Here is a 144,179-nt window from a genome sequence, read left to right as displayed (position 1 = left end):
TAATACCAAAAACCATCTTTTATATGGACATTTTGGAATTTCCTTCAATTACATCATCAGCATTAATGTCTGAAAAAAGTAAGTTCATGACACTGGATGTAAAAAAAAAAAAACATTCCATGAATTTCATATTCAGTTAGAAGTTTAGAAAGAACATATTTAAAAGTAACGATACAATGGAATGTACCTGTAACATAAACATTTAATAAATAACATTGTTAAGAGAAAATATTATTAAAAAAAGATAAAATATAAATACTGAGGAACTTAAATTAATTACATTAATGACAACAGTGAGGAGCTGATGTTATTAGTTAGTGTACAGTGAGGAGCTGATGTTATTAGTTAGTGGTGGGTGATCACTCAAAATGGAGAGGTTTTTTTTAAATAAATGGTTCATAATTTGTGATGTTATTCTCAATGTGCCATTGAATACAAAACTTAGGTGGACTGCTTACCTTACATCTGTTTCTTGCAATAATTCCAATTTATTTTTAAACTTATTTAATTCATTAAAAACAAGACATAATTGACAGCTCACATTGTACCATATTATCTCTCCCTGTTCTTCCAAACGTTCCACTATTGGGATGTAGAAGGAAATAATTTCTCCCTAAATTTCCAGTACAGTATGGTCCCTGTATTATTCCCAATGAACACCCAAAGTTTCTTATCCAGAAGGTCTGGAATCAGTTTTAATTGCAGGGAAACATTTAAATATGGACAACAAATAACAATCACAAACTGTAACTGTATTCATACCGTGATGCAACTCCCATGGGAATTCCTTCATTGGTTAGCCTTTCTAAGATTTTTGGAACATCTGGGTAGTACTTAATCTTACGACCAGAGCTATCAATCACTTTTCCATCACTAGAATCAAAAGATTATTGTAAGTACAATACACACAGAATGTTACTACTTTAAAGCTACATGTTGCACATATAAAGTACATAATATACCAATGCTCTTCTCTTTCAAATTATAATGAACTTCTATAGTAATAAATATATGGGAAAGCATACTCTATAGATGACACATGTATGCTAATTCTAGTAATTTGTGCTATACATATAAAATATCAAGATGTTACATTGCCTATAGTTAAAATTTCTATACTGAATTATTTAAACATATTAATTAAAAGTTTTTTTTACCCTGATTTTCTGAATGGTGGATCGACATGTGTATCAACCCAAAAAGGCCAAAGAGTGTAATCTGTAAAAGAAAGTTTTTGTATTCTTGTTTCATTACTTGAACAATATAAACTGAAAATAAAGATACTATACAAAGTTTATTTAAAAAATGAAATCAATATGATTTGGGAAAAATATTAAATTGAATTTAAGGAAAAAAAGACAAAGAAAGTTACACCAACAGATGAAACAGTAAAAAAGAAAGTCCAATATTTTAGGAATGGTATAAAATCAAGCAGTTAATGTGTGATACCACTGTTGAAATATACAGATGTAAAATGTAAGCTAATGATTAGAAACCATGTTGGAAACAAACTATAAGAAACAATAAACAGAACAGTTGAGTTTAAATAAAAGTAATGGGAAATTAATGATCAGAAAACTCTATTTATAACAGCTTAATTATTAATTCATTTGGTTTATGAGGTTTCAATAATTCACTTAGGCTTAGCTTAGCTCTTACTGATACGATTTGCCAAAATACTTTTTTACTTCTTAATTTCTTTGTGCAATTTCAATTGTTTTTTTTACCCTTGTTTTTATTATTTGGATTCTTTTGAACTTCAACATGCTATACAGTTAAGACAAATATGGTGTCAAGATAAAAATGGACAACAAAGTCTATAGGTTAAAGGTGTAAAGCAGGAACTAGGATAGCCAAGAAAGATGAAAATCTACTATTAAAACAAAGTAAGCATAAGACAAAAACTATGAAAAAAATTTGCAAGGTAAAGAAATAATACATAGATCACAAGAGACCATTTGTTTGTTAAACACTGTTCCTTTCACACCAGCCTTCTGGAAAATGGGAATTTAAATCCAAACTATTTTTTGGAAAAATTGTTAATTTTTATTTTAAATTCTTGGGACATATAAAAAGGAACGTTAAGAAACAAAACTTTATGCTAGAAGGAAAGAGAGCAAAAGCAATAAATAGGGGGGGGGATAATATCAAACAGGAGAGAACCTAAACATAGTCTCACGTATTTTTATATGCAAAAACGGCTCGTTTGGGTTGAGAAAATATTTTACATAGAAGGTCGAAACGTTGTTCGCTCTTCTATGTAAAATATTTTCTCAACCCAAACGAGCCGTTTTTGCATATAAATTTCTCAACATCACTGAGTCTCACGTATTGATCTCGGAGTGCACAAGGCAGTGTTGATGGTACATTGCAGTCAACCCATACAACAGCAACACAGCCGGTACAAGATGAAGGAATGGATCTACTCACGCTAGCAAATGGTGACCTGTAAATTCTTACAGTATAGACTTAAAAGTAATATCACCCAACCTTATATTGTGATTGGTACAGAAGTACCTTACCTTAATAGTCTGTATTACATATATTTTAAACCGTACGTTGTCATAGACAATACTACTGTCTCAAATTAACGAACTTCCGCTTATTTAAGCCCAAATATGAAATAACACTGCCGGATGAGAATCTTAATACCAGTCCATAAATCCCATGTCAATAAATACTAAAGAAAATTAAAAACACAGAAAAAAAACCAATGAAATATTTTACCCAAATCAAACACAATCAGTTTCGGTCGTTTCGTCATTGCCCTCTAACGAAAAAACTTATGTCTAAATATTAATCAAAAATAAACACAAAATTAATAACTAATAATTTTCAGTAATTATTATTTTGAATATCAGTGAGTACTAGTTTAATCATGTTTAAAGTTCATTAGTAATAACTTTCAGTAATTATTATTTTGAATATCAGTGAGTACCGATTTAATCATGTTTACGAAATATGAAGATCATGTTGTCAGATAGTGATCTTTTGGAATAACCGTTAAGAGTTCTATAACAAACAAGGGACGAATTCAGTAAATGAGGTCCTATAATGACAGAACTCAGAAGCAGATTAAAAAGCCTAGTATCGGGGGTCCTTCAATGTGTGAGGTCTCAGGAATTGCCAAGTTTGCCCAATACATCTCACAGGCCTGATATAATGTTACTACTTTTAGTTAACGACGGGATAACGCACAAAGAAGAGGTATAATTTTGTTAACCTGATGATGACTTAAGAAGGTCAAAACGTTGTTCTCTGATTTATTTTGGTAAAAGTGTTAATACCCAAACCAGCCGTTTTGAGATACATTTTACTTAAAAGTGGGTTTATTATCATCACGAATTTTGAGTGGTCGCTCGATCATCGTTGTGACCTATGTTCCGAACTTCAGTAGGGACACAAAGAGAACAGTGTTGTCACAAGATTACAGAGGAAGTGTTCTAGTGCAGCGTGTGCTTAAAGTACTTTACCATAATGTAGAATATATTACGTAAATTTTTCTAAGCTTTTATATATAGAAGCATTGAATATATAATCGTTATTTTAGTTACGTACAAATCAAAGGTTATCCAAGAAATAAATCGTGGAGCGTGATTTATTTCATCTTGTCAACAAACTTGTCTTCGGAAAAAAAAAAAGTAAAAAGTTTGTTTTGAATTTCACGCAAAGCTACACAAGGGCTATTTGCGCTAGCCGTCCCTAATTTAGCAATGTAAGACTAGAGGGAAGGCAAACTAGTCATCGCCACCCACCGCTAACTCTTGGGCTACTCTGTTATCAAAGAATAGTGGGATTAACCGTTACTTATAACGCCCCTACGACTGAAAGGGCGTTCATATTTGGTGTGACGGAGATTCGAACCCGCGACCCTTAGATTACGAGTAGAGTGCTTTAACCACCTTGCCATGCCAGACCATCGTTATATAAAAAAATAATTTTGTCTGAGCAAAAAAAAATATGACGATACAATCCATGTCAAGAAAAACCAGAGTAATCACCCACAACTGAAATATCGTTCAAAAAAACTTATTGAATATTTGTAAAAAAAAATTAGAGAAATTTTGGTGGTTAACTTCATTTGAAGTAATATTAATATAATAATGATTACTTTTTATAATGTAAAACTTAAGAAATAAATAGAACAACGAAAATATCTAATGTATTTCTGTGATTCTTTGCTCCAATGAGACATTGTCCTGGATCTGCAAACAACGAATGAAAGAGAATATTCCAAAAGAAACTTCATGACAATCACGTTATGCTGACGTCGTCTTTATTTAGTGGTCTTTTTTTAATTATCTGGTGAAAATAATTCAATGTCAATTCCACATACAATGATAAGTTAGTTTAATGCCTCTTTTAATGTTTGTAAAAGCTTGAACACCTATACACTGCCGTCGATAGTTCTAAATAACTTTCAGATTTCCCTAACAATAATTGGATTAACGTTAAGTTGACTTGTACAAAGCATTTCTATAAGCGTGATAGCAAACCCAACTCCAAATATTTCTCGAATTCAAATTTATACCTTAAAAACTGAAGCCATGAAACCAGAAAAGGCTGGTGATGAAGAATCGATCACAAAAACTGTAAAATGAAATGTAGAAGTAAATGAAAATGAAACCACCTTGTATAAACACAAATTTTGACACAAACACTAAACAACAGAATGAAAAAATATTCAACACACTATTACAGGAAATAAAGAAGAAAAAAATCACGAAATACAAACACTGCACAAATATTTTGTATTACGTATTACAATTTCGAATAACCGGAAATTTGAATTTGAATTTAGAAATTAATTGAATGTCAATATTTATGAAACGTATGATATTCGCCAACAAAACTGTACATCACAATTTTCTTTCTTAACACAAATATATTTTAATATGCAATAGCTGTATAATTTATGATAACGGTTGCCCTTAGTGGCATAGCAGTATGTCTGCGGACTCACACGGCAAAAAAATCGCGTTTCGATACTCGTAGAGGGAAGAGCCCACCATATAACTTTGTGATTAATTCCAAACAAACAATAATAACGGTTATTACAAATAATGGTTTGCGAGTGAATTTCCAACTTATCTTTGTTATTCCACTTTGATTGGCTAGTGGATACACTAGAGTATTCCCCTAATGTTTCCTCACACAACTAATATTCCAATACTACACTTTTCAGCTCATTGATTTCTTAACCTCTAATTCTAAAACTTTGGCAATTTCGAGCAATTTACTTTTGCTATATTTTTATGGTTGTTCAAAATACAGTGAATCAAGAAAACTTTGATAATCATACATGATCAAATCGTGTTGCCACTGATAAATACAAATTCAATTATGATTTGAATTTAGGTCGAGTTTTGTGTTTGATTCAGATCTCGGGCACGAGCCACCAGGTTATTACGTTACATATTATAATTTATTTCTGTTGGGTCGGCGGTAAGTTTATGAACTTAAAACGCTAAACTCCGAAGTTCGACTTCTCGTGCCGGGTACAGCAGACAGCCTTATGTGACTTTGTTCTAAAGACAAACTTGTTCAAATTCTTAAGACTTAAACAGAACTTTCTTCAAACTCTGAAACTTGCATCGCCGTTAAGAGTTACACTGAGGTAATGATTTTGTTGACAGTTTACTCACTGAATATATTTACCCTCCTCAGCCAAAACTGTTTCCGTAATAATAATAATAATAAATATGTGTTTGTAAATAGTTAAATAAATTAATAAAATTAAGGTACTTCGCACATTAAATTATGAAAATAATTTAAAACTGGTTAAAATGTCACTAGATGTCACGACGTTAACTGGTGACGTTTTGTTTTAGCTGAAACTGTCATAGTTTCAACTAAAAGAAATGCCTGCTTTCTCGATGTTGAGAAAGCTTTTGACACTATATAGCATAATGTTTAAGATTCAAATTAAAAGATCCAACTCTCTTGGCGACAGAAAATGTAGAGTAAATGTTGAGGGCACCCACGCAGAGTACCATATTAATTTTTTACTATTTGTAGCTCAACTTCATAGTTTGCTGATAATGCGGCCATGTGGAAGAGCTGAAACACACCCTCAATAGTATCAAATAATTTATAACTAGTTTTAAATCAAATACAGGAATACAGAATAAAAATAAAAATATTGGGAACAAAATTAATATTGTTGGCAAAATCACTTATATCTAAATATTAATCAAAACTAAACACAAAATTAATAACTAATAATTTTCAGTAATTATTATTTTGAATATCAGTGAATATTACATAGAAACCCTCCTAAATTATAACAAAACTTTTAGGCCTAACGTATAATTCAATATTAGCTTGGAGAAAACATGTAGCCAAATTAAGAAAAAAATGTGGCAACAAGCAATCTGTCTCAAAAGATTAATAAGTAAAAACACAGAGTATCCATAGAAAACATTACTAAAATGTATAAACAAAGCATTAGACCAATAATAGAATATCCATGGTCACTTGTAGCAAAAAATAAATATATGGTAGTAAAAGCAACCTACTGCTGTTCGTGTAAGATACTTGAACACGCTCTAGAAGAATGTTTCTTTGCTACCTATTGCAGATAGTTTCAGATGTCAACAAGGGTCTATGAAGAACAGAATCTCCTCATCCACAAGATAAAACCTGAGATCAAGACACAGTAGTATGTCGTTCGGCCAAAACAACCTGCAGGACAAACAAGAGTGACAGCGTAGTAATCCATTAAAAATACAAGATATAACATTCTCAAGTTTGATTTGATTTCTCCCGATGTTTGTTTCTTCGCACAGAATGTACGGAAACTTCATTTGGTACAAAAACCTATTTAACTTTCACAGATTTCTCTTAGATTTGGAACACTAAGAGATCCTGACAACTTAGAATTAGATGTCAAATGTAGTTTAAATATAAGAAACGTGTGCAAGGTTAACAAAAGCCACTGAATTTTTACTTAAATATTTCTCCTCTGTGAGCTATTGGTCTGAAAATTTTCTATGGCCTCATCTAAGAATAAAAGTTGACCGTTTTTACTTTTTGTCATTCGTTTTAAAGACGGGTGAATTAGAGCAACAAAATATAGAGTGAAAGTCTTACACATATGGCGTTAAATAATGATGCTTATTACAGGATGATTCAGAGCAACAAAATATAGAGTGAAAGTCTTACACATACAGCGTTAAATAATGATACTTATTACAGCTGTATCGAGTACTTGTGGGTGATGACATGAAACTACTGATTTAGTTTCCATGGCGTCTTATATGCTGGAGAATGGTATTATATAACCCAGCAAAAGTGAACGGTCTTCACTTTATGTAATGGTTCCTAAATCTCGTGATTCAGTTAGCTTTTGTACAGATTTTCGAAAAGTGATTGTTTTGACAAAGACAGATTCCTATCCTATTCCAAGAATGGAGGATTGTTATAAAATTGGAAAAGCTAGATATATCACAAACTGTGACGTGCTGAAGGTATACTGGGCTGTTCTTCTAACAGCCAGAGCAAAATAAATCTCTGCTTTTGTTACCCCTGATGGATTATATCAGTAGAATGTAATGCCGTTTGTGATGAAAAATTCTCAGATAACTTTCCAGTGAGTGATTGAATCAAGGTCTCAGCAATCTGTTAGATGTTGGAATTTATGTTGGTTTACAGCAACACCTGGGAAGAACAAGTACGTGTATTACTTGATGTTAGATGTTGGAATTTATGTTGGTTTACAGTAACACCTGGGAAGAACAAGTACGTGTATTACTTGATGTTAGATGTTGGAATTTATGTTGGTTTACAGTAACACCTGGGAAGAACAAGTACATGTATTACTTGATGTTAGATGTTAGAATTTATGTTGGTTTACAGTAACACCTGGGAAGAACAAGTACATGTATTACTTGATGTTAGATGTTGGAATTTATGTTGGTTTACAGTAACACCTGGGAAGAACAAGTACATGTATTACTTGATGTTAGATGTTGGAATTTATGTTGGTTTACAGTAACACCTGGGAAGAACAAGTACATGTATTACTTGATGTTAGATGTTGGAATTTATGTTGGTTTACAGTAACACCTGGGAAGAACAAGTACGTGTATTACTTGATGTTTATGAGAGGCTTAATAAAGCCAATCTCACTGTAAATTTGGCAAAAAAATGATTTTTGTCTACTTAGGTCACGTGGCACGTCATGGCCAAGTTGCTCCAATTCAAGCCAAAGTTGTTTACTTAGGTCACGTTGCACGTCATGGCCAAGTTGCTCCAATTCAAGCCAAAGTTGTTTATTTAGGTCACGTGGCACGTCATGGCCAAGTTGCTCCAATTCAAGCCAAAGTTGTTTACTTAGGTCTTGTGGTATGTCATGATAAAGTTTCTCCAACTTTACCAATCTTAATTGTATTGTGAATTACTCAACTCCTACAAACAAGAAAACTTTGATGAGATTTTTGGGAATGGCTGGTTATTACAGGAAGTTTTGTAAAAAAACATTTGCTGACATCACTATATCATTAAGAAACCTATTGAAGAAGAGTTCAAAGTTCAAAAGATCTGAGACATGCCAATCTGTATTCCCAAAGGTCAAATCGTTATTGTACTCGTACTATATATTGATGGCATCTGACTTTGATAAGCCTTTTGCATTAGCTTTTGGTTCCAGTGATTGTGGTGCTGGTACCATTCTATTACAATTAGACGACGGAGGTATTGAATGCCCTGTTTGTTTTTTTCTAAAAAAATTAACTGTCACCAAAAGAATGATTCAACTATGAAAAAAGAAACATTGGCTTTAGTGTTACCTCAACAACCTATTGTAATTACACTGATCACGACACGTTGGCGTTTTTAACCAAATGAAAGGCAAAAAGAGAAGGCTGTTAAATTGGAGTTTAGCACTACAAGAGCATGAGTTAAAGATAACTCATGTCAAAGTGGTAGATAACAACTGTGTTACGTACGTTTATGATCATTAGGTTATTTGTTTTGATTGTGTTATGTACTGTAATGATTTTTTTGAAATTGTATAATTCTTTGACAATGTATTGTTATCAAACACCAATTTTTAATTCTCTTAGGAGGGAGATGTAAGAGGTTTACTGTTAAACATTTATTTTAATACCTAGCTTTGTTTCATTTTAATATATATAACTCATATTGTTAAATGTGTATTCAGCAAGTCTCACCTGTTCTCTAAATTTGTAGAAGATTCTCGAGCATAGGAATCAACGATATATATTTCACGAAAGCATCTTCGAATATTGTTGCCAAGTGAACTTTCGAGAATTTTGCAGAGATATTATAAATTGACGAGCCGAAAGAAAGTGGTATAATACTATTGGTCAGCTACAGTCAGTGTGCTCTAAAATGGTAGAATACTATTGGTCAGCTACAGTCAGTGTGCTCTAAAGTGGTAGAATACTATTGGTCAGCTACAGTCAGTGTGCTCTAGGCCTATGAAGCTGTAGTTTTGATTAACGTCTATTAATCAGAAAACTACAGAATATGACCAAAAAGGTTTGTAGATTTTGAACATTACAAACTGCTAATCTTCACTGAATTAACTTTGGACGTTAGTATTTCTATGATGGCATTAAATATCTCCGTCGGTAGAAATGAGCTGGTAAGCAGTAAGCCAAAGAATAGATTTAGCTAACATTTCTGTCAAGTGAAGTATATGTATGTATCAACATAAAAGTAACTTGAGCCTGGTGAACCTGATTGATTGATTGTTTAAAGTTAAGCAAAAACAACACAACAAGCTATTTGTGCTCTACCCACCACGGGTATCAAAACCCGAATTCTAGCGTTGTAACTCCGCAGAAACATCGCTGTGTCATTGGGGAGCTCGTGGAGCTGTACGGTTGATAAAATATTCAGTTCCAGCCAGATAGAAGACTAAATATTGTTTGTAAGTTTGTAAAACTTCTGTGTATAAATCATTATGTGTAATAACCGTTATTATAAGTTGTATTATTGTTTGTATATTAAAATATATTTGTGTTAAAAAGAATTCAAATCTTAATGTCCACGATTTGTGGTCTATTGACACAAAAATTTACTTCACATTTTAGAGTTGTGAAGATCTTTAGAGTCAAATCCCACTATTCGGTCAGACAAAAGTAGTCTGTAACGTGAGTGTGGGTGCTGCCCTCTTTGGCCAGGTGGTTAAGGCACTCGATTCGTAATCTGAGGGTCGCCGGTTCGAATCCTTGTTGCACCAAACATGCTCGCCCTTTCAGTCGTGGAGGCATTGTAATTTGACAGTCAATCCCACTATTCGTTGGTAAAAGAGTAGCCGAAGAATTAGCGATGGGTGGTGATGACTAGGTACCTTCCCTCTAGTCTTACACTGCAAAATTTGGGACGAGCGACCCTCACATTAAGAGTAAAGCACCCTAACCACTTGGCTGCTTGACACTGAATCTGAGGGTCGCTGGTTCGAATTCTCGTTACATCGAACGTGCTTGCCCTTTGAATCGTGGGGGTGTTATAGTATTACAGTCAATCCCACTATTCGTTAGTAAAAGAGTAGTTCAAGAGTTGGGAGTGGGTGGTGATGACTAGCTGCCTTCCCTCTAGTCTTACACTGCTAAATTAGGGATGGCTATCGTATAGTTTTACGGGAAATCCAAAAACCAACAAAATAAACTAGTGACATCGAAAAAGATAAGGTTATATGTTTAACACTAAATCCATTATGGGTTTCATTCAACTATAAGGAATTTTACTTCATATATGTGTGTTCGAATATTTGTAGAATGTTATGAGATAAATCTCGATTTATTCATACAGTTTTATGTAGAAATGTTTTATAGATGAGTGAAAACAAAATGTTTCTTGTTTTCGTAACGTTAATTTTCAACAACATACTTATCCAGTTTAATGTATTTGTATACATGACGGAATTTGACAATGATAGATTTGATAAGTCACGTTTAGCAATTAACTCGTTGATAAAGAGAAGTGTCGAAATTGATATATACTTCAAAGAAACCGAAGTAATATACTTCATAGTTTTGACACAAATGCTATTTGAACCTAATACAAAATTTCGAAAACCAATTACGACGGTAACAGTTTATGAAGTACAAAGTTGACGGTATAGGCATATGTAACTAATTTTGACAATCCGACTACGTATTAAATGTTATTCGATAATTAATATATGTTACAGTTATAACGCCTATATATATATATTGTGATGTTTAGTTTGTTCATTTTGAGGACACTTTGTAACTAAGGGCATTTCAGCACTGTTTTCATAATTGAAAACATGCTAACAGGAACACTAGATGCTGGTTTTGAAAACCAGCATAGTTGTATGGACCGTACTGTAGTTACCAACATCAAATAAGTCGGGTACTTTTAAATGGCTATTGTACAGTTATGTAATAATAAATTAATTTACATAATAAGGAGAAAGAAAGACACTTGTACTTTAAACTAAACGCAGGTTTAAAATCAGTCAGATTTTTCAAAATTTAAAAACAAATGTTTCCTTTTTGTCTGTATAAGAAACAACAGGTCTGATAGGGACATCCGTTGTGTAGTTTAGGAAGTCGTAACGGGCGAGAATTCATATAACACTTAGCGATTTAACTTGGAGTTTGTTTAGTAGTCACTTGTTGTTTAACAAAGATTTAACACCGTTGTTAGTTCTTGTGGTGTCTACATTTAGGAACTGTTGAAATCAAGGAAGCCGTTTGATTTTCTCGTGGTAATTTTGCTTTACAAGTATACCAGTCGTATTACCTTTGTAGATTGTATTTTTAACATAGTTTTCAGAAGAAATTTGAATGATTTGATTGTACGTATTCTTTGTTAGACTCACCATTAAGTGCTACCTCTGTATTTATTGTCAGGTTTTCAATATTTTACACTTAACCTGGATCAGGAGCAACATTTTAAATCTTTACTAAGTAAGTTTGTATCACATATATTAAATAAATTTGTTACAGACGGCCGTATAATGTTACCAGCAAATGAATGACGTGCTACCGGATAGCTGTTGTTCAGTCGTTTAACAGTAAGCACGTTTGTAAAGGTGCTCGTGTACTGGACTCTCGCGACCAGCATTAATTACATGATAAGGTCGTTACGGAGCTCGACTCGTAATTTGAGGGTCGCGGGTTCTAATCCTCCTCCCAAAAAACCTGCCCGCCCCGTCAGTCTTGGAGGTGCTATAACATGATGGTTCGTTGGTAAAAAGAGTAGCCCAAGAGTTAGCGATAGTTGGTGATAACTACCTGCCTTCCCTTTAGTCTTACACTACAAAATTAGGGACGGCTAGCTCAGATAGCCCCTCGTGTTGCTTTGCGTGAAACTCACAACAAACTAACTTAATGATTAGTTTACTATTCGGTGGCTTATGTACAGTTGTGTAACATTGAATATATATCCGTTTATTTTACTGTTGTTACCAGCATTAATTGAATGTACTACAAGTGACCATCTGTAGTATATTATCCTATTTTGTGGACTACTATCAAAATAATCAGTCAAACGTCGGTGATTAGATAGTAGTATATTATATAGCACTGATGAGCTGGTTACAAGCGGGTGTATATTGTGTAGTTTTATAGCATTAAATAATGTATAACATTAAGTGAATTGAATAAACTATTATATTACTTGATAACATTAGCGAATAGTTTATAAGTACTCTGTCTTACATTAATACAATCTGTTACTATTATGAGACTATTGCATAGTTTTACCACACCAAATAAACGAGTGTTTATAGTTCCATCTGTGGCATTAGTTAGTCAACCAACATGTACGTTCATAAAATAAAATAATTGGTTTAAGATTACTATATGAATCTGTAACATAAATTAATGGGTTAGAAATATTCGGCTTTCACAACATTTTGCGTTAACTGAATGTATTAAAAATTAATGTATTATCACACAGCTACTATTATTAATTAAAGGGATTTCACACGTGTGATTATTCTGTTTAATTATTATTACTACCTGCCACCTTGGTATATTAAAGTGTATATATACAAAAAGTAATACAGGAAAGGTTTGAATAGAGAAAACTAAGAAGTTTGGAACTATTTTCCAGATCGTTGAATCAGACCACGAGAGTCAACATGGAGAAGTCCAGATCGTTGAATTAGACCATGAGAGTCAACATGGAGAGGTCCAGATCGTTGAATCAGACCGTGAGAGTCAACATGGAGAGGTCCAGATCGTTGAATCAGACCGTGAGAGTCAACATGGAGAGGTCCAGATCGTTGAATCAGACCGTGAGAGTCAACATGGAGAAGTCCAGATCGTTGAATCAGACCATGAGAGTCAACATGGAGAAGTCCAGATCGTTGAATCAGACCATGAGAGTCAACATGGAGAAGTCCAGATCGTTTAATCAGACCATGAGAGTCAACATGGAGAGGTCCAGATCGTTGAATCAGACCAAAGACCGTGAGAGTCAACATGTAGAAGTCCAGATCGTTGAATCAGACCATGAGAGTCAACATGGAGAAATTAACTTGTAAAGGTGAAATAAAACGATGCAATACTGAAACATGCTTGAAATGTTTACCCTTAACATATGAAATGTACTTTATTAATTTGTATTTCCTTCTTGCAAATAAGGTTACATTTGGCCTTGACAGTGGAATCAGACCCTTAACATATGAAATGTACTTTATTAATTTGTATTTCCTTCTTGCAAATAAGGTTACATTTGGCCTTGACAGTGGAATCAGACCCTTAACATATGAAATGTACTTTATTAATTTGTATTTCCTTCTTGCAAATAAGGTTACATTCGGCCTTGACAGTGGAATTTCTGCTGACGAGGGTTAAAGAATATCCAAATTTAAAGAAAATGGAACGCACCAAGTGCATCAGAGCATGCGTTGGATAAGTGTGACGTAGTTGTTTATTCAACTGAGTTTTGGAACTTAACCTCCATATGAGTTTGTTTTGAATTTCGCGTAAAACTACACGAGGGCTATCTGCGCTAGCCGTCCCTAATTTAGAGGGAAGGCAGCTAGTCATCACCATCCACCGCGAAATCTTGAGCTACTCTTCTACTTACGAATAGTGGGATTGACCGTTACATTAAAATGCCCCCACGGCTGAAAAGGTGAGCATATTTGGTGTGACGGGGATTCGAATCCGCGACCCTAGGATTATGAGTCGATCACCATAATCACCTGGCCATGGCCAGGCCCTTCCATATAAAAGCTAACTTGTATCAGATATAACTGAAAGAAGTCTATTCAACACACAAACCAGTGTGTATCAGATGAGAATAATATTTGTTTAAATATACTTTAATTGTTGGATATTTTACAGTTGATATCGTATAGCAACGATCAAATGGATTATATTTAGGGACTTTTGTATACCCGTTTTAAACGAACGAGTCACTGTGTAGCATAAAATTACACATACACAGTTTGTTATAACACAAAGTTCTACAATGGCTATCTGTGCTATGCTCACTACGGGTATCGAAACCCGGATCTTTAGTGATGTGAGCCTCAAGACTTTCCGCTGAGAAACTTGGTGGGGTAGAAATAAGAACGTTATGAAAATTAAGTTTTTCTTCATTACCCATTCAAGTTAAACTTTTATAAACATTAAAAAGTACGCTTCACTTTGGAGACGACTCGACTATTCTAACACCACACTTTAACAAACTACCAGATTTTTAAGCACATTCTTTACATATTCTAAATTATAGGACTCAATTCTTCTGTTATAATTTAGTCATCACGTACCCCCCACTACCACTCACACACGTCAAATTTACTTTATTAACCCTAGAGTAACAAACTAATTTGTACCGGTCAGGTGTTGATATCTGTAAGGGTAACTTAGTTGAAACCGTGGAACGTTTACTTTCCAAGACTTAATGCACAAACCATTGTATTTATCCACTTGGCGTTAGATTACACATTTTTTGTTTTCGGCATATATTATCACGTATTTATTCCAAGTTAGCGTGTAAATAACCTAACAGAGTGTAAATTATCAAGCAAGTGTTGAGTTTAATATTTGTACTTCGTTGCTGGGGTGATCAACTTGGAAATAATACTTTTGTGTGTTATATACAGACCTGGATATGTGTGTTATATACAGACCTGGATATGTTTATCTGGAATTAAATGGAGACAAGTTCCTTCCAAATATCACGTCAACGTAGACTTCTCCACACACACAATATATATCCGAAAACAACAAACTCTGTTCCAGGTCTACTTGATGTACGGCTGGACTATGGAAAGAAATCTGTATATATCGTGTATCACGCGATAGGACTGGTTTGAAAAATTTACCAAGTACTTTTAATGAGAGCTCTCCTCCCATACCAAAGAAAGAAACATGTCAGTAATAGGGCTTCATAGTTTCATTAGCTTAACTTTATGGGAACAAATCATTCTCCTGAAAATAACAATCGTTTCATCATACTTGTACATATAAAAAATGGCAGAACAGCAATGCCTTGAGATGATTAATCCAAATAATTATTTTGTTTCCGATATTCAAGCAAGAGCTAGAGGGAAGACAGGCAGTTAACACTAATTTTCTTCCAAATGTAACTGAATAGTTGTATTTGATGATAACTACTGTAATATACTGACTAAACCAAATTTGTGATGACGAGAAACCCACTTGAAATGAAAATGGATTCTCAAGATGGCTGGTATGGGTATTAGCACTTTAATTAAAATAACGCGCAGAACAATGTTTTGATTTTCTTAGGCCATCTTCAGGTTAACATTTATTACTTTCTACGCCTTTGTAGTTGATAAAGATTCATATTACTAAGTTTTGAAGAACACAACTTAAGTAATCTCAATGATACCAACACAAGGTAAAACTACTCAACTTATTACATACCCTTAATAATTATTTTTCTAAAACTGGTTCTGAATTATTTGCTAGTTAATGGGCGTGTATACATCTACATATATGCGCATGTGCAGTTTATTGTAACTAACTGATGTAATTCTATATCAAAACTTTTAAACTAGACAATCACTTTTGGCTTTGGTTTCATTGTTGTAAAGCACAAAATTACAGTCTGCTCAACATAGGTATCAAAACCCAATTTGTACCATCATAAGACTGCAAGCATACACCTGTGCAGCACCTGCTTTGTACAACTTGCATCGGAATAATGGTATTGCTTCAGATGTGATTTTGAGGTTGTTTTCATATTATTAGTATGTTTAAATCTGACAGATCATATCAAGATACTATCTTAGCAGTAAAATATTCATAGATTGTTATCATTAGAACATAGGGAAAGTAATAAACTAAAACAGGAAATGTGATTTCTTATCAGCATAACACAGAAACATGTTAAATGTATTTACAATTACGATGTTAAAAAAACATGTAGGTTCATCATGGTTTGATAGAAATGAATAGAAACTCTATAACCCAATATTTACAATAAGATAGGAAAATGTGAAGTTTAATTACGAAAACAAAAGCTGAAGTGTACTTAGCCTAAAGATACGTAGAACAAAAACTGAAGTGTACTAAGTCTAAAGATACGTAGAACAAAAGCTGAAGTGTACTAAGTCTAAAGATACGTAGAACAAAAGCTGAAGTGTACTTAGCCTAAAGATACGTAGAACAAAAACTGAAGTGTACTTAGCCTAAAGATACGTAGAACAAAAACTGAAGTGTACTTAGTCTAAAGATACGTAGAACAAAAACTGAAGTGTACTTAGTCTAAAGATACGTAGAACAAAAGCTGAAGTGTACTTAGCCTAAAGATACGTAGAACAAAAGCTGAAGTGTACTTAGCCTAAAGATACGTAGAACAAAAACTGAAGTGTACTTAGTCTAAAGATACGTAGAACAAAAACTGAAGTGTACTTAGTCTAAAGATACGTAGAACAAAAACTGAAGTGTACTTAGCCTAAAGATACGTAGAACAAAAACTGAAGTGTACTTAGCCTAAAGATACGTAGAACAAAAACTGAAGTGTACTTAGCCTAAAGATACGTAGAACAAAAACTGAAGTGTACTTAGCCTAAAGATACGTAGAACAAAAACTGAAGTGTACTTAGTCTAAAGATACGTAGAACAAAAACTGAAGTGTACTTAGCCTAAAGATACGTAGAACAAAAACTGAAGTGTACTTAGTCTAAAGATACGTAGAACAAAAACTGAAGTGTACTTAGTCTAAAGATACGTAGAACAAAAACTGAAGTGTACTTAGTCTAAAAATACATGGAACAAAAACAAAAGTCAATAATGAAATTGCACGAATTTTCTTTATTTGGTTATGTAATACATTTTGTTTCATATGTAAATAAATTTTCTCTAGTACACATGTTATTTACGTTTTTTTTATATAACATATAAAGTTTATGAAATATTCAAACTAATTTGAAAACATTTTCCAAAATACTAGAGCACAAAATAGGATTTCATTCACCTACTATATCTAGGATGGAACTTAATTCTAAACTACAGTTTTAACAATTACTGTTATATTTTATAAAACTGTTAATGAAAAACATTTTTAAACACCTTCTGTTAACAAGGAAATGTTGTGTAACAAACAGTTAAAACTTTACTGTTGATTAATATATACACATACATCTTAACGTCTGAAAAAAATATTTTAACATAAATTTAAGTATTTCTAAGGTGCATTATCTCATAATTGAAACAGTTTCCAAAAATAAATATTAGTGTGGTAACAATCACCCAATTATTGAGTGTTTTATATTGTAGTAGCTTTATGAAATATTTCTGTGGCTGGTACAGAATTTATCAAAATATCAGTTGATTAATGAATTGTAACAATTATTAAAACTCTGAAGCAAACTAAAACTGTGACACCTACAACTTTACATCTGATCATCATACAAATTAAAACTGTGACACCTACAACTTTACATCTGATCATCATACAAACTAAAACTGTGACACCTACAACTTTACATCTGATCATCATACAAACTAAAACTGTGACACCTACAACTTTACATCTGATCATCATACAAACTAAAACTGTGATTCCTACAACTTTACATCTGATCATCATACAAATTAAAACTGTGACACCTACAACTTTACATCTGATCATCATACAAACTAAAACTGTGATTCCTACAACTTTACATCTGATCATCATACAAATTAAAACTGTGATACCTACAACTTTACATCTGATCATCATACAAACTAAAACTGTGACACCTACAACTTTACATCTGATCATCATACAAACTAAAACTGTGACACCTACAACTTTACATCTGATCATCATACAAACTAAAACTGTGACACCTACAACTTTACATCTGATCATCATACAAACTGAAACTGTGACTCCTACAACTTTACATCTGATCATCATACAAACTAAAACTGTGACACCTACAACTTTACATCTGATCATCATACAAATTAAAACTGTGATACCTACAACTTTACATCTGATCATCATACAAACTAAAACTGTGACACCTACAACTTTACATCTGATCATCATACAAACTAAAACTGTGACACCTACAACTTTACATCTGATCATCATACAAAGTAAAACTGTGACTCCTACAACTTTACATCTGATCATCATACAAACTGAAACTGTGACACCTACAACTTTACATCTGATCATCATACAAACTAAAACTGTGACACCTACAACTTTACATCTGATCATCATACAAACTAAAACTGTGACACCTACAACTTTACATCTGATCATCATACAAACTGAAACTGTGATACCTACAACTTTACATCTGATCATCATACAAACTGAAACTGTGACACCTACAACTTTACATCTGATCATCATACAAACTAAAACTGTGACACCTACAACTTTACATCTGATCATCATACAAACTAAAACTGTGACTCCTACAACTTTACATCTGATCATCATACAAACTGAAACTGTGACACCTACAACTTTACATCTGATCATCATACAAACTGAAACTGACTCCTACAACTTTACATCTGATCATCATACAAACTAAAACTGTGACACCTACAACTTTACATCTGATCATCATACAAATTAAAACTGTGATACCTACAACTTTACATCTGATCATCATACAAACTAAAACTGTGACACCTACAACTTTACATCTGATCATCATACAAACTAAAACTGTGACACCTACAACTTTACATCTGATCATCATACAATTGAAAAATATTTGGAAAAACTAGTCAATATGCTAGAAATTCCAAATGTAGGTATTGTCAAGTTTTTGTTACATAGAATTCCATGTTTTTATGGAAGAGGAAAAAACTTAAAAAACAGTTTGAACAGTGATTTTAAAACATTAAATAAAAATGTTTAAGATGATCATGAGGAGACATTAGGACTGAGAAAAAGACAACCTATGTGCACTCAGCTTTAATATTTCACCTTTTAACATGATTATTTGTATTTATTGTTAATGCAAACGTAGAACTTTAGTCAAATTATTTTCACATATAAGCGAACAACAGACATTTTAATATAGTGTTTTCTCCTGTACATGATGACCAAGCAGCTGGAAACTTCTACACAGTTATTTAAATTCCGTCACATTACACAGTGACGCAGAACCTTTCACTGTGCACAAACTTCTCATGAATATTAGCTTAATTATTTCAAATTTTTAAACATTTCTAAATAGTTTCTTAACCTCATGCAGGATATAAAAAGATTCAATTTCTTAGGCACTGACTGAAGACATCACACGTTTCTTTTGAACAGCTAATTAGGATAGTAGCTTTTACACATGTTGGAATCAACATAGTACAGATCAGGTAAAAACAGACTATATTTTAAATTATACATACTAATTACCGTGTTCTTAACGACCTTTCTACAGTTTTTGCAGAAACCTCAAGTAAGAAACAATGTGTTAGAGTACCTTGCAAGTTTTAAATAGAAATAAGTTTGAAGACTTAAAAAAACGTCTTTCTCTGTTACACACAGGGTCGGTCCAATGGAAAATAATATTGATTATAATTCCAAATTTACTACATATACCTACATGATGTATAGCAAGCTATCAGCAAACAAGTCTTCTGTACACAAAAAATCAAATGTATTACAAACGTATTTGTACTAACAATATGTCTGGGAATCAAAGCTAATCTGACTGAAAACTGCGAGTGTAACATTTGTATGAAGAATAAAAACACTTCTTCCATCATACTATTTATATATTGTATTTATGTAACCTCCAGAACCTTTTAAATGTTGTATATTGTACTTGCATGATCTCTAGAACCTTCTAAACATAATACACTGTATTTGTGTGATCTATAAAACCCTCTAAATGCTATATACTGTACTTGAGTGACCTCTAGAATCTTCTAAATGTTATATATTGACCTCTTGAACCTTTCATCCATTAGATTTTGTATTTGTAGGTAAAAAGCTTTTACTATATCCAGGTTTGCTGTATTTGGTATTTTTTTCACTATACTATAAACTGTTGTGAAATTAACAATTGATATGTAAATCCATAACACCATGTTGAGTGGTACTTTGTACAAGGTCATAGCATGAGCACTTTGACTCCCATAAAAGCTCTCAAGATTAATAGGTGAATGAAATTTGTGGATTCCTCTATAAAATAATTCATAGTCATCCTGATACTGTGGTTTGCATGTGACCAGAAGTTACCTTTCATAATGTTGAGTTACCCAAGCAAGAATGTAGAAAGTCGAAACTTACACTACTAACCAAATACTAGTATGTATAAATTTACACTACTAACCAAATACTAGTATGTATAAATTTACACTACTAACCAAATACTAGTGTGTATAAACTTACACTACTAACCAAATACTAGTGTGTATAATCTTACACTACTAACCAAATACTAATAAGTATAAACTTACACTACTAACCAAATACTAGTAAGTATAAACTTACACTACTAACCAAATACTAGTATGTATAATCTTACGCTACTAACCAAATACTAATGTGTATAATCTTACACTACTAACCAAATACTAGTAAGTATAAACTTACACTACTAACCAAATACTAGTAAGTATAAACTTACACTACTAACCAAATACTAGTGTGTATAAACTTACACTACTAACCAAATACTAATGTGTATAATCTTACACTACTAACCAAATACTAGTATGTATAAACTTACACTACTAACCAAATACTAATGTGTATAATCTTACACTACTAACCAAATACTAGTAAGTACAAACTTACACTACTAACCAAATACTAGTATGTATAAACTTACACTACTAACCAAATACTAGTATGTATAATCTTACACTACTAACCAAATACTAGTATGTATAAACTTACACTACTAACCAAATACTAGTGTGTATAAACTTGCACTACTAACCAAATACTAGTATGTATAAACTATCTGCTATGATTAGTTTCATTACATTCTTACTCTACTGTGGGATCATACACAAAATACTTCCATGCAAGCTGAACAACATATGAAAATAAAACCATATTAATAATGTGTTCACTCATTATGCCAAAGGAAACCACAGCTTTGTACAATATGTATAATGCATAACAGCTTTTACAGAACAGGTCAGTTTACTTTTATCAATAACTTTTAATTTCTTCTATTCTTATTGTACACTGTTGACACACAGCTTTCAATGCTTTTTACATATTAATAATAATATTATATATAACAATTAAAACGTTTCTTACAAAAACAAACTACTGACTGAATTCAGTACTGAAGTTTTTATATGCAAGAAAACTGTATAATGGTTCCAAGAAATTGGTGTACCATCTTTAATAACAAAAGTTTTATTACTAAAAACATTTAGACTCAGGTACAGTGTTACCAGAAGCTTGATCAGGTACAATTACTAAAACTACATTTATTGGAACTAGAAGCTTAATCAGGTACAACTATTAAAACTACATTTATTGAAACTAGAAGACTGATGAGGTACAACTATTAGGACTAGATACAGTGAAATTAGAAGATAAATCAGGTACAACTATTAGGACTAGATACAGTGAAACTAGAAGATAGATCAGGTACAACTATTAGGACTAGATACAGTGAAACTAGAAGATAGATCAGGTACAACTATTAGGACTAGATACAGTGAAACTAGAAGATAGATCAGGTACAACTATTAGGACTAGATACAGTGAAACTAGAAGATAGATCAGGTACAACTATTAGGACTAGATACAGTGAAACTAGAAGATAGATCAGGTACAACTATTACGACTAGATACAGTGACACTAGTAAATTGATCAGGTATAGCTGTTAAAACTAGATGTAGTGAAACTACTAATCATATACAACTATAAAAACTTAGTAATTGTCACAGTCTATTGTATATGTTAATTGGTTCCAGCACCTAACTTTCAGTCCTCCAAATGCACACACACGTTAGCATGGTCACTCAAACAGTAAATGTAGCATAATAGGTCATCAAAAACTAATCCATTATTTACAAATGCACGTTATTAATTACGTCCTCTTACTTTACATGTATAGATAGACTGAACCACGATAAAGTAGTAGCATAGCATTCTTACTTGGTCAACAATTGCCTACCATGGTTACAAAACCAAAACTATTTTACATGTGGTGAAACATAACAACTTCCATTTTGTACCTAGTGTTTCTGAGACAAAATTTTATTTGATTATTTAAGTAGGTTATGTAGCACTGTCTCCTTCACAATAATGAAGTATGTGAAACAAGGAACAAAACTACACAGCTTATAAAAATATAAAACATATCTAAACTTGGCAGATTATAAATTCTTAAACATTTTTAAAAATAAAAAACACATCATTAAAAATAACATTCAGTTCATGATGTATCAGTATCATTTTAGTTCATATTTTACACGAAATTTCTACATTATATTTTGTTCTTTTAAAATGGCACTTGAGGTTGATGATCTAATATTAATATTAAGAAGCAATCTGTACATCTTTACTATTAGCAAAACATGCCTTCACTGCACAAACAATATGTAAAACTATGACTTTTATGCAACCGTATACACAGTAAGTGTCAATGGATCATTTCAATGGTAGGTTACAACTGCACAGCAGTTCTTTATGTATCTATTCCCAGTGCATATATGTCAAAGAGTTAACAGTTTTTATATAACAGAATTTCTCGTAGTTTCTTATATCAGTCTTGGAATTTATTTGGGTTTTATTGTTTCCTACACTAAAAAAATTAACTTTTAAAACTTTAATACTTATTTTTTTAAATGTCCAAAGAAGACAAATAGAGTTGTCACTTATAAACATGTGCAAAGAAGTGTATGTGCAAGCAGAGTGCATAGTGGTCATGATCAGAATAATCCAACTAATGTTAAAACATCACACTGATAACACAGATGGAAACATCTCCTTAATAGTGAAAACACTGAAATTTAAAACAGCTACTACGCAGAGCACTTCAGATATGAACATTTTAAAAAGTTCTTATTAAGTAAAGGAGTCTGTCTAATACAGAAATAGTTACTCCTGTTGGTAAAAAAATTATTTATTTAAAACAATAGACAATATATATTGTCTGATAATTTCCTGTCAAACTAATACAAGAAAATGCAACACAGAAGAAACCAACTCGTCACAATAGCGTTTAAGGTTTATTGGTGACCTTAAGCAGTAGGTATTGTAGAGCAGATAAAACATAAAATGGCAGAAACCTAGTTTCTGAGATTCATGAGTGAGAAAATATATAAAACTCAAGCTTGATCTTTGGAAAAAGAAAGTCTCTAAAATTCTGTCTTTGGTCTAGGTGAAAAGAAAACTAAGTTATTATATGTTACCCATACAACAAATATCTAAGTTCTTATTAACCATTAACAAAAACCACAGAATTTAGAAGCTACCTTCACATCCATCGTATGATGAAGTTCACATCTGAGAGACAGGTTATTTTTGGATACTCTTTTAGAACGGGCAGGTCTTTTCCAGCCACTACACTTGACATGGACTGGCAAGTTTTTTATTTCCTGAAGAAGCATGAACCCAATGCTTGAACTGAGCTTGAGAGGTATTTCATGACAAGTTTTTTGTTCCTGTACTAGAATCTTGTTTGGCAATCCTTGAATTGGAAGTGATAGAATCTTTGAACCATTACTGGGCTCTGAATTTTTTTTACCAATAAATTTGTCACATGGAACAAGACAAGGATAGTGATCAGAACAATGGTTTAAGCTATCAGCTTCAGCTCTATAAATTAGTGTACTGTTAATACAGGGAGTTTGAGTTCGTGAATTAGTGTCTTCTACTGACTGATTATTATACTTATGGGATTTACTACTGTTGGTTTTATTACCTGAACTACCACCTACATCATCCCTTCCTCCCTCACTCTTGTTACCTTGTGGAACTCTCACTCCAGATCCCGTCCGTCCTGATCCACCACTCCCACCCTGTCCTCCTGTACGATCCTCGCTGCTGTCTCTTCTTCTACAGTTTAACTTTCCAATTTTCCACTTTATTCCTTCACCATCATCATCACTTGCCTCTGAACTGCTGCAACTGGTGGTCCTCGATTTCCCCACTTTCTGTTGTTGGCCTAAAAGACGTAACATTGCATGTGACAGAGCAGAACGAGGACTATGAAGATGCTTCCTTGGGTGCCTGGAGTTCAGAGTTTTTGTAGCTAGCTCATCTAATTCCACCTCTTCATCTATTTCATTCAAAAGCAAGAGAGGAGAACTTTTAACAGAATGGAGTCGTCGTCCAGGTGACGGAAGAGTTTTAAACTTTTGATTTGAAAAGGACAAAGCAGAAAACTGATTTTCTGGAGACGTTTTTGGTCTAAGTGTTGTAGCATTCATGCCTCCACTGAATGGAAGAGAGAACAGAAAGTGTTGTAAGACAGGCTTCTTTTGGGAGGTGGCAACAGACCCAGACTGGTAAGGTGCAGAATCAGATGACACATTGACAGAAGAGCTACTGTTGTCATCTTCTTCCTGCACCAAACTACACTTGCGTGCTAATGGCAAGTAGCAGTGACTGTTCTCTGCAGGAACTACAAGAGAGCTAAACTGTTTGGAATCCACTGACTTCACTGGCACGTGAGGAGAAATGACATTTATGTAATTTGTGTTTTCCTTAGGTTGTAAGAAGTCAGTTGTTTTTCTGTGGGAGAGAAAAGAAAACTGGAAGTTAATGGTTTAAATTTAGTGATGCATGAATTTTACAACAATTATTGTTACTGTTCCAACATAAGTAAATGTTTTCTTTTAATTCTACACTAGGTGGCTTATAAGTTAGTTGTCAAATGGCCTCAGTCATCATATTATTACAGCATCCACATTGGCTGTTTGACTAATACTGTTCTTTACATTACAACTTTGTAAATTAATACAATCACAATGTTGGCTCAGTTGTATAACAGTCTAACATCAACACATATGTTTTCATGCAAATTGTATTATCAGCCTACATTGTGTTAAGTATCCTGAGCTTCATTTATTCATAATAAGCTAAACACCCAGCTTTTGTCTGGGTAATGAATTTAATATGGAGTGGATGTTACGATAAGTAACACAAAAATCCCAACTTTCTCATAATTTATTTATAACATAATACATTATTATGATATTCATTATTACTTTAACAAACGTTTTGTATGAAGTTTAGGAACTCAAAATGTATATCCTTACAACATGGTGTACACTGGTCGATGGTTAGGGTGACTTTGTATTAAGAGGTAGTAGCACCCAAAGTACGGGTGGCAGGTGTGCTTTCTCTTAATGTCCTTTCACAATGTTTCACATGATTAATTACATTGGCTGTAGACATGTTTTACAATCCAAAGTTGAAAAGTTCTGGATTAAAGTAGGAAGTGGGTATAACTCATGAACAGCTATTCACATCAGCCTCATGGTGGCTGTTGGAGTAGGAACTTCAACTGAGTTTAAGTATTTATTGCAATAGGGGTGGCAGTTTTTTCATTGCATTTCTACACAGAGTTATAGTTCATTATTATAGAAAATGTAATACTTTTGTGTGTGTAAGGATGTGACACCATCTATGAATGTAATTAACATTAAGTCTGTTGAGGATAATAAGTGCTCAATAACAGCAATAACGAGTGATGGAGGGAGTTGTTACCCCCACTAACATGCCATTTTCAACTATCATCCCTCAAAGTTTGGTTGAAATTGGCCTAGTGATCTAGGAGCAGTTAGATAATGGACAGACAAACACATACGTAGATTTCTCTGTTTTAGACATAAAGTCAACTGACTAAAAATATACTACTGAACATAACATCCTCTGTAACTGCACAACTCTGTCACATCCTCTGTAACTGCACAACTCTGTCACAATTTTGAAACTCAGAATATTTTAAGTACACATTTTTAATAGATAAAGAGGTTTACTGGCATTCATTTTAATTTTAGCCCACAAAAATTACTTTGTTCACAATTATACATTATATATAAAGATGGTATGGATATTTGAAACAACTTGTAGTTTGAAGAGTTAAATATAAGCAGGTAGTATAATTGACTAGTTTTTGGAAGCAGCACTAGAGAGCACCACTTCTACTTCTGGCCAGCTTGTTCTATTAAATTCAACCCTATGAACACTGGTTATGATGACTACTGAAACTTATAGACTACGGCCATAACACAGCAGCTATTCTTCTACCACAAAATAATATTACAACAAAGTTTCAGATTCCTTGGGAAATATTAACGTGTTTTAATATCTCATACAAATATTGTTAAGATGTAATAATAAGAAAATGATGGTGAAACAGTGGCTTTCTTTTGTCCAAGCATTATATTATTTACCACATATTTAAATAATGACACAGACTTTACAGCCATCCTTTACGGAGGGTTAGAGATGTCATATAACATCAATTTTGGAGTCTCTCTACATTTTAACTATGCTTCTGCAACATACTTCCTACTGGAAAGAGCTCCATCACAAGGGTGATATGTCCAAAGTAAACTACTCTTCCCTGCATGCTTTTCACAATTCCTTTAATACATGGAACTGACAGTTTCTTAGAATATGTTGAAAAAGTCTAACTGTACAGAAACTCATAATAGACACTGCATTTTGAAATTTGATTAGTCTTTGTTATCAAATTCCATAAATATTCATTACATTCTTCAGTTGCTTAAGGTATTGCAATAGTTTAACAGAAGGTATGACTTGAAGCATTATCTTAGTTAGCCTGTACTCTGTTGGGCTTATTTCCAGATAGAGATTGTTCTCGAACATGTTGGCAACTGATCTCCAGGTTTGTATATCGTAACACATTTCAGAATGCTACAACTTTCTCACCATGACTTCTTGCAGGTCTCTTTCTGAATGGTCCTGGTGTTTTAAGATGATATGTATTTAGGTGCTTTCTAGTACTACTAAATACAAAATATAAACTTTTCTTGAAAAATATATGTTTTTGATAAAATTCATCTTATCTGAGTGTAGAAATATTTTTCATCAGAAATTATACAACTTTTCTAAAGAGATCAAATTTCAATGGCATCTTAATAAATGTAAAACATTTGTAAAAATGTAGTTCTGATACATTCCATTCACCAAGATTTTGAATCAATGTGATTATCACATGACATACTAATGTGTACATTAAAAGTACCTTTAAATGTAGTACTCTCAACCTCTGTGAAAGCCAAACAAAAAAATTTTATAGTAACTCGTAAAGTTGATATATACACATTCATATAAAAACAAAGTACTTACTCAGATGTGATAGCAACAGGAGGAGAATCTCCCCTGAAACTTTTACTTAAAATCTGAGCTTTTTTCTCTCGCTGAACTCTCAGTTTCCTTTCTGCTAACAAGAAATAGGTAGCAGTGATGTGGTTGTATTCATTCTTTTGTAGTGAACTAGACAGTATAACATTAAGCATAAGTAATTCATATATATCACCTGACTATTTGAAAACCTACCTAGTTAACACACTATTTTAATTATACCTTGTGATTATGTTAAAGCCTCAAATTAAAATTTTGTTGCTGGAAAATGTTTTGATTTCTAGTTCGATTATGTTTATAAGTTAGTAAAATCACGGTGTATTTAACCTAAACTTGTACAGCAATAATTTGATATTTTACATATTTTTGAAACTTTAAACAAGTATTCATAAACATTTGATGTTAAAAACATATACTTATGAAAGTATGACATGCTTTACAAGAATAATTCTACAGCTGATAACAGGTAACTTAGAAAAACCTTTCTGGAAACAATCCACATACTAAATTTCACAATTTACAAAAAAACTAATCCTGCCTTGTATATCAACATATATTAATCACAGAATGAACATCCTACAGTATACAGGAACAAGTTTTTAGTTAAGTAACAGCTATATATTATTACACTCACCATCTCACACTTTATAAAAACAGTGTTATAGTTACTGAAATATATCTCACATAAATATAATTACCATGCCTAACCCATAGTTTATAGGTAAGTATATTTACTCTGACCATTCAACATTTTATAGAAACAGTATTGTAGTTACTAAAATATATTACACAACTATAATTATGCTGACTATCAAACAGTTTATAGAAACATCTCTTACAGACTTCTTAAACTATCTAATCTCTTACTCTATGATGTCCTCTTTTGCTGCTATACTTCCATTTACCAACTTCTGGATAATATATCCATGGTCCTCCTCAGAGAGACATTCACGAGAAATTAATGGTAAATAATCTGCTAGCTGCATGGTGTCTCCTGCATTTAACCATTTGTTTCCAGCTACCTCTTCTAGTGTAGCCCGTTTCTCTGGGTCACGTATTAGCATACTTTCTATCAGGCTATATGTAGCATAGAAAAACTAACATTAGCTTTTCTTTGTAGAACAGTGCTTTTGGATATAATAAACATTATCTATGAGCCCATCCACACCTAAGTATCAAATTTGTGACATAAGTTTAAGTTTCTTTATTCTGATAAGTTAAAAAGAAAACAAAACAGAACTAAAATTAAGTACAAAACCAGAGAATTGAGAAGTTAAACAATATTCATATTTTACTATTAGATCTATCAGTGTATAATATGTCACTTATACAAATCAATTCCACATGAAATAATTCCTTCAACAGAGTAGAATTATGTTTAATGTAAAACCCAGTACACACTGGGTCCAGGAAATTAAAACTACTTGAAGTAAATATGCAAGAAGAATGAAATTTTTAGAGATACAGCAAAATCAAATCTTAACATTTATTATTTAAGCATTATTTAGAGATAAAACTTGTATGATAGAATCCACATTTTAAAAATGAATTTACCTTTGTTAATCTGCATATGATAACCAACTCTCAAACCATGCTTTATGAGCAGGAGAATACAAGTTAGAAATGATGCTTTCATTATTTTATTTCAAACTACTTAATCCTAAATATATTTTTATATAGCATTGCATTATTATTAAGTTAATATTACACCAGTCAAATATTATGCAATAACACAGTTTCAGTAAAAATATCTGGTAAAGTTTACTATGAGTGGATACTGCATCTCTATGGCTCCAATGTGAAACATTTCCCTCCATTATTAAATGTACTGTTTTAATGTGCAACAACACAAATGTACTATTAAACTTGATATCCAATCAAACTTCACTTGTAAACCTAAACTTACTTGCAACATTCTTTGGAAACATGGCTTGGAACAGTGTAATTACAATCCATTATCATTATAAGTGTTTCACTGTCATTGGCTTCTTGAAAGGGAGCATGTCCAGAAACTATCATGTAGAGAATCACTCCCAAACTCCAAACATCTGGAAAGAAAAAACATTGTTTACATTGTAATAACATTTCACAACAGTAAAAACTTTTTCAAATGTTTCAAACAGCACGAAATATAATTTTAAAAATTGTGCCTCGAAGCAATAATTATTACTGAGGACATTTTCTATTACACAGTATATTTTTAATGAATCAAAATGTTAATAAAACCTATTCTGATAAGTGCTTTATTTCAAGACCTTTTGATAACACTTGTGTTGAAATCGAGATCTCGAGTCCCAAACAGATAACTCTTACCTGGACCCTTGTATAACCCTATCTGCAAACAAACCTTATTCCCATGTCTAAAAACTTTATACATAACACAAATAACCATGTTTCAGTAAACTATAAAATGAAATACAAACTTTAGGCTAACTGATGAGTTCAGCAAGAGACAGCTGCCAGACTTGCCATTTACTCAGGTCAGATGGCTATTAGAGGTAGAATAGCAAGTAACAGGGAACCACCAATAATAACTCATTATACTTTAAGGTTTGCCCTGATTACAGCTCGAGATCATAATTTACATAGTGCTCCGATAGTGATAATTAACAACCAACCATGTGTATGGCTTGAACAGTTCATAAATTCAGGTTAAATTGAAGGATAATTTTATAGCTGTTTTTCTTCTCACAAACTGTGAAAACAATGCAAATAGAATAGTTTAATAAATGTGGTCCTACACAGGTACTAGGATAGTCCTCATCTTTGAAGGTTTAATCTACAACACCCTCTATCCCCTTATTTTGTTCTAACAAACATATGTAAGTAATTCACACCAAATATTATCTGTACTGAGAAACACTTAGAGAGGTTTCTCAAGGTAGTTGAAATTTTAGCCTGTAGCTGGCATTATATCTGCATACTCTGAAATGTTGCACAATATTCTTATGAAATAATCTAGCACATTCTGAAATACTTCATGGTATTCCACATTATTCTGAACATTCAAAAACATTCTATATATTAACAATATATGCTATCATTTTTTACTTCAGGAATATTCTGCATGACATGACAGTAGTTTCTCTGAGTGTATACAAGCTATAAGCAGACTCTTCTGTATCATGTTAACAGACACTATCAGTTTATCATTGCATGCGGTGCAACAAGAGGTAAGGCTATGCTTTAGCTGCTTGGCTTAGAAGAAAGTTAATTAACAGGAAGCACATGTACCTTCAAGTAGACAAGTGTTGTGTCTGTTTTTCTACCATAAAAAAACATTAAAGATGGTTTGTAAAAATACAAAGGTTGTGATAAAGTAGATTGCAGCTTTTTTGAAAGAAAGCTTGAATTCCAATTCATCCAAAACATCATGCTGTTACTAAACTGGAGAAGCATTTTAAAAAATGACCAAAGCTAAAGAAAAATTTGAAAAGGAAAACTGAAATGTGGTGATCTAATGAATATAACTGTCAATAACCTAGATGACTTCTCTTATGTCATCTGCCCTTACTGCAACAGCACACAGTCTTTGTCATGATGTGTAGGAGCAACGTTAAATGATGTCATGTATTTCCCTTACAAGCAAACCAAAAAAAAAAAAAAAACAGACTTCTTCATATTCTACATGAATTATTACCCTGGGTGTTCAGAGAGAGCTACAAGGAGTTCAAAACATAAATATAGTAAATAATAATGATGAAAGGGATATGATTCTTACTGATAATAGTAATGCCATCATAAAAAAACAATAACAAACAATGTTTCCTTCAAGTTGTACATGATCATAGAAGAAAGAATCTTTTCTAATAATGAAAAAAGGAAACAATAACACAGGCCTGCAAATTTAAACTCCATAAAAGTTGTTTTGGTTTCAAAAATGGAATTTCTATAATTCAGCTACACAATTTTTAAAATAATATACGTTTTTTTTTCCCTATCACTTGAGGATTTTTTTTTTTTACAAATTGGGAAGAAAAAAAACTTGTACTTAGATCAAGTTATCGTGCCAGTTACTACAATAAACATTTTCTTGCACTGAAAAATCTACTTTTAATACCTACTTACCCCTTTCAGCCATATCTTCATTTGCCTTCTGGGAATTGGTAAATGTTATGAACAGCACATCAGTCTTTTATATCTCTACACTATTTGCATTAGTGCAGTGACATGTACTGATCACGTGAACACCCTTCACTTGTCCTGTTGCAACCTCTATCCTAAGGCAGCATTGTATCCTCTACCATTGCAGCACAAATCTAACTTTCAAGAATTAGCATATACAAACCCAAACACATCAGAAAACCATGGAGAAGAAACCTGGGGAGTGGGTGAGATGGTAGGTAAGTACCTACTAAAAATACATTTTCAGTGTTAACTTCTCAAACAGTACTACCTCTGCTTTTCTACTGGAAAGGTGGAGGGAGCCAGTGAAGGCACAAAACAGAGGGTCAAAAGGGTGAGAACAGGAACCAAAATAATTCAGTTTGAGATATGAAAGGAACAGACATGATAAAGAAGATTTGGATCACACAACAGGGATATTAATGGGAAACAGAAGGGATGTAAAACAACAGAAGTATTGGGAAGTAAGGAATGATTGAGATAAAGGAGAACAGAAACACAGTAAAGCATGTGGGAAACATTAATATCAGAATGCTGACTACAGCCACTAGCAAGAATGGCAAGGAAATAAGTCTTAAGGAAAAGATGGTACAAAGAACACATAGCAACAGGTTCAAAAGGAAAATAGGCAAGGATACGAAGAATGACAACGAGATCCCAAAATGGAAGCCTAATGGATATAAATTATGAACAATATGCAATTAATGGAAAAGAATAGATATAACAGAGGAAGAAATAGATATATGAAAACAGGAGAAGTGAAATATTTGGGACAAAGTAGCACATTAACTAGAAACAATGTACACAGATAAACCTTGATCAAAACATCACATAATGTACCTGAACATGTGAGAAATTGAAGGATAGAAAGAACAAAATCTCTGACAAATAGACCACTGGTAAAAAAGATAAGACCAATAAAGCTCATACACAGACAATGAGAAAAGACGTAAGGATTGGGTAAGCAAAGAAACTACACAAGGCAATTGACCAGGCAAAAGTCATACAGTTTGGTGACATCTTGATGAGACATGGGTGCTGTAGTAGATACTTGGACGGAGATAAAGGAAAGGTTTGCTGCTCCAGTAAAAACCAAAGTATAGGAAATCATGACTGAGCAGACCAATATGGAATAACTAACAACACAAAACAAGGAGCTATCTGTATGAGAGAAAGAACCTTGAAGAGGAGTCTGATCAGATGGCAAGTAAAAAGATCAAGGTCCCTCCAATCCTGACTAAATGCACCTACCCACAGAGCTGATGATGCAGAACAGGAGACCCAAAGGAATGACGTTTGGCATTAATAGTGTTTCAAATGCACTGGCATGAGGCATATCCTCTGAAAAAATTTGTAGAAAGAACTTGGTTGGGGTGAAATAGATGTTCTGCAACCACTTTTATAACACCCAAAACATGACACGCCAAGAATGTGATGTTGTAGCTATAAGCCCAGTATAAGGTTGAGTGTGAAAAACAAAGGATCTTAGACTTGGTACCCCCTTGTTTGGAGATATAACAGAGTAGGAAAAAATGAGTGAGAACCTGATGAACTTCCAACACCTCCAAGTGTTTGATATGGTAAGTAGAATCCTTGATGGACCACTGTCCTGAAATCTCCCAAGAGTTGAGGGAATCCCTGAACCGACTAAAGAAGCATCTGTGAACAGATGCAAAACAGAATGAAGTACAAGAAGAGAATCTCCCACTGTGATAAAAGCCCCATTGAATCATCAAACAAGGTCAGCCTTATTACCTGGGGAAAGAATAATAGGATGATCCAAGGGATTGCAGAAGTTCCACAGGTCAAGAAATGTCAACTGAGTTGAATGCATGTGTGCTCAATTTCTTGAGTAAGAAGAGAAAGTGAATCCAGGAACCAAAGTGGAAAAGGATGGGCCTGATTGAAATGGAAATTGAAGAAGACACACAAATGAATGAGGTATAAAGTGGAAATAAGGAAGAACTTCACCACCTGGAGGAGAAACCTCACCCAAACAAACTCCCAAAGAAGGAAGTGAGAGTGATTGGTAGACTGGGCATGTTAAGATGCAAGCAAGGAGCCAGTTGTCCTTGTAATGATAAAGCTGAATACCCAATGAATGAAGACAATGTGCAAAGGCACAAAAATCCTGGCAGTACTCATCGCCTTCATGAGTGACCAAAGATAATGACGTGACTCCTGAGCAATGGTGATATTAAATGAAAGTAAGCATTTGTCACATTGAATTTGGTCATCCAGGTAAAAAAACCCACCAGAGAGAGAATAGGATGAATCCTTGGTGAATTTGGGTGTTTTCAGAAAGGAATTCAGTTGAGATAGATTGATTATAGGTCTCAAATCTCCATTTTTTTGGGGACAACAAACAGGCACCTAATGATCTGCATCTCCCTTATGAAGAAGGCTAAAAATTGACTTCATTAGATGAATGAACAAAACATGATCTCAAGGAGGAAGAAAAGAAACTTGGAAAGAGAACAGGGGATGAGGTGACTAGATTAGAATGTATAAACCTTATGACAGAACACATAATATCCATGGATCTGCTGTGAAGGTTTCCAGATGGCACAAAAGCGATATAACCTGACCCTCACCTGCTTGTGGAAAGATATCTACATCAACAATGATGAGGCCGAGAGGAATGGAAACAACAGGCCCAAGGAAAGAAATGTCAGGAGTAGAGAAAAGGGTGAGAGAACAGGTAACTTGAACAGGCAAACAATGGTCAATGCAATGCAAATTACAGTAAACTAGGACCTATTAAAAACAACCAAGGCATCAGGATTAGAATCCCACAAAGGAAGGAGAGGATCAAGATAGTGAGAATCCAAAGAGGTATTTTAGATGCATTAACAAGCATAACAGAATTGGTCCAAAATCTAATTGGGATAAGGCATACCCACTCTTAACAATACTTAAGCAGCAAAACATTGAGTGTGAACAAGATATCTTGGGGGAGAAAGGAAAATAACAATAATAATTGGGATGCACCAAAGCCATGTCTAAACACTTTAGTGCCATTTAAGAAAGTGAGAATTGTGCTGCAATGGTAGAGAGACCAACCTGTACTAGTAGTTTAGAGACCACAATGTGACTGGTGTAGGGTGGTCACATCATCAGCACATGTTCCTGCACTGATGCAAAAAATATAAGAATACAAGACTGGTGCACTGCTAACACGATTAACCAATACCTAAAGGGCAAATGAAGGTTTAGGTAACTGTGGAAGTGTGAAGGTAGTACTATTTCAGAAAGTTTTAATTATTATGTTTGTTAACAAATTTACAAACAAAGGCAAGAACACTGCAGTCAAATAAATATGCATCCTCATTCATTCTGATATGAAATTTACATCTTTTAGTTTAAAAACTATGTGTTGTAGTCTTTCTTTTATGTACCACATCTGGAGTATCTCATTTAAATGAACAGCCATCATGCTCATGTTTCATCTTCCCCAATAACTCTTCTCCATTTCTCTGATGCATTGAAGAAACCTTTCCCATTGTTTCTTGCTGATGGCACAAAGATTTTCATAGCAATAATCAATACACAAGTGTAGGAAATGAATTTAAGATGGTAATACAACACAACTCTTTGAATTCAGCAGGTTATTCACAACATTTTTGTATTTTGGATACTTTTTCCCAAACATATAATAATATATTTAAAGCTATTTACACTTCTTTTTAAACTTTCCTTATCATCTTTTGGAACTATTCATCCAAAATCAATTTTGTGATCTGAGTCCCAACAAAAATCCATCACGCTTTGCTTCTGAAATAGCTAGGAATTGCCCAGAAAGAATGTCACCATCTTTGTCTAAGGCCTTTACAAACTGCTTCATCAAGCCTAGTTCTATGCAAGATGGAGATAATAGGGTTTTCTTTGTGTCAACCAAACTTTCATTTTCAATGTTTTTTCTTTACCCTGGTATCAGACTGACTCTGTGGCCATTGCTTCTTTATCCATTGTTGATTTTGTATACTGCTGTTTATTGACACTCACAAAAAAATGGTAATTTTGTATAACTGGACTACTGACTCAACAAGATACAAAAGACTTTTAAGTCTCTACAAAATAACCAACCATGTTCTTTGTATTTGACTTTATTATGAAGTCCAAGATTTTCATCCTATTATGTTACATAGTACAATTTATCCTAAACAAGTCTACACTTTATTATGTACATTATGTATTGCAATTTCAAATAGCTTATAACTCAGTTAAACTGTAACTTAGGTTTGGACGTTAAATAAATACCAACATGTATCCGATTTATATTTGCCACCAAGATTTATACACACATTTTTTTTAATACAAATACATTTTAATGTCTAAACAATGATCTATGTACAAAAGTTGTACAGACCTAAACAAAATATTGAGTTTTCTTTCTCACCTGGAACTTCCTTGATGTCTTATCAAGGGTTCACAATGAGCGAGTTAATTTCAATTTGATGTAGGTATAATACACCTGGGAGTTAGCTAGCTCTGTGTTCTTTTGATTTCACCAGCTACACACTGAGGTGCTCCACAGTTGAAGCTATATAACATTTTTGTAAAAGTACCAATCTCTGACATATATCTACTATAGTTAAATGGTTTGTAATGTTCGAAATTTATAAATGTTCCTGGTCAAATATCTTAAGTTCCCAATTAAAAATGTTAATAATAATTATAGTTTCCAAAGTTTATAGTGTACCAACTGCAGCAAACCAATAACAGATAATGTCTTTTGGAGCATCACACTGGTTATATTTATAGACATGAAGTTCTGTTTATACAACAATACTAACAACATACCATTGCTTAGGCACACATGCATATGACTCTTACACTTGAGAACCTTCTACAACTTTAGTGAATAGATGGGAATTTCACAATAAAGATTTAACAGTATAAGTTATATAAATTTAACTCAAACAAATATCAATATTAAAATAGATAAATATGATAGTAAATCCATCACAATATGTTTAAGTGGACCAAATGAACAACAGGAACAAATGCATAAGTTACCACTGTGAAGAACACCTTTTAGACTTCTTTTGGAGGAACTGATGAACAATCATTACTCATTTGGTTTATACACTATACACTGCACTCCTAGCTTTGGCATTATTTTTGCAATAAGCCACTGAACCTTCTTGTAAGAAGTATATTCTTTCTCATGATTTTTGTACAAATAAAATGATGCCCCAGGAAAAGGTAAGTTCTTAGCCAAAAGCCTGGACCCCAAAATCTCTGAAGAAATCTTTGGAAGGTTCAAATCTCTCACCAAATCATCAAGTTCATCTTGTGAGAAAAGTTGTGGCTTACCAAATGTTTCAAGTTGAATAGAATCTCCAACATTTCTACTGACAGCAGATTTAGAACCAGATGAAACTGTATCAAGTCTCCAGTGGACTAGGAACAGATATATAAAGACATCAGGCAACAGGTTTTATTGAAGGTTTGAATAAGAAATTTCCTTTTCAATTTGAGTGTTGTAGCTTTGCATGTTACATAAGCAGCAATCTATATGGTTTCTAGGCCAGTCTCATGCCAGACCTTTGGAATTCCAAAGTGCAAAGACTTTTTCTTAACCTTTAGTTCATTGTCTCAGCTCTTAAACACAAATGGTGCAAAAATTATGCAAATCCCACAACTGTTTTTATTGGTTCTCAAGTTTTATTCCAGAATATGCATAATATACTTTCCTAATGAACTCTGTAATGTTTTCCCATTGCTCCTTTACAACAAATTTACCACAAATATAACAGAATAGGTTTGGGTGATTTACATGACTTATTGCCATAGTGATAAATAATGTTGAAATATATATAAAGCCAAATTGCATGTATAAACAAACACAATCCAGATATGATGTCATTTGGCCTTTTAACCATTTATATACTAGTATTGTTTTTCTCAGGGTTGTGTCATGTAAACATTTCAAGACAATAAAACTATTACAGGGTTGTGTCATGTAGACATTTCAAGACAATAAAACTATTACAGGGTTGTGTCATGTAGACATTTCAAGACAATAAAACTATTACAGGGTTGTGTAATAATGTGTGACAAACCACACCATATAATCATATAGTTATGGTATTATACTGCCATACATGCAGTAAAATAACAATATACTTTACACAAGTCATTTTTAACACACAAATATGTTCTTATAATACATATGGTACTAAGCCTATGTAGCCTAGAACTTTAACCTCATTGAGGAACACCTAAATATGGTCCTAAATGGATGAAGTTTAATATTTAGTTTGATTTCTGTACACTGGAACAAAATTAGTGTGAAATCTTTAAATTTTGTTAACATGAAAGTTTACCTTGAAGCAAGGACCATCCTAAGTATAGAGAGAATAATGACATGTAAGTTACAATTTGCACAACGTATGAAAGTTCAATGTCCTTGTAAAACAGTTTAATTTGTTTTTAAGTATATTAAGAATATGGTGTTAGTGCTAGCCACACATATATATACATTTTATTCATTGATTTTATCTTTCTATTCTAGTTATATGCATGCAACTAAACAGTGTCTATATTCAAGTATTTACAACACAACACTAGTCAGCTACAGGATAACTCTGTGAAACCTACTGTTGTAACATGAACATAAGTGTATGACACTTAACAGGAAGTTCACAAACTACTTGCTAAGTAGTTTACACTAAATATAGTGTAATTATGACACTGACAACTCCTTAAATACTTTAAACCATTTACTTGTATACCAAGAAAACACATTTATATTACTGTAGATAAAACATTACAGTTTATATATATAATGAAGAGATGCTATTTACATACAGGTTCTGTTTTGGATGCCAAATATTTTGGCTGCTTGACAACAGCCATCTTTAGTAGTGAAACATGACCTTAATTTCAACATAGAACACGGGAACTATTTTACACTATGTTCTTATTAACAATTTTATCATTATTATATAATTATTATTTCAAAAAACTCACAAGTACAACTGTTATAGTCAAATGAGACTTTGAAACAAAGAAAAAAATTAAAGTTTTCGGAAGAAACAAACAACATGAAACAGAGTAGGTGTTGAAATAAGAATGAAAATTTATTCACAACAACACAAATCAACAACATCATACAATATACAAACATAACAACACAAGCCAACAACATCATACAATATACAAACATAACAACACAAGCCAACAATATCGTACAATATACAAACATAACAACACAAGCCAACAATATCGTACAATACACAAACATAACAACACAAACCAACAACAACATACAATACACAAACATAACAACACAAACCATGAAAAACATACAATACACAAACATCTAAAATGGTTGTGGCATGTTTTCCTCTAAAAGCTTTAGAAATTTTAGTTTACACTTTACTAATGTAAATCTCTTAAAGGAACATGAAAATGCATGAAACACATCAAAAACTGTATTTTATGAACATCGAACAGTAAACATCACAAAGAAAATACTTATTAAAAATAAATGTCATGAGAAACTATATATAAAATCAAACCTGATTAAATTAACAACAAAATATAATAACGAAACTTTTTCAAGACAGACGTGGAAACGACTTGAGAATGGTACACAAAAACCAACAGTTCCTAACACATTGTAACTCACATCAAAAGACTTACAAAATAAACAAGTTAACAATGCTTTATCAGATGACCTCACATTGACTTATTTATTATCTCATAACATCAAATCATTTTACACTTATGCCTAAGTAACAAAACTGTAATGTTTTCTTAATGTAAGAACACATAACTGATCTTGAAGTACACATATTCTTCCATGATACAAAACTACACATTTTGTGTTTATTAGTGAAATAAACAGACAACTCCATTATTTCAAATTAGGTAATACCACAAAATTTGATTAAGATAAAACCAATTTTGTTTCTACTAATTTCACACTAAGATTAAAGTGCTCATATTCAATTATGTAATGCCATAAAAACCTGTTTCTTACCAGATGCCTGTATCATTGAGAATTCTTTATTGTAATGTTGCAGTTTCACTTCAAATGTTATGTTTCTTACCAGATGCCTGTATCATTGAGAATTCTTTATTGTAATGTTGCAGTTTCACTTCAAATGTTATGTTTCTTACCAGATGCCTGTATCATTGAGAATTCTTTATTGTAACGTTGCAGTTTCACTTCAAATGTTATGTTTCTTACCAGATGCCTGTATCATTGAGAATTCTTTATTGTAACGTTGCAGTTTCACTTCAAATGTTATGTTTCTTACCAGATGCCTGTATCATTCAGAATTCTTTATTGTAACGTTGCAGTTTCACTTCAAATGTTATGTTTCTTACCAGATGCCTTTATTATTGAGAATTCTTTATTGTAACATTGCAGTTTCACTTCAAATGTTATGTTTCTTACCAGATGCCTTTATTATTGAGAATTCTTTATTGTAATGTTGCAGTTTCACTTCAAATGTTATGTTTCTTACCAGATGCCTGTATCATTGAGAATTCTTTATTGTAATGTTGCAGTTTCACTTCAAATGTTATGTTTCTTACCAGATGCCTGTATCATTGAGAATTCTTTATTGTAACGTTGCAGTTTCACTTCAAATGTTATGTTTCTTACCAGATGCCTGTATCATTGACAATTCTTTATTGTAATGTTGCAGTTTCACTTCAAATGTTAGGTTTCTTACCAGATGCCTGTATCATTCAGAATTCTTTATTGTAACATTGCAGTTTCACTTCAAATGTTATGTTTCTTACCAGATGCCTGTATCATTCAGAATTCTTTATTGTAACATTGCAGTTTCACTTCAAATGTTATGTTTCTTACCAGATGCCTGTATCATTGAGAATTCTTTATTGTAATGTTGCAGTTTCACTTCAAATGTTATGTTTCTTACCAGATGCCTGTATCATTGAGAATTCTTTATTGTAACGTTGCAGTTTCACTTCAAATGTTATGTTTCTTACCAGATGCCTGTATCATTGAGAATTCTTTATTGTAATGTTGCAGTTTCACTTCAAATGTTAGGTTTCTTACCAGATGCCTGTATCATTGAGAATTCTTTATTGTAACATTGCAGTTTCACTTCAAATGTTATGTTTCTTACCAGATGCCTGTATCATTCAGAATTCTTTATTGTAACATTGCAGTTTCACTTCAAATGTTATGTTTCTTACCAGATGCCTGTATCATTGAGAATTCTTTATTGTAATGTTGCAGTTTCACTTCAAATGTTATGTTTCTTACCAGATGCCTGTATCATTGAGAATTCTTTATTGTAACATTGCAGTTTCACTTCAAATGTTATGTTTCTTACCAGATGCCTGTATCATTGAGAATTCTTTACTGTAATGTTGCAGTTTCATTTCAAATGTTATGTTTCTTACCAGATGCCTGTATCATTGAGAATTCTTTATTGTAATGTTGCAGTTTCACTTCAAATGTTATGTTTCTTACCAGATGCCTGTATCATTGAGAATTCTTTATTGTAACGTTGCAGTTTCACTTCAAATGTTATGTTTCTTACCAGATGCCTGTATCATTGAGAATTCTTTATTGTAACATTGCAGTTTCACTTCAAATGTTATGTTTCTTACCAGATGCCTGTATCATTCAGAATTCTTTATTGTAACGTTGCAGTTTCACTTCAAATGTTATGTTTCTTACCAGATGCCTTTATTATTGAGAATTCTTTATTGTAACATTGCAGTTTCACTTCAAATGTTATGTTTCTTACCAGATGCCTTTATTATTGAGAATTCTTTATTGTAGCGTTGCAGTTTCACTTCAAATGTTATGTTTCAGTATTTAACTTTCTTTTTTTAACTAAACAAAATCTTCGTGTTAAGTTCTTGTACCATGTGTAAACAAAGTCTTCATCTAGGGTTCAATATCTGCTGCATAATAATATTAAAATCAAAATTTGTCTTTATTTGAATAGTTTCTTTTTATTGCCTATGTTACACAGTAATGTCTATATTTGTAACATGTATACAACTGGGGATTTGCCAAGTTCTGTACATTGAGTTCTATATGGAAAGAATGCATACCTGAGAAGGATGACACACACTTTCAAGCTGACTGCCATAAATATAGTTTTACAAAAATTGGATACACGTGGATATAGTTCATTTACTGATTACGAACACACACTAGTAAACACGTTACTTACCACTGTAAGATATTGTGCAACATCAGCTTACCACAGTGGTATTATACATTCTACTTTGTATTGCAAAGTTATTATCCAAAGAAATTGCAACTATACCCAAAATCTTCTGTAATAATAAATCTTTCAAAAACAGAACAACTAACATAATTGCATGAAATTTTTCACATAAAGAAAGCACTGTAATCAGAAACTTAATCTATACCTCACAAGATAGCTACATGATAATGAAAAAAACACAAAATATATTCCACAATATTGGGCATTGGACTATCATGGATCCAACAAAGCACATTCCAATATACTCCATAAGATTAAAAGTGACTACTTTGGAAAAAAAAACATTATGTTATATTGCTTCCACAGTTGAAAGAGTTAGCACATTTGGTGTGACAGGGATTCAAACTCATGACCCTCAGATTATGAGTAGAGCACCTTAACCACCTGGCCATGCTGGGTCTACAATATATTCCAGAAGACCAAAAACTCAGAATACCATACAAAAATACCCAATTCATAATACACTGGAAAAAGGTTGGTTCATACAAACTACAGAAAAGTATGCTGTGAACATTACAGAAGTGTAGTACAGTCAGCTGGTGAAACTCATAGTATAGTTTTGCTGAGTAACTTAAACAACCCAGCAGACCTATGGACTATATGAAGAATTCAAACTGAGATAACCCATATCAGATGTTAGCTAAAACAATGTGTAAACATAATTGTGATAGACAGCTAAAGACAACGTTTGATGTCAAAGATACAAGTTCTTTCAAACGTACTTCAGTAAAAGCAAACAAAAAAACCATTTTTTTGATATACAAAAGATTAGACTATGAAGACAAAGAAAAATTATACCGTTCCTCAAACATGAACCAAAATCAAATACAACATATAAATGGAAATAGGCCATTATAAAGACATACACCGATTATCACAATTTCACATCTCAATGGTGATATATAAAGCTGGGAGATGAGCAGTATTTGTTGTTCAATTACCTGTCAGGCTTTTTAATCAGTTACATTAGTGATTATTTTCATATAAAACTAGGTTAGTTGAAACAACTGAAAATAGTTATAACTGGAAAAACTAATTATAATTAGTTAATTACTTTAGTGAGTTATGACACTAACTGAATAAACTGTGAATTCAGTTAGAGTAGTGAGAAAATTATGGGAATATTTTGATTAATTTGTGATGACAAAAACCCCACTTGAAGTAAAAATGTATCTCAGAATGGCTGGAGTAGGGTATTAACACTTTTACTGATAAGCAGAGAACAATGTTTCAACATTCTTCCTGAAGATGACCCAAAATGTTGTTCTCTGTTTTATATTGGTAAAAGTGTTAATACCCATACCAGCTGTCCTGAGATACAATATTCTGATTACTTAGCTAGTTGGAATAATAAGAAACAATAATTGTAATTTGATTAGTTAACTTTTCTTATAATTTCATTGTAATTTCAAGTAATTAATTACTTTAGGTGATACTCATCAATGTAGGATAAACTACCCTTTAGGTGATACTCATCAATGTAGGACGAACTAGCCTTTAGGTGATACTCATCAATGTAGAACAAACTAGCCTTTAGGTGATACTCATCAATGTAGGACAAACTACCCTTTAGGTGATACTCATCAATGTAGGACGAACTAGCCTTTAGGTGATACTCATCAATGTAGGACAAACTAACTAATGAAAATCAGCTTCATGTTTTAGTTCAAAATTTCACCTCTCATGCAAACAAAAACATTAGACTTTATTAAAATAACAGTTAGCTCTATACAGATTAGTACTTCAGGTTAGGTGTATTCAGTTTTGATTCACATACTGAAAATAGTAATAACTATATTATACAAAATTCTTTGGTCAACCAATTTGTTGACTTGATCTAAGTGATTGAAATTTACAAAGTAAGGTTATCACTACATCAGACATTTTAAAACAACTTTTTACAATAGTATGGAAATAAGTCCTTGATATCACTAAGAATAAAACAACACATTACATCTGACTGGATCAATTGTTAGTTCAACACTTCCAATTCCATAAATTCAGGCAAATCCACTAAACAACCACTACACTTTCCAATTCAAAAAAGGGGCTACTATATCACAAAATTACTTTTTTCCCATATTGCTACAGAGAAATGGACAAGTCATTTAAAATGTATGCTCTACACTGCCATCAACCAATACAAATCCCCAAACTTTGGTTTCAATCCATTATTTTTATATTATTATGCTACCTGTTAGCATCACACGTAATATCACCATAAACATATTCACATACACCTAATAACACATCTACTCTGATCCTAAGATGTCTTCTTAAATATATCAATATCATTTGCACTGGAGAGTGGAGTAATGTGGATAAGGATATACAAAATGAACCACTACATATTTATGGATTCAAACACATATCCTAAGAGAAGTATTAAAATGAATGGCTAATTAATTTTCCCCTCACAGACTTCTTACATAAGTAGTAGCATTTGATTAGCAACAACGACAGCTGATATACAGTTGTCTTCTAAGAATATATCCTGAGAAGTGAATGAATGCAAGGAAAATTGTTATGTAAACCACACTAAATCTGCCATATCCAGCGCAGACAAGGTCTTCAACACAATAATAGGACTCATCAGGCCAACTGGGATACAATACACATAAAAGTGGTCTATTTACATCACCAACTTTCACAAACAATGATTGTTAACATTTGAACTAGATTGGGTAAGTAATTTTAACTATGCTATTTAAATTAGATTTTTAGCATAAATATAAGATATGTTTTGGACAACACAGGACCTACTAGACCATTCTGGCTGTCCCAGTCTCCAAACTGAACTAAAACTATTGATCAATAAATTTAAAAAAATCTCAAAGTCACTCATTATTATTCACGTACTTATCAAGCTACGATATCTGAAAGCAACCCACTCCAAAAGCCAACCACTCTGCTAGAAAAATAAAACTGTCTTAGATGAACATGATCCCCACCCTGTCAAACTTTCTATTTCTCTCTTCCACTCCTGCTGTTCTCGTTGTTAGTTGTGAAAGTTAACATTTATTCAAGCTACGATATCTGAAAGCAACCCACTCCAAAAGCCAACCACTCTGCTAGAAAAATAAAACTGTCTTAGATGAACATGATCCCCACCCTGTCAAACTTTCTATTTCTCTCTTCCACTCCTGCTGTTCTCGTTGTTAGTTGTGAAAGTTAACATTTATTTAGATCTAAAGTCTATTTACCTTCTTTCACACTACAGTTATTACTTCACTGCTAGGTTTTACTCCTTTGTCCACCTAAGCATTGGTCAGATTTTTCTCGTTTATTCCTCACTTGTCTTGGTAATATCTGTCTCTTGGCCCTCCCCACTTACATCAATGCACCTTTTATCTTGGTGCTGTATAGGAACACCTTAAAAAAATAACACTTTTCTGAGACTAGCCCATTCCACAGTTTCTAACACCAGTCTTTAGTAGGGAGGAAGAACATGAGAGGATATGGGTATTAGAGGAAATACATTTTAAATTTAATAAAATCTTAACTTCCAAACCATAGATATTTCTTCTCACACTACATCTACAATTACACATTGATAAGATGTAGGGGCTGGTAAGGGCATTATATATATAAAATACACACAGGATAGGTCCCAATCAGATAGTCTAGTTCCAAATGTTTGGGGTTGGAGTTAATTATATGTCCATGATTCATAAATCCCACTTTGGTGGCTAGAGTATTTGGACCATAATATATACAGATTTGTGGTGGCTCCTAATCTGTAGCTGTAAACTGATGAACCACTGAAATCATAATAAGATAAGCAACACCAAATGGACAACTCTACCTGAAGAAGTCTAAAAGGCAACATCCAAAACTCATGATATGATGGGATCCTGGATGTTATATTCAGCCTGAGAAAACAGAACTCATTCTACCTGGAATTATGAACACTCATCTCCACTCAACAACCATGTAGGCCAAGTAGATTCCACTTGTTCCGGAATTATACGGATGATGTGCTCAAGAGTCCAGAATGGGACCACCCTGCATTTGGAATTATGAGAAGACAATGACTTCCTCTTCCATGAATAATGTACAGAACCAATACAGAGAAAAAGGAATAACCCAACTGGACAGCTGTGTCAACTGTGAACTTGCTTTATAAGTAGGCTGGTATCTCTCCTACCAACATCTGAAGAAAAAAAACCACCAACAACAACAAAACAAAGGACCTTAGTAGGATATACAAGACTCTTTAGTGTGTTACTATTTATTTTACTATCTAAGACAACAACCAATTCATCCTGCAGTGGAAAGGGCTTTCCATAAAGTACAGGAATGATAAGATCATGATTTACAATATCAATCTGATGAAGAGATACTCTGAGAGGAAGATATAACAGGTGAGAACTGTACTGTTATAGCATTATATAGTTTATATAAAGTGTGAGGTTTCAGTGAACAACATATAAATATATTTGACCATAAGTTCAGTTAGAAAAAAGACAATGTGAAGTTGCTTGATGTGGGAGTGATTAGTCATAACAAGCAATATTTTAAAGTGAGTTTCACAGTTTAACAGAGATAAAAAGAAGAATTTGTCTTGTCAAAGAGTGTTCTGAAGTAACTGAATAAGCTTAAATGGACTTTTGACAAGAAAAGTGAGTTATTTAGCATTTGAGATACAACTGTGATATTCATAGTTTGAAGAATTTTTGTTCATACATTTGACTTGTTTTGAATATATAATTTTTCAACAAGTGGAGCATGTGGTATCTGTTTATTGTTCAAATTCATTGTCAAAAATCACAGGCATCTACTACAGAAAAATCTTTAGTTCACATATAACATAAAACTCTGACATTCCCCATCTTCTCAAAGAATTGACAATAATCATTCAAATACTCTGGAGAAATAGATTATGTCTACCACCCCAGTAACTGGCAACCAGGCTTGGTAAAGACTTCCTAGCCCTACAAGTAGGAAAAGAGGGATAATGGATAATACATGATGGTAAGTCCTAAGGAACAATGCTTTGGAAAAAATGAAATAGGTCAACCAAGTTCCCTAATTCTTTTTAAAGCAAACCAACCCCAATTTATTTAGTCCAATGACTGGCACGGATGGGAAGGATCCTTTTGTGCTTTACTTGTGATAGTCCATGAGTGGCAGTCAATTTTAGTACAGTAATACCACCCAAGCTGCATTTAGGTGGTCTTACAGAATATCCCATTCCTACAGAGCCTATTCCAACCTATAAATTACATTGTGTTTGTGGTTCCTAATGTGGAATTGATTGATAACAGCACAAATGATTGTATATGACCCGAAAGAAGAGATAGCATTAATGTTGAAAATATTTACCTCTCATTATAATCTGGTGGAAATGGTCTGTATAGCTACAGAGGCTAGACAAAATACCTCAGATGAATAAAATGCCAGATTATGCAAATAATGTGAGATAAAGATATTAGGTGAGGTCCATATACCATCCCATAATATCCTCCAGTGGGCCACAAGCGACATAGAAATGTGACAAATCTGATCAGATGTGACTCAAAAGAGAACCCAGAATGAGCAAAATGGATCAACTTATGTGCCCACCCCATCAAGGAAACTGGGGATAAATCCTGGGATACTGAAGAGTCTTAATGAATAAAAAGTCTTTGTCTGATATTTCTAAAACTTTTAGTGTGGACAACATAACATATCAAAGTCTTTACTAAACATACATTCATAGAGGTTAGAAACAACTGTCAGATGAATAGATGAAAAGGATTTATCTTCTTCTCTGATTGCTATGTCATAGATAAGCACAATAGAACAACCTATGCACATGAAGCAAAAACAACTCAAAACCACTGACACAGGCAGGCCAGCAATGTCAAAAAATAACTTTAAGAGAGAGGTGATATGTGTTACATGAGACAAAGGACTCAAACTGATGTTGAGATAGAGCAAGTAATACTACACTGGTTTTTTGAGACAAAAAAAAACAAAAATTACTCAAGGAGGCTAGAGAGCAGTGGAGACTTGAGGAATTTCCATTTCTAAAAATCATGATACAAACAAGTGACTTGTATTCAGTATTTTTATAGATACAACCTGAAATCCTAATTGCTCTACCACTAACAACAGGATACAGCTTGGATGGAAGAGACTGCTAATTGCTCTACCACTAACAACAGGATACAGCTTGGATGGAAGAGACTCCTAATTGCTCTACCACTAATAACAGGATACAGCTTGGATGGAAGAGACTCCTAATTGCTTTATCACTAACAACAGGATACAGCTTGGATGGAAGAGACTCATAATTGCTTTATCACTAACAACAGGATACAGCTTGGATAGAAGAGACTCATAATTGCTCTACCACTAATAACAGGATACAGCTTGGATAGAAGAGACTCATAATTGCTCTACCACTAACAACAGGATACAGCTTGGATGGAAGAGACTCCTAATTGCTTTATCACTAACAACAGGATACAGCTTGGTGGAAGAGACTGATTGATTATTCTACTATTTGTTTTGTTTCTAACACCAATTATTTATTATTTTACTTTGCTGTAATTCAAAAGAGTAACAGATTAAACAATCACAACATTACCAGAAGAAAAGTACATTAACAATTGTAAGAACTCACGAGTGAGAGTATAATATGTTAACCACACTAAATCTGCCATATTTAATATCTCCCACCTAATACTAGGGTTCATAAGGCCAGCTGAACTATTACAGTATAGTGGTCTAGGCAATATTTATATCCATAATTTTCATGAGCAAAGGTTGTTACAGTGAACTTGTAGGTGTTAGTTTTTCACTTATGAAAGCTCCTTTATAATGGCCAGGGTTATTAATTGTAGTTTCATATTTAATTTTGAACTAACAGTATAAGCTTATACACCCAACACTTGGAAACTAATATTGAAATCAACTCTCTTTTATTTCAGAAAACTGTTGGTTCTGCTCTTAATCCCTGAAAATGCTGCACACCATTACTGCCAAATAGAAGCCATTTTGTAAGTCAATCAACTTATTATGAAAATAAAGAAACTCCTTGATAAAAATTACTGCTTACATTACATGTTACTCATTGGATGTAAATTACTGTTACCAGCAGTAAGATTAATTCTGGGTGTACACTGGAAGGTGGATGTATAGTAGTGTAAGAACTAGTAAAACTAATTTGCTGGTTGGCCAGTGTTTCGGACGATGAAGTGGTTTATAATAATATAGTTGATAAAATATGAACAATTCAGTTTCATTGAGTCTACACTAACAGTTACCAAAAATTTTGCCAGTAGAAATAGCATGTCAACCACTTCTATGCCTGTAGTGTTTAGTCTAGGTTTTCACATTTAATTGCAGAGAAGGTGTCCAAGATATGAAACAATGCGGTCTAATCTTTATAAGAAGACATGTAAAACAAGTATATTTAGTCAGTTAAGCTGATGGCCAGGTTAACTGTTAGTTTTGCTCTAAGCACATAGTTTACTCTGATTGAAAATTATGTTTCAATAACATGTATACACCAGATTTCAGAACTTGAAAATGTTCAGTCTTTAACAGGACCTATACTGCATGATACTGTGGATTTATACAAACCTGATAGTAAGCTTTTAAAACTGATGACATTTAATAGCAATTATCTGAATGTAATATTAAATTATCATAATTAATTAATAATGACAGAACATGATATACTTTATTTACAAGAGAACATATTTTTGTGTCATCATGTTCTACTGTGTTGAACTATATGCATTCCTCTGTAATATTCGTTCTATCATGTACTATACAGAAGAATAACATTATATGTCATACAATAGTGAAATAAGGCCTGTTGTATTTTTAATGGTACATTATTTATTTAATTAATTAGGATTTTTCAAGAAAAAAGAATGGTGAATAACACTATTAAGTCCACTATACCCATTGCTAACAATGTTTATCACTCAGTTCAGAGTTTGTCAGGCTGGCTGCAACACAACACAATAATGGTTGGAACACTAATTATATAAACCATCAATTTATCAATGATTTTGGTTTTCATATTCAGTCATTTTAAAATGGGTGTTGTTAAAACAAAATTTTAGAAAGGATAGATTCTTTCTAGGCTAGCTTGACCACCTTTAAGATATGAAAACCTTATAACCTTCCAAAGACATCTTCCTAAGTACGTTAAAAAAAAGAAACTTATTAAACTAAGGAACTGGTTTTATTAAAATATTCAAAGGATTTATAATTACTACTTTCAGAATTACTTAAAGGTCTTTCTATACATCCCCATGTGTAAGACCAGTTTCTTGATGTTAGAAAACAATCCTCTGTAACCTAAAAAAAAATACTCCTTAAGTGTCATGAAAAGAAGACACATTTACTCAATCAATTTCTCTAAAGATTGAAGTGAGAGATTTTCAATGTCATAGTTTAGAAATACTGACCCCAATGCAAATCATTCTTTCTATCATCTGAATGTAAATAAAAACTTTCCAGTTTCACAACAAACTTTTTCAAGACCAGGGTTTTAAATTAATTTCTAAACCCAAACAAGAATTTAATTCAAAGAAATTCTTACTTTCCTATGCACAAATTAGACACTTTACAATATCAGTCTTTACTTTTAATAACATTAAATCTCTCATAAGCCCATCATTATCTTCTGTATACTTTTGGTGACACAAATACATTTAACAATTCAAGTCACAAATGACACTTTGATAAACAAGTGTTCTGTAACTTCTATTCCTCACTCTTTCGTAATTTTTGTTCAATCTTTAAACTTTGGTGTTTCACTCAGTGAGATAATGAATCCAAGAACTCACAGTAGCAACAACATGAATCACTAAAGTTTCATTAATTTGTAACCTCCTTGAAAGTTTTGCATCTACCAGTTAGAAACAGTTTTGTAGACTTATTAAGGAATGGGTTTCTGACCAGTTAGAAACAGTTTTGTACACTTATTAAGGAATGCGTTTCTGACCAGTAAGTAACAGTTTTGTACACTTATTAAGGAATGGGTTTCTGACCAGTTAGAAACAGTTTTGTACACTTATTAAGGAATGGGTTTCCGACCAGTTAGAAACAGTTTTGTAGACTTATTAAGGAATGAGTTTCTGACCACTTAGAAAATGTTTTGTACACTTATTAAGGAATGGGCTTCTGACTATTTAGAAACAGTTTTGTAAACTTATTAAAGAATGTGTTTCTGACCAGTTAGAAACAGTTTTGTAGACTTATTAAGGAATGAGTGTCTGACCACTTAGAAAAAGTTTGGTACACTTATTAAGGAATGGGTTTCTGACTAGTTAGAAACAGTTTTGTACACTTATTAAGGAATGGGTTTCTGACTAGTTAGAAACAGTTTTGTACACTTATTAAGGAATGGGTTTCTGACTAGTTAGAAACAGTTTTGTACACTTATTAAGGAATGGGTTTCTGACCAGTTAGAAACAGTTTTGTACACTTATTAAGGAATGGGTTTCTGACCAGTTAGAAACAGTTTTGTACACTTATTAAGAAATGGGTTTCTGACCAGTTAGAAACAATTTTGTATACTTATTTAGGAATGGGTTTCTGACCAGTTAAAAACAGTTTTGTACACTTATTAAGGAATGGGTTTCTGACCAGTTAGAAACAGTTTTGTACACTTATTAAGAAATGGGTTTCTGACCAGTTAGAAACAATTTTGTATACTTATTTAGGAATGGGTTTCTGACCAGTTAAAAACAGTTTTGTACACTTATTAAGGAATGGGTTTCTGACCACTTAGAAATAGTTTTGTACACTTATTAAAGAATGGGTTTCTGACTAGTTAAAAACAGTTTTGTAGATTTATTAAGGAATGGGTTTCTGACTAGTTAGAAACAGTTTTGTAGACTTATTAAGGAATAGGTTTCTGACTAGTTAAACAGTTTTGTACACTTATTAAGGAATGGGTTTCTGACCAGTTAAAAACAGTTTTGTATACTTATTAAGGAATGGGTTTCTGACCAGAGTTTTGTATACTTATTAAGGAATGGGTTTCTGACCAGAGTTTTGTATACTTATTAAGGAATGGGTTTCTGACCAGTTAGAAACAGTTTTGTACACTTATTAAGGAATGGGTTTCTGACCAGTTAGAAACAGTTTTGTATACTTATTAAGGAATGGGATTCTGACCAGTTAGAAACAGTTTTGTACACTTATTAAGGAATGGGTTTCTGACCAGTTAGAAACAGTTGTGTACACTTATTAAGGAATGGGTTTCTGACCAGTTAGAAACAGTTTTGTACACTTATTAAGGAATGGGTTTCTGACCAGTTAGAAACAGTTTTGTACACTTATTAAGGAATGGGTTTCTGACCAGTTAGAAACAGTTTTGTACACTTATTAAGGAATGAGTTTCTGACTAGATAAAAATATTCCTTTTAAATTTGTTTTATCCCTATAAAAAACCTTTATGTAAAATGTATTGACCCAGTTTCTCTATTTCAAAAGGTACAAGCATTGCGACAGCAATGTGGTTTTGATTAGGAAGAAAAGTGTATTGGAATTTTATTACTTCCTCAATCACCATGTTGCCAGAGATAAGGACATTGGGATAATGTGTTAATAGTTTAACTTTATTACCGTGTTTGGTCATTCTAGCTGGTTAACTTATCTTATTATAGAACATATTCATGTAAATATACAAAACAGGTTATATTTAATTACATGAACAATCAGGAGTGGCCCTTACAAACAGTTTTCATGTCAAGTTTAAAAACATTAGAGAGAGTAAGAAAACATTTTATAAAAATATTAATACGTATAGAAAAGAAATATTAAAGTATCATTATTTGAAATAAAACTTAACACACATCCACTTATAGGTATAACTGGTAATACTTAACTTATATTAGATATATAGGTAATACTCTGAATTATACATCATTTTAACCAGTCCAGAACAATATTATATATACTAACATCAGTGAATTAGGGTTTCTATTTCATTTTCATCAGTGAATGGATAATAATGTTCAAGATATTTATTATTTTCAAAATGAACAATTTCCTGTCCAATAATTAACCACAGAATTTCTTCTCCTAAAGAAATATTTGCATAATTACCAAAAGTTAAACTTGAGAAAACTTTCATGCATCATTCCCAGGGTAACACATCCAAGCTACTAAGTTACATGACCAGCTAAAGTGTGCAGATTTTAACGTATAATATTAGCATTTTTTCACTTACAAGATAAGGGAGTACTGATGTTTTGATGTTCACACATCGTTCTTTCAGCCACATTTTGAGAAATCTGGATATGACGTTCATTTTACAATACTGAACATAATATGACAACTCCAAAGATATTGTGTGAAGTTAAACTAATGAACAATATTCAAAGAAAAATCACGTCAACACTTCTGAGAACTGACCACAATGCAAGATTGTACTTCTAACTCATGATTAAAAACAAATAAGCAAAAACTGGAAAAAGTCATTTTAAAACATATTTGATCAAGTTAGTTTTCACTATACTTACCAACTTTTGGTGCATCATACGAGTCACCTAACAAAATCTCTGGAGCAGAATAGGCTAGAGATCCACAAGACGTTTTTAGTTTTTGTCCCGGATAATATCTATTGCTGAAACCAAAGTCTGTCAATTTAACCATTCCAAGTTTTTCGAAGAATATTACATTTTCTGGTTTCAAATCTCGATGAACAACATGAAGCCTGTGGCAATAGGAAATAGCACGTACAATCTGCCGGAAAAACTTTCTAGCCGTTTCCTCATCTACCCCCTTGTCATGTTTCATGATATAATCATACATATCCCCACCATCTCCCAGCTCCAAAATCAAATAAAGTTTTGTTTGTGTGTCTATAACTTCATACAGTCTCACTACATTAGGGTGCTGTACCAATTTCATACATCGGACCTCTTGGAACAGGTGCGTGCGAGAAATCTCGTCGAGTTTTGTTTTGTCGATTACTTTCACAGCAACTTTTTCCCCCGTAAAAACATGTTTCGCCAACTTAACAACTGCAAAATGGCCGCGACCTATTGTGCCTCCTAAGTCATACAAACCTACTATCTTTCCATCATAAACATTATACTGTCGATTTTTTTCCAAATTTGGGTCATGGATATTACCTTCATTCATCATGAAAATAACAAAATCAAATGTTTATACGTACTGCACAGTTGCCGGAATAAAAATGAATAGAACCGGATATGTTATTGTGATTATCTTACAATACTATGAATTTAACTCAGTAAACATACTAACGAACGTGTAACCCCTACTCTTCACGCCATTTGTTCAGCGATTCTGTGTGGTGGAGCATCAAATCTTTATGACGTCATGTCACAACGTCCAATGAAAACGATTAGATGAATGACGCATATCACATCTCTGTTGCCATAGAAGGGATTGATAGCTTGTTGTCCAACAACTTAAAACACCTGTGGAAAAATAATTAATTGGAGCATATTATATCCTGGTAATAAAGTATTTACATAGATACGTTAGATATCAACAATATTGATTTTAGAATGTATGGTATAGTATATGTAATCTTCAATTTTTTTTAATGAAAATAACCTTAAACATCATGAAATCGGAATAGGCCATTTCGTTCCCGCTGGTACAGCTGGAAATCTACGAATTTACAACGCTAAACACATAGATTCGATTCCCCTCAGTGGACTCAGCAGATAGCCTAATGTGGCTTTGCTATAAGAAAGCACACACACACATTAGCCATTCATTGTCTAGTATCCAAATTCTTACAACTGATATTCCTTAAGTTTAAACTATAGCACAAGGACTACAAGTGGTGTGATTTTAGTTCAGTTTATTTCAACTTTCGTCCAAAGCTACATGAAGACTATCTACAGTAGCATCCCTCATTTAGCAGTGAAAGACTAGAGGGAAGACAGTTAGTCATCACTACTCACCGCCAGCTCTTGAACTGCATTCTTACAAACAGATAATGGGGGTGATAATTAACTTATAACGCCTTCACAGCAGATAGAACGTGCGTGTTTGGTGGGACGGTGATTGGAACCTGCGAACCGCAGATTACGTGTAGAGCGCCCGCAACCTCTTGGCCATGCCAGGCTTATAATTACGGAATGGAAGTGTTTGCACACCACGGAATAAATCCGACATTCTAGACCTTATAAATTTTTGGAACATCATATAAATCACCTAACAAAATCTCTGGGGCAGAATGTGTTAAAGATACAAAAATGTGCATTACTTGAGTGGAAAAGTTATAACTGTACGTAAAATGTCATTTGAGTAAAAGTGGGAAAATATAGTATATACTTACGGATTTCTCACCCATTGTACTATAATGACCTGTTTGCTGATTTCTCACCCATTGTACTATAATGACCTGTTTGCTGATTTCTCACCCATTGTACTATAATGACCTGTTTGATGATTTCTCACCCATTGTACTATAATGACCTGTTTGCTGATTTCTCACCCATTGTACTATAATGACCTGTTTGCTGATTTCTCTGTGAAAAAAGAAAAGCACGTGTTGCGAAGGGACATCTGTCAGAGTATAAAGGAAAACCGCTATTGCATTTTTTTAGTTAGAGAACGGAAAAGTGCCCAGAACTTAAAAATTAAGTATTTTGTTTTCTGTTATAATTTGCTAGGATGTACATGTTCGAAATGAGCTGGTAATAATATTATAGTGATTGTTATACGTTTATTTATTTATGTCAAAGTATATGGTTATTTTGTGTGAGAGCAAAGCTTCACAATGAGCTTTCTGTACTCTGTCGCCGCGAAGAATTGAACTCCAAATTTTAACATTGTTCGCAAGTTTAGTGCTGACCCACCAGAGGCAAATGATTTTTGCTTGTTTGTTATTAAGAGTAAGGCTACGAAATGGGTTATTTGTGTCCTGCACATTGTGAACATCGAAACCATATTTGTAACCTTATAAACCCAGGGCAAGTGGTTTGATGAGTTCCTATGGCTGCACTTAGACAATAAGACTCAAAAAGTCATATGCTTTCATTGTGCCAAGGCGGAAGATAGAGGCCTTTTTACAGGGACATTGGAGAGGCCAGTGAAGTATACCTTCATATCCACCGGTTTTTGCAACTGGAAAAAGGCAAAACAGAAATTCAACGAACACCAATCCTCCTCTCAGCACAGATTCGCTATATCTCCAAAAGGTTCACTTGATGTAACTCCAGTGACTGTCCAGCTACATGATGGAAAAAAGAAGCAGCAGGAAAAATGCAAAAGAAGTCTAGCCAAAATATTCAGAAGTTTACGTTTCTTACTGCATCAAGGTTTAGCATTACGTGGACATACTGATACGGAGGGGATCTTCCTGCAGTTAATGAAGCTCCTGGAAGAGGAAGATCCTGAGTTGACGGCCTACTTGTCAAAGAAAACCACATTCACATCACCCCAGGCTCAGAATGAAATAATGGAGATGTTCAGCCATCAAATACTGAGGAACATAGCACACTAAGTGCAGCAAAGTAAAATCTTTGCATTAATGGTTAATGGCACTCAAGATGTTACAGATGCCGAACAGGAAGCAATATGTGTACGATACATAGATGAGAACCTTGACGTCCATGAGACATTTCTTGGTTTGTACAGTGTTTCCAATACAACTGGTGAAACAATATCCTCGACTATACTTGATGTACTGACTAGATTCAATTTACCACTGTCAGGATTAAGAGCACAAACTTGTGATGGAGTCGCTAACATGAGTGGTGCGTACAGTGGATGCCAGGCAAAAATAAAAAAGAAGCAACAGTCAGCTTTGTTTTTTCACTGCGGAGCACACAAGGCTAATTTAATAATGCAACATGCAGTTGAAGCTTGTGAATGTGTTCGAGATTCTATCCAGTGGGTACATGAACTTGGTGTCTTGCTTCAGAAGTCAGGCAAATACTAGACAATCTTTGAAAATATTGTATCGTCAGACAGCCACAATGGTCCAGTTAAATACATCCACCCACTGTGTCCAACACGCTGGTTGTGCCACCTATCTGCAATTACATGTGCTAATGATCACTACAGTGTCATTGTTGATTCTTTGTCTGAATTAGCAAATGAAAAATCAGATGTAACAGTGAAAGCACGAGGTCTGCTGGACAGATTTGACAAAGGAAATACAGTTTTAGGATTGTTCATGGCTCAGCATCAATTAGCTGCATTAGGGGAACTAAACCGTGCATTCCAAGCAAAATCAGCGACAGTATCTGGCATGATTGAAGCATCTGCAATGACAGTTGAGCAATTGTGGGTATTGCGAAAAGAGGAAAATTACAACAAGATATTTGATGAAGCTGGGTAAAAGGTAACTTCCCTAGATCTGGTGCCTATTGAACAACCACGCATTCGCAGACCCCCCAGAAGGATCACAGGTGATGGCTCAGCACACCATTCTGCAACAGCTAGAGATTACTACAGAAGCCAATATTTTGAATTTGTGGACACAGTCATAGAACATCTGACCACTAGATCCAATGCAGACAACAATGACTTGAGGTAATATCTGGCACTTGATCACATCTGGCAAGATTGACAACTCGGTTATAAACTTCTATCCAGAAATCTCTGCACAACGGCTCGAGTTTCAGTTGCCCATGTTCAAAGGAACAACAAAAGCAGTATCTCCGAAAGGTGTGAAGGATGCTTACTGTAAAGTGCATGAAACAAGCCAGCAGATGTTTAGTAAAGTGTTTCTTCTCATAAAAATTTTGCTTGTATGTCCAGTATCCAGCTGCGAATGTGAACGCAGCTTTTCTGCATTAAGACGGTTGAAGACGTGGTTAAGGTTAACTATGTCTCAGTGCTGTCTCAACCATGTGGTAGTTTGTCACATTCACAAAGATGAGGTCGACAAGATAAATATAGAAGAACTTATGAAATAATTCATAAACAGATCATCACAAAGGAGGTCTACGTTTGGGAACATGTAGACCAGAGGACTAAATGAATCTTACTTCAATGAAAAGTATGAATAATTATGTGCTACATTTTATTGATGTGTAATTTTCAAGAGTTTGCAAAGACATTTTAATTATTTTTATCAAACAACATGGACAGTTTTTCAGTAGATATAAACTTATCAAGGGTAATTACTAATTTTATTAATATTTGAAACGTAATTCATGCAATGAAAGTTATTAGTAACCTTGTCAAGTATAATGGTCATATTTTATACTGTGCAGTGTGCAGGAACAAATTCATGTGGCAGTTAATTTGTGACATTTGTCTTTATTCTATTAACATTTTGAAAACTGTTCACAACACCTCACTTATACAAACCTAAATGGAAACCTTGAAGTATCGTGGCAACAATATTACTCTGTGACTGCATGTTTACAGCTTTCAGGTTCACGTAATCAGAGATTACCAATTTGCAAATTGAACAGTCCACATAAGTGGTTACAAAAATCATCCCCCCATCGGGTGTAAAAAATTTACGCCCCTGGAATGACTCTACATGAAACTAAAGGCAACTCACCATCATCATTGATGTTTAGGAGAAAGCCTCAACTGCTCTTAAACCTTCTATACTTTTCTGTGGAATAATCACTGAAAATGCAGAAAGTGCAGAGAAACTAATGAATATTATTGATATTATATGTGACTTCAGTGGAGGAAAACTTAAGTGAGCTAGCTAGTGATAAAAGGAAACGTTCCTATGATGTTAATGCTGATAAAACTGGATTTCATTAAGATGACATGGTATAGTTGTATAATGCTCATTGTAAGACAGGATGAACTCCAAATTTATGTGTGTGTGTTTTTCTTATAGCAAAGCCACATCGGGCTATCTGCTGAGCCCACCGAGGGGAATCGAGCCCCTGATTTTAGCGTTGTAAATCCGGTGACATACCTCCGTACTAGCGGGGGGCTCAACCTTAAGTAATTATTGAGATAAGCCATATGTTGTACTGAAAATAATTGATGATACGGGTTAGAGCCCAGGGTTTCTCTTGAGACCAATTCTAGATCATCACCAAGGACAAAGCTACCAGTGACAAACTGGACCACTTAATGAAGGAGAAGCTTCCAAATGATCGGAGAGCACATGATGATAGGGCATTAATCAAGATATTATCCCTTCATCATACCATAACACTCAGAGAAGAGAAATGGAGAAATCTTAGTAACTGGACAGTTTACTGTACTGCTTTATTTGTACATTAGGACTGTTTACAATACTTTAAAACCTAAGAAGTGGGAAGGATTGTAAACTCTCTTTTTAACATTTTAATTTAAATGTTTTTTTTTTTATTCCTAGAAGGTGTGTGACAAAATAACATAGACATTTTGTGTGCTAGGTAGAAATGAATATAATAAAATACGAGACTTAGTGAAGGAGTGAGTTAATGATTGAGTTAGTTCAATACCAGTTAAACAATGATTATTATTATATCTGTAACTTAGTTAGACAGTGAGAGTCATTGTGTTTTTGGCTGAAATTTTACAAGTATTTTTAGAAGGTAGTTAGGTGTATGCCAGTTTTTGGATATTTTGTCAAGTGTTATTTGAATCATTTTATTTGAATTTAAACCTACAGATTAACTTCACTTTTAACAAACATTATTTGTGTTATTAAAAAAATAAATTAAGCTGGTGTTACTGTTGGACTAGACTTCACATAATTTATCAACAAAGCCCAGAACTACTTGAGAATACGTTACAACTGAATGTATAAAACATCGAGAACACGTTACAACTGTATGTATAAAATATCGAGAATACGTTACAACTGTGTGTATAAAATATCGAGAATACGTTACAACAGTATGTATAAAATATCGAGAACACGTTACAACTGTGTGTATAAAATATCGAGAACACGTTACAACTGTATGTATAAAATATCGAGAATACGTTACAACTGTATGTATAAAATATCGAGAACACGTTACAACTGTATGTATAAAATATCGAGAACACGTTACAACTGTGTGTATAAAATATCGAGAATACGTTACAACTGTGTGTATAAAATATCGAGAACACGTTACAACTGTGTGTATAAAATATCGAGAATACGTTACAACTGTGTGTATAAAATATCGAGAACACGTTACAACTGTGTGTATAAAATATCGAGAACACGTTACAACTGTATGTATAAAATATCGAGAATACGTTACAACTGTATGTATAAAATATCGAGAACACGTTACAACTGTGTGTATAAAATATCGAGAACACGTTACAACTGTGTGTATAAAATATCGAGAATACGTTACAACTGTGTGTATAAAATATCGAGAACACGTTACAACTGTGTGTATAAAATATCGAGAATACGTTACAACTGTGTGTATAAAATATCGAGAACACGTTACAACTGTGTGTATAAAATATCGAGAACACGTTACAACTGTATGTATAAAATATCGAAACATTAGAGAAAAATATTTCATATGCTTTATTGCATTTTTCTTTGAGCTGTAGTAATCTCAGACTAACTTATTTTCATGGAATTATCAGATAAATCCGCTTTATAATCACTAAATAAATCTAAATTAACCTTAAGATTTGAGCTAAAAAAAAAAAGTAGATTGGATACATGATGGTTTGTTTGCTTGTTTTTGAATTTCGCACAAAGTTACTCGAGGGCTATCTGTGCTAGCCATCCCTAATTTAGCAATGTAAAACTAGAGGGAAGGCAGCTAGTCATCACCACCCACCGCCAACTCTTGGGCTACTCTTTTAGCAACGAATAGTGGGATTGAGCGTCATATTATAACGCCCCCACGGCTGAAAGGGCGAGCATGTTTGGCGCGACGGGGATGCGAACCCGCGACCCTCAGATTACGAGTCGCACTGCTTAACACGCTTTGCCATGCCGGGCCCACCACAGAAAGAAACAAAGCATTTTGTACACTTGTAGTTTTTAATACCATACACTACAGCTAAATATTTTTGTTCAGTTACATAGTGATTCGCTTCAGTTTTCCCTAGCTGTCTACTCTAATATGCTAGATGGTATTCCTTTCAGTTTCTGTCTAGTTAAGCTTAAACTGTACTTATTGCAAAACCTAAAACATCCATACTTGAAATGTATGTTTTACTAAAAAATTTGCAGTTAAGCACAAAGATACGCACTGGGATATCTGTGCTGTGCCCACCATAAATGTTGATACCCGGATTTTAGCTTGTAAATCTGCAGACATATCGTTGAGCTACTGGATGGGGGGTTTATTAAAGTCTGGATAGTTTACAAATTGATGTCTTTAAGAGGGAGTCTCGTAGTTCATCAAATGCTTCTTGATTTTGATTTGTTTATCGAAATGTTACATCTCTATTAGTTAATTCCATAAAGGGTTTTGCTAGATGTAGGATAAACTTTCCATAAAATCCTATGAAATGCACTAATGTGTTTCACTATATTTGGTACAAAATAATGTTTACAAGCCTCTAGTCTCTTTGGGTTAGGTTTTTCACCTCTGCAGTTACAACGAGACCTAAATATTCTACTTATTTCGTAGAAACGTGCGTTTATTCAGTTTTATCTTAACATTTGCTTTGCACAACCTGTCAAAGATAATAGTACAGAGATGGGCTGACCTTTTCGGCTTTCTTTTTATTTGATGTCTAGTCACTGGAAGCCTTATGTCTTGATAGAAAGATGGGCGAGGAAAATAATTGTTAACTGTATCAATCTTTATACTCTGGAAAGTAGTCTCAACAGGAACCAATGGCTTTCCAATGGGTCGACTTATATCGTGTGTATTTCACTTTAGGGACAACAGACAGTCACTTTTACTGGACTTGTGCATTGATTGGACTGGTTCTTCCTTCTTGAAACTTATTTTCAAGCTGAACAACTCACTCAAAATGATACGTCTGGTTCTTCCCTCTTGAAACTTAGTTTCAAGCTAAACATCTCACTCAAAATGATATGCCTGGTTCTTCCCTCTTGAAACTTATTTTCAAGCTGAACAACTCACTCAAAATGATATGCCTGGTTCTTCCCTCTTGAAACTTATTTTCAAGCTGAACAACTCACTCAAAATGATATGCCTGGTTCTTCCCTCTTGAAACTTATTTTCAAGCTGAACAACTCGCTCAAAATGATACGCCTGGTTCTTCCCTCTTGAAACTTATTTTCAAGCTGAACAACTCGCTCAAAATGATACGCCTGGTTCTTCCCTCTTGAAACTTATTTTCAAGCTGAACAACTCACTCAAAATGATACGCCTGGTTCTTCCCTCTTGAAACTTATTTTCAAGCTGAACAACTCACTCAAAATGACACGCCTGGTTCTTCCCTCTTGAAACTTATTTTCAAGCTGAACAACTCACTCAAAATGATACGTCTGGTTCTTCCCTCTTGAAACTTATTTTCAAGCTGAACAACTCGCTCAAAATGATACGCCTGGTTCTTCCCTCTTTAAACTTATTTTCAAGCTGAACAACTCGCTCAAAATGATACGCCTGGTTCTTCCCTCTTGAAACTTATTTTCAAGCTGAACAACTCGCTCAAAATGATACGCCTGGTTCTTCCCTCTTTAAACTTATTTTCAAGCTGAACAACTCGCTCAAAATGATACGCCTGGTTCTTCCCTCTTTAAACTTATTTTCAAGCTGAACAACTCACTCAAAATGATACGCCTGGTTCTTCCCTCATGAAACTTATTTTTAAGCCAGCATGACAAAATTTCCATCATTTACTTAAATCGGTAAACTAACCACAACAACCAGCGATACCCACGTGACTGGTCATTCAAATGAAACATAAGAGAGATGTAATCTTGGGATACCATCTGACTCACCATTAAAAGGTACCATTATTGCTTTTCAGAACTGACAGCCTTGCAGTTAACTCCCATCCCGACAAAGTGATATTTCAAAGAAATGACAAAGAACAAAGGAAGTTGAAGTGAAATTAACTTTCTTGACGTTATGTCATGTTAAAGATTCGCACACCTAGAATAAATTAAATATTTAAAAGCATCTAAATTAATTAAGGAAGAAAAAAATGCAAAAATGTAAAAATATTTCTTTCTCCCTCCGTCGTTTTAGGTTTGTCCACAAGCTGACATTAATCATATCTTTGAAACAATTTAAGCTTACAAACATGTATAACCTCCTCTAGTTCCTTTATATCTGAGGTCATTGTGTAAGATAGTGCGACTCGTAATCTGAGGGTCGCGGGTTTGCATCCCCGTCGCGCCAAACATGTTCGACCTTTCAGCCGTGGGGGGCGTTATTATGTAAAGGTCAATCCCACTATTCGTTGGTAAAAAAGTAGCCCAAAAGTTGGAGGTGGGTGGTGATGACCAGCTGCCTTCCCTCTAGTCTTACACTGCTAAATTAGGGACGGCTAGCTCAGATAGCTCTCGAGTAGCTTTGTGCGAAATTCAAAAACAAACAAACAAACTAGTTCCTTTAAATACTTACACATAATATAGACAATGTAATGCTTTAACAAAAAACTACAATCCATAAAGAAAACTAAATTTTCGAAAGCTGCGTTGTTGAATTATGGGAAAAAACTGTTACTAAAACAAAAAAAAAACTTTTGTGAAGTTTAGTTTGAATTTCGCGCAAAGCTGCACGAGAATTATCTGAGCTAGCTGTCCCTAATTTAGCAGTGTAAGACTAGAGGGAAGGCAGTTAGTCATCACCACCCACTGCCAACTCTTGGGCTACTCTTTTACCAACGAATAGTGGGATTGACCGACACATTATAACGCCCACACGGCTGAAAGGACAAGCGTGTTTGGTGCGACGGGGATTCGAAACCGTGACCCTCGCATTACGAGTCGAACGCCTTAACTTACCTGGCCACGTAGAATTAATATCTATAAATGAAACATAACGGACATTCTAAAAGTGTAATATTACACTGAGATTTACATAGGTATATATTTAGCATATGAATATCTTTTAAAAGAAACATTACAACTGGTGAAACGTGTTATCTATATACCAGTATAAATATAAGAGGCTAATGTTCATCTGTTTCCAGAATCCTTCCACAGTTTAAATCACATTTGGGGAAACTTTGTACTATTTTCCAATATCATAAAGGGAAGTTCCTGACAAAGTTTTATTACAGTTGGATGTCTTATAAAAAAATGTATATGTGTCCAAAATTTAAATAAATAAATCTTTGTATCGTACCAAAATAAATAATGTTATAAAATAGGGCCCAGCATGGCCAGGTGGTTAAGGCATTTGACTCTTAATCCGAGGGTCGCAGGTTCGAATCCCCGCCACACTAAACATGCTCGTCCTTTCAGCCGTGGGGGCATTATAAAGTGACGGTCGATCCCACTATTCGTTGGTAAAAGAGTAGCCCAAAAGTTAGCGGTGAGTGGTGATGACTAGCTGCCTTCTCTCTAGTCTTACACTGCTAAATTAGGGACGGCTAACGCAGATAGCCCTCGTGTAGCTTTGCGCAAGATTTAAAACAAACCAAACCCTCGCTGCAATTTTAAAAAATAATAGGACCTTATTTTATAACATTTTTTCCTTAAATTGCTTTCTTAATGGAAAAATTGTGTTGCTTTCTTTTTAAAACACGTACATTAATTTCCTACGTTTATTATCATCAATGAATTTAATTTTTTTAAATAAAAATTCTAAAACTGTAGTAAAGTTAGTTTGATGTCGTATTTTAAATTGAGTTTGTCTAGTGGAGAATCACTGTACTAATTCAAAATAAAAATTGTTTTATTTACTAAAGAATTCAAGTGTACGTAGTGTATAATGTTAGTTATTCTGTGTACCGAAGAAATCGCAAGTCATTCTAACGGCGTTGGTTTTCTATAAATTTGTAGACATTTTTTAATAACTTTGTTAAGTTACACAAGTATTTTGTTCACTCGGGTTGGAGTATAAAGTAATAAAAAAATCAAAAATCACTATGTAAAAAACGTAAAACAAACAAACAATTTCGTTTAATGTCTTTGGATGGTGTTTTTCTTAGAGAAAAGCTACATCGGGCGCTCTTCTGAGTCCACCAAAAGGAATTGCACCCCTAATTTTAACGTTGTAAATTCGTAGACTTATCCGTTGTACCAGCGGTGAACTATTACTTTGAAACATTTAATTAAGAATTCCATTAACAATTACAACGAAGTAAAGAAATAACAAATTTCGCGTTGAGTAAAAAAAAAAAGTGCGTGAACTCAGTTGTTTATTGGATTTGTTTGTTTGTTTTGAATTTCGCCGTCTCCAATTTAGCATTGTACATCAAGAAGGAAGGCGGCTAGTCATCACCACCCATCACTTACTTTTACTAACGAATAGTGGGATTAACTGAGATATTATATTCACTCCCATGGCTAAAGGGGCGAGCATGTTTGGTGTGACCGGAATTCGAGCCCGCGACCGTCAGATTAGAAGTTGAGCGCTCTAATTACCTCATCATACCGGGCCTGATCGTGTGTATTGTTTAAATAATAAAATGATAAGTACATCATATGCTTGAGTACTTGTATTAGGTATAGATAAAAAAAAAAGAAAGAAAGAAAAAGAGAGTAGGCTGAAAAAATTAAACAATAACAAGTTTAAGTTTGTTCGTTTTGAATTTTGCGCAAAGCTTCTCAAGGGATATGTGCGTTAGCCGTCCTTAATTTAGCAGTGTAAGAGTAGAGAGAAAGCAGCTAGTCATCACCACACACCGTCAACTCTTAGGCTAGTTTTTTACCAACGAATGGTGGGATTGATCGTAACATTAAAACGCCCGCACGGCTGAAAGGGCGAGCATGTTTGGTGTGATGGGGATTCGAACCCGCGACCTTCATATTTCGAGTCGAACGCCTTAATCCACAAGTTTAAATTACACGCACATTGTCGTATTTCTGTATATATATGTTAGTTATTGCAACGCTAAGCTAAACAATTGTCTGCTTGCGGTGTGTTCACTGAGAGGAATCGAATATAAGGTTTTAGCATAGTAAATTTGTTCTTAAACAAAATACACAATGGTTTATTTGTACTTTGTGTATAATGGTTATCGAAATCTTGTTTTAGGGTGGATGTCTTAAGTTTACTTCTGAATTACTGAGGGTCTCTCGCCAGCTATGGGGGGATATCTGCTAAAAATAACTGTTTTGAAATTTTAAATAACTAATAAAATATTAAGATACCACGTACGAGAAGTAGTTATTTGTATAAATAATTATTGAATGATATAGTTTTAGTTAGCATATGTTATCAAAGCTGTCAGTTCTCCAGTGGCTCAGCAGCAGGTCTGCAGCTTTAAAACGCTAACATTCGAGTTCTGATACCCGTTATGGGCAGACCATAGACAGCCCTTTGTATAGATTTGCGCTTAATAACAATTAAAACAAATCTAAGCTTTTCAATTGTTATTCCAACAGATTGAACAACTCAACAGATGTCGTTCAACATCACTTTTGCTGCTTCATGTTTTCCATAACCTGAAAAAAGGAAGGTTTTGTGATTTATGTGCATATTTAACATAAGAGTTAAAGTACTGAAAAATTTATATGTGTTTATTAAGTAGATATGTTACGAGATGAAACTACTTAACAAATCAAGAAAGAAGACTAGAGTTTTTACAATTTTAATGGTTTTAGAAAAGTTTTTTCTCATCAACAGGTAGTTTTTGTATTTTTAAAATGTTTATTTGCTATTAATTTTAATATCGGATACGAATTTTGTTGAACTGAATTGTGATACTGATAGGACCAACAGGAAAACGATTACGTTTACGACCATTGAAGTTATACCGGTCTGTAGGAACCATAGTGGTTGTAAGATTAAAATTATTTTGATTTTGACTTGGCGAGCTCTTGCGAAGACTAAAAATGAGGAATTAAAACGACATATTTAGCTGTAAAAAGATAACAGTGTGTGTCTATAAATACTGTGTGAAAATTTGTTTACTTATTCATTATTGTGTTGTTATTGTTTTGTACTGGACTTGGAGGACTTATGAATAGAAATTGGATTCGAAAAGACCAAACTTGGATAAACTTAAGTTAATGGTTGAACTCTGGGGATGTTGTTTTTTGTAATTTTATTTATTAAAATTTATTTATACAGGAAGGAAGGGTAAATTAAAGCTGTTAGCAAGGGAGCTTTAATGTGAGTGTAAATGTATATATATTTGCATTTTTCATTCATAAAGCTCCACATCAGTGAGGTTCCACTTTCATGCACAACTTACATCATTGATCTGTTTAAGTATGTGTAAAATTACACTATTAGTATTACTTTACAGGAGTGGTCTTAGGTATTTTGGAGACCTGGGCAGAATTCAGTTAATGGGGTTCCATAATGATTAGAAAATATCAAAGTAGATTAAAAGACATAGCATCAGGGAATCTTCCATGTGTGGGGCTCTGGGTAATAGCCCAGTTTGCCCACTACGTAAGACAATCTATGTGTTTATATATGTTAATTTATATGTACATAAATACATATAAATTAAGGACAAGAGACCTTTTAGTCCATCTAATTGTGACCTAGGCTCCACCCACAAAACTTTGAAAAGTAAAACAGTCAAATCCAGTCTTTGTCATTCAAACATTTATCAAGCCTTCTCTTATACATAAACTAAATTTGCCACATCTAAAGGGAACACATTCCAAGAACCAACAACCCTGCTGTGAATTAGAAAATTAAAGCTATTTAAATTGAAGTTAGTTTCTACTGTTATATTTATAAACCCCAGTACTATCATTCTAAAACAGCTCAACCTGTTTTTGTATGACAAATTTTCCAATGCTTTTATTATCATGTTTCCTTCCTCAGAAACTTTTCCAAGCCCTCAGGCACCCAAGACTGAACACAGTACTCCAAATGTGGCCTAACCAATGATGTATACAGTAAATTTATAACTTGTTTCTGTGTTGTTATGGGCAGAATTACACAATCTGGTTTCTGCTTCCAATAGGAATCAAAACCCATTTTTTTTTTTTAGTGTTAAAAGTGTACAGACTTATAGCTGAGATACTGGGGAACTTTTGAAAGTTTTATAACCTGTTTAAACTTGTATTCATTATTTCTGTAGTTAACAGCCTAAAATTGTATTAACTCTCACTAGCAACAGACAAAAACAAGGTTAAAGTTGTTGTGAGGACTAAGAAAGTTCTCAGTTATAACTTAAATTTTACTGGATTGTGTAATTAGTATTGGTATAAGTAGTTACACAATAATCCAACTATAAAAAAGTAAAAGATATGTAAATGTAACCATAAAGAAATATAAAATACAACATTATTTTGGTGCAATTATCTTCATTAAGAGCAGTGTTTGTAAACTGTTTTCATTTCATCCTTTAGTTATTAACATTGTGGTTGAACTATAATGTTTTAATATAAGTTTTTTTATGTCTGTATGAAAGAGTTTTCTATAAGTGGTGTCTGACTGATAATTTATACTCGCTGGTTTATTGATTGGTCTTTGAATTTATTTTTTTACTGACACCATGTTTGCACAACAGTTGTAAATAAATATTTATGAGGAATAATGCTATTTGAACTTATTTTACTAATGAATATTTATGTGATGTAAGTCCTTAACCATATAATTACTAATGTTACTTTATTTTGGTCCTTTGTTTTATAATTAATCAATCAAAAATTATTTTTTTTCTCTAATAAAACAGATATTTTATTTAAAACAACAATCAAATATGTACATGAATAGTTGTTGTAACATAAAAGTTAAAATAAGGAGTAATTACTTCAGTAATTTAACACATGTATTGTTTCAGCATTGTAATTTTAATCAGCCTTTTGATTTACAGAAAATAAAGGCAACATTTTTGTCAAAAGAAACATGAGAAAAAGCACGTTTGTCTTGGATTTTATTTCATCTACTGTTGGATCAAGACTTTTATTAGTACTACTTTCAACATTTCTAAATCTGAAATGTGCCTGTCCTCAGAACTTGGATCAAAATGTCAAGACTTTACCGATGAAGTTTAGTCATGAAAAGAGTCTTGTTTATGGTCCAGGACTTCAAAAAAATTTTAATATGCCAGTTCGATACTTTTTTATTCAAGCTGTTGACATCAGTGGTGAAAAGTAAGTTTGTTTTTCTAAAAAATTTGGAATTATGATGTTTTTTTTAAACTCAGTTGTTAATAATGATTAAAAATGTTTATTTATGTTGTTTTTTTATAGCATTAGAATATAATGAATAACCTTTTAAACCAGTTTTACAGGATCTCCATCTGGAAAGCTTGAAGTTCACATCACTGGCTATAAACAAAACTGTCGTATCTGGACACAGTTATTTGATCGAAAGAATGGACATTACATAGCAAGATACAAACTCTATCATCAGTGCTCTGCAGTTGAGATAAACATAAAATATGACGGCCAACCAGTACGAGACTCGCCATATATTGTGGAAGGTGATTATTGTACTTGAAGATGTTTTAAAGTTTTGTTACAACCTTATACAAGTTTTTATTGTATAATATTGCTTGAAATGGATCAACACCAATTAGGTATTGGGTCTTTCATCATTGTGGAAGGAAAGCTTTTTAGTTCATAGTTTTGTGTGTTTTGATAACTAGCAGACAAATAGCTAAGGATATGACCCTAATATTTGTATTGGTCAGTATACCAGGTGATGAATAAATCATGTCCCATAGTGACTTTGGAAAACAATCAGACAAAAGTATTAGCTCTTTTATTTATTATTGAACATGTTAAGGTTATGGGTCATTAACTTCGAAACACTTATGGATTCAATGTTACTGGCTAGCAAATTGAACATTTATTAATAAACATAAAATGTAGTACTCTTTTGTATTTATCACTTGGTATTTATAAGACACATAAAAAATGCAACTTTATTCTATATTCAGATATTTATCTATAGATGTGTAAATACAAGAGGAAGCAATATACAATGTTCCAATTATTAAAGGAACTCTATTGTTCTGTTCTATACAGTGTTTTTCTCTAGTTTTCTTGACATACTTTCCCCTTACTTGTTTTATACCATACAATTTTAGTATTAATGATTAATAAAATAATTATTATATCACATTCAAACACAGCTTATATAAATACCATTTGGTCCTTCAAGACTTTTCCTGCATATGAAAAAATTAAATGTTAAACTTGTTATTTTTTAGAATACTGTCAGTCTCCTCTGTCTCTCTTAATTTTATAAGTTAACAGCCTCCACCACCTATGAATGCAACTCATCCTATTAGAAAAATTAAAATTGTTAACTGAAATTTTGTCTTTCTCTTCCAAGATTTAAACTTGTGTTCAATCATTGTATTTTCTTCAAAATTCAACACAAAGAAGTCGGGGTAGTTCCCTAAGTAATCTTGTATAAGTTGGTAAGGCCATTGCTAACATTCCGTAAGAGAAAATAAGATAACTTATTTTGTATCCATAAGATACAAATTCCTAGGAGCTATTTTACTTTTCAAATATGTTAGTATTTTTTCTTTGATAAGGAAACAAAACTGTACATGTACAGTGAGGCCTAACTGGCAATTGCTTTAGAAAGATATTTTCTTCATTTGACCTGTACTCTGAAGTCTGTGAATAGCCCTCAAATATTCTTTGCTTTTCTAGCAATAGTTAAATCCTTTCTTCAGTCATGAAATTAAGCAAGTTTCCACTTGTGTTGAACATGTGATACAAAGTTTAAGCAAAATGCGTCACCTTGTACTCACTGTAAATGAAGGTTGTTAGCTGTGAACTTATTGAATGTATAACTTGATCAAAGTCATTCTGCAGTATATTTAGTTCACATTATGGCTGAAAATACCTAAAAGCTTAATTACATTTTTAATTTCCTAATTATTATTTTATCAGTAACATTAATTTTAATAAGAAACACCAACAGTTGAAACATTGACCTCTGAGACACACTACTTCTAACAGAAGTTCAGTTGAACTCACTAGACTATTTATAACAACCTTGTTCATCATCAAATCCAGCCATCCTACAGCCCAATCAATTGGTCTTTCTCTAACCCCTACGTATGTGATTTTCTTAGCTAATTGCTTGTGTGGCACCTTAAATAAAAACCATGAAAATGAATTAAAATATTGGTATTGAAAGATTTATCTTAAGTGTTTCAGTGTTGTCTCTCTTTTTCAATATTTCACTAAATAAGTTCAACATTTTATTTACAACACTAAATTTCTTCATAAGTGACATAAGACTAACTGGCCTATAATTTTCAAGGAAAATTTTATCTTTTTAAAAATAGGAGAATTATTAGAAATTTCCAGTTTTTTGGCAACTGGGTACTTGCTAGTGACAAAATTAGAATGAGAAAGGCTTGCATATCTGATCTCTGACCTCTTTTAGAACCTTGGGGGAACCCTTGTCTGCCTTTAGTACTTTTGTTTTCTATTTTGATCTTCAGTCTAATTACATTAGGAGGACAAATATCCACATCTTCTTTTGTAAAAACAGAACATAATAAAATCTCAGCCATTTCATATTTTATGTAAAGAGAAACCTTGCCATTAGTTTTTGTTAGGGGATCAATCTCCATTATGATGTTAGCTTACCTTTAACACATTTGCCATTAACTTAAGCTTTGTCAGCCAGCATTTCTCTTTTGACCTTTTTGATTTCCTAATTTCTTTTTGAACTAAATCCCCAGGTTAGCAGTAGTTCCGTAAATCATCCAGCTTATCATTGCATCATTTATTTTTGATATTTTCCATTAAATTAATGATGTTATTCATATTAATGAATGTGATAAAAGGAATTTTCAATGTATAGCACAAACTACATTATAATACAGAGATGATTTTACTTGTATCTTCATGTATGTGACCATTTCATATGAAATATTATTGCTAGTGATACGTGCACTGAGAAAACAACAGATTATTGATTTAACTTCAAGAAAACTTGAACACAGAAATAAATCATTATTAAATTATTTTGTATACAAGTTTTACTCACAGTACCGTTTAGTTAATTTTTAATTAACTTGTATTACTGTACTACTTACTGGGGATTAGATGTTTCTAATAGTTTTGAATACAAACATTTTGGTCTGAAAACTAATTCAGTGGTTAACACTGCTAATTAATATGACTTTCTTACAGTGATTGAAATGCACTGATTCTTCAGTAGGGTGAGCTAATTGTCAGTAACATTTCATATGGTTTGGTCAGTTTATGAGATTTAGGTTAGCTTTAAGACATAAATTAATTAAATTGAAAGTAATAAAAATAAATGTAGCTATTAAACAATTTAACCAATACTTTGTTAATAAAATTAGCATAAAGTGAAGAGAATACAACAACATATATATATATATACGTTCACATAAACTTGTTTTGTCATCAACTTTACTGATTCTCTTGAAAACGTGGTTTAGAAAATTTTAATATATCTTAAGTAAACCCTCAACTGGTTTTCTTTAGACAGATAACATTGCCATCTGTTAATTTAATTTGTTTATCTTTTTGAAAAATGTTTCTTTTTATGTATTAGTTTATCAAGTAACATTTTAGACTATTTTTTGAAGGATGATTTTATCAAATTCCAAGATAATAACTTACCTACACACACAGATGAACTATATTCCTCAGCATGTTTGCCAAAGGGATGTGGTTTCATTTACCAACGTTCACTGCCAAAGAGATTTGCAGGTTGATCGCCTTGAGACAGCTCTCACTCAATTTCATATGTAACACTGAATATTGGCATCATCACATGACAAAATTCTTCCACCAGTAATAGAGCAACACACTTTTATGCTCTTTAACTTCACCTATGCATTTGCACTCATGAATCTTCATTCTTTTTCTTGGCATGGTATTGTACTGTGGGGAAGTTTAAATTTCATGTCTTTATTCAGTTTATTGAGATAAAATTTACATCTGTAATGAAGGTTTATTTTTTGTTTCAAAAGTTTTAATTTTTTGTTATGAATTCCTGAATGATGATGATTTATATTTAGTCATGAGGGTGTTACATGATTCACATTTAGGCCACAGTCTATTATGGTATTAGAAGGCTTGCTAGCTGTTGGGATTGTTGCAGCCATTGTTCAAAGTTTTGTAGATTACCATATTTCCTTGACCTTCTACTGTTGTCCTGTAGGACATATTTTTTTCTCCTCGGTTAGGAATGATCTATTGGAATGATCACTTAACCTTCATTTGGATTTAAACAGTTCTTTACCATTTGTGAATCTGGATTTCATTCTCGTGTATGTTCCTTTCCTTATAGGTTGCTTGTGTTCCTTCTTATTTTTGTCATTTCCTTTTTGTAAATGTTCACTATTTTTTCTCCTTGCTTGTTACTTTAATACTGTTTCATTTTTCCAATATTTCCTTTCTCATGCCCAAGTTCTTGTCTCCTCTTTAATGACTCTGTTTATATTGCTTCTAGACATTTTTATTTTTCATTACTTTATTCCATTTCATTGTGTCCATTTGTCTAGTTTGGGGTTTGTGCCCCTTACTCTTTGTTTTACTTTCCCTTTCCATAATTTAGTGTTTTTGTCTTTTTCACTTACCTTCCTGTACTCTCTTTCTTCCTCTCTGTCATAAGGCACTTCATCTGTCTTTAGATAGTCCTATAGACATCTCTTCTTTGTTTGACTTATGCAATTTCATTTGTTCTAGCCTTCCATACTTTGTTTCCCTGCAGCTGGGACTCTCTGGATTGGATTACACCATTTTACTCTTTTCTCTTTTTATATATTATTACCCTGGCTCAATTTCTTTGCTTAATTCATTTTTCTTTTTTCCTGGTTACCTCAACTGATATTCCATGGCTTTGTTTTGTTTTTCATTCTCTACTTTGTTCTTTATTCCGGTTTCTCTTCTGCTAACCTTCCTGTTCCAGATTCCTCTTTCGTTTTGTTTTCCTCTCACTTTCTGCAATCTCATTCATTGTTTTTCTTGTCAGTGAATATCAGTTCTTGGACATCCATCTTTTCCTTCTGCAATTGATCTCATTTTTGCCATTCATTGATTTTAATTTATACACCTTGATCTATTTCCTTAATCATCTTCTGCTTATTTCTCTTTCCAATTATTTTCCTCCCTACAACCCCATCTAAGGCCTCTTTCACTGAGTCTTTGATTGACCATGGTCCATGTGTTGGACATTTTCCTCTACATCTTTCTTAGTGTATCTTATTATTTTTTCTGTTCTAGCCACCATTTTTGTGTCTTTTTTTTTCCTTTTGACTCAGTGTTGACTCTTCTAATATTTGTTGGTTTCATGAGGGTTTTTGCTTGCTTATTCATCACCCAGAGCTAATGTTCTTTTTCATTGACTATTTATATTGAACAGCCATTTTACAGATACTTTCCCTTCTGTGACTTTCCTTCTTTTCTAATGGCAACTGAGATGGAGTCAGGGGACTTGGATCTTAACTCTTTTTTTGTACTCACTTAGTGATTGGTATTTTGAGCCATTTTTTCCCCTCTTTTTCCCTCAACCAAGTCTATCATCTTCATTTCTCTATGGCATATCTGATCACCAGCTTTTCTACTTCTCATGAGAGGCTTATTTCACTTTTAAAGACTGCCTTCTCTAAGAACACTCATCCCTTTGGGGCATGCTCTCATGTATCTCCTACAGTGGATCTTGTGGATCCACTGTTGGTTCCCTTGGAGTGCTTTGGCTTCTTTTGTGAGCCTCACTTGAAGTGCTTGTCACAATGCCTGAAATGTGTTCAACTAATTCTTTGTTTCTCACACTGCCTGTTTAATTATATCTCTCCCTATTTTGATCCCTTCGGTGTGGATTCCTGTACGTGGTGAGGGGACCTCCCAGGGAAGGTTCTGTTCTTTCTTGTTACCTCCTCTGGGATCTAAATGTCCACTCGTTTTTGCTGTGCGTGGCAACCCGTGAAGGGGAGGAGAGGATCCTGGTGGTTGAGGGGTCCAACCCTAATACACGACTTTGGCCTTGAATTCCTGTAGATGGGTGGCCTTTGGGTGGCCCCCCTTGGGTCAGTCGGCTGGTCCACTTGGGCTGGAGTCAACCAAGTACCAGTGTTGGAAATTCTCAATGGGTGTTGTGGACATTGTGTCTGATGCTGGTGTTTGGGTATAGTGCTCACGAAAGCCTGGCATTGCTGCAGTTTCTTTGCATGACATTGTAGTGCGTCCCCTCGTAGGGCTCCATGGTGGATGGGGTCAGTGGGTACCAAAACTTTCCTTTTTTCCTGTGGATCCTCCTACGACAAATTTAAATAAAATAGTGAAAAAACAGTCAATAGGTAAATGACCATGTCTTGAAGATTCTGATCAGCAATTTTCAACATCTGTAACACACATACCTCATTTTCTTATATTACATTCTCTTTCAGAAAAACATTTCGGGCAAATGCCCCCCTTTTTTATTCAGAAGGGATTAGAGGGACTTGCTGGCTCTCCAAAGTCAATAAAGAAGCTTTGATCTGGAGACATATTGGTTGAAACATCCACATCCCAACAATGTGAACTCCTCTGGAATTCAAAGATAATTGGGGATGTACCTATTGAGGTTACTGCTCATGCTACTTTGAATTCATCATGAGGAGTTATTGTTGAGAGGGATTTGAAGAACATTCTCAAGTCAGAGATTCTTGCCGGTTTCTCCACTCAAGGAGTTTCTGCAGTGAGGCATATCTCCACTCGCAAAGATGGAATTACACTGTTGACAAATATCCTCATTTTGACATTTACATCACCACGTGCACCTGCCACCATCAAGGCAGTTTATCTAAATTGCAGGGTATGGCTGTATGTTCGAAACCCTCTCCGATGTTTCCAGTGTCAGAGGTTCGGCCACTCAAAGACATCATGTCATGGTCCCCTGACATGCTCGTTGTGGTGGCAAGGATCATGATGCCTATGAATGTGAAACGGGCCTAGATTGTGTCAACTGCAATGGTTCTCACCCTTCCTACTTTTGTTCTTGCCCAAAATGGTTGGAGGAAGAGAGGTGCAGCATTTGAAAATGACTCATAACATTAGTTATCTTGAAGCTCGGAAATTGCTGTCTGCCACTTCATCTCGGACATATGCTGCTGCACTTCATTTCACAACTACAGTGGGAGTGCAGACAGATCTCTCTGTGCCTCCAAGAGAACTGTTTTCTAAACAAATGAAAAGCCTTTTGACCTCCATGGTTAAATAGGTTGATGAATCAACTTCTACATCCATCTCTTTTCCTCCCATACATTCCAACAAACCCCAAGATTCACATCCTTTGGTTTCAGATACAGGCATTTCTTCAGATACATCTTTTTCTCCCACCCCAAGATGCAAAACATTCATTCGTTCATGTCCACAGTTACTGGAATCCTCTTCCAACAACAAAGACCTGCCCAATCGACCCAGGGAAAGATCCATAGAGGTAGTTGATAGACCTCCTCCAAATAAGGACAGTCAGGAAAAAAGACATGGTAGTAAACAGAAGGGTTCTCCAGCCACTTCACCTACCTGTCATTAAAAATGGTCACCTTGATACAATGGAACTGTCAAGGTTTACGTTCTAGTCTGGATGACATCAAAACACTGATTGCTTCCTACCATCCTGTATGTCTTTCCTTACAAGAAACATTTCTGAAACCTGCTGATACAGTCATATTTTGTCAGTTTTCTCTGTACAGAAAAAACTTGTATTTTTCTGCTGGCTGTGTGATGGAGGAGTACATGGAGGGGTGGCACTGTTGGTTGATCAGCATGTGCCCACCCTGTCTTTGTCACTCAACACATCCTTGGAGGCTGTAGCCATTGGTGTTTCCTTGGGTCATACCATCACTGTTTGTCTCTCTACCTGTCCCCTGGAGAGACATATGATCAATCAGACCTTGATGCTCTTGTTGAACAGTTGGTGTCTCTCTTTGTAGTCCTGAGGGACTTTAATGGACATCATCCCCTCTGGGGAAGTGCTGTTATTGATAGGAGAGGTTGCTCTGTAGAGCATATGCTCTCTGATCACAAACTTTTTCTTTTCAATACTGGTTCTTCTACTTATTTTCACGCACCTAGTCAGTCCTTTACTGCTATTGATCTCTCAGTTTGCTCCCCTTCATTATTCTTCCATTTTTCATGGAGGGTTGACAATAATCCACTGGGCAGTGATCATTTTCCTATACTTTTTAGAGAGACTGGCCGTGGTCGATGCCACACTGACCCCACGTGGAAGCTGGATCAGGCAGACTGGTCCACTTTCACTGCTCTCACAGAACTTGATCCAGCCATCAATAGACGACTGTGTGGCAGCGGTAACTGACTGTATTATACAAGCAGCTGCTCAATGTATTCCTGAAACCTCAAAACATTTTCTATGATATCTTTATTCGTGGTGGAATCCTGCCTGCTACATGGCATAGAAGGCTCAAAAATGGACCTGGGATACTTTCTGTAGATATCCCACACTGTCCAACTGCATTGCTTCCAACGGGCCCATGCACATGCTAGGCAGGTAAGACGTCAAAGCCAGAAGGAATCTTGGATTAAGTTCACAACTAGCATATCTTCTACCACCAGTTCCAAGGTCATATGAGACAAGGTTTGAAAAGATCAGTGGGCACTACAATTGTGTCCCCTCTCGATCTTACTCTCTGATGGCCAAGAGGTAGTTAATGTCAGGAGCATTGCCGATACTCCAGGCAAAAGCTTTTGCCGGGTATTTAGCACTTCTGCTTGTTCCTCCACCTTCTTGGCCATCAAGACTTGGGAAGAGCATTCACCTCTTTCCTTTGAACTGACTGTCTCTTTGACTATAATCATTCCTTTACACTGGTGGAACTGAAAATGGCCCTTCATCGGTTTGGCAGTACATCTGTTGGACCTGATGATGTACTCTGCTCCATCTCTCTCCTGCTTCTCTTGATATTCTTCTAATTGTTTTTAACCGGATCTGGCAGGAGAATGTTTTTACTGATGGCTGGTGCCAGGCTATTATTTTACCTTTCTCTAAGCCTGGGAAAGATCCCAAGATTCCTTCAAACTACTGCCCATTTGCTTTGATGAGCTGTCTCTGTAAGACCTTAGAGAGGATGGTTAATGCTCCTCTTGTTTGGTTCCTTGAATCAAACAACCTCCTCTCGCCCACCTAGTGTGGGTTCCGATGACAGCACTCCACCACGGACCACCTGATTCGACTTGAAACATCAATCAGAGAAGCCTTTCTCAAACAACAACATCTTGTATCAGTATTCTTTGACATTGAAAAGGCTTATGGCACAACATGGAGGTATGGCATTTTGCAAGACCTCCATATATATTGGTTACGTGGCCCATTTACCCATGTTCATAAAAATTTTTTTTAATGGACAGGAGATTCCAAGTCTGTGTGGGTTTAACACTTCCCCGTTCTTTTCTACAGGAACTTGGGGTCCCTCAGGGCTGTGTTTTGAGTGTCACACTTTTCAGTATAAAGATTAATGCCATCACTGAACAACTCCCTCTCACTATTGCAAACGGGCTCTATGTCGATGACTTTCTTGTGTCAGTCTTTGAACATGAGATATATTGAGCGACAACTACAAACTGCTCTCAATTGTGTACTGAAGTGGACCACGGTGAATGGCTTTAATTTCTCTCTCTTTAAAACCATTTGCATGCACTTTTACTGCCAATGGGGTATTCATCCTGATTCTGTACTCCGTATTGGTGAAGTTTTGCTGCCAGTGGTTCCTGAGACCAAGTTCTTGGGGCTTATCTTTGACCATATGCTGACCTTTATACCACACTTAAAGCAGCTACGGGTCAAATGCACAAGAGCACTGAACTTCCTTCGTGTCCTCTCTACCACCAGTTGGGGAGCAGATCGATGTTCTATGTTAAAGATATATTGTGCTCTTATTTGATCGAAACTCAACTATGGATCAATGGTCCATGGCTCTGCCAGACCCTCGGCCTTAAAGATGCTCGACCCCATTCATCATCAAGGACTTCGACTCTGCACTGGGGCTTTCCGTACCTCCCCTGTTCAAAGCTTACACATAGAATCTCATGAACCTTCTCTGCACCTTCGCTGTTTGCAACAGTCTTTACTGTATTCTTCAAAATTTCATTCCTTATCAAAGCATCCCACCTGGGGATGTGTTTTCCTTCCTTGGTGGATCATACTTTTTCAGAACAGATGATCTTCCATTGCTCCTTTTGGCCTTCGCATCCAGGCACAATTGGATGAATTGGGTCTGTCCTTGGATAACATTGCAGAATCCACTGGTCAGCCCATCCCACCATGGCTTATTACAGTCCCCAAATGTGACCTTTCTTTAAGTCATCTGAGAAAGGTAGATACTCCCGATTGGAAGTACTGTCTTTTATTTACTGAACATCTTTCGAACAATCTTTCCATTCCAATTTATATGGATGGTTCCAAATCAGGTGACTCTGTTGGCTCTGCCATGGTTTGTTGTGGTTCAGTGGTTGTGTGCAGAATCCCCTCTACAGCTTCTGTGTTCACTGCTGAACTATATGCCATATCTCTTGCCCTGGATCATATTGAAGCTAAGCAGTACTCCAACTGCACTATTTATACTGACTCACTTAGTTCTCTACTGGCCCTGGAATCACTTCACGTTGGCTCACATCCTGTTCTTGCTGATATTCAAAACCAACTGGCCCATTTCTCATTAACATCTACTTCTATCCAGTTTTTCTGGATACCAGGCCACGTTGATATTTGCGGGAACGAGCTTGCAGACACGGCAGCTAAATCTATTTGCTCTGGTACTGTCACCACTGTGTCTCTTCCATACATGGACTGTGGTCCTGTATTCAAGGCTCGGTTCTGTGCCAGCTGGCAGTCCACTTGGAGTGAGCAACGTGACAACAAACTTTTTCAAATAAAACCCTATATTGGACTTTGGCCGTCTAGCTTCTGCAAGGTTCGGAAGGAGGAAGTTGTTTTAACTAGACTACGCATAAGTCACAGTTTTTTAACTTATCATTTTTTTTTATCTGGGACTAATGCACCAATGTGTAGTTTGTGTAACACTCAAATCACTGTAAGCCACATTTTTTTTCTTGCTATCGTTACGACTCTCAACAACAGCACTATTTTAAACACGTTTTTTCCCAGGGTTTATCTGTAACATTGGACAGTGTTATTGGTGATGGTGACACTGTCCACCTTGATAAAGTTTTTAGTTTTTTAATGGCCATTAATCTTTTTAACCTCATTTAAGTGTTTGATATTTATTCATTACACCTTTTTAATTGTGGTTCTTTTTTAAGAGTCTCATTCTCTCTAGTTTGATTTGAAATTGGAAAATGGTCATGACATTAAATAACTCAACACCAGGACTGGAAAGGCCAACTTCAGGTGACTAACGCTGTTGTTTGAACTATCCATTTGAACCACCCATTAGTCATCTTGGAGAGTTATTATTACAGTTTTGCTGCATGTCATTTAACACTTTTATTATTTTACTTTTTGATACTGGCCATAATGACACATAACCTGGAACCAGGACTGGAAAGGCCAACTTCAGGTGACTAACACTGCTGTTTGAACTATCCATTTGAACTACCGTTAGTCATCTTGGAGTTATTATTACAGTTTTGCTGCATGTCATTTAACACTTTTATTATTTTACTTTTTGATACTGGCCATAATGACACATAACCTGGAACCAGGACTGGAAAGGCCAACTTCAGGTGACTAACACTGCTGTTTGAACTATCCATTTGAACTACCCGTTAGTCATCTTGGAGAGTTATTATTACAGTTTTGCTGCATGTCATTTAACACTTTTATTATTTTACTTTTGATACTGGCCATAATGACACATAACCCGGAACCAGGACTGGAAAGGCCAACTTCAGGTGACTAACACTGCTGTTTGAACTATCCATTTGAACTACCCGTTAGTCATCTTGGAGAGTTATTATTACAGTTTTGCTGCATGTCATTTAACACTTTTATTATTTTACTTTTTGATACTGGCCATAATGACACATAACCTGGAACCAGGACTGGAAAGACCAATTTCAGGTGACTGGTGGTGGTTCTTGTACTTTCCTGTTAGTCTTCCTGGCGGGTTATGATCATTACCATTATGCTACAGAAAGTCCTTTACAACTTTGTAGACTGGATGTCAACATTGGTTTTATGCCATTTTATGTTTGAATTGCTGTTTTGTTTTTACCTTCATTTCCTTTTATGTATTTTACTTCATTTACTTTACTTTTACCTTTTTACTGGACATTTGGCTAATTATTATTATGATTTTGCTACATGTCTTTTAAAACTTTTATTATTTTACCTTTTGATAATGGCTGTTATGACACATGACCTGGAACCAGGACTGGTAAGGCCGACTTCAGGTGACTGACATTGGTTCTTGTACTTACCTGTTAGTCTTCCTGGTGGGTTATGATCATTACCTTTATGCTAGAGAAAGTCCTTTACAACTTTTCTTACTCTGCTTTCTCTCTTAACATTGTAGACTAGGTGTCAACATTGGTTTTATGCTTTTTCTGTTTTTCAATGTTGTTTTGTTTTACCTTCAATTCCTTTTATGAATTTTACTACATTTAATTTATTTTTACCTTTTTAACGGACATTTGGTGCAGATAGCCTAGCTGCTTTGTGCCATAAAACAATAAATCAACCAACCAACCAATCCTATTTTGATACTTCTGCCATTGTATTTGATCTTCTCTCACTTTGTCAGGTATGTCACTGTTTCTGCCCATACTAGGCCATTCTTCATGTGGTCTGTATTTGTTCCAACTATCCTTGTACTTTCTTTTTCAGGGTCTTTTGTTTTGGGCATTATTCACACACTTCTGGGCTTATTCATATCATTTGTCAGGAACTTCAGTTGTGGTGGATGGCTGTCTCTCTTGGGTCTTTCATGTTCCATCAACAAACTCGCTTCTACAATCCCAAGTCTTCAGTAGGGTCTATTCTTGGTTGAGCATGCCACCCTTGGATGCTTTTGTCACACTTTTCATCTTTGGGCTTCTTATCGTCCTCTATTTTGGTTATAGTTGTTGATATTTTCTGCCAGGCCTGTTTTTACCTCTTACTTTACAGCTACTACTAAATTCATTTATTCTTTATGGGTCTAGGTTAATACACCTCTGTCCTTTTTGGGCCCTAATGTTGGTGTTTCTTTGCCTGCCTTGGTTTGTTTGGTATTTGGACTCCCCCTTCCTCTACCCATTATTCTATTTCTCTCTCTTGCTGTACACTCTCATGCTTTCCAACATCACTATCCTCTCCACCCTCACACACGGTCTCTGCTTGATCTTTATCTGTCTGTTGGACCAAGCTTTCTGTTATTGTGGCTTGTTCTTGTCATATTCTTTTGTCATTGGGTCTTCCACCACCTCTTAAATCCTGGCATTATGTCTGTGCACAGCCATTCTGCCTTTATTCCTCAATTATTTGCTGATGGATTCTTGGTCTCAGCCTTCCTGATTGTTTGGTGTCTCTGTCCATGGCCTCTTTCTATTTCTTTTATGCAGATGTGTTTCTTTCCTTGTTCTATAAATTATTCTGTTTCATTATTCTCCTCATCCAACTCATTTACCTGACTGAGTTTCATTTTGTACCAGCAATATCTTCTGATTTCATTCATCTCCCTTATGATCACCATTGTTCCAGCAACATTCCTGTAGATGTTTCTTTACCTTCTTCCACTGCACTTATCTTTTCCTCTTTATCAGACTTTGACCATTTAAGAAGTACATCATACCTCTTTTCTTTTTGTTTGTAGCCTATAGGATATTTTGGATATGGTTTGGCTCCTGTATCTCGTTTAGATATTCTGTATATTTTATCATAGATCTCTCCATTTAGAGGTCTCTATCTTTGTCTGTCCTTATCTTGGGACCACCTTTTCTCCATGGACCTTTCTTCTTCTTTTATAGGATGGGTCTATTGAGTCTTTCTTTGACATGTTTGTCTTGGGATGTGGATGTTCGCAGACTATTCTCTTTTTATTCATATTCCATTTGTTACATTTTACATTCTCTTACATTTCTTCTTCATTGGCCTTTGAATAAGTTTCTTCAGGTATGAACATGATGCCTTTTCACACATTTGTCTTCTTCTGTACACTTTATGGCTGTTTTATGTCCTGATAGTTTCTGGCTTTCACAAGTTGCTATTCTTCAGTTACCTCACTGTGTTTGAGACCCCTCTTTTGTTCCATATGATCCTACCAGGTGGCTGATGTTGCTTTCCAAAATCCATTTGCTGGCTTTTAAAAATAAGGTTTTTCTGACTAAAGGACCAGTGGCACCTTTTCTGTGTCTTTCTTATGAAGAAGATTCTCCCCTTTTGTCAAGTACAGCATGGGGGAACCTTGCTAGTCACTGTGGTGGTGGGTTATAGAGAATTCTTGATGATAGGAATGCATCTGCTGGGGCTAAAACAAGAAGTATCAATGCAATGAGACGTGGGTTGGTGGTGACACTGTTATTGTCATGCAGGTTATCTCTCACATAAATCATATACATTGCTTGTGCTTTTCACACTCACCTTCTGTAACTTGAGCCTCACCAGTAGCATTGAGGTGAGCTATCACTATACAGTACCAATATATGTCCTCTTCCTGCAGCCTGCATCTGTTCAGTACAGTTGAGATGACAACACTCCATACTGGTTTTTACTGTCTGAATAATATGTTCTTTTCTCACAACTGGTGAACATCCTTCAGAGTCTGATGGTAGAGTTGATTCATGCACTCTGTATAAACCTGTAATGTATCTCTAATGAACCCACCTCCCACAGCTGATGTTAGTCCTGTAGAATTGAAATATATGCAAGTATCCATATTACATAACAGTATGCTTTCCTTCTACAGTTCCCTAGGTGGGCTCAGCAGATTTCCTGCTGTGGTTTTGCTATAAGAAAACACACACACACACACACACACACAGGTGGTGACTGTTCCTTAGAGTTGAGGTGAGCATGGATCCCTCCTTAGAGTTGAGGTGAGCATGGATCCTATAGGTGGTGTCTGTTCCTTAGAGTTGAGGTGAGCATGGATACTTATTATGGTCTTCCTCCTACAGGTGGTGTCTGTTTCGTAGAGTTGAGGTGAGCATGGATACTTATTATGATCTTCCTTCTACAGGTGGTGTCTGTTCCTTAGAGTTGAGGTGAGCATGGATCCTTATTATGATCTTCCTTCTACAGGTGGTGTCTGTTCCTTAGAGTTGAGGTGAGCATGGATCCTTATTACGGTCTTCCTCCTACAGGTGGTGTCTGTTCCTTAGAGTTGAGGTGAGCATGGATCCTTATTATCATCTTTCTCCTACAGGTGGTGGTGTCTGTTCCTTAGAGTTGAGGTGAGCATGGATACTTATTATGATCTTCCTCCTACAGGTGGTGTCTGTTCCTTAGAGTTGAGGTGAGCATGGATCCTTATTATGGCCTTTCTCCTATAAGTGGTGCCTGTTCTGTAGAATTGAGGTGAGCATGGATCCTTATTAGGGTCTTCTTCCTACAGGTGGTGTCTGTTCCTTATAGTTGAGGTGAGTATGGATACTTATTATGGTCTTCCTCCTACAGGTGGTGTCTATTCTCTAGAGTTGAGGTGAGCATGGATCCTTATTATGGTCTTTCTCCTATAAGTGGTGTGTCCTGTAGAATTGGTGATAGAGGAGGTAAACAAAAAGGGTACGGTGTGAACTAACCTGAGCCACACTACATATATTGACTGTCTGACAACTTGTCTGAAAGTACTTTATCATAAGTTCAATAAATTTTAATAAATGTTAATAAATAAAAGTGAAAAAAATTGAGAATATACAAAATAGTTACTTGATTATTTGTGGAAAAGCTCCTAGCCAAAAGATACATGAATTTACATCAGTATGTTTATTTTAATCAGAGTCTGAAACACACATATTTTGCTGTTGTGCTTAGTTTTTTTCTGTGTATAACTTATTAGGATATCTTTATCATGAATATTTTATAAATATGGTGTATCATTTATTAGGATCTCTTTATGAATAATGTTAATTTGTTTTGTATTCCTTGTTAGGACCCCTATACCATGAACATTGTTATTGTCCAGTATCTCTTCCAAAGTGGCTAGACTTGATGAGTTGTTATGGCAACTATTCCCAGATTCATGCTGACTTGTCAAGTTTTCCACAAATTGATATGGAAACGACTTTGGATAGTGCAATCAAACGATTTAACATGCCTGGAGCCATCAGCTTTTGCCATTATAGTGTTATCAAAAATGAGGTAAGTATATAGGCAGAACCTCTTTACATGTAGTTATTTTGCATACTGAATACTTCCAATGCCAAGAGGATAGCATATTCTGTTCTTATATGCTGTAAACATAACTGTTATTGTTGAATAATGCTTGGTTATTAAACATTTTATCTGTCTTGAGGTGAGAATGTAGGTTTTCATATGTTAATTATGAAATGGAAAACCTTTGATTTAGCTATTTATACTAGATATACTTCCACAAGGTCCACAAAAGTGTTCTTTTTCAAGAGTAAATAAAACCAAAATTAAGAGTAACAAATATTTTTACTTTGTACTTTAGAAGCTCATATACCATTTTGTGTTTTAGCCTACAGAATGTGTAGTTTTTCTTCTGATTCTTTGTTTGTGCACATTCTACTGATGTCACAACAGCATAATTTGCATTGTTACATCATTTCAGTTTCTGTTGACTGACTGACAGACAACAAATTACTATATTGTGGTGTGAGAGGTTAATACAATTGACTCTTACAGGTGGCCTTTGGCTCCCTTTCAGGGAAATCATGAGATTGATGAACTGTTTTACAAATAATGGTTTAGTTAGAAAGTAATGTTGTAATTTATAAATTATTTCATATCTTGTTGTGAATTAAGAATGCATTGTGTAGTTTTTATATTTTTCAAAGTAACCTCCAACTATATTGATGCATTCTCTGTCCTGGTACTGTATATAACCACCTCATTGAGATATTATCTTTTTTCTTTTTCTTAACAAAGCACTAACTGATTGATTTCTCTGTACCATGACCATTGCATATACTTTGAGTGTTCTTCATGTTGCCAATTTGATTTTTGTAAAAATAAAATATTTTTTTTTGTTTATCAAGTTGATATACAGGATGAATTCCAGCATTACTGTTTTTGGTATGGATGTGAATCAGGCCTCTTCTATCCCACCTCTGATATCTAGAGTCACTTAATAGTCAGGGTGAGGAGCCACTTTCAGTTGAAGCTCTCCATAAACTTATTTGTAATTAGGTGGAGACATATATTCTATCTGCTGGTGTTTCACTGAGGCTGCACTTATAGGCAATCTTGGACATTCTGGATGTTATTCAGTTTTACTTTTATCTTTGTCTTCTTCCAGCTCCTTTTTCCAGTTAGTAAATGGTGTGTAAGATGTTTTGGGTTTTTACCAGGTTGCTTTTGAGTATTCATCTTCCTTGATGATGGGAAGGTCTGAGTATAAATACTGAGTTCTTCTTCCATCTTCTGATTTTCCAGTTCATGCAGGAAGGTTTACTGCTCAGTTACATGAAGGGACAACTATGTCTTGTCCACTGCATTTGTCAGAACAGCATACTCCAGCTTGCCATTATTAGATGGATGGACACGTATTTAGATTCTCTAAAAATGGACATACGCCTGGAAATGTGGGGTTCCAGAACAGAATCTATGATCAACCTGAATATATCACAATTTTTTAGGATTTATCTGATCCTAACTAAGATATTTTTGATCTCCAACTTTTGTTCGAAGCCTCTCAGCAATCACCATATCAACTTGATGATGAGTTGGGATCACTGTTAGTATCTACCTTGTTTTGAACTGACCCTTGGTTTTTGTGTGCATTCCAGGGTCTTTGGAGTCAAAAATTGATGTTGCCCATCTGCATTAATCTTTGCCATTGCTTTCTTCTTGACTTTCCTTGGCTGTTACAGGTGATCATAATTCCTTCCCTGTTTGAATGTCCCAGCTTTGAAATTTAACCCCTCAGTCCATTGTTACATAGAATATATTCTGCCTATATCCGTAAGGTTTCTCCATCAGCTGAAATGCCACCCAAAGTGGCAGTCACTACTGTATGCTTCTCTGTAGTCTGTGGAGGTTCATCTCTATAATTTTTGGACATGTGGAAAACATTTACTATGGATCCATGGATACTACAGGTCTTTGCTGGTCAAGGGACAGGTTTTATTCCCATCTGATTGTTGTGAAGATGGCTGATTGATCCCAGTCATCAATGTTTCTCATTTAAATCACTTCTTAGATCCTTTAAGGTTCATGACAGATTCATTCTTCACTCTGTGTTACACAAGAACTGTAGATGTTGCCAACACCAATCTTCATGTTCCTATGTGGAGTTGTTCTACCACTTTCTGCATTTTGTGCACTTAGGGTCTGATGCTGCAGTTCAGGATTTTTACCTTTGGGCTAGTATCAGCATCACATGTTTTCTGCGTAATCATTACAAGCTTTTTCTTGTCACCTTCATCCCCTAGGCTTGTACATATACCATTAAACAGATAATTGGTTACTGTTGGCACAATTTCTTTAGTTGGCTGAACATCATGCTCAAATTGTACTTTCAGAAGTAACAAAGACAGGCTTTATAGTCACATCTGCAAAATCTGTTCTCATTCCAAAACAACATGTCATTTATCTTGAGGTCTTTTTCAACATGTATCTGAGTCAGTTTCAGCTTACTCCTATCCAGCTCCACACACTATGGAATAGGCAGTTTGATTCTTACATCTCTTTTTCCCACTGTGCAAATGGTTCTTTCTTTTGGGAATATAGGCATCAATCAGATATTCCTCATTCCTTTGGGATAAGAGCACATGAAATCCTTTCAGTGGTCTCTACATGGCTAATAGATCATGAACAGTGAGTGGTCCATTGGATTCTCCAGTCTTTCTATTCAGGAACAACATCTTCAATCTCAAGTGTTGGTTAGATCAGAACCACATTACAATAGGTTTTTCCCTGCTGACACCTCATCCAAAGATTCATCTCTTCCTGGATACTTCTCTTCAGGGATGGGGTGCATTTCTCAGTGGTCAGGAATTCAAGGGTTTATGGATTGACAATGAGGATTCTCTACACATCAAAGTTTTAGAAATTCTTGCTGCTTGAAATGCAATGTCTCTAGTTCTGGAGTTATTGAGGAGACAAAATCTTATGTTTCATTCTGACAATTCCATGTTGCTGTTTAACATTTTCCATCAGGAGCACACCCAGTCTAGAAAGCTCTACTTTTGTATTGGATTTTCTTTATTGGACTTACACCCATCATGTCATCCTGCTAGATTGCCATGTTCTGGAGATGATTAATATGATGGCAGATCAATTGTCTTGATTCAACCAGATTCATTTGACAGAATGGATGCTTCATCAAAAAGTTTTTCCATTGGATTTCTGTTGGTTCAGTCGCCAAAGATTATCACTTATTGGAACATCACCTACTGGCATTTTGGGCTCTGGTACCTTGTCCACATGCATTGGCAGTAGATGCATTCAGGCAGGTGTGGATATGATTGCACCTCTATGCCTTTTCACTAATTTGTATGTTATGCAGAGTACTAGCAGTGATTCCTCAACACTTGGTCTTGTTCTGTTTGGAGTACCACATTTGCAAGCTCAACTCTTGTTTCTGCTTTTGTGGTACTTTCAGGAGTGCCCACCTCTTCCACTTCTTTTTTGGTTGTCTCTGTTAAGGCAGACTTGATCTGACATGTACAGCTAGCCATCTTGAAGCTCAGGCTTCATGCATGAAGATTATGTGGTCCTTCACATGGTGTTAGGGTTTAAGGTCTAAGACTGCCATGTATATGTCTCAGTCTCTTTATAGTCCCATGATGGACATTTTTCAACAGAAATGGCACAAGTATTATTGACAATTATTGTAAGGTGGTTCAACTCATTCTTCCAGAAGTGTCAACTACAGCTTGTTTTTTTACTTGGTCCTTTGACAAGTTTTGTATCTTCCACAGTTTATTTAGATGAGGTGGCCTTATTATCTACCATTAGATACTCAAAGAGATGAAAATTATACGAGTCCATTGTAGTGCTCTCAGGTCTCCTTAACTAATTTTAGGTTCTTTGTCCCAAACAACTGTTTAAGTTACTTAACTGGAACATTAAGATTATATTTCATGTCAGAGTTGTTTGTGCTGCATGTGCATAGAATGCTTCATCATTCCATTTTCATCCTTCTAAGCCCTAATAGGTCCTTACCTAAGACTTTGGCAGACAGGGAAGAGGAACAATCTGTTTCACTAATTCACCTGAAGGCTGTTTCTCACCTTTATGACCTATGAGATTCTGATCATTTTTATGTCCAGTGAGGGGCTTGAAGTGTTAGTTTACATGCCTTTAGAGGTGATATACAATGATTTTTATTTGTTGTGGTTCTTCAATTTCCCAGAATTTATTCCTGATTACATTGACAAGGTTGGTACAAAGGTTGATCCATATTGCTTATTCTGGGTTCTCTTTGGAGGTGAGGTGACTTCTGCAAGCCACTCTCATTAGATTCATTATATTTCTGTCTTTAGCAGCCTTGTTGAACTGCACACTGGAGTTCACTGTGAGGGCTGGTATGTACTTTTAGTTGCATGATCTGGCAGTATCTTTTTCTGAGGGTTTTTTGACTACCTATTATAACTATCTCAACCCCATTGGCTAGTTTTTAATGAGAAGTGAGTATCTTCATTAATAATGCTATCTTATCTTTACTATCTGGTGTATGTTACCTCTTTATCAGAGAATCCCACTCTGGCAAGTGTTTCCCAGACAGGTGTTCTCTAATCAAACCAAATCTACTCTAATAACCATTAATACAATATACTTTATCTAGGTTGCAACAGGCTCTTCATAAATGTGATGTTGCATAAAGACCACCCAAAGGCAGACTGAGTTGTATCATTGTGTTACACATGAACTATCATGAGTAAACCATAAGGGAATCTATCTCATCCCAGCTGATCATTGGCTTCAATAAATTGGATGGTTTTCTTTAACAATGTAGGAACTTGGTTCTTCAATTGCACTGTTTCCTGTTCCTCAGGATTACCCCTCCCCCTCCATGCTGAACTACTGGAACTAGAGAGTCCTTACCAAGTTTTCTTTCTTGTGACTGGGTTGGTGAACAGACCTTATTCCTCGTGGAGGTCCTCTTACCAAAGTCCCTGAATGTTTTTATGCAGATGTTGGTAGGAAAGACTCCAGCTTATGCAGGAGACTATTCATAATACTGATTCATATTTCATATCAGGAAACTGGTTGGATTGAGTGTGGCCCTTCTTTTTGATTACTATATTGATTCAGTACATTGTTCATGGAAGAGACCCATTGTTTCCTTGTAATCCTAAAGCAGAGCTGTCCCATTCTGAGTTTGTATTGAACACAGCTTATTCCACATCCTTCCCATAATCCTGTGAACAAGTGGAATTTACCTTGCCTACATGGTTGGAGAGAGAGGATAAGTTTTTATAATTCCAGATTGGATGAGTTTTTTTTCTTCAGAATGAGTATGGCATACATGATCCTATCATTCTGGGTTTTGTTTCTTCAGAATGAGTATGGCACACATGATCCTATCATTCTGGATTTTGTTTCTTCAGAATGAGTATGGCACACATGATCCTATCATTCTGGGTTTTGTTTCTTCAGAATGAGTATGGCACACATGATCCTATCATTCTGGATTTGGGATGTAGCCTTTCAGACTTCTTCAGGTTAAGGATAGGGTTAGTCCACTTAGGTGTTGCTTACCTTCATGTCATGATTCTGGTGGCTCAGATTGTACAACTCCATAGCTACAAACACACACACACACACACATACATATATATTGTGATTTTAATATCCTAGCCATCAATGTGGGATTTAGGATCCATGACACTAATTCTAATTCCAAGCAGTGGTACCTCAGCTACCTAGTTGTGGCGTGGTCAGTAATAAGGATGGATTACATTGTAGTTCACCTGTGGTGCATGATGTAGGTTCAGGGTGAAGAACATCCTTGTTCTAAATGTAGTGAGATTACCCCACTAGGTTGCTAATCTTCTGTTTACACATTTTGTATGAATAATGTTCTGCCATCTTATCAGTTTGGAATTCTGGCTTGTAGTTTGGGTAGAGAAAAGTATTTTTTTTCTAAGATACATTTTTCTTAAATTGAGCAATTTGCAATAATACTTCTCACCCACTCTTTTGTCCTTCCTAGTGACTATGGTTTAAATTTGTCTTGAAAAAGTGGTTATCTGAATGAGGTGCTTATGTAAAACACCAGGATAGAGAATGCACTGACTTGTGTAAAGTGTCATGAGACAAATATTGGCAATGAAAATTAAGCAGAGAATAAAATGCCAGAGCAGGCAATAAAAAAAATTCAGATCAAACTTAGCGGGGCAAAGGAAAAGAAATCTTAGCAGTCAAGACGTAATAACTCTAGTGTGAGTGGAGGTAAGTATTATTTAAGGAAATGATAATTATTTTAATATCAGAACAATTCCAGCTGGTCTTACTTTAAATAGCATAACCAAAATTTGCCACTACAGGAGAGAAACATTTAATAGTGAGTTTGTGTTATACTTGTGAAATATTTTACCATATTTGATTTACTTACCTGTTTATTTATTTTTATTTTTGTTAATGTTTTAATTCTAATGATAGGAGAAATAGTTTAACTGTAAGCTGAATTTGTATTATGTTTACAACAGATTTATAGAAAGTGTTATGGACAGCATGTGCGTTTCAATATGTTCATGGACGCTATTCTTCTCTCTCTTACCACAGATTTATAGAAAGTTATGATCAGCATGTGGGTTTCAATATGTTCATGGATGCTATTCTTCTCTCTCTTACCACAGATTTATAGAAAGTGTTATGGACAGCATGTGGGTTTCAATATGTTCATGGATGCTATTCTTCTCTCTTACCACAGATTTATAGAAAGTGTTAGGGACAGCATGTGGGTTTCAATATGTTCATGGATGCTATTCTTCTCTCTCTTACCACAGATTTATAGAAAGTGTTAGGGACAGCACGTGGGTTTCAATATGTTCATAGACACTATTTTTTTCTTGCTTACCACAGATTTATAGAAAGTGTTATGATCAGCATGTGGGTTTCAATATGTTCATGGATGCTATTCTTCTCTCTCTTACCACAGATTTATAGAAAGTGTTATGGACAGCATGTGGGTTTCAATATGTTCATGGATGCTATTCTTCTCTTTCTTACCACAGATTTATAGAAAGTGTTAGGGACAGCATGTGGGTTTCAATATGTTCATAGACACTATTTTTTTCTTGCTTACCACAGATTTATAGAAAGTGTTATGGACAGCATGTGGGTTTCAATATGTTCATGGACGCTATTCTTCTCTCTCTTACCACAGATTTATAGAAAGTGTTATGGACAACATGTAGGTTTCAATATGTTCATGGATGCTATTCTTCTCTTTCTTACCACAGATTTATAGAAAGTGTTATGGACATCATGTGGGTTTCAATATGTTCATGGACGCTATTCTTCTCTCTCTTACCACAGATTTATAGAAAGTGTTATGGACAACATGTGGGTTTCAATATATTCATGGATACTATTCTTCTCTCTCTTACCACAGATTTATAGAAAGTGTTATGGACAACATGTGGGTTTCAATATGTTTATGGACGCTATTCTTCTCTCTCTTACCACAGATTTATAGAAAGTGTTATGGACAACATGTGGGTTTCAATATGTTCATGGATGCTATTCTTCTCTCTCTTACCCGGAAGGTGAGATTGATAATTTGTTGAATATTTTCAGTTGGTACTTAACAGTTTACAAAGTAAGCTTTTAAATATAATTTAGAATTTATGAATATCAATTACAGAAGTAAAAAATATCTTTAAGAGTTTATTTAATCAAAACATGGAATTCCTTTTTCCATAAGCTGAAATAATTATTTCCTGTGTAGTAGATTAAAAGTGCTTATATATATATGTAAATATATATTTTTATGGTAAGTAGTGTTGCTGATATTACCTGAATCTGTCTTGTTCAGTGTTCTATACACAAAACTTTCCCTTCAATAGTATTGTTTTTTTATAGAAACCATTTTTTTCCACCAGATACAGCTTCCAGACCTTGAAATGCTGGTCAACTTGGGTGACTGGCCCTTAGAGAAGAGGCTTCTGAAAGACGGTCCCATTCCTTTTTTCTCGTGGTGTGGTTCGAAGGACACACGAGACATTGTAATGCCTACTTATGATATAACTGAAGCTACACTGGAAATGATGGGAAGGTAACTGTTCTTTATGGGTAAAGTTCTGTACATTAATTATGTAAGTAATTTATTTTATATTCTATAAAAATAAGGTTTTGTGTCTATGGGAATTGTGTTTTGTAATGAAGACTGTACAATTGTTTTGAACTGTAGAAAGGTTTTATACATGAAACCTTTAGCTATGTTATAACATGTTCTTTTTAATTAGACAATATTAACTTTTTCAGTGATGTGTTTATAGGTAAACAATCTTCCCTGTTTTAGGCTTATTAACACAAGATTCAAGAATTCATGAACGAACAATATCTCAGATTACAGTTTACATAGAAATAAAAACAGTTTCTTTGTTGTCATGTTTACCAAAACACTTAACTCTTGTAACACAGGAATTTACAGGTAGCTTGTAGTTACAGGTTTTACCTTAACTGCATGTCACACCGTTCCAGTCCTGCCAATGTAGGAGTTATAGACTGTCTTGTTCCCAGAATGACCAATATTTGTAGTACTGAAGAATCAATGAAGAACAAATCACTACAACTGTCCAGAATATTTTGTAAGAAAGAAAATAAAAATGAACATTTAGGATAATGTAGAAGAAAATTACAGACAGCAATATTTCCTTCCATCAAAGGTTTCTGAAACATACGAAAGATACATAAACAGCATTAAATTAGAACATTATTCAGAACTTACAAGACAGTACAATCACAGTTAACATACACTAAGCCACCTAACGATCTCAGAAGGAGGAAGACAGTACACAGAACATCCGCTGTAAGTTTAGATTTCAGGACGTCTTGGAAAGATACATAAACAGCATTAAATTAGAACATTATTCAGAACTTACAAGACAGTACAATCACAGTTAGCATTACACTAAGCCACCTAACAATCTCAGAAGGAGGAAGACAGTACACAGAACATCCGCTGTAAGTTTAGATTTCAGGACGTCTTGGAAAGATACATAAACAGCATTAAATTAGAACATTATTCAGAACTTACAAGACAGTACAATCACAGTTAACATACACTAAGCCACCTAACAATCTCAGAAGGAGGAAGACAGTACACAGAACATCCGCTGTAAATTTGGATTTCAGGACGTCTTGGAAAGATACATAAACAGCATTAAATTAGAACATTATTCAGAACTTACAAGACAGTACAATCACAGTTAACATACACTAAGCCACCTAACAATCTCAGAAGGAGGAAGAAAGTACACAGAACATCCGCTGTAAATTTGGATTTCAGGACGTCTTGGAAAGATACATAAACAGCATTAAATTAGAACATTATTCAGAACTTACAAGACAGTACAATCACAGTTAACGTACACTAAGCCACCTAACGATCTCAGAAGGAGGAAGACAGTACACAGAACATCCGCTGTAAGTTTAGATTTCAGGACGTCTTGGAAAGATACATAAACAGCATTAAATTAGAACATTATTCAGAACTTACAAGACAGTACAATCACAGTTAACGTACACTAAGCCACCTAACAATCTCAGAAGGAGGAAGACAGTACACAGAACATCCGCTGTAAGTTTAGATTTCAGGACGTCTTGGAAAGATACATAAACAGCATTAAATTAGAACATTATTCAGAACTTACAAGACAGTACAATCACAGTTAACATACACTAAGCCACCTAACAATCTCAGAAGGAGGAAGACAGTACACAGAACATCCGCTGTAAATTTGGATTTCAGGACGTCTTGGAAAGATACATAAACAGCATTAAATTAGAACATTATTCAGAACTTACAAGACAGTACAATCACAGTTAACATACACTAAGCCACCTAACAATCTCAGAAGGAGGAAGAAAGTACACAGAACATCCGCTGTAAATTTGGATTTCAGGACGTCTTGGAAAGAAAAGTTAGGATTCATTAGCATAACAGACATAAAACATGTAGTAATACTTGATCTATCTGTTGTAGCCACTCAGACTAGTGGAGACAATTATTTAGAATAGAATCATACTGAAGTGAGAGGATATAAACCTGACACATGAGAAAGAAAGATAAAACTATTTTTCTATGTCCACTTCACTGATGACACATTAAGCCATTCTAGAAATGAGCTCTGTAAAAACTAGATAAATGTCTTGAAAGCATACAAATAATTTGAATGTCTAATGACGAAGACCCTGGTCGAGTGGATAATGCAGTGTACTTTCTGGCAAGAAGACCGATAGTCAAACCCTGGTCTACTGTCACAAAAGTAGTCCTTTTCAGGACTTTCCTAAAGACAGCAGCAGTTTAGTAGCTGGAATGTAAGATGAAACATAATTAGCAGTTAGTGTCTATTTCTTATGGAAAGAATAAAGTAGTTATTAATTAGTAATTAGACTTAAAGGATGGTAGAGGTTATTAACCATGAAAATAATTGATATCCATTCATGATGATGAGAAACCCACTTGAAGTAAAAATATATCTCAGGACAACTGGTATGAGTATTAACTGTTTCACTAATAAAGCAGAGAACAACATTTCAACCTGACGATAACCGAAGAAGATTGATATGTTGTTCTCTGCTTTATTAGTAAAAGTATTAATACCCACACCAGCTGTCCTGAGATATATGATTGATAACCACAACCTTACTATAAGTAATTTTGTAATATTTTGTTTCTCATTTGAAACTTGCAATTGGTTCATTTTGGGAAGTTTGAAGGAATAACCTTTGTTTATGGTGACAACAAGTTCCAAATTCCCATGACGGTGCTTTTGAGAGGTACATATAAGTGCTTATGACAGTGGAAGAGTCAATAAAATTTTCACCAGATGTTTTTATCTTAAAGTATAACTTTTTAGTAAGAGTTTAAATAACATTCCAAGCTATATCATAACGCAATGTTTACGGACAACGATGGACCTGTTGGTCCATCTTGGTTGTTCTATCCTTTAAGCCAAACTAAAACTGTTTAAAGAAGAAATTAAAGCCAACCATAATCACTCATATATCTATCAAGGTTTCTTTTAAACTCACTCAAATTTACTGCTTCAACAACATCTGAAAGCAAACCCATTCATAGACCAACCACCCTATTTGAAAAATAAAACTCTCTGAGCTGAAGACAGCTTCTACCTTGATTAAATCTACATTTGTGTACCCTAGTTCTATAATTGTTAAGTATGAAAAATGTTGATGCACCAATTATATCAGTTCCTTTTACAATTTTAAACATTTCAATAAGATCCGCTCCAACCCTTTTTTTTTTTCAAGAGAAAACAAATTTAAGGACGTTAATTTCTCCTTGTGACAACCTGTCCATCCCAGGTACTATTTTAATAACCTTCCTCTGAACCATTTTCAACAATTCAATGACTGAGGTAGAAAGCCCGAGACTGAACATAGTACTCGAAATGTGGCCTAACCAGTGACCTGTACAATGAAATGAGGAATACAGTCTAATTGTATCTGAAACTTCAGATGTCCTGAGATGGTTATGAAGACGTTTTAAGAATTAGTGTTATTTTTGGTGAGATTTTAACTGTGAAACATGAGTTATTACGTAGATAAAGCTCTGCTGAAAAATAGTTTATTTGGATCTTATGTTGTTTTGGAACAGTAGGTTTGAGGAGTAGAACATTGTGGTCTTGTAACATAACTAAACCTTTTCTAACCAGAGTATATTGAAAAGTGTATGCTGTGATCTGTATGAGATACTCTGTCTAATCCCAAGTTTCATTTTCCTGAAGTGAATTAGCTGCTAAAAGTATTAAAAAGAATCAACTTTTGATGTAGTTATTATTTACTGTTGGTTTATTTTGATAGGAATAATGAAATCACTGTTAGTAAATTTACTTACTTGCTTTAAAGCTATTAAGTTTATGTTGTCAATGCATGAAAATTATGGCTTTGTTTTCCAGGGTCACCCTTGACATATTCAGTGTGATGGGCAACTCAGGACCTGAATGGGAAAACAAAGTTGAAAAGGGTTTTTGGCGTGGGCGGGATAGTCGACAAGAGCGTTTGGATCTAGTAAAGATGGGAAGGAAACATCCCGATGTCATTGACGCAGCCCTTACCAATTTTTTCTTCTTCCGTGAACAGGAGAAAGAACTTGGACCCAAAGTTTCTCATGTGTCTTTTTTTGATTTTTTCAAGGCAATCTTTCTTATTTAATTTCTATTAGATAATATGTGTTTGTTCTTTTCTCAAAAAAGAAAAAAAAAACTGCATATTTTACCTTGTGTCAGAAGCTGCTCCCTTATTTATTTTACAAAACTAATGTTTGAACAAAGAAACTAAAAAGAATGTTTGTGAGGCAGTGTTTTTCCAAACTTAAATAGAAACACCCCCTACCTCAGTAGTTTTAAATATGTCCCCCTCACTACATTAAAATATTTTTTGTTAGTGACAACAGCAGAACCAACACATGTGTAACCTGTTTTTAATAATTTGTTTAAAATTTAAAAACATTTTTGTAAGGCAGTGGTTCCAAACTGGAGGTAAATTACCCCTTGGGGGTAATTTAACAATTTATTGGGGGTAATGGAGGGGTGACAGAAAAAAAGTTAAAATTCTGAAAATCAAGAAAACATTGAGGTAACTGGTATTAGGATTAATGTTAACTTAGTCTTAGTATGTAAAGTTGTAAATTAAACCTATTTTAAGTATGTAATAAAGTTAAACCAAATAACAATAAACATCAAAAACTAATATACAGTATTAGAAAAGAAAAAATATGTATCTAAGTGTGTGGTAACCTAAAAGTATTTTGACAAGTATGCTTCAGAACACAAGTCACTCAGTAACCCTGATGACTCATCGACGTGTCCAGTATGCGTCACTCACTGCCTGAGGTAGCCTTTATTTCACACTGTCAGTTTCTATGTGAGCATCAGCCGAGGTAGACAAAACCTGGTATGTATGTGTACTGTCCTATGCAGTATAGTTAGTATTTACCTACTATTACATCATTCCTATGCTGAATAAGCTCTTTTAATGCTATCTAGAAAAAATAAATAACAAGTTCATATTGTTCACACTTTTTTATGCAGTTTTTCTTTTTCTGCAGATTAAACAATAAAATGTCTAAAAAGCGCACCTACTCTGATGCCTTTCTTCGCTATGGCTTTGTGAATTTACCTTCTGGTGGAGAGGATCGGCCACAATGTGTAGTATGTCACAAAGTGTTGACAAATGAAAGCCTCAAGCCATCAAAACTCTCACCTCACCTCCAGAAATGCCATCTAAATCTTCAAAATGAGGATCAAGCTTATTTTCAGCATCGGGCTGTAGCACTGAAGAATATCCAGTTCGGTTCATCTGGAATTCAAGCCCAAAAGCTTCAAGCTGCGGTCGAAGCATCTTACTTTGTTGCATATAAAGTTGCCGAACAACAAAAATGCCACACCATTGCAGAGAATCTGATTATGCCTTGTGCATATGAGATGGTAAGCAAGGTATGTGGGGAGGATCAAGCGAAGAAACTGAGTGTCATATCTCTATCAAACAACACAATCTGCCAACGAGTCGATGACATGGCATCAGATATTCTGTCCCAAGTTACAACAGAGATCAAGGAAAGCTCATATAGCAAATTCTCCTTGCAATTTGACGAATCATGTGACTTAGCCAGTTGTGCTGTTCTCCTTGGGTTCGTTCGTTACGTCCACCAGGACAAGATCAAAGAAGAGTTCCTATTATGCGAAGATCTGCTGACAACCACGAAGGGGGAAGATATCTTCAATATCACCAACAGTTTCTTTACCACGAATGGATTGGATTGGAACAGCGTTCAACAGGTAGGGAGAGATGTTTATATAAAGTCTAGATTAGTATAAATACAATGAATTACATGGCATATAGTCATATAGTTTTATTTATTGTACAAGTAGCTGTAGTGTAGCTAATATTTTATACATAATTCACAAAAAAGTATCCTGCCTGTCGTACTGAAATATTAAAGTACCAAAATAAATTAAATTAAATTAAAACCATATAATTATAACGCAAAAGATAAGTAAGAATGACTAACTGACGCAATCTATAATAGTTTTTCTTTTTTAATCTAGGTCTCCGTTGATGGAGCACCGTTGATGATGGGTCGTAATCGTGGATTACAGGGCCTCATACAAGCTGTGAATCCAGAACTTTCTGTAGATCACTGCATCATTCATTGGTACTCTCTTGGATCAAAAAGCCTGCCTGGTAATCTGAAATTAGTGTTTGAAGATGTGTTGAAAATCGTCAATTTCATCAAGTCCAGAGATGTGAATTCGCGCATATTCAGGGAGCTGTGCAAGGAAATGGGAGAGCAGTATCAAGTTCTGCTCTACCACACCGATGTTCGCTGGTTGTCACGAGGCAAGGTTGTACGTCGAGTCATTGAGTCTCGAACGGCTCTTCAGGAATTTCTGAAACAAGAAGAATCTCCTTTGCTACCAAGTTCACTGATAAGGAGTGGCTTGCTCGACTTTGTTACTTGGCTGACATATTTGCAGAGCTGAACAGTGATAATCTGCAACTCCAGGGCCAAAACACGACTGTCATTGATGCCCATCACACTGTGACTCCATTTCTGGGAAAACTGAGACTCTGGATTCGACACTTGGAGAAAGGAGTGATCGCTCAGTTTCCCACCCTAGACCAGTTTGTTGAGGAGAATAGTTATAATACTGGATCACTTTTGCAGACCATCAACAAAGAGATGAGCGACCATTTGAAGGGGCTTGAAAAAGCGTGCAGCACTACTTTCCAGAGAGTGACCTAAAAACAGCCAGTCTTCAGTGGATCATTCATCCCCTTTCTGTACCTGATGAGGCCATTCATGATGATGATTTCCCTGCAAAGGAGGAGTGGATCACAATGCGAGCAAACGAAGCCTTGAAAGTCAAATTCCAAAACCAAAATGCAGATTCCTTTTGGATTTCACAACTAGCTGACTCGCCAACTCTGTCCAAGAGTGCCTTGAAGTTGTTGGTATCATTCTCAACAACGTATCTGTGCGAGAAGGGGTTCTCAACCATGCTGGGGATGAAAACAAAAAAGAGGACTCGCTTGAATGTTGCAAACGATGCCAGGCTGGCACTTTCAACCACAAAACCAAGAATTCCTAAACTAGCTTCAAGTATGCAACTCCATCCATCCCACTGATGTTCTTGACATCTTTGGCAATATTCATTAGAAATGCACAATGATCAAATACAATAATTAAAAGTGTAATTCAGTGTAAATAAATTATATAAATAAATTGTAAATAAATAAAGTGTAATAAATAAAGTGCAATATATCTCTAGTTTAATTTAGCCATATATATCAATGTTGAAAACATTTTGTGAAAGGGGTAACATGCTTAATGTGGCATGTTAAATTGGGTAACAAGCTGAAAAAGTTTGGGAACCACTGAATGTAAGGAATGAGCAGAAAAAAACCAAAAACATTGAGACCAAAGTGATAGTTTTGTTAGGCTATTGTCACCTCCAACTCTTCTGTCATTATTTTTGGGCTCCAAAAAGCCATTCCTTCTCAACCACCAGTATGCACTCCCCAGGGAACATGTTCTAAATTTCAGAAAACATTGTGGTTTACTGATTCATTCACTTATTATTTCTTTATATTTGAAATTGAATACTGATTACATCATTTAACAATAATTTTATTTTTAATGTCCTGTTTATTTACTATATTAGCTGATACTGACTGATTTAAACTGAATTGGTACTAACTTGCTCAAAGGAATGTTTGAAATACAATTTCAGTTTATGGAAATTAGTATTGCAGCCTGCATATTTTATAACTCTTGTATCATATTAATATTACTTATAAATATATGTGGTATATTGCTTACAAACAAATATTTTTGTATTCTACAATAGTGTAAAATGATTATTTATTGTACTGTTGTACTTGTGTTACAAAAGAACTGCTTAATTAGATGCCACTTTTTTATGCTTTGCAATATTAATTATTAATTTTTGTCTTAAGCTACAATGAATAGTAACAGCATACAAACCATTGTTTTATCCAAAAGGTGTGAATCTCTCTCTCTCTAAATTGTAGACATTTGTTGTACAGTTAGTTTTGATATATTAAAATACTGTTGTGTGTCAACAATTCACATATTTTTATTGTAGAAATTGTAAACAGGTAAATGCATTTATAGCAATAACTGTGTTGCATATATAACTTAATTTTGTTAACTATTTAGTTTAAATAGCTGGTAACAAAAGTAATGTTAATTTTTTCTATATGACACATTTATATATTATGGATTAGTAAGTGTTTCTTTATTGTTTTGTTTATGTTGGAAATAAAACTGGTCATCATGATTGTCACCACCCTAGTTTAATTAAAAAGAGAACAAAATGTGTTAAATAACATACTTTTGAATACATTAGGTTTACTTACACTGAGTTTTATTTGACACAACAAAGTTTTTAGGAGATCTAGTAGTGATAAGATGACAAAAACCTTGTATAAATATAATGTAATATTTAAAAGCAATAGACACTGTCAGCAAACTAAGAAACTAGTTTGATCTGTTGATCGATGCATCAAGCTACTATATTGTGTTAATCTTTATAAAATGACTTGTTATCACGTGCATCACTCAGAGGAAAAATACTGTTAAAGGAACAACCAGTTGGAAGTTTTGATGTAGGATAAACTACTTTTGACACATTTGTGTAACCTCTTTTGTCTCGTTATTAAAGTGTTAAAGATGTAATTTTACACATCTTCATTATTAAACATGTTTAAAGTATTCATATTATATATCTTGTCTATTAACGTGTTTAGATAAGTAATTTAATGTAAGACTGAAGAGGACACCAGTGTGTCAAAACTAGTGACTCTGGTATCAAGATTCATGACTATTTGTTTCATTTACTGTTTTTGTTTTCTTTCAGGAAATTAATTTTCCAGGATTTGTGTTATAATATTTGGCTAATTTAAAAACTGTGTGACCTTTTTAACTTCTGTGAGCATGATTATATTGATGTGTTTTTATTCCAGACCCATGATAAAATAACAAAATCTTAGAGTAATTAATTTTAAAAACTTAAACTTTTCTCTAAAGGAGCTCTAACAGTGGATGGTTGAAAGAATTAAAAGTTGGTTTAAAAAAAATTCATAACTTGGTTTTGTTTCAATTACAGTATAAATACCAGATCAACATTGATGGCACAGTTGCAGCCTACCGATTCCCCTACTTGTTAGCAGGAAGTGGCGTGGTGTTAAAACAAGAATCTGATTATTATGAGCATTTCTACCACCAGATGGAACCTATGGTTCACTACATTCCATTTAAACGAGACCTCTCGGACCTTATTAAGAAGCTTGAGTGGGCTAAAAGCCATGATGCAGATGCCCAAAGAATAACAAAGAATGCACAACAGTTTGCCCTGGATCACCTTTTACCAAAAGAAGTGTTCTGCTATCATATGGTATTATTTCAGGTAACTAACTATTCATTGTTTTCACAAGAGTGTAGTGAAACAGTCTTGTTAATGAAAAGCAGTTTGGGAAACTATAAAATTATGTAGATGGTTAATTTTTATTTGTTTTTAGTTTGAAAAAATGTATGCCATTATACACTGTGTTTATGATTTGTGAACTTCAGGAATTTGTTTTTCAATATCTGCAATAATATTCTGATTGCCTTTCAATAATTCTGGAAATAGTGCTATGTTCTTGTTTTAACTCTTTCAGAGTGGGCATCATTTTGTGAGCTTGTCAGGAGGTTTTATTGATTTAGGTTCAGAATTTAATTAAACTACTACTTTATCATGGCATGTAAATAAATATGGCACAAAAATGTAGCTAATAATCCATATTTTGATATTATAGTAAACTTTACATAAGTTTATAAAAGAATACTAAAAAGAAAATTCTCAATGTACCCTAGCGTGAGAATTGTGATATTTGCTCTCTTGTCGTACAATTAGAAATAGAAGCTGTGATAGTTTCCTGCATTGTTTGATATTTGCTCTCTTGTCGTATAACTAGAAAGAGAAGCTGTGATAGTTTCCTGCATTGTTTGATATTTGCTCTCTTGTTGTATAATTAGAAAGAGAAGCTGTGATAGTTTCCTGCATTGTTTGATATTTGCTCTCTTGTCGTACAATTAGAAAGAGAAGCTGTGATAGTTTCCTGCATTGTTTGATATTTGCTCTCTTGTCGTATAATTAGAAAGAGAAGCTGTGATAGTTTCCTGCATTGTTTGATATTTGCTCTCTTGTTGTATAATTAGAAAGAGAAGCTGTGATAGTTTCCTGCATTGTTTGATATTTGCTCTCTTGTCTACAATTAGAAATAGAAGCTGTGATAGTTTCCTGCATTGTTTGATATTTGCTCTCTTGTCGTATAATTAGAAAGAGAAGCTGTGATAGTTTCCTGCATTGTTTGATATTTGCTCTCTTGTCGTATAATTAGAAAGAGAAGCTGTGATAGTTTCCTGCATTGTTTGATATTTGCTCTCTTGTTGTATAATTAGAAAGAGAAGCTGTGATAGTTTCCTGCATTGTTTGATATTTGCTCTCTTGTCTACAATTAGAAATAGAAGCTGTGATAGTTTCCTGCATTGTTTGATATTTGCTCTCTTGTTGTATAATTGGAAAGAGAAGCTGTGATAGTTTCCTGCATTGTTTGATATTTGCTCTCTTGTCTACAATTAGAAATAGAAGCTGTGATAGTTTCCTGCATTGTTTGATATTTGCTCTCTTGTCGTATAACTAGAAAGAGAAGCTGTGATAGTTTCCTGCATTGTTTGATATTTGCTCTCTTGTCGTATAACTAGAAAGAGAAGCTGTGATAGTTTCCTGCATTGTTTGATATTTGCTCTCTTGTCTACAATTAGAAATAGAAGCTGTGATAGTTTCCTGCATTGTTTGATATTTGCTCTCTTGTTGTATAACTAGAAAGAGAAGCTGTGATAGTTTCCTGCATTGTTTGATATTTGCTCTCTTGTCGTATAACTAGAAAGAGAAGCTGTGATAGTTTCCTGCATTGTTTGATATTTGCTCTCTTGTCGTATAACTAGAAAGAGAAGCTGTGATAGTTTCCTGCATTGTTTGATATTTGCTCTCTTGTTGTATAATTAGAAAGAGAAGCTGTGATAGTTTCCTGCATTGTTTGATATTTGCTCTCTTGTTGTATAATTAGAAAGAGAAGCTGTGATAGTTTCCTGCATTGTTTGATATTTGCTCTCTTGTTGTATAATTAGAAGAGAAGCTGTGATAGTTTCCTGCATTGTTTGATATTTGCTCTCTTGTTGTATAATTAGAGAAGCTGTGATAGTTTCCTGCTGTGATAGTCGGTATAACTAGAAGAGAAGCTGTGATAGTTCCTGCATTGTTTGATATTTGCTCTCTTGTCTATAATTAGAAATAGAAGCTGTGATAGTTTCCTGCATTGTTTGATATTTGCTCTCTTGTCGTATAATAACTAGAAAGAGAAGCTGTGATAGTTTCCTGCATTGTTTGATATTTGCTCTCTTGTCGTATAACTAGAAAGAGAAGCTGTGATAGTTTCCTGCATTGTTTGATATTTGCTCTCTTGTTGTATAATTAGAAAGAGAAGCTGTGATAGTTTCCTGCATTGTTTGATATTTGCTCTCTTGTTGTATAATTAGAAATAGAAGCTGTGATAGTTTCCTGCATTGTTTGATATTTGCTCTCTTGTTGTATAATTAGAAAGAGAAGCTGTGATAGTTTCCTGCATTGTTTGATATTTGCTCTCTTGTTGTATAACTAGAAAGAGAAGCTGTGATAGTTTCCTGCTTTGTTTGATATTTGCTCTCTTGTTGTATAATTAGAAAGAGAAGCTGTGATAGTTTCCTGCATTGTTTGATATTTGCTCTCTTGTTGTATAACTAGAAAGAGAAGCTGTGATAGTTTCCTGCATTGTTTGATATTTGCCCTCTTGTTGTATAATTAGAAAGAGAAGCTGTGATAGTTTCCTGCATTGTTTGATATTTGCTCTCTTGTTGTATAACTAGAAAGAGAAGCTGTGATAGTTTCCTGCTTTGTTTGATATTTGCTCTCTTGTCGTATAATTAGAAAGAGAAACTGTGATAGTTTCCTGCTTTGTTTGATATTTGCTCTCTTGTTGTACAATTAGAAAGAGAAGCTGTGATAGTTTCCTGCATTGTTTGATATTTGCTCTCTTGTTGTATAACTAGAAAGAGAAGCTGTGATAGTTTCCTGCATTGTTTGATATTTGCTCTCTTGTTGTACAATTAGAAAGAGAAGCTGTGATAGTTTCCTGCATTGTTTGATATTTGCTCTCTTGTTGTATAACTAGAAAGAGAAGCTGTGATAGTTTCCTGCATTGTTTGATATTTGCCCTCTTGTTGTATAATTAGAAAGAGAAGCTGTGATAGTTTCCTGCATTGTTTGATATTTGCTCTCTTGTCGTATAATTAGAAAGAGAAACTGTGATAGTTTCCTGCTTTGTTTGATATTTGCTCTCTTGTTGTACAATTAGAAAGAGAAGCTGTGATAGTTTCCTGCATTGTTTGATATTTGCTCTCTTGTTGTATAATTAGAAAGAGAAGCTGTGATAGTTTTCTGCATTGTTTGATATTTGCCCTCTTGTTGTATAATTAGAAAGAGAAGCTGTGATAGTTTCCTGCATTGTTTGATATTTGCTCTCTTGTTGTATAATTAGAAAGAGAAGCTGTGATAGTTTCCTGCATTGTTTGATATTTGCTCTCTTGTCGTATAATTAGAAAGAGAAACTGTGATAGTTTCCTGCTTTGTTTGATATTTGCTCTCTTGTTGTACAATTAGAAAGAGAAGCTGTGATAGTTTCCTGCATTGTTTGATATTTGCTCTCTTGTTGTATAACTAGAAGAGAAGCTGTGATAGTTTCCTGCTTTGTTTGATATTTGCTCTCTTGTTGTATAATTAGAAAGAGAAGCTGTGATAGTTTCCTGCATTGTTTGATATTTGCTCTCTTGTTGTATAACTAGAAAGAGAAGCTGTGATAGTTTCCTGCATTGTTTGATATTTGCCCTCTTGTTGTATAATTAGAAAGAGAAGCTGTGATAGTTTTCTGCTTTGTTTGATATTTGCTCTCTTGTTGTATAACTAGAAAGAGAAGCTGTGATAGTTTCCTGCTTTGTTTGATATTTGCTCTCTTGTTGTATAACTAGAAAGAGAAGCTGTGATAGTTTCCTGCTTTGTTTGATATTTGCTCTCTTGTTGTATAATTAGAAAGAGAAGCTGTGATAGTTTCCTGCATTGTTTGATATTTGCTCTCTTGTTGTATAACTAGAAAGAGAAGCTGTGATAGTTTCCTGCATTGTTTGATATTTGCCCTCTTGTTGTATAATTAGAAAGAGAAGCTGTGATAGTTTCCTGCATTGTTTGATATTTGCCCTCTTGTTGTATAATTAGAAAGAGAAGCTGTGATAGTTTTCTGCTTTGTTTGATATTTGCTCTCTTGTTGTATAATTAGAAAGAGAAGCTGTGATAGTTTCCTGCATTGTTTGATATTTGCTCTCTTGTCATATAATTAGAAAGAGAAGCTGTGATAGTTTCCTGCATTGTTTGATATTTGCTCTCTTGTTGTATAACTAGAAAGAGAAGCTGTGATAGTTTCCTGCATTGTTTGATATTTGCTCTCTTGTTGTATAACTAGAAAGAGAAGCTGTGATAGTTTCCTGCATTGTTTGATATTTGCTCTCTTGTCGTACAATTAGAAAGAGAAGCTGTGATAGTTTCCTGCTTTGTTTGATATTTGCTCTCTTGTTGTATAATTAGAAAGAGAAGCTGTGATAGTTTCCTGCATTGTTTGATATTTGCTCTCTTGTCATATAATTAGAAAGAGAAGCTGTGATAGTTTCCTGCATTGTTTGATATTTGCTCTCTTGTCATATAATTAGAAAGAGAAGCTGTGATAGTTTCCTGCATTGTTTGATATTTGCTCTCTTGTTGTATAACTAGAAAGAGAAGCTGTGATAGTTTCCTGCATTGTTTGATATTTGCTCTCTTGTCGTACAATTAGAAAGAGAAGCTGTGATAGTTTCCTGCATTGTTTGATATTTGCTCTCTTGTCGTATAACTAGAAAGAGAAGCTGTGATAGTTTCCTGCTTTGTTTGATATTTGCTCTCTTGTCTACAATTAGAAATAGAAGCTGTGATAGTTTCCTGCATTGTTTGATATTTGCTCTCTTGTCGTATAACTAGAAAGAGAAGCTGTGATAGTTTCCTGCATTGTTTGATATTTGCTCTCTTGTCGTATAACTAGAAAGAGAAGCTGTGATAGTTTCCTGCATTGTTTGATATTTGCTCTCTTGTCTACAATTAGAAATAGAAGCTGTGATAGTTTCCTGCATTGTTTGATATTTGCTCTCTTGTTGTATAACTAGAAAGAGAAGCTGTGATAGTTTCCTGCATTGTTTGATATTTGCTCTCTTGTCATTATAACTAGAAAGAGAAGCTGTGATAGTTTCCTGCATTGTTTGATATTTGCTCTCTTGTTGTATAATTAGAAAGAGAAGCTGTGATAGTTTCCTGCATTGTTTGATATTTGCTCTCTTGTTGTATAATTAGAAAGAGAAGCTGTGATAGTTTCCTGCATTGTTTGATATTTGCTCTCTTGTTGTATAACTAGAAAGAGAAGCTGTGATAGTTTCCTGCTTTGTTTGATATTTGCTCTCTTGTTGTATAATTAGAAGAGAAGCTGTGATAGTTTCCTGCATTGTTTGATATTTGCTCTCTTGTTGTATAACTAGAAAGAGAAGCTGTGATAGTTTCCTGCATTGTTTGATATTTGCTCTCTTGTTGTATAATTAGAAAGAGAAGCTGTGATAGTTTCCTGCTTTGTTTGATATTTGCTCTCTTGTCGTACAATTAGAAATAGAAGCTGTGATAGTTTCCTGCTTTGTTTGATATTTGCTCTCTTGTTGTATAATTAGAAAGAGAAGCTGTGATAGTTTCCTGCATTGTTGGAAAGTGTTCTTGATTTTTGACAGTTTTTTTTCCTCCTCATGGTGCCTTCTCTTACACTTCCCACAAGATCTAGTAGGCCTAACTTTGCCTATTTTGATATGTTTTCTTAGATGTGTTCTGTTTTTTGTTTTTGTCTTTCTCATAGGGTACTCTTCCTTTTTTCTTTTACAGGTCACTCTTCCTTAGGATTTATCATTTTTCTTCCTTCCCTTGACATTGGGATTAATGTTGATCATTTTGTTTCTCAGTCAAGGACTGAATTTACAGCATGCTTTAACATCTGTGAATTTCTTATCCTTATGCTTTGGTTTATCAGCAAGCTGGTCAACCTTTTATTGACTTCCAGCAGTTGGAGTCACTTTTGCCAATGTGGGAGATGTCCCTGCTAATCCTGTCCACTTCTCCTACATCCATGTTCCCTCCTCTGTGTTACCCTCACAACATACTTGTCCAACATACCCCTCCTTTCTGAGGAGCTCCACTGATCCCTTGAAGGTTTTTTTTGGGGGGATACATTTTTCTTTTTTCCTCTTTATTTTCCACTTTGGCTCTATTCCTTCACACGTAGTTTTCTTGCTGTTGGAAAGAATAATTGTATTTTCACAGGATTGTCTCTTTATCATTGTGACTTCTGGGAGGCCCCTTTTCTTCCTATGTTTGTTTTTGGAGATTTTTCAGAGTCTTTGAAATTGTGTGGAGTCTGTGAATCCACATTAAATTCCTTAGTCTTTGGTTACTCATTTTTCTCATTCTGTAACCTCCCATCCCTTACCTGTTCCTACCACTAGGGGTTTGAAGTCAGGTTCATTGTCACCAGCAGTTTCAGTGACTTTGACAAGGTTTCTGGTCTGATGGGAGGCGAGGTTGTCTCATTTGATTTTCCTGTGGTGGTTATTCACTATCAATTCTTGGGTGATCCAATTCTTGCTTTTTGTTTTCCCTCCATCTCTGTCTCCCATTAATTCAGTGAATCAAAAGGTATGTTTACTTTTCTATCACAAAGAGCTAATAAGCTTGTCAACCTTTTTGAGGATTTTGCTCTAGGCTTTTTTGTCCTGTGATCCACTTGTTCTGGTTCATCCACTTTCTGGTGGTTATATGATTTCCAGTGGAGTACTTTATCACACCCAAAGAAGCTTTTCTTCAGGAATATAGATGACCATAGTAGATGTATTGAGTGCCTATATCCATATTCATATTTTTCATCATTCTGGATGCTACCTTAGTTTTACACTTGGTTTTTCAGAGTTGTATCAGCATTGTATAAAATTTATTGAGTGGTGATGGCTTTTGCCTGACTTCTGCATTTTCTAGAGTTGTGTTTACACAACTATATAAACAACTGGCTCCTGTTAGCTCATTCCAAACTGGATTCTTCCCAACAGATTGTATTGTTGGCTTCTAAGGTTGGTGATACTTTCTACCCACTAACTTATGCACTTAGGTGTATTTTTCCACACTCTGTCATTCAGGTCTATTCTTCCTCAGTTCTTCTCTGTTCAGTAGTGTTTTGGTTCTCTATGTACTTACTGCTTCCTGTGTTTTTGCAGTTTGTAATATATTTGCTTCATTAATATGCCCATTCTAAGCCCATGAACTTACATGGACAAAGCAGAAGGGGGTAACTGCCCATCCCTGCCTTTCTTCTGATTGAATAAATCATATTGTAATGACTTCATTGTCAAAGGGCTTGTTAGACAACCAGGGACACTCTAAAACTTCTGTTTCTCTTCCCTCCATTAGCAGAAGTAAGATCTACTAGAAATAATAAAATTTTAAGTGACATAGTAAGTTTGAACAATGGGGTGTGAACATTAAACAAAGCTGTGAAAACTGAAAGCAGGAAATAAAGGATTGGAAACATGAGGGAAAGGTGTGAAAGCTAAAAGGTAAATGAATAAGTAATAAGCTTGATAAAGACAGGATAAATGATTAGCTTGGAGGACCAAGGCTGTGGCAAAAGCAGTAAGTGTCTGAAAGGAGCTAATGTGGAAAAGTCATGAAAATTAATATTTAGTGTTTTATAAATAATGGGATTCTCTGCTTTTAAATATATGGTTTTGTGGTCATCTGTTTCACTGTCATTGGTTGGTATTCCTTTTGGTCTCTCCACCACATTCTATCCCACATTTGTTTCTCTAGTGGAGTATGGGAGTCATTGCCATTTTTTTTAGGTATGAACCATTGGGGTGGTGGACCTTGGATGAGTCATCCTGAATGTATTTGCTTCCACTGAGTTGAGAGTAGGATGTTGGTGGTTTTCTGACATTGATGGCATGTGATTTTCCAATTATGAATTTCATCTTTATGTAGTGGATCAAAGAAGTTGATGTTTTGCTCAGCTCCTGTGTAGTTCTGTGTGAACAATGAGGTGCTTATATTTTCCAGATGTGATCCACCTTTTGTGCAATCTTATATGGAGTGTGATATTGCACGTGTCTACAAATAAATATAGCAAACCACTACAACCTCTGGATGCAACTGCACTCCAGCATTTATGAAGTCCATCACATTATAGTTCTCTTCAGTGGTTGGGATCTCTCATCCTACTATAATTTAGATGTTGGTTCCCAGTTAGTGGTTTTAGATTAGAGCTGCACCAATCAACATGTAACTACTTACACATGTTAGTTGTGTTTCTTCTTTGTTACTCAATTTCCCTTAAGATATCAATCTCCGATACCCACCACAGAATTGGATCACTTTCAAAAATATATAGTAATCTGAAGGATGATGTTGCATTTTAGCTTCTGAGCAGTCCTGTTTGGAGGATGATGCTAATCAGGGTGATGGCTTTTCATCTTGCTTTCAACCTCAAGGTATTTTCACTGCCTGAAGTTGATGTTATACAGTGGGTTGCCAGTCTGATTGAGTTTGATGTGACATTTGGATATTGGATTGATTGTGGATTTATACACATGCCTGTTTTGTAGATCAATTTGCACAGTATATCCTTCCATTCTATTTAGCTTGAGGTGAAGACGGTGTGGACTCTCTTCCTACAATGAGTCAGAGGTTCTATTCCTGATACCACTTGGTTATGAACTGTTGTTGACTGGCCAAGTATAGAGTATCTTGCCCTAGTTATTGTACACTGTGGAGAAATTCTATTTTAGCTTTCTCCACATTCCTGTTTGTAGATTGTTCTTCGAAAGTCTTTTCTGCTGTGGAAACGAGTTTCTTCTACACTATGATTTGGATTCCAACCCAATCAGTTGTTTCCATTTTTTTGATTGAGCTGTTCCAATTTCTTCCCATATATGGAACACCAATTTACATACTGGACACAGAGTATACCTGCTACAAAAGTTATGCAGTTTCCCATGTGTTCCTCTCTTAATGGGGATCATGCTTTGTGGATCTTCATTGGACAATTGCAAGGGATACTTATTTTCTATCCTTTGGTTCTTTCACCTCTTCAATTTGGAGTTCCATCTGTACATGTGAGTGGAGGTAATGTACCATATTAGAAATTATTATTTTCTTATTTAAAATGTATATATGATACATACTTACCTCCCTCACACTTTCCACCTTTCCTCCCCAGTGAAAACCAATGATTTTATTGTGTGCCTACATCAGGAGGGTGTGTCACATTCCTGTTGGAAGAGAATTGTTACATGAGGATTTAATAGTTGAACCATATTGATCATGGGGTAAGTGGGAGTTCAAGGCTTGTGGCATGTAAAAGAAATCTTTGCATATGAGAGACAACACTGAATGAGAATAGCTATACATGTAAGAAGAGGTAAGTACATATTAAAAATATATTTTTAGTGTTGGAAAATAATAACCTTCATTTCTCTTTAAGACATTTTATTACAAATATCAAACAACAAGACGAAACACCAAAAACATGGCAAATCAAATACATACAAATAAAACTAAAGTACTTAGAAATAGTACCCATGGAGCAGAAGAGAATATTATCTATCAGAATTGACCATGACTAAAACCCTGTGTGGTACTTAGAAATAGTACCCATGGAGCAGAAGAGAATACTATCTATCAGAATTGACCATGACTAAAACCCTGTGTGGTACTTAGAAATAGTACCCATGGAGCAGAAGAGAATACTATCTATCAGAATTGACCATGACTAAAACCCTGTGTGGTACTTAGAAATAGTACCCATGGAGCAGAAGAGAATACTATCTGTCAGAATTGACCATGATTAAAACCCTGTGTGGTACTTAGAAATAGTACCCATGGAGCAGAAGAGAATATTATCTATCAGAATTGACCATGACGAAAACCCTGTGTGGTACTTAGAAATAGTACCCATGGAGCAGAAGAGAATACTATCTATCAGAATTGACCATGATTAAAACCCTGTGTAATACTTAGAAATAGTACCCATGGAGCAGAAGAGAATACTATCTATCAGAATTGACCATGATTAAAACATATTTGTTTTTCATATTATTAGGCAACTGATTTTGAAAAATTTTAATAAATGTTTGAACACATCAGCTTTTTAAATTAAGTCTGCTGACAGACGAGTAAAAAAAGAGTTCATGTGGCTGTTGTGAAGCTCTGTAACTGATACTGGTTCAATATGTAACAGTTAAATGTCTGGAGAACAACTAATATTAGAAAATACTGTCACATGAGGTGGTATACTAATTTGACATTTATCTACAGGTTAGATTTTAATAGAACCTGGCATGGCCAGGTGGATAAGGCACTGGACTCGTGATCCAAGAGTTGTGGGCTTGGATCCCATTTGCACTAAACATGCTTGCACTTTCAGCCATGGGGGCTTTATAATATGATGGTCAATCCCACTATTCATCAGTAAAAGAGTAGCCCAAGTGTTTGCTGTGATGACTAGATGTCTTCCCTCTAGTCTTACGCTACTAAATTAGGGACGGCTAGCGCAGATAGCCCTCGTGTAGGTTTGTGCGAAATTTAAAAAAACAAACGAACAAAAGTCCTAATAAGGTCAATTTGTACTGGTCTGCACATTTATGCTTGTTGTAAATGTTCCTGTAGAATCCAGTTGTGGTAGATTACTTTATGGACTTGAAAAAAGATGAAAAAAAAAAGATAATACTAATAACTAAATTGTTCATAATCTACTATAATAGAGCAATTATGTGGCTGTCTATGAATCTACCTATGTATGTGACCAAAATAATAAATACAATGGTGCCATCTGTTGTGCTGAAATACAACAAGATCTTAATGATGGAAATGGTTATTGAGGTTTATGAAATGTAATGCCATCTATTGAATGGCTACATAAAGACAAATCCATAAAAGTATTGCACAGTTTAGGTTTTCAAAATTAAGACAATTAGAAAAATATCTTTGGTATGTGCAATAACCATTTCCTGATAACAGAACACAATTTGAAATAAAAGTGCCCTTGTTACAATAAGAACACAACTTTCACTGTGATTATGTATAAGAGTTTGATTATATCTTTAGCGATGTAATTTTGAAATGTTGTATGAAAAACTGAAATTCTTAAGAAAAATATTTTTTTATGTCATGAAAATTTTGAGCTATGCACATTTGATCATTTTTAATTAAAGAACACTTTCCTAAAACACTTGGAATTTTTTTTTTTTTTACAAAAAATTCTACTATTATTAACTATTAAATAGCTGGTCTTAAGATGGTGTTTATTCTAGTGTTCTATAATCAACAAACTCAGGTACACAAAAACTAAGTTGTTTGACTGTTATATTTTGCTCTAAAAGATCTTTAGGGTTAAAATGTTTGGTATCTTTGATTCTGTCATAATTGTCATAATATATAAAATTATGTTAAGATAATCTTATTACTGACTTCAATGCACTTTGTAAAATAAAAAACTTTTTGATATAACAAGCTGTGTCATTTGTTTCAATTTTCAATGCTGAGTATTTCGTAATGTTAACTGTTATTTTTTACATGCGTTTTCTTTCTTGTAGTTGTTCCAGTTGTATGCCATTTATGGTGAACATCATTATTTTCACATTTTGGAAATAAACAAAGTACTTAAAGATATATTTCTTCTAGGAATATGCCAAACGTCTTATTAAACCTCCTAGAATAGTGCAAGGAATGGAACATGTTCCACAGCCAAAAAATAAACCTTTGTGTTCCTGTCCATCTGGTACTGAGGTAAGTGTTGAAGTGTAAAAGTACATGTGTGGATTGTACTGACCTTCAGAGTCACTGTAGAATGTCTTGTCATAACAGGCACTTGTAATAATCATGGATAAACCAAAATATTTGAAAAACTGGGGTGCAAAAAATAAAAGTTAAGTTATTTGAAAGTGAGAAATCTTTATCAGTCTTTTGGCTTGAATGATTTTATTGTAATCAAGAAGAAGAGGTGAATATTAGGGAAAGATATGATGATTGGTTGTGGAATGTGTAAGGATCTAGAAGAAAAAAATGTCAGAGATGTAGAGAGGATGAATTCTAGAATAGAATATAGTTAAAGTAGGTTAAATTTATCGTCTATGAAAATTAAAATAACTGTCCATGTAACAACCTTGTTACTGAAAGATTGAAGAACTTCACTAAGCAGTGTTCCTGTTACTATAGAAAATGTTATTCTGTTAACCCTTTCACAATAGGCTCTGTAGGATGTACACACATTTTTCTACACACTTGCACACATTAAGCATTATAACTTTTGATACAGTATGTGTATCTTCACAATATTCTTTTAGTAAAGATTACAAGTATTTTGTATACAAAAATCACATTTTTTAATGAAATATTTTTTACTAAAGATTTGTTTGTGAAAGCAGAGTTTGTTTCATTACTAGTCTGAGTCAAAGTGATTTAATGTCATGATTAACAAAGCTATTCTTCATCCCACAAATCTCAAGTGTAATTTGTATAATTTATAAAACCTCCTAAGTGCATTTCAAACATTTGTTTTCAGAAAAACATTATATTTTATTTTATATGCTCTGTGTGAGTTCTATTACTTATCTGACCTTGTCACCATCATAACAAAATTAGGAAATAAATATAAATTATGCTTTTCTCATGCTAGAATAACTACATATTACAACACAAAAATACGAACGTTTAGTCTAAGTAGCTTAATCTCATGATGCACTGTGAACATATATATTTATTTATTTTTTATTATATTAACCTTCCAGTCATGTCTACTTAACATTACATAACTTGAATTGATGCAGTGTACATGCACTCGTGTAATATATCAGATAATATAAAGACTGACCTTTAGCCTTCGTGTCTTGGCTGTGTTCTAGTGGACTGATATTTACTAATAAACAGTCACATTCCACTTATTGTACATTATATATATATGCATCTAAGTTATTATTATATAGAAATAAATTATTAAACTTATTTTTCTTAAAATAGAGCAATAAATTAAGAAATAAAGCAAACAAATATCTCTTCTTGCCTTGACCTTTGTACTTGGTTGTTACTGGACATAGGTAGCTAAGCCTTTTAAACTTTTACATGTTTGGGATATGAAACAAAATATTTTTTTAAGTTTTATGTGTATGTTTGAAATAACCAAAACCATCATAAATTACTATACTAATACCGTAGAATTCTACTATAAATCTATCAAGCTTAATAACTAAATTGTATTTAGATTTGAAAACAAATATGAAACTTTGAGCAGATTAAACACACAATTCTTGAATTCTTGGTTCAAAAGAATGTTCTTTGGTGTTGATTCCTGTACGTGGTGAGTGGACCTCCCAGGTAAGGTTCTGTTCTTTCAGTTTACTTCCTCTGGGATCTAAACATCCACCCATGTGTTGGCCGTGTGTGGCAACCCGTGAAGGAGAGGAGAGGATCCTTGTGGTTGAGGGGCCTAACCCTAACACACCACTTTGGTCTTGAATTTCTGTAGACGGGCAGCCTTGGGGTGGCTCCTCTTGGGTCAATTGGCTGGTCCACTCGGGCTAGGGTCAACCAAGTAGCAGTGTTGGATGTTCTTAACAGGTGTTGTGGACATTATACCTGAAGCTGATGTTTGGGTATAGTGCTCACGAAACCCTGGCATTGCTGCAGTGTCCTTGTTTCACATTGTAGTGCATCCCCTTGTAGGGCTCCATGGTGGATGGGGTCAGTGGGCACCAAAATTTCCCTTTCTTTATTGTGGCTACTGCTATTAAAAATCTTAATAAAATAGTTAAAAAACAGTCTATAGGTAAATGACCACATCTTGAAGATTCTGAGCAGTAATCCTCATCATCTGTACCACCTGTTGTACCTCATTTTCTTATATTGCACTCACTTTCAGACAAACCTTTAGGGCAAATGTCTCCTTTTTTCATTCAGAAGGGACTAGAGGGACTTGCTGGCTCTCCGAGGTCAGTAAAGAAGCTTCAATCTGGTGACATATTGGTGGAAACATCCACATCTCAACACAGTGAACTCCTCTTTATATATCTATTGAGGTTACGCCTCATGCTACTTTGAATTCATCATGAGGAGTTATTGTTGAGAGGGATTTGAAGAATATCTCAGAGTCTGAGATTCCCGTTGGTTTTTCCACCCAAGGAATTTCTGCAGTGAGGCATATCTCCGCTCACAAAGATGGAATTATGATGCTGACCAGTGTCCTCATTCTGACATTTACATCACCACGTCCACCTGCCACCATTAAGGCAGGTTATTTTAATTGGAGAGTACGGCCATACATTCCAAACCCTCTTCGATGTTTCCAGTGTCAGTGGTTGGGTCACCCAGAGACATCATATCCTGGTTCCTTGACATGTGCTCATTGTGGTGACAATGACCATGATGCCTATGAGTGTGAAACCCTCATTTGACAGGTTACTATTATATTTATTTAACTGATAAGCACTGAAACCAGTTCAAGCTATTCTTGTTATTTTTTCAACAAAGTTGTCAAAAGTGTATTCAGTTTCAGTCCAAATAGCTAAAGGTTTTACATTAGTCAGTCATATTTTAAAATTTACAAAGAAGTCAGTATAATTTATTTTATTTGGAGTGATAGTGAATTTTAAGTTGTGACACAAATCTTTTCTCGATTTTATTAGGAGTGATAGTGAATTTAATCATGTGACAAATATATTCTTGATTTTCTTAGGTGTGATCGTATGACACATTTTGATTTTATTAGGAGTGATGATGAATTTTAAATCATGTGACAAATCATTTCTTCATTTTATAAGGTGTGATTGAATGACACAAATTTTGATTTTATTCGGAGTGATAGTGAATTATAAATCATGTGTCACAAATATTTTCTCAATTTTATTAGGAGTGATAGTGAATTTTAAATTATGTGTCACAAATATTTTCTCAATTTTATTAGGAGTGATAGTGAATTTTAAATCATGTGTCACAAATCTTTTCTCAATTTTATTAGGAGTGATAGTGAATTTTAAATCATGTGTCACAAATATTTTCTCAATTTTATTAGGAGTGATAGTGAATTTTAAATCATGTGTCACAAATCTTTTCTCAATTTTATTAGGAGTGATAGTGAATTTTAAATCATTTGACAGATTTTGATTTTATAAGGAGTGATAGTGAATTTTAAATTAGGTGACACAATTCTTTTCTTGATTTTATTAGGAGTGTTCCAATCAACAGTGATTATAGAAAAACAACTTTATCTTTAATTTTAACATTACCCTACAATTTGTGCTAAGGTGAAGAAAATAGCAAGTAAAATATTAAATGTCCCAGCATGGCCAGGTGGTTGAGGCACTCGACACGTAATGCAAGGGTTGGGGGTTTGAATCCCCTTCGCACCAAACACGCTTGCCCTTTCAACCATGGGGGCATTATAATGTGATGGTCAGTCCCACTATTCATTAACAAAAGGGTAGCCCGAGAGTTGGCGGTGGATCGTGAAAACTAGCTGCCTTTCCTCTAGTCTTAAAGTGCTAAAGTAGATAGCCCTTGTGTAGTTTTGCACGAAATTCAAAAAACAAACAAACAAAATGTAAAGTTGTAAAACAAACAAACAAAATGCAAAGTTGTAAAACAAACAAACAAAATGCAAAGTTGTAAAATGAACAGACAAAATGCAAAATTGTAAAACGAACAGACAAAATGCAAAGTTGTAAAACGAACAGACAAAATGCAAAGTTGTAAAATGAACAGACAAAATGCAAAATTGTAAAACGAACAGACAAAATGCAAAGTTGTAAAACGAACAGACAAAATGCAAAGTTGTAAAACGAACAGACAAAATGCAAAGTTGTAAAACGAACAGACAAAATGCAAAGTTGTAAAACGAACAGACAAAATGCAAAGTTGTAAAACGAACAGACAAAATGTAAAGTTGTAAAACAAACAAAAAAATGTAAAGTTGTAAAACGAACAGACAAAATGCAAAGTTGTAAAACATGTAAAGATGTAAGATGCAAGATGAAAAAGAGGCATTGTTGTTCTTAATGTAAAAAGAGGCTCACCATGGCCAGGTGATTAAGATGATCAACTTGTGATCTGAGGGTTGCAAGTTTGAATCCCCGTCACACCAAATGTGCTCACCCTTTCAGCTGAGGGGGCATTATAATGTTCGATCAATCCCACTATTCTTTGGTAAAATAGCAGACCAAGATTTGACAGTGGGTGGTGATGACTAGCTGCCTTCCATGTAGTCTTACACTGCTAAATTAGGAATGACTAGTGCAGATAGCCCTCGTGTAGCTTTGTGTGAAATTCCAAAACCAAACCATATCTTACTGGGAAAATCACCTTTCACTCAGATTGACTCAGTAAAGTTTTTGTAAATTCACAACCACATCTAAATTTTATGTGTGTAACAGACATCTAAAAGCTTAACATATTTCATCTAATAAATTTAAAATTATGGTAAGCACTATTATGTATAGCTTTTACTGAAGTGGGGTTGGTCGTACAGACTGATACTTAGGGTTAACAAACTTGTGAAATTTCACCTTCTCTTGATGTACTGATTTGAGGTGATGTTCTGAATTGGAAAACATTTTTATAAGCACCTTGTATAAATGAAAATAATTAACTTGCTCATAAAACAGGTAGATACTAGTGTAAAATATAGTTGTTTAATAGACTGGTTTGTTTCTGTACAAGAAATTTAAAATTGTAGTGATAAGTTTAATAATGATAACAAAATGAAAGTGATTCAAGTAGTTTTGCAGATGTGAAAAACCGAAGTGATTAAATTTTTTTTTGTTTTAGAAGGCTGAAAGAGATGAACTTTAATGAAATGTTGTAAGTAAATCCAAAAGAAGATGAAGAGGGAAAGCTAAGATGTTCGCTTGATTCTTTTACAGTCTTGTGACAGAAACGAACAGAATGTCTTTTTACATAAGACTGTGTGTGCATCATAAATAATTTTTTATTATAATATAAATCTCCAGAGGAATGCAATAATCAAGTAGCATGTAATAATGACCTAAATCATTTTCACTCTTAAGCCAAACATATTTTTCAAGACACAGCATTACTGCCCTGAGATACATCCTTTGAGTTCATTCTTGATGTGAGCCAATCTTTGTTTATTTTAAAGATTTAACAGTTTTGGAATTTTGATGAACTTTAACATAGCATTTGAAGTAAATGTATAAAATTAACCACTAAAAATCAATTATTTGTTGTTGGTCAGTGATGTATTGTAACATGTTAATAGTTTAGGTGAATTATGATTTCTTGTTTAATTATAAGGGCAGAAAGAAATGTAATTACCTTTCAAGTTTTGTTTATAAAGCAGTGAATGGTTAATAAAAATTAAAACTGTTTTTATTGAGATATTATTTACAAGCATAAACTCTATTCTGGGATTTGTTACTAATTTTAACAGAATAACTGTAAATTATTAATACTTTATTAATTATTCAGGTTTTGATCCATACGACTTTTGAAACATTAATGATTTGAAGAGATAGGTTAGTACTCTGATCAACTGGTTATTATTTTAAAAATTTCTTGTTAGATGTTCAACTCATTTTTTATGTTTTATTCTGATCTGTCTCAGTTTTAACTTTGTTAGCTAATAAAACAGTTTCAACATTGATTGTGGCTACTAAGAATTTCAAAGAATTCAAAATAATTTTACCTTTGTGTGTCTGTAGCTTTGTGCCACAGGTATCAGTATTGTTTTTGAATGTCATTTGTTACTTAACTTTAGCATTTCTCATGTGACTGTTGCAGGGAATAATTTCAACATGAATCGTGTAAGGTTTAGGCAGCACTTGTGACTTGCTTTATTGAAATATTATTTATGAGGCTTCTGCTCTCATGAAATAATTTTAATGTTACTTAACATGTTTGTGACATAGAATTTTTAAGCTGTATTAATGCTGCAAATTTATTTTAAGTTGAACATTGTTTATTTAATTATTGCTTTAATGAAACAATTTGATTATTGTTGTCAGATAAAGATCAGTATTTGGTGCCATATTCAATGACACTGTTTTATAACAGTGTGACTGCTGTAAATTGAAAGTAATTTGACCATTACATATGTAAATGTTAAAGATTCTGGTTTCACTAAAGGGAAAATTGAAGGGAGAATCGATGACTTACAGGCTTAATGTTTCTTTGGTTGACCATACTCTCTGGTGTGGTGTGTACTGCAGTTTGGTACTTGAAGGCTCATTAGCACAGCTTAAGCTGAAAAATTACAGAAATACTGTAACATGTATATGTGATCATTAAACAGTATGTTTGATATATAGTGTGGAATAATTATTTAGGTTAAACATTATTAAAACACCTAAGTTATTTCTGTTACTTTACTGGTTATTTAAAAGGGCTTACAAACCACATTAATTTGAACTATTGTTATGTGACTACTATTTTAAATGATATATCAACATTGACTCATGGTTTAAGGGAAAACCACATGTGTAATTGTTGTCATCAAAACCAAACTCCAGCTTTCAAAGAAACAAAAACTTTTTGTGTGTGGCAGTTGCATTAGGTCGAAGATTACTTTTATTTTTTTTGTGTGAAATTTGCTTCATATATTTTTTATTTGATGTAGTATTGAAAGTTGGAACTGTAATATGCAATGTGCATTTTATGTAAGGAAAAATATTGCTTGGTGCAATGTTTGTGTGTAATCTCATGTAATCAGTATACATTGATTTGTGTATCTTATCTAAATTAATAGTGATTCAAGGATCTGTTATTTCTGTATTAAGGTTTTTAAGTATGTTTACATGGTTGTCATATATATAAAGAGTGATGTTAAGCCTATTTTTGTAAAGCAACACAGTAATATTTAATTTTTTGATAATAAACATTTTATAAAAATTACAGTTTCATATTTAATGCAGAAGTTTGTACTAAAATTTCTGAATGACAAAACTCTTTCATCAAATCTAAAATAAAACATGAACTATTCATCCATGTTTAGTATTTAATATTAGGTAATTTAGAAGGTCTTTGTTAGGACTAGGAAGTCTCGATTGATATTATGTAACGCACAGAAAGAAATTGTTGATTGTTGGCGCCAGGTGGTGGTTGCAGCACCTCAGAAACTGGTGACCTCTTGGGATTTTCACGTACTACAGTCTCTATAGTTTACAGAGAATGGTACAAAAATAAAAAAAAAACATTCAGTAAGCAGGAATTATGTGGGCAAAAATACGTTGTTAATGAAAGAGGTCAGAAGAGAATGGCCGGACACATTCAAGCCGACAGGAAGGCCACAATTAGTGAACTCTTTACAACAGTGGCATCTCTGAATGCACAATGCGTTGACCCTTGAAGCAGATGAGGTACAGCAGCAGAAGATAATATGCTGGGTTCCACTCCTGTCACCTAAGAACAGGAAGATGAGGCTATAGTGAGCACGGGATCACCAAAACTGGATGATTGAAGTTTGGAAATATGCCACCTGGTGTGGTGAATCTTTATTTCTGTTACATGCAGATGATAAGGTCAGAATGTGGTATAAATAGCATGAATCCATCCTGCCCTGTATCAGTGGTACAGGCTGCTGGTAGTGTAATGGTGTGGGGAATGTTTTCTTGGCCACTTAATACCAATTGAGGATCATTTAAATGATACAGCATACCTGAGCATTGTTGCTGATCACGTGAATTTCTTTAAGGCCACAGTTACCCATTTTCTAGTGGCTACTTCCAGCAAGATAATGCACTATGTCAGAGAACAAGAATTATCTTAAGCTGGCTCCATGAACATGACAGTGACTTTAGTGTACTCCAATGGCCTGCACAGTCCCTAGGTCTCAGTCCGATAGAGCACCTGTGGGATGAGGTGGAACAGGAGGTTTGCAGCATGAATGTGTGGTCGACAAACCTACAGGAACTGTGTGACGTTATCAAGTTAGCATGATCAAAATCTTTAAGGAATGCTACCAGCACCTTGTTGAATCCATGCTGTAAAGAATTCAAGCTATTCTGTAGTCAAAAGAAGTTCCTACCTGGTACTAGATAAGTGTACCTAATAAAATGGTTACTAAGTGTATGTTGAACAAACAAGCTGCATTTGCAAACAAATAACATCGAGTTCACTTCTTAGGTTATGAATATATAAAGATATAAAGACCCTTTTTTAAGCACATTGCGTTAATTATACTTTCTGTTTCATGTGCAATATAGAGGATTTAAGAGGATTTTAACATGTTTCATCTATGACATACTTTTTTTTGTTGTTTACAGTACAGATGCCCAGCATGGCCAGGTGGTTAAAACATTCGACTCATAATCTGAGGGTCACGGGTTTGAATCTCTTCCACCATACATGCTCGCCCTTTCAGTCGTGGGAGCATTATAATGTTACAGTCAATCTCACTATTTATTGGTGAAAGAGAAGCCCAAGAGTTGGCGGTGGGTAATGATGACTAGCTGCCTTCCCTCTAGTCTTATATTGCTAAATTATGGATGGCTAGTGCAGATAGCCCTCGTGTAGCTTTGCGCAAAATTCAAAAACAAAACAAAAACAGTATAGACGATTTAAAGATCCCTCTTTGAACACGTTGCATCTGTGTTGTATTCTTTTTTGTTTACAGTAGAGATGATTTAAAGATCCCTCTTTGAACATGTTGCATCTGTGTTGTATTCTTTTTTTTGTTTACGGTAGAAGTGACATAAAAATCCCTCTCTGGACATATTTCAAGGCAGTATAAAAGGTAACACTAGTCAGTTTCATGGCACTTTTGGCTTCAACGCATGTATTAAAATGTACTTATTATAATTCAGTATATTACGTTGTGTGTATACAATATTTGTAGTTAAAATGGCTCGTGATACATTCTCATAGCTTCCAGTTCTGGACAGTATTACAATGAGGATGTGGCTACATTACTTCAAACTTTCTTCATACTTCAATGTATTGCATTTATTCTATATACTTCTTACGTAGATGATTTAAATATTCCATTTGGAAACTGCATCAGCTGTAGTTCTAATTCTATATACGATGTGAATCGTTTAACCTGTTGACTGCCAAGTATTTCAGCTGCTACAATACAACTCTGATGCTTCTTCACTTTATAACTTTTTTCGTGAAGCCATTTTGGATCGAAAGTGAAACAATTCCTAAGTAGGTCAAATGCATGTATGGTGCTGACATCTAGCGTTGAAGTTAGGTATTATTGAGAACGAATTAACTCGTCCGTGGCACTGTGTTACCGATCGGCTTGGACGAGTTATCTCGTTTACGGCACTGAACAGTTTAAACATACTTCCTTTGCATTAGCAATATTTATTAGGTATAGTGTAGAGGATTTAAAATTCCCGTGTTTAAACACGTTACACCAACTGTACTTCTTATGTATGGAATACAGAATTTTAAATTTCCTGTTTAAACACACTGTATGAGCTATAACTTGTATTACATACTGTTTAGAAGGCTTAAAAACCCCCCTTTGAACACAATCACCTGCTTTACTTACGTTATGTACGGTTTAGAGAATGTAAAAATACCCCTTACCTGTGCAACATTTAAATGTAAAGAAGTGTTATTGGTAAAATCTTAACTGTTAAAAAATACAACGTAAAAGAAAATAAAAATACACACTAATGTCTCATTAAATTATTGGAAGTTTTACCAACTCAAATTGAAATAAACCTTCGTCTTGTTGTTTTTCTAATTATAATATTATAATGTGTACTTTCTTAAATGAAACTGCTCGTCTAACAAAATTAAAGTTGACAGCATTTAACGTACTGGTCTGTGAATTTGAAGATCAATGGTTCGCGCCCTATTGCTCGAAAAACGCGCTTCGTAATTTGTGCTGTTTTGTAGTAGTAACAGTAAAATTCCAATAGAATGATTAGAGTAGCCCAAAAGTCGAAGGTTTAAGTTGTTGAAGTTTTTCATAAACTTGTCCCCATCGCACCAAATATGTTCGCCCTTTCAGCCATAGGAGCGTATATTGTTACGGTCAATCCCACTATTCATTGGTAAAAGAAGTAGCCCACGAGTTGCCGGTGGGTTGTGATAACTAGCTGCCTTCCCTCTAATCTTACGTTGCTAAATTAGGGACGGCTAGCGCAGATAGCCCTCATGAAGCTTTTCGAGAAATTCCAAAAATTTACAACAAACATGTAGATTTGCAAAGTTGGGTTTTAAAAGAAATCAGTACAATCAAAACGATTCGACCTTGAAGAAGTACAGGCTATTTATTGACGAAATAATTTACAGTCTATGGCCACACCTAATATTTTGACGAGGAAATTGTCATTAATTTCGTAAAGTATTAAACAAAGAAAATCAGACCTACAGATTCTTTATATTGTTTGAAGTGATAATTAAATTGATAAATTTGTCCACGTGATCTCTCAGACTCAATAGTTATGGGTATCCTATTGAAATTGTTGCTGGAAACAGGACAGGTTAGCGATTATACTGACTATTACTGAACCAGGAAAAAACATGAAATACTGTCAGTAAACACTAGCAAAAATATCAATTTTGTCAGTAATTATTTTCATTTATTTATCGTTTGCGGTTTTAACGAGGGTTAATATATTTTCTACTTGTAGATGGTCTCAAAGTAACAGTTGAGTCGTTTCGGAAAGATTTTCTCAGATGAACAAGAACGCCGACTAGTTGAGCACTTGAAGCATTTGGAATTGATGTTTCACGGTGTTACGAAAGAAGGGCTACTGTAAAATGATGATTGCTACATAAATATGAACGATTAAGCGCATTAGGGCAAAATGAGTCGGTAGGGCTATTTTGTCCAGATGCCTGGCCCACTTTGCCTATGGTGAAAGGCAAAGTGAGCCATTGAAAGGAATTTTTATATTTTATTATTTCTTTAAAATTAAGAATAATAACGGCAAATTATTTCTTGTGATTTATGGAAGAAACTTTCCTTATTACACATTGATAAAGAACGAGATGGATATCTATACATAAATAATTTTATAACTGAATCAAGTTTGGAGGCCCACTTTGCCCACCTTTCCCCTATTCTATGCAACTGTGAAGAAACTGAATAATTTCCAGAGATTATCCCTAATCTACAGTCTTTGAGGGTTTTTTTTTTCAAAGCTCTGCAACTATTTCGTGAATCGTTATTTTGCGCTGTTTTGTGAAGTACGCTAAGCTATTTCTTCATCCGTCATGTTTATAACAACTTAAAAGTATAATTAGAGGAAAACAAAACAAAGTGACTGATGTAATTGGTGTACGTGAATAAGAACCGGAACCTACGTAATAACTGTATTCCAGGAAGTATGATCTTCTTGCACTCATTTAATAACTTAGGCCTACGAAGCCTCGAGGTCCGATTTGGTAACTAGGACTCCGACATTTAGGTTTTTTTCTATTTTCTTTTAAGAACACTTTTGTAATATTATTCTTCCCCATGTGAACTACATTAAAATTATTTCTAGAAAGATGTCTGTTATACTTACTACTAATTGTATGTAGAAGCAGTCTACATAAATGAAAAAAGCGTTTTTATTTGATATAAAGAATTACTTCAGCCAGCATATCCTATAATCTACAGGGCGGCCCGTAAGTCCCTACCCAACCATATGTTATTATGTTATATTCAATTACGCATGTATTATAAATGTGTTTCTTTTTTTTTCTTCAGAGAAATATGGCCGATGTAAGCCCATTTACACTTGAAGAGCGTATTGTGACAAGTTCGTTGGTACATGAGCGCAAGAATACTGGTGACACTCTGGATACAATAAGATATATGGATGGGTAGGGACTTACGGGCCACCCTGTAAATGTGCACCGCTGTTCTGAGTATTACGGGTTGATTTGACAACATAAATGTTTCCACATTCTTGGAAGTCAATAATACACTTTCATTCCTCGTTGTTCTAGTTCATAGGCACAAAAGTCTGGAAAATCTGATATTACTGGTTGTTGGAGAAAGACAAATACCTCGGCTTCGTTCATGTCATAAAATTCCTGTGAGAACTGGAATTATTAAAATACTTAATTTAGAGCTCATCTTCACGCTTACATGAAAATTTTAATCGTTTTAAAGATCTGCAGTGAATATCTGCCAAAAATATAACTGAAAATAATGCATCGTATGCTATATGGTCAGTCTGGCTTAACTACTAAATGAGCCAAACCCTTGCAATCACAACTGAAAGGAGATAATCATTTTTATTTCTATACCAGACCTCAGGGAGAAACTTAAACGGATTACCTTTGCATCACTGTAGTTTTTCTCAGTCCTTCTATACTACGATAGTCTTATGTAGGCAAAACACCCAGTTCCCAGTCTTTTAAACAAAATATGTGGTTTATAGCAATCGATATGATTAATTATAATCAATAAATAGGGAAACCATTCACGTTCAGGAAAATACGGATGTAATATATTTAAAAGCTGCGAAAATAATAGAGAACATCAAACAAAAATAAAAGACGTTATTTTCATCCAAGCACAAGACAGTGGATCACTAGTGGTTATTATAAATAACTATGGACTTATCAGGATCACCAGTGGTTATTATAAACAACTGTATGGACTTATCAAAGATATGATACACATCGCTTTCCGGGGTATGGACGAAAAATGAAACCTTCAAACAATTTCTTCTTTTGTGCTTTACTAATTACCAAAAATTCTATAATATATTAATTTGAATACTGAACGGTTTAATTTTCTATGCAATCAGGCACGTGCGCATGGAGGATTTCATTTTCGTAATGTAAAACTTATGCTAACATATTTAGAGCCCACGTGGTTATGATATTTAATGCTTTCTGCATAATATACGTTCTTCTGGTAACTTATTAGCATTTTGTGGCTTGAAATAGTCACATGCAATTGTCTCTATTGGTATTTTGTAGTTGGAGGTCCGAAGCTATATTGCTACACTCGGATTTTGTAGGCTGGATTCTTTACAGTAGTTGTCTCCGAGTTGTTAATATATAAATTTCAACAAATATATAAATTAGAACAAGTCAAACGTATGCACAGATATTTGTTAGTTATTGTATATAAGATTTTAAATCAGTTTCTTCTTCGTCATAGTCCACGAAGTTTAGTTAATTCAGAATACAACTGACAAAACGAATTATTTTTCTCTGCTGTGTGATTACAATACAATTCTCTGATAATTTCACTTTTAAAAATCGCCACTATACGCACTTTATCGCTAAACTCGCAATCATGCATTCTAGGCATAATTAGTGACTTTTCGATACGTATTTATACATCGACGGAAGCCTAGAATACTCCGTACAATAGAACATGTTTTGATTGCTTCAGGATTTAATGTCATAGTATCTTCATTTTACATTCTACTTTGGCCCGGCATGACCAAGTGTGTTAAGGCGTGCGACTAGTAATCTGAGGGTCGCGGGTTCGCACCCCATCGCGCCAAACATGCTCGCCCTTTCAGCCGTGGGGGCGTTATAATGTGACGGTCAATCCCACTCTTGGGCTACTCTTTTACCAACAAATAGTGGGATTGATCGTAATATTATAACGCCCCCACGGCTGAGAGGGCGAGCATGCTTGGTGGGACGGGAATTCGAACCCGCGATCCTCAGATTACGAGTCGAACGCCTTAACCCACCTGACCATGCCAGGCCTCAAACAAACGTATGATAGAAAAAAGCCCAACATAAAGAAATCAAATTAAAACAAATTATAAAATAAAAATTTGGAAAAGTGAAATTTCTCAGCGAAAATTAATTTTTTCTTTGAAACAGTTCGCATATTTAATATCCCATTAATATTAAAACGTTCTGTCAACAATAACACTGGAAATAACATACTTTACAAGTTTAATCATGAAAAGAAACTTAGACAAAAAAAGAAAAAAATGTTTGTTCATTCAACTCAGTGAAACACAAACCAAAGCCTCAAACAAATTACTTAATACGTAGTTACTTCTCACGTATTCTGCATGGGGATTTAGACCCGTGTGGATGGTCCAGTACAAATTTGACCTCTTCCTCCAAGTTAGTCCTATCGTCATCCGATTGTGATGTTTACTAAAAACTGTAACTGATCCAATGTTTCAAGAAGAACTTTTGCCCAATTTGATGCAGATAGCGAAGAAGATAACTTAGCAATTCTACAACTAACCCGAAGACTTTTAAGATAAATTTAGTGAAGTATTTGTAAGCCTCTTCTAGTGGCAACAAATTGGGTTTCGATACACGCGTTGAGAACAGCACAGGTAGTTGTAAGCTGAATTAATAAACAACCAATATTATTCCACAATGATAAATATATTAAATGATGAGTAGATATTTATTCAGTCAAATACTGACCTTACTCCAACATACAATGAAAAGCTGGAAAACAAACAAGACTAGTCAAAATACTATTAAAAGAAGAACACTGCGCACAAACCTTACAAAATACTATTAAAAGAAGAACACTGCGCACAAACCTAACAACTTATCGACACCGAGAAACTAAAAATTCCTAAAGTCTATAGTAATCTTTATAAACCAGTTTAACATACAACCTTGATAAATAAATACTTGAGCTGTGTCTTTCAACGGGGCCCAGCATGGCCAGGTGGGTTAAGACGTTCGAGTCGTAATCTGAGGGTCGTGGGTTCGAATCCCGGTCCCACCAAACATGGTCGCCCTTTCAGCCGTGGGGGCGTTATAATGTGACGGTCAATCCCACTATTCGTTGCTAAAAGAGTAGCCCAAGAGTTGGCGGTGGGTGATATGACTAGCTGCCTTCTCTCTAGTCTTACACTGCTAAATTAGGGACGGCTAGCGCAGATATCCCTCGTGTAGCTTTGCGCGAAATTCAAAACAAACAAAGTATACCGATAACTAACACTGACTTAGCTACCTAACTGAATGACTGGCACTTTGCTGATTGAAAAGTTACTCAATGGTTCGCTGATTCTGAACTTTATAATATAGTCTTCGCTTGACACTTTGTAAAATATTCTGAACACTAGTATTCCCGAACATTCTAGATATGATAGGATTACGTTTGTAAACTAACTTAATATCAAACATCCACTAATCAACATCTAAATTGAAACATTAAAACCATAGCTAACAACACCTCCTTTCTGGATTGTAAAGTCTCCTGAATATACCGAATACAGAAGTGAAACAACATCAAACCATCCATCCACCTGGTCTTGTTGATGGTTTTTTCTTCATACCCATGGTATGCAGCTAAAAAAAACTGTTCTGTCATTGTGCGAGTTTTTTCCAGGAAGGTGATGGAGTGAATTCACTGATGTCTCACTCCTTATTGGTCTTCTGGTAGTGGTCTAAACAGGTTGACTTTATACGTCTCACTCCTTATTGGTCTTCTGTAAGTAGTCTCAACAGGTTGACTTTATACGTCTCACTCCTTATTGGTCTTCTGGTAGTGGTCTCAACATGTTGACTTTATACGTCTCACTCCTTATTGGTCTTCTGGTAGTGGTCTCAACAGGTTGACTTTATACGTTTCACTCCTTATTGGTCTTCTGGTAGTGGTCTCAACAGGTTGACTTTCTACTTGATAATTTTCCTCTGGAATTACCCACTTGGCCATTCTTCAACCAACGTTCATGATCATGGTAGATGACATTTGGTTTGGATCGCTTATCTTTTTCGTTTATGTAACCTTTTCAACCTTTGGCCCTTTGTAGCGCCTGCTTTTGCGATAAACCTTCCTTTTATCTTGGACTGTAAACTTATACTTTGTCCAGATGAAAAACTCCAGTCCTATACGTGTTAATACAATAATAACTTTACATTTTACCAATAGCTGATTTAAGTTTTTCTTCAATGACGTCATGTATGGCACTGGTGTACTTCCTTAACCTGTCTCTACATATTATGTGTAAGACTTTTTTAAACAACTATATTTTGGATGAGAATGAGGGTCCAATAACATTTTACTTTTTCTCCTATAACTCAGTGTTAACAACGTTTTGCCTACAGCTCCCCCTACTGTTGTATGATTACTTATTAGTGATAGCAATATATCTTGATCACACGTCTTCTTATGTTCTTCCAAATAAATAACTAATCAAGTCAAGAATGTGTGGCTGTATATTTTCATCATCCTTTCAGAAGATTTTGACGCCAAGTACTTGGTATGTTACTGTCCCTGTATTTCTGACTCCAAGTATATGACACATTTCTGCAGACAAAGTGGGTTTGAGGTCCTGCCCTTCTTCTTAGTGGATTTTGTAGTCACGTTAAATATTAAAACAAATTCGTGAACGAACTTGCTTACTACAGTTTCTTCTGCCTAGCTGGTAATAACAGCATTTGTTTATTGCAATTTTATGAAACAGTCCGTCACAAAAATAATGTATTCCCATAGTTACTCTGTGGCAGAGACTAATCACTTCAGCAGCTCCAAAGATGATACTCCAATACAACATTATCCACGAACATTTTCACTCACAGCACAGTTCACAAGTTTCACAAAATTTCCTATAAATTCAAGGCACTCAATCCAATCGAAGAGTTCTCTTATCCTCTCTAGCGTCTTGTTAATGTCTAGATTTCCAGCCATTGGAAGTAGTAAAAATGACATTCTCTACAAAATATCATTCTCTACATTTTGTAGAACTAACTACCTTGATTCCAGTTAAATCTAAAAAAAGCTAATATCGAGGCTTTAATTTGTGATATATTCCCATTTCTAACAAAACAAATTCCCTTGTACTCATACCAAATTCCATTCTATCAAACACATCTTTGTCTTTGGGCTGTATAGAACAAATGTTTGCCTTGAGTGTCTTGCTGCTCTGGTCTTGATCTGCTGAACAAGTGGTTTCAAACTTGTATCTTTCGCATGAGCACCTTTCATTAAAGTATTGGTCGACATTAGTTCATCATCATCACCTGTTGATATAACATATTGGATAATATTGTAACTTACTTCAGACTGATAGTTTTCATCACCTTGTGCTTTCCCTCTTTCACTGTTTTTCGGTATATTGTAACTTACTTCAGACTGATAGTTTTCATCACCTTGTGTCTTCCCTCTAGTGTAAAAACGGCTGGTATGGCTCTACATAAAATATTCTCAACTCATACCAACCGTGTTTACATATATATTTTTCTCTACAAGTAGGCTTTCTCGTCATCGCGGATTTCAAGAGAATGCTTCAACATTTTCATGGTACAGGACTATGCACAATGTTAAGGTTATACTTCTGTATTTTTGGAGGCATTTTGTTATTTGGTCTTTTGGATTCTGCAAATTAGTCAACCATTTTAAAGCTACGTGATCTGTCAAAGTGCCAATATTTGCCCATATAGGTAATGATGTAATTTACTTTGGATTCGAACTACATTTATTCCTTCTTTTCGAAATACACACTGCCTCCTTTTCTTTAGTTTTCAATGTCTTGCTCTTGGCAATCAGATGTTTTCTATGGTACCATGTTGCATCTGTGACTATAATTGTCACATTTCAAAAAATACGCTGGCATATGTATCTAAAATGAATGAATCTTAAAGAGATGGTTCTACTGACAAAGAAATAGTGGTCAATTCTTTCTTCAGTTTTTGAATACTTCTTCACAAGTAGCAGCTGAACAAAATATATCACGTATCTGGATTTTCAAGTGATTTTGTAAAGGACGAGCACGTGAAGAATGATTTTTACGAAACTCTAATAGTAAGGGTACGATCGAAGAAATACTATAACCTCGGAGACTGTTTGATGTCCACCAATTGTGGACAGAGTCAGTCTTTGACAGATCTGTAGACTCTTTCTGTTGACCATGTGACCCAGGAAAGTGACCTCTTGATAGAATGATATAAATGTATTGGAATTTCGGTTAACTTTCATTTTCCTCAAACAATCCAGAACTTTTATTATACCTTTCTAAGTATTATTATAGCCAGTTGGTTAAGGCGTTTGACTCGTAATCTGAGGGTTTGGGAGTTCGAATCACCGGTACATCAAACATGATCGCCCTTTCAGCCGCGGGGGCGCTATAATGTGACAGTCAATCTCACTATTCGTTTGGGAAAAGAGTAGCCCAAGAGTTCCCGGTCGGTGGTGATGACTAGCTGCCTACCGTCTAGTCTTACACTGCTAAATTAGAGACAGCTAGTGCAGATAGCCATCGTGTAGCTTTGCGCGAAATTCAAAAAACAAACAAACAAGTATTATGAAAGGCATTCCCCAGTAGAATGCTGATATCTAGGTGCACCATTAAGCCACTGGAAGGCGAAGAGAAATAATTATTCAGAATAGGATATGATAAGGTCAGCGGTCCATGAAATGTATACCAACAATAATACCAACTTTTCATAAAACATTCTTGAAAAATTTCAAGAAAAACTACAACATAACGTTTTTAGCAAGAGGCAAAGGTAAAGTCATTGTTTGCAAGGACCACGAAGAATACAATAACAAATTTCAAATATTAGTTGAAGATAATCACTTCATAAAGATAAAGTTCAATCCAACCACTAACAAGGAACAAACATCAACCAACTCCTGAAGAAGAATTATAATAAATTTGAAACAGAAGCAGTCCAACAACTAACATTATTTTAAGTCACCTGAATCAGTTTAAAAGGCTTCTCTCACTAGCCTATAGTTAACTGCAAAAATTCCCCATGCCTCACATTAGCTAGATATCTTGTAGATTAGTACCACCATTAACAGGTAAACATAGTCGCATGAAGTAAGTCACCCAACATTGTAGGGATTATATAAGTCACCAAAGTACATTCACTGGTTTTGTTGTTATCTGAAAATAGTAGTCTTCTCGGTTTTTATCTGACACACTACAGTTTGAAAATAATGGACTTCTCGGTTGTTATCTGACACACCACAGCTTGAAAATAGTAGACTTCTCGGTTGTTATCTGACATACTACAGTTTGAAAATGGTAGACTTCTCGGTTGTTATCTGACACATTACAGTTTGAAAATAATAAACTTCTCGGTTGTTATCTGAAAACACCACAGCTTGAAAATAGTAGACTTCTCGGTTGTTTTATGACACAGTACAGTTTGAAAATGGTAGACTTTTCGGTTGTTTTATGACACACTACAACTTGAAAATAGTAGACGTCTCGGTTGTTATCTGACACACCACTTTTTGAAAATAGTAGACTTCTCGGCTGTTATCTGACATACTACAGCTTTAAAATAGTAGACTTCTCGGCTGTTATCTGACATACTACAGCTTTAAAATAGTAGACTTCTCGACTGTTATCTGACATACTACAGCTTTAAAATAGTAGACTTCTTGGTTGTTATCTGACACACTACAGCTTTAAAATAGTAGACTTCTCGGCTGTTATCTGACACACTACAGTTTGAAAATGGTAGACTTCTCGAATGTTATCTGACACACCACAGTTTAAAAATAGTAGTCTTTTTGGTTGTTATCTGACACACTACAGCTTTAAATTAGTAGACTTCACGGTTGTTATCTGACACCTTACAATTTGAAATTGGTAGTCTTCTCGGCTTTTATTTGACACACTACAGTTTGAAAATAGTAGACTTCTCGGTTGTTATCTGACACACTACAGCTTGAAAATAGTAGACTTCTCGGTTGTTATGTGACACACCACGTTTTGAAAATAGTAGACTTCTCGGGTGTTATCTGACACATTACAGCATGAAATTAGTAGACTTCTCGGTTGTTATGTGACACACTACGTTTTGAAAATAGTAGACTTCTCGGGTGTTATCTGACACACTAAAGCATGAAAATAGTAGACTTTTCGGTTGTTATCTGAAAACACCACAGCTTGAAAATAGTAGACTTCTCGGTTGTTTTATGACACACTACAGTTTGAAAATAGTACACTTCTCGGTTGTTATCTGAAAACACCACAGCTTGAAAATAGTAGACTTCTCGGTTGTTTTATGACACACTATAGCTTGCAAATAGTAGACTTCTCGGTTGTTACCTGAAAACACCACAGCTTGAAAATAGTAGACTTCTCGGTTGTTTTATGACACACTACAGTTTGAAAATAGTACACTTCTCGGTTGTTATCTGAAAACACCACAGCTTGAAAATAGTAGACTTCTCGGTTGTTTTATGACACACTATAGCTTGCAAATAGTAGACTTCTCGGTTGTTACCTGAAAACACCACAGCTTGAAAATAGTAGACTTCTCGGTTGTTATCTGAAAACACCACAGCTTGAAAATAGTAGACTTCTCGGTTGTTTTATGACACACTACAGTTTGAAAATAGTAGACTTCTCGGTTGTTACATGAAAACACCACAGCTTGAAAATAGTAGACTTCTCGGTTGTTATCTGAAAACACCACAGCTTGAAAATAGTAGACTTCTCGGTTGTTATGTGACACACCACGTTTTGAAAATAGTAGACTTCTCGGGTGTTATCTGACACACTACAGTTTGGAAATAGTAGACTTCTCGGTTGTTATCTGACACACCACGTTTTGAAAATAGTAGACTTCTCGGCTGTTATCTGACATACTACAGCTTTAAAATAGTAGACTTCTCGGCTGTTATCTGACATACTACAGCTTTAAAATAGTAGACTTCTCGGCTGTTATCTGACATACTACAGCTTTAAAATAGTAGACTTCTCGACTGTTATCTGACATACTACAGCTTTAAAATAGTAGACTTCTTGGTTGTTATCTGACACACTACAGCTTTAAAATAGTAGACTTCTCGGATGTTATCTGACATACTACAGCTTTAAAATAGTAGACTTCTCGGTTGTTATCTGACACACTACAGCTTTAAAATAGTAGACTTCTCGGATGTTATCTGACATACTACAGCTTTAAAACAGTAGACTTCTCGGCTGTTATCTGACATACTATAGCTTTAAAATAGTAAACTTCTCGGATGTTATCTGACATACTACAGCTTTAAAATAGTAGACTTCTCGGCTGTTATCTGACATACTACAGCTTTAAAATAGTAAACTTCTCGGTTGTTATCTGACATACTAGAGCCTTAAAATAGTAGACGTCTCGGTTGTTATCTGACTCACTACAGCTTGAAAATAGTAGACTTCTCGGTGAACAAATTTACAAGAAAATTTTCCCCAAAAAATAATTCACAACTTTCTGTATCACCACAAATACTACGATAATAAAATCTAGTTATGAGCTTACTTCTTCGAATGGCCCGGCATGGCCAAGCTTGTTAAGGCGTTCTACTCGTAGTTCGAGGGTCGCGATTCAAATCCAGGTCGCACCAAAACATGCTCGCCCTTTCAGCCGTAAGAACGTTATAATGTCGGTCAATCCCACTATTCGTTGGTAAAAGAGTAGCCCCAGAGTTGGCGGTGGGTGGTGATGACTAGCTGCCTTCCCTCAGGTGTTACACTGCTAAATTAGGGACGGCTAGCGCAGATAGCCCTCGAGTAGCTTTGCGCGAAATTCAAAAACAAACAAACAAACAAACTTCTACCAATAGTAACCAATTACCTTTACATGTAATATTTCAAATATAACGTCACCAAACAGGTGCTTGTCTGTTGACGATACATTTTAGTATGACTCCATACACTAAAGGTAGGATTCAATAATTCATGAACCTTCCGAAACGATACATTTCATCATGCAGGTAGAAACATGAAGTTCCATTCCTTAATATAATGGTTACCAAGACATATATTATAGAAATTTCCAAGCAGTTAACTTACACAAATCAATACCTCAAACATAGATCAAATCCAGATACTTAGCGCGTTTGTTCATCTTAATAAAGGTGTCGCTTCAGTGGAGGGGGTCGACAACACCTGAAGGTTGTCCACCAAGTGGCATTAGTGGTGCATCACTGGGAATGTACTCATTGTTAGTGGATGTTACGATCTTAGGAGATGGGTGCATTCATAGTTAGTGGACGCTACTATTTTAGGAGATGGGTGGCAGCATAACTAGATACTAGAGGGCCTGTTACCATACATGGACTGAGGTTCTATAGCCGGACGGCGTTAGTAACGTTTTTATAGGCGGATGGTGTTACTAGGTGGATTGCGTTACTGAGGTTCTATAAGTAGATGGTTTTATTAAAATTCTATAGGCAGGTGGTGTTACTGAGGTTCTATAAGTAGATGGTTTTATTAAAATTCTATAGGCAGGTGGTGTTACTGAGGTTTTATAAGTAGATGGTTTTATTAAAATTCTATAGGCAGGTGGTGTTACTGAGGTTCTATAAGTAGATGGTTTTATTAAAATTCTATAGGCAGGTGGTGTTACTGAGGTTCTATAAGTAGATGGTTTTATTAAAATTCTATAGGCAGGTGGTGTTACTGAGGTACTATAAGTAGATGGTTTTATTAAAATTCTATAGGCAGGTGGTGTTACTGAGGTACTGTGGGTATACTGTGTTAATAAAAATGATTTTGCTATAATGGTGTTGCTAGATGGATGGCATTATTAGTGACAGTTTTTCTGTAGGGTCTTACTAGGCATGTCGTGTATGTATTTATTAAGATATACGTTATTGCTATGTTTTCACAGGATTGTATCAGATTTGAATTTTTCCCAACTTATGTTTATAGTTTTCATTTATATATTTAATTGTATTACGTGTTTTACAAAATCGGATCATGTTATTAGGTGTTATAAACACTGTACTGGTGTTGTTTGGTGAATTGTGTTACCTATGGCATTGTTTGGCAAATTGTGTTACCTATGGTATTGTTTGATAAATTGTGTTACCTATGGTATTGTTTGGTAAATTGTGTTACCCATGGTATTGTTTGATAAATTGTGTTACCTATGGTATTGTTTGGTAAATTGTGTTACCTATGGTATTGTTTGATAAATTGTGTTACCTATGGTATTAATTGGTAAATTGTGTTACCTATGGTATTGTTTGGTAAATTGTGTTACCTATGGTATTGTTTGGTAAATTGTGTTACCTATGGTATTGTTTGGTAAATTGTGTTACCTATGGTATTGTTTGATAAATTGTGTTACCTATGGTATTGTTTGGTAAATTGTGTTACCAAGACCAGTGCTGTTTGGGGCAGATGATGTTTCTATGAACAGATAATTGAATCAAATGATTGGTTCATCATGGGGTGTCTCAGCATGTGATTAGGTTATCAACATTCTAGTCTAGATTTAATTATATGTTTTAATAAATAATATCCATTATTTTAATGAGATTATTATAGTATAGTGTATTACGCACGTTGGTTTTTACTGCATGTAAAATGTTAATTTATCTATTTTATAAATGAGATAAACATTATAGCTCAGCCAATACTTTATTTTACACACATTTACCTTACAGATTACACATTTACAGATACATTAGGTATCTGTATGATACCTAATAGTTCGTGTTTGGTTTAAACGAGACAGTTACCACATTATTCCATAGCTTGTTGTGTTTCTTATGATTTAATACACTTTTAACGTATTGTAGCAGAGTTTTAACTTTTATACTTAACTTGCATAAAAATATTTTTGTAATTATCGTCTAGAAAGGGTAGATTTTTCCTGGTAATATATTTATTCAGATCTCTAATAATATGGAATAATTTAACATACAAAGTAATGTTTCACTTTATAACTCTCTATCTCTATGGATATATATATATATATATAGTAGTAGAGATGCCACCTTACGGGCAGCTGTACGGTCAGGATAAGTCACTTTTACGTTTTTTACAGAGTGATTTTCGATGTTTTTGATTACTATATACTTATACTGGAGTGAACAAAATAGTTGTGTAACTTAACAAAATTATTAAAATAATTCTTACAAATGTGTAGAAAACCAACGCCATATGATGAATGACTTGCGATTACTTTGGTCACAGAATAACTAACATTATACACAACGTACACTTGGATTCTCCCGGAAATAAAACAATTTTTATTACGAATTAGTACAATGATTCTCCACTAGGTGGACTCACTTTAAAATACGACATCAAACTAACTTTACTGCAGTTTTAAAATTTTTATTTAGAAAAAATAATTTAGTTGATGGTAATAAATGTTGAAAGCTAATGTACATTTTTAAAAAGAAAAAACAATTTTTCTATTAATAAAGCGATTTAAGAAAACAAATGTAATAAAATAAGGTTCTACGTTTTTAAAATTGTGGTGAGGGTCTGTTTTATAACATTATTTATTTTGGTGCGATACAAAGCTTTATTTATTTATTTCTTTAATTGTAATGAAACTTTGTCAGGAACTTCCCTTTATGATGTTGGAAAATAGTGCAAAGTTTCACCCAAATGTGATTTAAACTGTGGAAGGATTCTGCAAACAGATGGACATTAGCCTCTTATGTTTATACTGGTATATAGATAACCCATGTTTCACTGGTTCTAATGTTTCTTTTAAAACGTATTCACATGCTAAATATATACGCATGTAAGCTACAACGTAATATTACACTTTGGGAATGTTCGTTATGTTTCATTAAGAGATACTTGTTCTATGTGAGAAACAACATGCTAGAAGAAGTAATATATCATAGATATTATTACATTGGGTTGTAAGTCAACAAGTTATAAACAAAGATATTTTTGTAAATGGTATATTAGTATCTTTCAAAGTTTTGTTAACAAGTGTTTCGCTATATGTGATATCTATGATTTTACATATTTTAATTATAGCACATTGGGCTATGATTAGTACATGAGTTTTATGTAGAAAATGGGAACTTCAACTGGTTGTTGAAACATACTTGTGAGACCGTCAAATGTATGTGGTGTAAGTTATCATAAAAGACTATGATAGACCTGTACAGGTAAACATTTTATAAGCTAAGGTATTGTAGTTTCTGAGAATTATTACAGACATTTTGAAATATACATAATGATAGTTTGTCTGCCTATACTCTGAAGCTATATAGGTTTGTGTATTTTAATTGTACAGTATGTTTTGTACAGGGTGTTCGGAAAGTCACTGTGCAGTTTTGAAAACAGCGATAACAACATTCATTCAGTTTATCTCAAGCCAGCAACTGATAGCGGTGTTTAGAAACAAAATAAGAAGGATCCAAGCCTGTATTGATGCCAACGGGGGTCACTTTCAACATTGTTTATAATTGTCATTCACAGTTACCTCCTGTATTCTATATCGAAACATGTCTGTTAATAAATATATAAGTGCACAGTGACTTTCTGAACACCCTGTACTTCAAGTAAGTGTTCTATAGAAAATCATGAAATGATAAGTGTTGCTATTTTAAATAGATTCTATAATAGTAAATTGGAATTGTGACGTCATCTTCAGCAACTTTCCCTCTTGTGCCACTTCGTGAACGTTACTACTCTCCAGTGCCTAGTACGTAACAGTTATGTAATTCTCAGGTGGCGTACTTTATTCCAAACAGTTTATACAGGTATTATTAACAAACCACAACTCTTATTGATATTTGATTAAGGAGAAAATAAATAAAATTCACATCGAAAACGAAAAGGGTAAAAAGGATATACATCTATATCTTTCATAGTTAAAAAATATCTCCGAAAAACACGTAAAGAGCACAATGTAAGAGCAGTATTCATAAAGTCATAACACAATACAATCATAGCTAGATCAAACCATCTAAAGAGCAGATAGAGAGTAAAAACATCATTTACAACGTCATTTGTGAATGTGGACTCCAATGCATTCTAGAAGCAAAAGGACCAACAGACACTGTAATTTAGAGGCGAAGACTCTATAAAGACACATTGGGCTGAGTCTACTGTGGATACCGAACTCCCAATTATAACGTTGTAAGTTCATAGGTTTACCGTTATCCCACCAGTAATATCGATCTACCTGCAGTAACCCATTATGTAAAATAAGACCATTATAGTGAGGTGTGAATCGTACACGAGAAGAATAAGAAAGATGGAAGAAGTGTTCTACTTTATTATAACATAAAATTAATAAAAATTGGTTAAATAATGATTGGAGTCCAGTGATCATATACTCTACTAATCATGACATGGACTGAAATCCAATCGTTATAGTTTTACAGCAAGTGTTTACACAAAACGTAGTTTACAGTCAATATGTAAATCACGCCAATGTTTTGCGCTAGCCTTTACTCACTAACAAAACTAGATTAAGAGTTTTATTGGGCCAAGGCTTTTAAACTTGTGGAGTCCTTCTCGAGACAGAACCTCAAGGTGCAGTACATTTATATTCATAGCTTGAGGCCCCCTAATTAGAGTCAGGCCCTGGGCTTCAGCCCGGTAAGCCCATGCCTTAATTCTGGATTGCTCACTGATGGTAACTTCTATTGCGATACAGTTGTTGGTATTATGCAAACTTACAATTTAACTCAGTAATTTATGTGTATCCATGTATTGTGATATTGTGTTTTTTTTTTACATATTTCTTGTTTTGATATTTTATATATTGTTCTCGTTACTATTGTACTATGGAAGCGATTATTTATTTAGAACTGATGTTTTTAATACAATAAAACATGTTTTAGTTTTACTATAAACTTTAGATTGCGGTTTCTATGCTGAGACAACAAAACTAGTTAATTATATTGTTAGAAGCTAGTTAAGTTAATATTGTGGTATGATTTGGCATGGTAAACTGTCAGTGTATTATTTTGGTGTGGCTTGATTACTTCCCAGGTAATTATTGTGTTATAACTGATGTGTCATTGATTAATATCCTAACATGACTAGTTTTGTTCTTAAGTGACGTGCTTGTTTTATCGAATGACTGTTTATTTTATAGAAAAACTAGTGTATAGCCCATTAAAAATGAAGAGACAAATGCTACCACCCCTATTTCAAAGTATGACCTAATGTCACATTTTATAGATAAATAAAATAAATTTTGTGAAATTAAGCTTGACCAAGAAAGTGGCAGAAAAGTGCAGACGAAGCAGCTGAACGTCAGTAAGTTTATTTGTGAGCCAGTCAAAACTAAGATAATTCATGAAATAAATTCGTAGCATATTCATAGAATAATTATTGGTAAAAATCAGTTAGATTAACAACTTATAATATATAGAAAAATTAGTGTGTTTTGGTAACACTACGTTCCAACAATTGTTTTTATATCATGTCGCCTAGCAACAAATGTATAACCTATTTTTATTATTAGTTTGTCTGTGTATTGGACATAGAAAATAGAATGTATAAACAACAAAACCGGAACAAATATTATTGATTTCTTAACTTGGAGCCTCCGTTAATTTAATATATTTGTTCTTTTTTTTATAAACATGGATTATATAACAGAAACTATATTAATTCAGAAACGGTTTCAGTTTAAAACTGAATCAATATTTTTACTTGCATGATAAATTGTATACACTTGGCTCTAGGCTAAGTAATCCCATACCAGGTTTCTACTTGAGACTTATAATAACTCTTACTTGTATTCTGTCACTAAAATCGTAATGAGTAGAGAGAAATTACTTGTATTTCTGTTATCTGTCAGAAACGTTATTGGTTCTAATTGAAAAACTTGGAGAAGTGTAATATGAACAGTTTTAATCTGTTGAATGATGTTTTAAGAGTTAAAAACAAACCTATTGATGAAGCAAGTCAACGTGTTTTATTAAACATGACTGAAAATTAAGATTGTTTATCATGGAAACTTAGGACACGAAATCTCTTAGGTATAATTCATAAAGTTTTAACTTGTTTTCTCACCCTAATTTCAGATATGAGAAGGACAGTGATAAAGTAGTGAAGTTACAGAATAGTGAACAGAAACAAATACATCTTCATTTGTTAGGATGGGTTTAAGTTCCTGTCAAGGTGGTTGAGCTAGCTGTCGTCGTTGTTGTGACGTGTACGTGACGTATCAAATTGGATTAGAGGTTCGTGGAGAACTTAGATGTCGTTAAGACTATACTCTCGACCCATCCTTTATGTCGACACCTTTCTGCTTACAAACTTTCATAAAGGGAAGGTCTAACAGTAATGAATATAAGAAAAGGCAAGAATATTGAATCATTGTAGCAGTCTTATGTATATCCACTACACAGTGGGTTATCTGTTGTGTATCCACTAGACAATGGGTTATCTGTTGTGTATCCACTACACAATGGGTTATCTGTTGTATATCCACTATACAATGGGTTATCTGTTGTGTATCCACTACACAATGGGTTATCTGTTGTGTATCCACTACACAATGGGTTATCTGTTGTGTATTCACTACACAATGGGTTATCTGTTGTATATACACTACACAATGGGTTATCTGCTGTGCATCCACTACACAATGGGTTATCTGTTGTGCATCCACTACACAATGGGTTATCTGTTGTGTATCCACGAAGACTATTGAAACCCGAACTTTAGGTCCACAAACGTGGGATCACGAGTAGAAGAAGCGAGAAAGTTTGTTAAGGAAGATAAAAGAGATTCTGTATTGTTGTGTAAAATAATGGTTAGTTAAAACCACAACGTTAATGAGGCTCTTCAGAAAGGTGATAGTTCTTGTAACTAGCAGATGTTTTACAGTTACGTATTAAAGGAAAGACGACCAGATAAGCCAAGTGTAATTGTTATTAAAATGGTCCATATTTAGCTTTTGCTTACACAGTGCCATCAATAAAACTTGAAGATGGCTGTTTTCATATGTTTAATATTTGACATTTGTTTAGGGTTTTATATGGAATCATCTGTTTTTACTGTGGGGTACAGGAAGCACAGATACGTGGAAATTAAGTTTTAGTTTTGTTTCTTGACCTAATAATTTGACTGTTGGTGAACTGCCTTAGAATCATTAAATGGTTATTTTCTAGAATCGCTAGCGGCTATCAGCATCATCTTTTCATCACTCACTGTGTTAACAACATGAGTTATAACCGTAGGTGTTAGAAACACAGACTTCAGTGTGTTATCACTGTGTGTTAGGTTTAGAATACCGGTTAGTGCTTGTATCCAGTTGATGTTTCATATCTGATATGTTACTGTACATACTGCTCGTGTTTAATAATTCAATATAACTCAGTTCATATGCAAGTTCATATCTGAAATAAAACATTTTTTAAAACAGAATTTCTCCGATTCAGCAAATCAAGAACAGTCATCATAACTGGTTGAAGTAAAAACCTGTAATGAAATAAACTGTTATGTAACTGGTTAATAAAATAGTGTTTCACCGAAGGTAAAAGTCGGTAAATGTGTTAAGCCTAGTGCTTTAAAATCGACATGTTACAGTGTTCACCATTACTCACGAAACTTATGATGCTAGCTTTAGAGATAGTGATTGCGGGTTTGATAAATGTATTATATTTATTTTGTATTGCTACTCATGTATATGTCATTATTTTACGCCTAAGTAATAATTTACTACCATAAAATAAAAAGCTTTCCTAGAATCAAGTAAAGTATACATTAAGACACGTTTTCTTGACGTCACAAATTGCACTATTATTAATTTACATAGAACCGACGACCTAGAAGTTGCACAAGAACCAGAGTATGTAGCTGTGATAAGAAATCACAGAAATCTGATGAGTGTTGTTACGAAATCCATCAATTTTGCTATAGAGAACCACCTCTTAACACTTCGTCTGTTCGCTCCACTCGTTAGGGACAAAACGTATGTAATAACCTACAGATCAAGACGGATATTAATTTTGATTTCTCCATTGTTTCATTAGGAAATACGAAAAACGCTGGAAAATGGAACGACTGTTATGCAAGCCACTGGAGGTAATATATAATAACAGACATGACTATATCTTGTTATCATTAATATTGATAAACCAGTAGGCAGAAGATAGTATGAAAACTTTAATAAAGGGTTTAGTTAGATGGATCAGCTAAGTTTCCAAATTCTTTCACGCATATGAGTTATTTTAACTCTC

At 34.4% G+C, this 144,179-nt stretch overlaps 3 protein-coding genes across 10 annotated transcripts in view; 1 reads left to right on the top strand and 2 right to left on the bottom strand.

Annotated features, from left to right (window-relative positions):
• LOC143231721 (magnesium-dependent phosphatase 1-like) overlaps positions 1 to 2,798 on the bottom strand; it is a 15,378-nt gene extending 12,580 nt beyond the window's left edge. For both annotated transcript variants that reach the window (XM_076466333.1, XM_076466332.1), the window contains exons 1-3: positions 2,728 to 2,798; positions 1,158 to 1,218; positions 763 to 873 (exon numbers count right to left, since the gene is read on the bottom strand). In XM_076466333.1, the coding sequence (XP_076322448.1) occupies positions 763 to 873; positions 1,158 to 1,218; positions 2,728 to 2,764 (209 nt within the window). In that variant the 5' untranslated portion in view covers positions 2,765 to 2,798. The remainder of the gene's footprint in view (positions 1 to 762; positions 874 to 1,157; positions 1,219 to 2,727) is intronic.
• Positions 2,799 to 17,223: 14,425 nt separating this feature from the next.
• Positions 17,224 to 54,346, bottom strand: LOC143231720 (uncharacterized). Of its 4 annotated transcripts, none has more exons than XR_013017130.1 (6): positions 53,541 to 54,345; positions 29,610 to 29,751; positions 28,571 to 28,780; positions 27,689 to 27,835; positions 18,402 to 25,099; positions 17,224 to 18,356 (listed from the first exon to the last, which is right to left on the bottom strand). XR_013017130.1 is itself a non-coding variant. In XM_076466331.1 (5 exons), exons 1-5 carry the CDS (start codon positions 54,166 to 54,168, stop codon positions 23,809 to 23,811), a joined length of 2,418 nt encoding a protein of 805 aa, XP_076322446.1. In that variant the 5' UTR covers positions 54,169 to 54,346; the 3' UTR covers positions 17,224 to 23,808. The 4 variants fall into 4 exon arrangements, 1 of the variants encoding a protein (XP_076322446.1); XR_013017131.1 differs by having other exon boundaries at positions 17,224 to 18,896; positions 18,985 to 25,099; XR_013017132.1 differs by having other exon boundaries at positions 17,224 to 18,896; positions 19,030 to 25,099.
• A 12,044-nt stretch (positions 54,347 to 66,390) lies between these two features.
• On the top strand, positions 66,391 to 121,312 carry LOC143231719 (protein O-glucosyltransferase 2-like). Of its 4 annotated transcripts, none has more exons than XM_076466327.1 (10): positions 66,391 to 66,605; positions 68,761 to 69,040; positions 69,173 to 69,372; positions 84,931 to 85,139; positions 92,603 to 92,680; positions 93,017 to 93,189; positions 97,058 to 97,295; positions 102,293 to 102,592; positions 114,101 to 114,205; positions 119,234 to 121,312. In XM_076466327.1, the coding sequence occupies exons 2-10, from the start codon at positions 68,793 to 68,795 to the stop codon at positions 119,255 to 119,257; spliced, it is 1,575 nt and encodes a 524-aa protein (XP_076322442.1). In that variant the 5' UTR covers positions 66,391 to 66,605; positions 68,761 to 68,792; the 3' UTR covers positions 119,258 to 121,312. The 4 variants fall into 4 exon arrangements, with proteins under 4 accessions (XP_076322442.1, XP_076322445.1, XP_076322444.1 ...); XM_076466329.1 differs by lacking the exon at positions 66,391 to 66,605 and adding an exon at positions 66,717 to 66,760; XM_076466328.1 differs by lacking the exon at positions 66,391 to 66,605 and adding an exon at positions 66,717 to 66,856.
• The last annotated feature ends 22,867 nt before the right edge of the window (positions 121,313 to 144,179 follow it).

Source organism: Tachypleus tridentatus, chromosome 11 (assembly GCF_004210375.1).
Source record: "Tachypleus tridentatus isolate NWPU-2018 chromosome 11, ASM421037v1, whole genome shotgun sequence".
Taxonomy (NCBI): domain Eukaryota; kingdom Metazoa; phylum Arthropoda; class Merostomata; order Xiphosura; family Limulidae; genus Tachypleus; species Tachypleus tridentatus.
This window is presented reverse-complemented; position numbering and strand designations above follow the sequence as displayed.

What these genes read in the sequence shown, in the direction of transcription:
- LOC143231719 (XM_076466327.1), top strand. Translation starts at nt 68,793, where the DNA reads ATGAGAAAAAGCACGTTTGTCTTGGATTTTATTTCATCTACTGTTGGA. An exon ending in GTTGACATCAGTGGTGAAAA is followed by an intron (nt 69,041 to 69,172) that starts GTAAGTTTGTTT and finishes CTTTTAAACCAG; the next exon opens with TTTTACAGGATCTCCATCTG. An exon ending in CTTTTTTTGATTTTTTCAAG is followed by an intron (nt 97,296 to 102,292) that starts GCAATCTTTCTT and finishes TTTCAATTACAG; the next exon opens with TATAAATACCAGATCAACAT.
- LOC143231720 (XM_076466331.1), bottom strand. Translation starts at nt 54,168, where the DNA reads ATGATGAATGAAGGTAATATCCATGACCCAAATTTGGAAAAAAATCGA. An exon ending in GTATGATGCACCAAAAGTTG is followed by an intron (nt 29,752 to 53,540) that starts GTAAGTATAGTG and finishes TTTTCTTTCCAG; the next exon opens with ATGTTTGGAGTTTGGGAGTG. An exon ending in CCTGTTGCTATCACATCTGA is followed by an intron (nt 25,100 to 27,688) that starts GTAAGTACTTTG and finishes TCTCTCCCACAG; the next exon opens with AAAAACAACTGACTTCTTAC.